Consider the following 141673-nt stretch of genomic DNA (forward strand, 5'->3'; position numbering starts at 1 on the left):
ATTGTGAACATGTGTGTGAGCAAGATCATATTGAATCCGCTATCTTGATATTCATTTATTGAATCCTTGCCAATATTGTTCTCTTTTTCTTACTTTTTTGCAAATATGATGCATTTTCTGCAAGCCTCTTTTTTAAGTGAGTAGTAGTATTATTGATTATCAAGATCTCAAATGCATCAATACTGATAGACTAAGACAATTTTAACTCCTGATGAGTGTATTGAATGAAGCAGTAGTTCAAATAGATTATATTGACAAGGAATCCCGAATTGACAGCAATTTTTGCACAAAACAGGTCTCATAACCTGTGAAAGGTGTAAAGCTTGTGTGATTGAAAGGTTGCTAGCTTGTGGAAAGTTATATGATGAAAGGATTAGTAAGCCAGATCACGGGACCTGACAGATTATATAAGACATACAGTAACTCTTATATATATTTCAGTAGAAGAAAAATAAATTACTGACTTCTTTTATAAGAAGTCAGTATCTAGCTATTCTATATAGATAATAAGTGAATACTCTTCTCTTATTTCATGAGTGAGAATAGCTGAAGTGATATCTTAGTAGTGTCTTACTATCAAGAAAAAGTAATCTGCTGATCTTATATAGAAGTGAGATTCTTATATTTATTAATTAAATTTTTCTATAATATATCTGAATGATGTTATAGAGTAGTTAAAAACTAGTTCAGATAAGATAAAATTATCTGTATAAAAGTAATAAGTTATATAAAACTATAACAGAGTCTTGATACAGTTAAGAGTATGACAATACTCTTCTCTTTAAGAGTATAGTCTTAATACTTTCAAGATTATTAGATTAGAAATTATCTTTATTATATAGTAATAGTTATCAACTGATTTAACAGTATATATACTGTGTATGATATAAAGAAATAGATGAGTTTTTCTGTTAACTATGTAGATCTTTCTTTTCTCATCTTCATTCAAATTAAATATATGATAAGTGAGTTTCTTATATATTAATTTGAAATGTGAAAAATATAGTTAATAAGTGACTTATAAATCTCTCAATATATTCTATTTTTATATATAAAATTCTCTATAAAAGTGATGTATTTTAGAGACAAAGTTAACAGTAGTGATAGAATTTTTTGAAAAGATTTTTCTCTTCTATAATACATTTTTCTTCCCTTCTCTCATCTGTAATAGTGAGTGTATGAGAGCTAGACTGATCACTGAGATCATGAATTTCATATTTGATCTCATTTAATCTGATTTTATACATTTCTTAACATGAATCTCACTGAGACTAATTATTAAATAAACATGCAAAGTGACTATATATCAGATCTCAAAATGAAATCATGACTTGAAAAAAATAAGAAAGTGATTTCATTTGATTTCATTTAGTCTCATTCTTAATATAAAGTTACTATTTTTAGACATTTTAAGGTTTTTTTAGACTATTTTTAATTTTTTAAAAAGTAACACTTTTTGATAATGCTTAAATAAGATTTAAAGTTATTTAAAGCAATAAAAATAATTTAAATTGAGAAGTGAAAATCATAATCTTATTTGAAAAATATGATAAGAGTAGATAGTAAATTTCACTGAAAAAGTATGAAACTACTATCTAATATTAGAACTGTGTAATGAGATCTGTTGAATTGATAATAAGACTATCAAAAATTCTGATTCTGATCTTAGATACAGTTATATAATTAGTCTAATAAGAGTATTATTCTTGAGAGATAATAAGATATTTATTCTGATATTTTCTAGTAAGTAAATGTCTTCATAGTGCAGCTACAGTCTTCATGATCACTAAGAAAGCCAGGTTGAAGACAGAGATAGCAGTGTTAATAAGTTACAGAAGTACTGCTCTTATTATTATATCTTCTTCTTCTTCTATATCTCTTACAGCTGTGATAATAGTAGCTATATCTTACAGTGAGATATTATCTCTTCTACTGACTGATTTATTTATATTCAGTTCATCTTCTATCTTTCTTATCACTGTTGTAATGCTGTCTCTTCTCTTAATTAATACAGTGATGTATGACTCTATATATTTATTTAGAGAGAATTTCAGAAAGAGCTTGATTCTAAGAACAGTAGCTCTGAGAAGCTTAATTCATAGTTTCTCTCTTATAATATATCTAAACTCTACTCAGAATACTACTGAGTTGAGTCTGTAAAGTTCTATAGTTTCTTTATCTTCTTTCTATGAGAAGACTCTGATACAGCTTCTAATTAGTATTATTATCTATCTATACTGCACTAAGCAGCTGAAGAAGAGAGAAATTTTATACATCTGTCTCTTCTCTCACTTCTGTTATTTTCATTGCATCTGTAATAATGACTTCTATCTCTCTATAAATATTATCTCACAGAAAGACATCATATCAGCTCTGATAAGAAGTTCAGATACTTAAGCAGTATAGAGTAAGAATTTCAGAGCTTTAAGTATTAATAAATTCTATTAAGACTGAGAAGGTTTCTCTTACTCATCTATAAAAGAAGATAAAAGCATAAGTCTCTGAGATGAAAAAATATCTCAGAATAACTGATCTTAAGAAGAAGTTAGCTGATACTATTATTAAAAGTACTGTGAAGATTAATCACTGATTGAAGAGAATCTTACTTCAGTTAAAGCAGATAACTGAGATACTTTATAAGTTAATAAGTTAATACTTTCAGTATCTCTTATACTCTTCTGTAGTATACTTCTCTGTGATACTACAGTGCTAACTTCTCAGCAGATAAAGATACTAATATCAGAGACTTCAACAGTGAAGAATAAGTTTAATAAAAATATAATTATTGATAAGTAGACTCTGAAATTTCTTCTTTTTACTTTATCAGTAGATTATAATTTTATTAGAATAGCAGTAGTTTACAGATTAATAATATCAATCTTTTTTATTAATTTTAAATATTTCTTTCTTTTCTTATTAACTGCTTTAGAAATTTTACACTTATATAGTCTTATTAAACTTTTAAAAAACTCTTTAAGAGAAAATAGAAGAAGAGTGCTACAGAGCTTATAAAATACTGACTTATTATTATAAAATTATCTCTAAAAACTCTTTAAGAAAAAATAAGAAGTCTTAAACAGTATTTCTTACTTAATATCTCTAATGTGTAACAGAGTAGTCTCTACTAACTATCTTATAGCTTACAATGTCTTTCTCAGTATTTTTCAAATACTCAAGCAGTTTCTATGAATTCTCTAATAATAAATAATCTTCTTATTTTATAAGATATTAAAGCTTACTGTAATATATTCACTTATTCAATATTTTCTTTATAAGATATTTAATATCACTCTCAATCTTAAAATCATTCAGCTGAGACAGCTTCATTTCAAGACATTACTTATAGAGCTTTAAATAGAAAATATAAAAAAATAGAATGAATTGATTTTAATTCTGTAAGTAATTTCAACTTATATATTTACTTACTTATCACTCTTATTACTGAGAAAGATTCTAGTCATCACTCACTGAGCTTCTTATACAGTCTCATTATCTTAATATTCTTTACTAAAAGTAGTACTTAATTCTCTATTAAGAACTTCATTGAAAGATGTTTTTAATTATAGTATTTTATTTACTACTTCTGAGTATAGTGAATACTTTTCATTATCTTCTTATAAATTTTATTTAAAAGTTTCAATCTTACTTTTACTTCTGATACTGAGAAATACTCTGTTCTCTGTATTTATTTAATATTCTGACTATTTATTTCTGATTTTTAAATATCATCTATGATGTCACTGAGTAATAAAGAATTATATTCATAATAAGTATAGAAAGAAGATACTTTTAAGATTACATTCTTTATATTATTATATATAAATTCAGTAGTTAGAAGATATTTAAGTTAATTATTCTGATAATATAAATAGAACACTTAAAGATACTGTTTTAATATTTAATTCTGATATTCAGTCTGATTATCTATCTACAGATGAAATACAGTACTAAGAAGATATTTTATTATAAGATAATAGTAAAAAGCTGATCAGTACTTACTGATGAAGAGGAATTCTCAATCTATTATCAATAATTTTAAAGTACTGTGATTATAAATGATGATATCTAAAAACAGATCAGTTAATTCAGAGGCTTTAATCTTTTTATAAGTAGAGATATATCTAATCATCTTTATAAAGTGATTAACAATGATTAAAATTAAGTCATATTCTTTAACTCTTATTAACTTCAGCAGATTAACTATGAAATTCATTGATAGATTCTGTTATAAGCTCTTTGAAACAGGCAGTAATACTAACTTACTGTATTACTTATACTGCAGAATCTTTATTCTTTAATAGATATTATAAGTCTCAATATACTCTTTGATATCTGTCTAAAGCTTATCTTAAATATATTTATATTTTAGAAGCTTCTCAGTCTTCTCTAATCTGAAGTATTCTGTATGAGAATTATTATAATAAATTCTTAATAACTTCTGATATATTACTCTACTATAAGAGATGAAGACTGAATTATTTAGCAGTAGAAGTTTATATTCTTCTAGTTATCAGTGACTTAATTTCTTAGCAGTATTACTCTACTCAGAGTCTATCTCTTTCAAGTTCAAATTAGATTCTTTCTTCTTTAACTTCTGAATTCAAGCTATAGTAAAGATATTCTTCTTCTGTAATTTATTAATAAATTTCAAAAGTAGTCAGATTAAAAGATTATAGACTGTTTCATTCTTTATTAATTCAATAATTGTAAGATATAATATGAGAAGCTTATAATCTTCAGTATTAATTCTCTGCAAGAATCTGAGTTTTCTTTTATCTTTTATACTGAGTTATACAGCTGTCTTATCAGCACTGTTTCTGAGCTTCAGAGAATCTTAATTCTCTGCAGTCAGCTTCTTCTGTAGTGATGATAGAGATTCTTTTATAGAATTCTTCTCTATACTAATAATATTATAATTGAGTTGTCTAGATAATATATCAGTGAGATTAAGCTGATCTGAATAATATCAGATATAGAAATTATACTCTGAAAGCAGCTCTACTTATCTGACTTAACATTCTATCAAGCTCTTTATTGTTAAGAAGTAACACAGATTTATATAATTAGTAAGAACTTATACTGAGTACTTACTACTCTGAAGATAATATTATCAGATCTTAAAGAATTTGATAATTACTAATATCTTCTAATTATAAGTATTATATCTTCTCTGTATAAGTGATAACTTCTTAAAGAAGAAGATCACTGATCTTTATTTATAGTGTTTTATAAACTCTGTGAAAAAGTCTTCTCTTATAGATAATTTATTATCTATTTTCTTAAAGATAATTATTCTCTGATTCTTTCAATATTGAAAGATCTTCAGTGTTAACTATGAAAAGATTTCACAGATCTCATTCTGAGATATATCAGTTTTACACTGACTGAGTAAGTTGAAATTAAACTGATTCAGTATTATAATATCTATAAAAGCTTGTTTCAATTCTGTAAATACCTGCACAGTGTCTTAAATAAGAATAAACAGTTCTGTTTTTCTGTCTTTCACACTTCTCTTTAACAGATCTGTAAGAGAGACAGTAATCTGTGAATATATATAGATAAATTATCTGTAGAAATTTGTAAATTTTAGAAATATCTATATCTTATAGTATATCTGCAGCATTAGTCAGTTCTCAATAACAGAGACTCAGCTTCTATTCATTGAAATACTGTTCATCTTAATAATATAATCTAAGAAATCAATCTTCTGTATATAGAACAAGCATTTTTCAGTGTTTATATAGAGTTGATACTGTCTCAAGTGACTTAATACTTTTTAAATATGAGTATCATATTCTTTCTCTGATTTCAAGAAGACTAGAATATTATTTAGATATACTATATAGAAGATATTAATAAGACTCTATAGTGTCTCATTTATATAGATCTGAAAGATGACTGAAGTATTACAAAGATTAAAAGATAAAACAAGATATTTAAAATTGCTATATTTAATATGAAAAACTGTTTTTTAAATATTATCTTCATTAACTCTGATTCTATAATAGATATTCTGTATATTAATCTTTGAGAATATCTTTGCTTCAGATAATTGATTGATTATCTTATTAATCAATGATAATAAATAGTAATTCTTAATTATCATCTTATTAAAATCTCTATAGTCTATGTATAAACATAGTCTATCATTCTTCTTAAGTATAAAGAGTATAGACATCTCTGTCAGACTCTTTAATGAATATATTCAGTTCTTTAATTACACTTCTTCAAGATATTTACACAGAACATTCAATTTCTTTACAGATAAGTTATAAAGAGATCTGTACAGTGCTGTTACACTGTCTTCAAGATAAATCTTATATTATATCTTAATATCAGAAAACTTTGCTGCTTCTCTTTCTAAAAAGACATTCTTATAATCTGTAAAGAGATATTGTATATATTCATCTTCAATAATAAATACTGCTACTAATCTTATAGTGAGAGTGATAACTTCTTCATCTATTTTCAAGTCTTAATTATCTACTACATAGTATATTAACTCTATTTTTTTCTCAAGATTCTTCTGATGAAACTCTTCAGATTTCTCTATCACTATCTCTTTATTAATAAGACAGTATCATCATATCTGAGTAACTCAGTTAATGAGAGAATTGTTTTCTCTCAATTATAGAAGATCTAGAATAACATTCTCATCTATAATATTAACTATATGAAGAAGTAGACTACTCTTCTTAAAGATTTCTTCTGAGTCTGTGATCATATACTTTACTTGAATTATATTAAAATAATAATATTTTATTTTATCAGTAAATTTTATATAATCTGATGAGTCTATCTTCTTTTAACTCTTCATCAAAGGAAAGAAATAGAATATGAAGTTAATATTCATCTCAGAGTTAAGTAGATATCTCACTGATATCTTCTTATTTAGAGTATACATTGTGATTGTAATATAAACTTAAAGATATAAGAATTATCAATTCTTTATTTCTTTCTCTTCTTTATCTTTCATAAATACATTTGTTAGAAGAGAAGTTAACTTTAAGAAGATATCTTCTCAGTTTCTTCTCTTCTTCAGCTTCTTATAATTACTGATATAGTGTTTATCAGCTCTGCAGTTGAAATAGAGATCTTTATTAAATCTTTTTTAATATTTCTTTACAGTGAGTGAAGAATCAGAATACTTAGAATTCTTCTTTACTTTCTCTGTACTGAAGCTATTACAGTACTGTTTAGATCTCATTATTAATTATTTAGAAGAGATTTTATTAATCTTTTTTTTAAAGAATTAATTATTTAAATAGATCTGAGAAGTCAGATTAACAAGCTCAGTATAATTGATTAATAAACTCTGATATTATAATATTATTATCTGCATCTTATGAGTCAGCTTTATAAGATAAAGCTATGTTTTTAATTGATTCAAATCATCAGTCAATTTCTCTCAATATTCTTCAAATCTTATATTAAAATTAAAAGAATTCTTATTATTTTATTAATATAATAAGTTGAACTACTGCACTGCTGTGAAGCTGTAATTACAGTAATCTTTAATTTAATTCAGTAGAAAGTTCTTGAATTCTTCTTAAGTTATAATAGTATTGATACACTCAAGCTTTCTCTTCTTAATAGTTCAAGTAGTCACAGAGATGTCTTCAAGAAGATTGATAATATATATTACTTATATCTTATAAGTATTATACTGACTCAGATTAAGATGAAATTTTCATTTCAGAGTATAGATAAAGCTGTGAAATTCAGATAAGATGTTTCTCTTATATCTCAGAGAATCTCTGATCTTAATCTCTCTATCTTTATAATAGATGTAGATGTGTAGAGACTGTAATAATAATAGAGCAGTTGAAGAGTTCATATTAAAATATACAGTGAGTTCAGAAATCTCAGATTTCTGCTAAGATAAAGATATATACACTTTAGAAAATAATGTAGTATTTCTCTCAGAGAGTAAGATCAGATCAGTCTCAGTGTAAGTGTATAAAATTATATCAGTCTATTAAAGCTTGACTGATTTAAACTTATAATCAGATTAAGTAATTTGAATTATAATATAATAGAACTGAAGTAATAACTAGTCAGTAGTATTATATAGAGATAGTTATTTAAGAAACTGTATAAGTAAGCTTGACTATCTTGCTTGAATAGCAAGCTTATAGACTACAGAGTTATTGCAAGAATATCATAGATATGATACTTAGTATACTAAGAAGATTGTATAAGATACACAGTAACTTTTATATATATTTCAGTAGAAGAAAAACAAATTACTGACTTCTTTTATAAGAAGTCAGTATCTAGCTATTCTATATAGATAATGAGTGAATACTCTTCTCTCATTTCATAAGTGAGAATAGCTGAAGTGATATCTCAGCAGTATCTCACTATTAAGAAAAAGTAATCTGCTGATTCTATATAGAAGTGAGATTCTTATATTTATCAATTAAATCTTTCTATAATATATCTGAATGATGTTATAGAGTGATTGAAAATCAGTTCAGATGAGATGAAATTATTCACATGAAAGTAATGAGTTATATGAAACTGCAACAGAGTCTTGACACAGCTGAAAGTGTGATAACTTTTATATATTAATAATATTCAATCTGAGTTAGTACTAAAATTATAACTAAGCTAAGAAAGAAGATTATTTTCTCTTATAATAATTCTTCTTATATATATCAGTGATCAGTTATTATCTTTATTAAAAATAAATTATTATCTTTTTTAAATCTTTATTATATCTTCTGAATTCACTTCTTTTATTTCTTTCACTTCTATTGAAGATTTATAAACTCTTTAAGAAATCACTGTGAATTACAAAATCTATATTATTTATAATTCAACACAGAATACTCTTTTTAAATTATAATAAATAATCACTTCATTCTTCACATCTGATTTCAGATCATGAAATTTATGAAAAACTTAATACAAATATTGAGATAAACTATGAAATAATTATTAACAGATTATATTATAGATTACTGAAGAGTCATCTCTCTACTATAATCACTACAACTTTATTCAGAAACATTTATTATAAATTAATTATAGCTCTGATAAAATTTTCTGACATCTGAAGTCATTAAAATACAGATAATAAAAGAAAAATAATCAGAAAATTACTACTGAGCTGATAAGTTACTCTATCAGATAATAATTTTTAGTAACACTAACTTTCTAATTTAAAGAAAATTATGTGAAAATAATCATGTATCAGTACTCTGATTTCATAACTCTTATCTAATAACTTCTGTGAATAATTACTTTATATATATATATCTCTGAATCTTTCTTTTCAATCAATTGAAAACTCTGAATTCTGAACACTTCTTCAAATACTTAATTTAAATCTTCATATTTTACATTGGTTATGTCTTCAGTTCAATCTTAAGATATATTACAAAGTTAATATATAATATCTAGAATCAGAGTTGAAGAATCATTGAAGAGTATCTCTCACAGTAAATGTATAAACTAGTATAAATAATCTTACATTTATGAGAGTTATATATTATTACATTGATGAGAACTGAACTTATTAAGAGATATTATGTCACGCTCCCGGCCGCGTCAAGGCCCCGTTGCGGTTCCACACGGCCCATCGCTTTCATGCGGATGATTCCATCTCATCTGAACCGGTTTCCAATCACTCTATGACATCATTTGAATATATCATAGAAAGATCTGATTGATAGATATGAGAACCTCACTTCTATACAAGGTCAGCAGATTACTCTTTCTTAGCAATGAGGCGTTGCTGAGATATCACTCTGACTATTCTCACTTATGAAATGGGAGGAGGGTATCCGCTCATTGTCTATATAGAATAGCTAGATGCTGACTTCTCATTCAAGAAGCCAGTGATTTGTCTTTTTCTTCTATAGAAATAATATACACAAGAGTTACTGTGTGTCTCATACAATCTTCTTAGTATACTAAGTATCATATCTGTGATATCCTCACAATAACCCTGTAGCCTATGAGCTCACTATTTAAGCAAGATAGTCAAGCTCACTTATACAGCTTCTCAAATAACTACTTCTACATAACATTATCAACTAGTCATCATTTTGATTCTATTATATTACAATTCAAATCACTTAATCTGATTATACATTTGAATCAGTCAAGCTTTAACAGACTGATATAGTCTCATGTACTCACACTGAGACTGATCTGATCTCACTCTCTGAGAGAAACACTACATCATTCTCTAGAGTGTGTACATCTCTATCTCAGTAGAAATCTGAGATTTCTGAACTCACTGTGCATTTTGACATGAGCTCTTCAATCACTCTGTCACTGTCACAGCCTCTACACATCTACATCTATTATGAAGATAGAGAGATTAAGGTCAGAGATTTATTAAGATATAAGAGAAACATCTTGTCTGAATTTCACAGCTTTATCTGTATTCTTGAACAGAAATTCTACCTTAACCTGAGTCAGTATAATACTTATAAGATATAAGTAATATACACTGTCAACCTTCTTGAAGACATCTCTGTGACTGCTTGAGTTATCAAGAAGAGAGAGCTTGAGTATATCAATACTGTTATAACTTGAGAAGAATTCAAGAACTTTCTACTGAATTAAATCAAAGATCACTGCAATCATGACTTCATAGCAGTACAGTGATTCAACTCATTATATCAATGAGATGATGAGAATTCTTTCAATTTCAATGCAAGATTTGAAGAATATTGAGAGAAACTGACTGATAATTTGAATCAATTAAAAATATAGCTTTATCTTACAAAGCTGACTCATAAGATGCAGATAATAATATCACAATATCAGAGTTTATTAATCAATTGCACTGAGCTTGTCAACCTGACTTCTCAGATCTATTTGAATAATTAATTCTTTAAGAAAAAGATTAACAAGATCTCTTCTAAGCAATCAATGACAGAATCTAAACAGCACTATGACAGCTTCAGTGTGAAGAAAGTAAAGAAGAATTTCAAGTATTCTGATTCTTCACTCACTGTGAAGAAATATTAAAAAAGATTTGATAAAGATCTCTATTTCAACTGTGAAGCTGATGATCACTATATCAGTAATTGTAAGAAGCTGAAGAAGAGAAGAAACTGAGAAGATATCTTCTCAAAGTTAACTTCTCTTCTAACAAACATATCTGCAGAAGATAAAGAAGAGAAAGAAAAGAATTAATAATTCTCACATCTCTGAGTTTATGTTATAATCACAATGTATACTCTGAATAAGAAGATATCAGTGAGATGTCTACTTAACTTCAAGATGAATACTAATTTCATATTCTATTTCTTTTCTTTGATGAAGGATTGAAAGAAGGTAGATCTGTCAGATCATATAAAATTTACTAATGAAATGAAATATCACTGTTTTAGCATAATTCAAGTGAAGTGTGTGATCACAGACTTAGAAGAAATCTTTAAGAAGAGCAGTCTGCTTCTTCACACAGTCAATATTATAGATGAGAACATCATTCTAGATCTTCTGTAATTGAGAGAAAACAATTCTCTCATTGACTGAGTCACTCAGATGTAACAGTATCATCTCACTGATGAAGAGACAGCAATAGAGAAATCTGAAGAGTTTTATCAGAAGAATCTTGAGAAAAAGATTGAGTCAATATACTATATAGCAGATGATTGAAACTTGAAAACAGATGAAGAAGTCATTACTCTCACTGTAAGATTAACAGTAGTATTCATTATTGAAGATGAATGTACATAACATCTCTTTACAGATTTTAAGAATGTCTTTTTAGAAAGAGAAGCAGTGAAGTTTTCTGATATCAAGATATAATATAAGATTCATCTTGAAGACAGTGCAACAGTGCTGTACAGATCTCTTTACAACTTGTCTGTAAAGAAGTTGAATGTTCTACACAAATATCTTGAAGAAGCACAATCAAAGAACTGAATATGTTTATCAAAGAGTTCAGCAGAAGTGTCTATACTCTTTATATCTAAGAAGAATGATAGGCTATGCCTATGTATAGACTACAGAGGTCTTAATAAGATGACAGTTAAGAATTACTATTTATTATCATTAATTAATAAGATGATCAATCAATTATCTGAAGCAAAGATGTTCTTAAAGATTGATATATAGAATATCTATTATAGAATCAGAGTTAATAAAGACAATGTTTGAAAAACAGCTTTTCATATCAAGTACAGTAACTTTGAATATCTTGTTTTACTTTTTAATCTTTATAATACTTCAGCTATCTTTCAGATCTATATAAATGAGACACTGCAGAGCCTTGTCAATATCTTCTGCATAGTATATCTGAACAACATTTTAATCTTCTCAAAATCAGAGAAAGAATATGATACTCATATTTGAGAAGTGTTGAGTCACTTGAGACAGTATCAACTCTATACAAACACTGAAAAATGCTCATTCTACATGCAGAAGATTGATTTCTTAAATTATGTTATTGAGATGAATGGCATTTCAATGAACAGAAGCCAGGTCTTCATTATTAAGAACTGGCTAACACTGCAGATGTACTGTGAGATGCAGATATTTCTAGAATTTGTGAATTTCTACAGATGATTCATCTATGCATATTCACAGATTACTGCCTCTCTTACAGATCTATTGAAGAGAAGTGTGAAAGATAGAAAAATGAAACTATTTACTCTCATTTAAGACACTGCACAGATGTTTGCAGAATTGAAATAAGCTTTCACAGATATTATAATACTGAATCATTTTAATCTCAACTTACTCAGTCAGTGTAAGACTGATGCATCTGAGAATGAAATCTGTGAAATCTTTTCACAGTTGACACTGAAGGTCTTTTAATATTGAAAGAATCAGAGAATAATCATCTCTAAGAAAACAGATAATGAATTATCTGTAAGAGAAGACTTTTTCATAGAGTCTATAAGACACTGTGAATAAAGATCAGTGATCTTCTTCTTCAAGAAGTTATTACTCATACAGAGAAGATATGATATTCATGATCAGAAGATATTAGTAATTGTCAAATTCTTTAAGATCTGATAACATTATCTTCAGAGTAGTAAGTACTCAGTACAAGTTCTCACTGATTATATAAATCTGTATTACTTCTTGACAACAAAGAGCTTGATAGAATATCAAGTCAGATGAGCAGAGCTGCTTTCAGAGTATGATTTCTATATCTGATATTATTCAGATCAGCTTAATCTCACTGACACACTGTCTAGACAGTCTGATTATAATATTATTGATGTGAAGAAGAATTCTATAAAAGAACCTCTGTTATCACTGCAGAAGAAGCTGACTGCAGAGAGTTGAGATTCTCTAAAGCTCAGAAACAGCACTGAAGAGGCAGCTGTGTGACTCAGTATAGAAGATGAAAGAGAACTCAGGTTTCTGTGAGAGACTGACACTGAAGATTATGAGCTTCTCATATCATATCTTACAATCATTGAATTGACAAAGAATGAAACAGTCTATAATCTTTCAATTTAACTACTTTTGAAATTCATTGATGAGTTACAGAAGAAGAATATCTCTACTGCAGCTTGAATTCAAAAGATGAAGAAGAAAGAATTCAGTTTAAACTTGAAAGAGACAGACTCTGAGCAGAATGATACTGCTAAGAAATCAAGTTACTGATAACTAGAAGAATATGAACTTCTACTACTGAATGATTCAGTCTTCATCTCTCATAGCAGAGCAGTGTGTCAGAAGTTATTGAGAATTTATTATAATAATTCCCATATGAGACACTTCAGGTTAGAGAAGACTGAGAAGCTTCTAAAATATAAATATACTTAAGACAAGCTTCAGACAGATGTCAAAGAGTATATTGAGACTTGTAATATCTATCAAAGAATAAAGATCTCACAGTATAAGCAATACAGTGAGTTAGTATCACTGTCTATTTCAAAGAGCTTATAATAGAATCTATCAATGAATTTCATAGTTGATCTGCTGAAGTTGACAAGAGTCAAAGAATATGACTCAATTTTAATCATTATTAACTGCTTTATGAAGATGATCAGATATATCTCTACTTATAAAAAGATTAAAGCCTCTGAATTGACTGATCTGTTTTTAGATATTATCATTTATAATCACAGTGCTCTGAAATCATTGATAATAGATTAAGAATTCCTCTTCACTAGTAAATACTGATCAGCTTTTTACTATCATCTTACAATAAGATGTCTTCTCAGTATCACATTTCATCTGCAGACTGATGATCAGACTGAACATCAGAATCAGACACTAGAATAGCATCTTCAAGTGTTCTGTTTATATCATTAAAATGATTGACTCAAACATCTTCTGACTGCTGAATTCATATATAATAATACAAAGAATGCAATCTTAAAGATATCTTCTTTCTATACTTATTATGAATATAATTCTTCATTACTCAGTGACATCACAGATGATATTTCAAAAAAGAAAATAGACAGTCAGAATGTCAGACAGATACAGAGAATGAAGTATTTCTCAGTGTTAGAAGTAAAAGTGAGATTGAAACTTTTGAATCAAATTCATGAGAAGATAGTGAAAAGCATTCATCACACTTAGAAGCAGTAGATAAAATACTATAATTAAAAATATCTTTCAATGAAGTTCTTGATAGAGAATTAAGTACTACTTTCAGCAAAGAATATCAAGATAATGAGACTGTGTAAGAAGCTCAGTGAGTAGTGACTAGAACCTTTCTCAGTAATAAGAGTAATAAGTAAGCAGACATATAAGTTAAAATTACTCACAGAATTGAAATCAATTCATTCTGTTTTTCACATTTTCTATTTGAAGCTCTATAAGTAATACTCTGAGACAAAGCTGTCTCAGCTGAATAATATCAAGATTGAGAGTGATACTGAATATCTTATGAAGAAAATATTGAATAAGTGAACATATTACAGCAAGCTTTAATATCTCATTAAATAAGAAGATTATTTATTATCAGAGAATTCATGAGAATCACTTGAGCATTTGAAAAATGCTGAGAAAGAGATTGCAATCTATGAGACAGTTAGTAGAGATTATCTCATTACATATCAGAGATATTGAGTAAGAAATGCTACTTAAGACTTCTTATTTTTCTTAAAGAGTTTTTTAGAGATAATCTCACAGTAATGAGCTGATATCTTATAGACTCTGTAGCACTCTTCTTCTATTTTCTCTCAAAGAGTTTTTAGAAGTTTAATGAGACTACACAAGTGTAACATTTCTGAAGTAATTAAAAGAAAAGAGATATTTGAAATTAATAAAAAGATTAATATTATTGACTCACAGACTGCTGCTATTCTAATAAGGCTGCAGCCTGCTGAAAAGATAAAAAGAGAAATCAGAGCCTACTCATTAATAATTACACTCTCATCAAACTCATTCTTTATCATTAAAGTCTTCAGCATCAGTATCTTTGTCTGTCAAGAAGTTAGTACTGTGATATTACAGAGAAGTATACTGTAGAAGAGTATAAGAGATACTGAAAGTATTAACTTATCAACTTATAAAACATCTCAGTTATCTGCTTCAACTGAAGTGAGATTCTCTTCAATCAGTGATTAATCTCTGTAATACTTTCAGTGCTGACTGACCTCTTCTTGAAACCAGTTATTCTGAGGTGTTTTTTCATCTCAGAGACTCACACTTTCATCTCTTTTTACAGATAAGCAAGGAGGACCTTCTCAGCTCTGACAGAATCTGTCAATACTTAAAGCTCTGAGACTCTCACTCTGTACTGCTTGAGTATCTAGGCTTCTTGTCAGAACTGACATGATGTCTTTCTATGAGATAATACTTATAGAAAGGCAGGAGTTATTATTACAGATATAATAAAAATAATAGAAGTGAGAGAAGAAACAGATGTATAAAATCTCTTTCTTCTTCAGCTGCTTGATGCAGTATAGATAAGTAGTAATACTGATCAGAGACTGCACTGAAGCCTCTTCACAGAGAGAAGACAAAGAAACTGTGAGACTCTGTGAACTCAACTCAGCAGCATTCTGAGCAGGGCTCAGATGTGCTGTGAGAGAGAAACTACAGATTGAGCTTCTCAGAGTCACTGTCTCTGAAACCAAGCTCTCTCTGAGTTTCTCTCTGAATGACTACATGGGGTTATACATCACTGTATTAGCTGAGAGAGGGGACAGCGTTGTAACAGTGATGAGAGAGGCAGAGAACAGAACAGACACAGACAAACTGACTGGCAGAAGGAACAACACCTCACTGCAAGATGCAGTGACTACCACCGCAGCTGCAAAAGAAGCAGGAGAAGAAGATGTGACAATGAGAGTGATGCTTCTGTAACTCATTGACATCATCATCTTCATCTTCAATCTGGCTTTCTTGACAGTCACAGAGGCTGCTGCCACACTATAAAGATGTTTACTCACTAGAAAACATCAGAATAAGCTCTCTACTGTTCTTCAAGAATGATACTCTCATGCACTCACTATTACAGATGAAGAAAGAGAAAGAAAAATGTGTTACAGAAAGAGAGAATCTTTTCAAAAAAATTCTATTACTACTGTTAACTTTATCTCTAAAATATACTACTTTTGCAGAGAATTTCATATATAGAATAAAATATATTGAGAGATCTGTAAGTCACTTATTAACTACATTTTTCATATTCTAAATTGATATATAAGAAACTCACTTATCATGTATTTAATTTGAATGAAGATGAAAAAAGAAAGATCTATACAGTTAGTAGAAAAACTTATCTATTTCTTTATATCATGCACAGTACATGCACTGTCAATCAGTTGATAACTGTTACTATACAACAAAGATAATTTCTAATTCAGTAATCTTGAGAGTATAGAGACTATACTCTTAAGAGAGAGAGTATTATCATACTCTCAGTCATATTAAGACTCTGTTACAGTTTCACACAGCTCATTACTTTCATGTGAATAATTTCATCTTATCTGAACTAGTTTTCAACCACTCTATGACATCATTCAGATATATCATAGAAAGATTCAATTGATGAATATAAGAACTCTGCTTCTATACAAGATTAGCAGATTACTCTTTCTTAGCAATGAGATACTGCTGAGGTATCACTTCAGCTATTCTCACTCATGAAATAAGAGAAGAGTATTCACTCATTATCTATATAGAATAGCTAGATGCTGGCTTCTTATTCAAGAAGTCAGTGATTTGTCTTTTTCTTCTATAGAAATAATATACATAAGAGTTACTATGTGTCTCATATAATCTTCTTAGTATACTAAGTATCATATCTGTGATATTCTTATAATAACTCTGTAGCCTACAAGCTCACTATTTAAGCAAGATAGTTAAGCTCACTTATACAGCTTTTTAAACAACTATCTCTACATGACACTGCTGACTAGTCACCGCTTCGGTTCCGCCACGTTACATATTAATTGAATTTAAATTATTAATCAGTAGTTATACTGAGAATTATATAACAGAGATATTAATAACAGTGATTAAAAATAACTATTAAGATATTAGTCTCAGTCTTCTTATAATTATAACTGATAATGCTGTGAATAACTACACTATAATAAAGAGCTTAAAGTAAAAATTGACTTTGTATTTCTGAAATGATAAATAAGATTATATCTTCTATATTACTTATATAATTTAACTTTAATATAAACACTGATAAAGAATCTTAATATTGAAATGATAAATAATAAGATAACTAATTCTTGAGATGAGAATGAGATGAAAGTAATTACTTAAGTAACTTTTATATTCACTTTATAAAAGATAATATTTTTTAATAATACTTTTTAATATTACTTTTTAATAATACTTTTTAGTAATACTATTATTAATTTTAAATAGATTGACTAATAATTTAAATATCATAGATTTAAAATATTATTAATACAATTTATATCTTCTCTAAATATTAATAATAATTTTATAATATTTAATAAATAAATAAATCAGTCATATCACTGTATATGATACAGAATGTTAGAATATAATAAAGTTTAATATATAAAATAACTATTCAGACTCTTTAATTGTATTAAATAATTAATCATTGAGTGTAATACTCTGATTAGAAAAAGATTCAGATATTAAAACTTTCTAATATGAAATAAACTCAGTTAGAATATGTAATTGATTTACTATTTCAGTTTTATAAGATAATGAAGACAGTCTTAATCACTTATACATCAATACTGCAGTCAGTCTGATAAGTATATAACAGTTTATTTACTTATCTCGAGAAGCAGTTAAATCATTTAAAAAGAAATTTAGTCTGAGATGATGCTATAGCATAGACTATTATTACTGTAAGAGATAAACTGATATATTATTACAGCAAAATTAAACAATCTTTTACAGAGTACTATACTGTAGCAGTTTTACTAGATCTCTCTTATCAAGTTAATATCTACACTTCTCAAGATTGAATAGAGAAGAAATGTGACTTATATATTAAATTAGTCTGAGACTACTATAATATCAACTATCAGAGATTTGAATAAGCAGATATTAGAGATATGAAGATAGTGAAATACAATTTTCTAGTAAGTAATAATTTTTGATAACACTTCATATTATATAAAACTATAATACTAACTTTGAAACAGAACTTGTATACATTGATTACAACTGAAAATCAGATAAAACTACATGCTTATAAAACTGAATTTAACTACTATTTTCAAGATAATCTGATGAATTTATGTATCAAATCAATTCTAGAGTTATGAAAAATTGTTGAGAGTATATATTTAACTGTTACACTGATAATACATAATATTCTGATAATTTCATTAATAGAGATAAGAATGAAGCAAAAGTTTAACTCAAGCTGAGATATTTATCACTATCATTGAGAACAATTACAAGAAGAAATAATCAAGAAACTCATGATTTTAAAATATAGAATTATCAGACAGTTTAATATCTCTGATCACAGTATATCAGAGAAGTATAGTTTTCATAAGATAGTGAAGAATAAACTTATACAAGAATGTATTTAGTTATTTCATGAGTATTATTAATAATTGTTATTAAATTCAGATTATATAAGCAATTACTGAATAAACTGAATGAGACTGAATTTGATTTTCAGTCTCAGTCTTATTCTGATTTTGAAAGAATAATTATCTTTTACACTTTATTCTGAGAAATTACTCTCATTTCACTGTTCTTGTATTAAATCTAGTTATTTTTCACATTATTTCTCTCAGAAATAATTCATTTTCAGATTTTTTTAATACTTGATTCTGATGAGACTCACATCAAGAAATGTATAAGATCAGACTAAATAAGATTAAATGTGAAATTCATAATTCCGCCGGCCAGTCTACTTAAGAGTATATAGAATAGTGATAAAAGATGTTATATTTATACATCTGCACTGAGAAATAACTCAGTCACTTACATATCTATACTGAGAAATAATAACAATAATGCAGATACTATGAACTGAGTAGACTTAAATATCTACATATAAGTAAAAGTCTTTATTATCTGAATAGACTTCTGAGTCTCTGAAATCACTCTTAAAGAAGTCACTGATCAATATTAATAAGAAGTATACATTAACTGTAACTGATCAGAGTATATTACTTTCAACTGTTAATTGATCTACATATCTTCTTACTCAAAGAATGAATCAGTATCTATCTGTATCAATCATGTTACATTAGAGAAGAATTCAGAAGATAACTATAAGAATACTCTGATAAAACAGAGAAAAGATTAGCTTCTGTTCAAATTTATAAACAGAAGCTTGAAGAGATCAAATCATAATAATTTAAAGAGAAAATAGCAATGAATATGATTCTTGTATCTACTGTAATAGATAATATGTATAATATAAAAGCTATAATAGACAGCAGTCTATGTCATTACACAATGATTAAATCTTCAATTATAAGATATTATAATCTTCAGTGTATTCTCTTATCAAGATTCTGACTTCTCACAGAATTTAATAGTTTAAAAGATATTCACACTTATTATATAATGAAACTAAACATAGATGTCAGAGAACATCAATGTGAAGATATCTATATATACAAAGTTAATAATCTTGACTATAATCTCATACTAGAACTTGTCTGACTATCTGAATAAGACATCTTATTAAATACTTAAAATAGAAGCTTAATATTCTCTAACAATGATAGAATTCATAAAGATAATATTTATAAGACTATGAATCTTACACAGATCTCTGTCAATACTTATAAAATACTCTGAAAATGAAGTTATTATTAAAATTATTAACAGAGTCACTGACAAAGTCACTGATAACAGAATTATATATCAATCTATTTCATCAGTCTGATCAATATTAAGAAAGCTCTAGAAAAGTTATTTCATACTATAATAACAAATTCTCATATAAAACTCTCTTAATAATATCATGAATATCTAGATGTCTTTTGATAAGATAATATTATAAATATATCTTCTTTACAAGGCTCAGAAGTGAATCACAGTATCAAGTTAGAAAAGAAGAATAATAAGAATCTTAAGTCATTATAAGACTCTCTTTATAATATATCTCAAGATAAACTTCTTCTTCTTCAAAAGACACTCAATAATCTGTTAAATAAAAAATTTATATATATTAATAACTCTTTCACTGCAGCTTCTATTCTCTTTGTAAAGAAGTTAGATGAAAAACTTTAATTCTGTGTAAACTATTAAGATCTGAACAGATTGACAAGAAAAGATTGTTATTTCTTATCTCTCATCAATGAAACTCTAGCATGTATCAGATAAGCTCAATGATTTATAAAGTTAGATATCATTACTATATTTCATAAGATTTGTATCACTGAAGAAGATGAATAACTTATAGTATTCTGAACATATTATAATTTCTTTGAATAAGTAGTCACACTCTTTGAACTAGTTAATACTCTCAGTACATTTCAGAAGTATATTAACTAAGTACTTTGAGATTTTCTTAATAAGTTTGTATCTATATATCTAGATAACATTCTCATCTTCACTGATGAATTCAGAAAAGAATATTAAGAATATATATAGAAGATATTATAACAATTACAAGAGATAGAACTATTAATAGATATTAATAAGTATAATTTTAAAGTCAAGAGTACAAAATATCTAGACTTTATTATAGAAGCTAATAAGAGAATTTAAATAAATTCTGAGAAAGTCTCTGCTATTCTTAAGTGAAAGACTTCATATACTGTGAAAGATGTACAAAGCTTCATTGAATTCACTAACTTCTATCAGTGATTTATACAAAACTTCTCAGATATTATAAGATTACTTATAGAACTTACTAAGAAAGACTTAGTATTTCAATAATCAGTGAACACTGAAGCTGTATTTATATAAATGAAGAAGATATTCATTAATACTTCTCTACTGATAATATTCAATTCTGATTATAAAACAGTTATTGAAGCTGATTTCTCTGACTATATCATAGAAGAAGCTATATTATAATATAATAATAAAGATATTTTATAATTATATATCTTTATATCTAAGAAACTGAGTTCTGCTGAATATAACTATGAGATCTATGATAAGAAACTTTTCATGATTATACACTGTTTAGAAGAATAGAACTCTGAACTCTGAAGTATCTCTGAATTTAAGATAATCACAGATTATAAAAATCTTAAGTACTTTATAACTACTTATAAACTCACTGAATAACAGATGTAATAATCTGAGTTCTTAATCTGCTTTCATTTTACAATACACTATTATTCTGACAGTTAGAACTCAATGATAGATACTCTCTTATAATAAGAGTAAGATATATTATCTGATGTAACAGATACTCACTAAATAAATTAAGAGCACTGACTCTTGAATCTGAAGATACTAGTTAATCAAGATAAAACAGCTCATGATACTATATATACTTCTTTAATTAGAACTGTCACTGATATCTCAACTTCTTCTGAACTTATATTAGATGAACTATGATATACAGTAGCTTAAATCAATAAACTTCTTCAAGCACTCACTAAAGCAGTATGATAAGAAGCACTCTGATTTCTCTCAGAACTACATATAAGAATCAATATCTCAGAATGTTCAATCAATGATAATAACACTCTATAATTTTATGAATAATACTGAATCTCTCACTCTGAACTCTTACACACTCAGATAATACAAGAAATGCATAACTCTCATATAATCAGTTATTCAGACTATAAATAACTGTATTAAATAATCTCTCAAGAGTTCTACTAATCTGAGATATTAAACAGTATCAGATATTTTATCTGAAACTGTAACTATTATTTCTTCATCATCTTGTGAAAGAACTGTAGAAAAAACCTGCTAAAATCACTCAATATCTCTAATAAAATCTGATAAGATGTGATAATTAACTTCATTATTGATCTCTCTGAGAGTAAGAATTGTAGAAATATTCTGATTATTATGAATTAATTAAGCAAGAGTATAATATTGAAATCTTATAATAAGATAAATACTGAACAAGTTATTAAAGCTTTTCTAAGAAGTCTATTCTATCAGATACATAAATTACTGAGATCTATAGTATCAGATTAAGACTGTTAATTTATAAGTACTCTCTGAATAAGAATCTGTTAAGTTCTCAAGATTATACACTGTTTATTAACTGTCTATTACTCTGAGATCAATGATGCATCAGAATGAATAATTCAGATTATAAAGAATTATCTTTATAAGTTCTGTAATCACTTATAAGATAATTGATATAATCTTCTTCTACACACTGAAGTTGCTATTAATGACTAAGATGTTATTTTAATAGATGTAAGCTCATTCTTTCTTATATACAGATATTATATGAAAGTACTGAATCTTCTAAAAATTATACATTTCATACTGAATTTCTGCAGTTCAATTCAGATCACTGATAATATAGTAATAAAACTTTAAAATATCTGTGATTAAGTAGAAGTCTTCATAATAAGTACTAAATAGAATTAAGAAGATTAAATCAATATTCACTGAGATCTCACTGAGTAATATATAATAGAAGATTTAGTATGATTGAATCTTAAGAATATACAGATTACACACTCATCTCATATACTGAATTACTATTATATAAAGTATAAAGTAATAGAAGTTCTAGACAGTTATAACTACTATCTTAACATATTATCAGAAATTCATAATGTCTTTTATATAAGTGTACTTTATTACACTGTCACTGATTCATTTTCTTCTCAACTGATTTTCAACTGACAGCTACCAGAAATTATAGAAGAAGATAATGAACTTGAATAAGAGATTGAAGATATTCTTGATAAGAGATCTCATAGCTGTGACTGATAATATCTTATAAAATAATTCAGTTATAATTATCTGATCTAAACTCTGAGTTTCATATTATCTGAGATCACAGCTCTTTAGACTGACCGTGTGACCGTGTCTGAAACCAGGACCAGAATTTTTGATAGTCTCATTGCCAATTCGACAGATCTCATTACACGGTTCTAACATTAGATAGTAGTCTCATACTGTTTCAGTGAGACTTACTGTCTACTCTTGTCACATTTTTCAAATAAGACCATGATTTTCACTTCTCAATTTAAATTATTTTTATTGCTTTAAATGACTTTAAATCTCATTTGAGTGTTATCAAAAAGTGTTACTTTTTAAAAAATTAAAAATAGTTTAAAAAAAACCTTAAAATGTCTAAAAATAGTAACTTTATGCCAAGAATGAGACTAAATGAGACCAAATAGAACCACTTTCTCATTTTTTTCAAGTCATGGTTTCATTTTGAGATCTGATATATAGTCACTTTACATGTTTATTTAATGATTAGTCTCAGCGGGATTCATGTCAAGAAATGTATGAGATCAGATCAAATGAGACTAAATGTGAAATTCATGATCTCAGCGGCCAGTCTACAGCTCTTGATCAATGAGAGCTATATATAATTAAGAAAGAAAAGAGAAACTAATATAACAGACTGCACTTAATCAATTATATAGACTATTTCATTACACTTCACAGATTTCTACTGCTTTAATTCTCAGTCATTAATTCTTAGCTGAAAATCTAGAGAATTTCTATTCTTCTACTCTAAAGCTTTACTATATATGAAAATCTCTATTCTTTCACTCTGAAGTTTCATTATATATATTACTACATATATATATAAATATTTACTCTGATCACTGATTCTCACACTTTCTCTTTCTTTTCTTCTCTAATGTTTTGTGGGAGCCCTAGGCTTCCTAGTACGGACTAGCGCTCCGCACCAAGCATATATCGCTCACTAGATAGCTACTAACAATACAATCACTCAGATGTTCAACAGGTTATAGCCTGAATAGCTTTTTTTTTCATTAAACCTTTCACAATCACTACTTTTTCTCTTATCTGAGGTATAAAATGTCTCGCGAGCTGCATCACTGAACTGCAGAAGGAATCTGATGAAAAGTAACTGTTTTGAAAGCTTTGATCGCGGGAAAAGATTGATTCAAAGAAGGGGTAAATAAATGCCTTCAAGAACATGAGCTACTGCAGGATTGTTAGATACACCTGCAAGCAACATGAATATGAATAAAGAATACAGGCAGGATACACCTACTCCCATGCTGAGGGGGGGTGAAATGGGATCTCAAACTGAAGGTCAAATGAATGAAAATGCCATGATTCAAATGATGATGAATTATATGAAGAAACAGGACAAATGAATGAAAATGCTTATACAAAAGCTAGAGAGCAACTCAAGCTCTCTGTCAACTACTCAGAACCCTATTAGTGAGTATCAAAAGAATGCCAAAGCCAAGCTGAAAGAAAAGCATGTAATCATTCTCAACAGATTCATCAACTACTTGAAATGAAAGAGTTCAATCCTTGCAGATGCTCATCTTATTCAGGCAAAAGATGTTCTTATCAAGAGAGAAACAGTGCCTTCTATCACAGTGTCTCTGAATATTGAGCTTTGGAATCAGAAAAATGAGCTTCTCTATACCTGGATTTTTCAATCTTTGAATACCACTGTATGTGATTCTCTGAGACCATTGAATGAAGATGCCTATCTTGCTGTTACTATATAAAAGAATCTCACTCAACACTATGCTATATCTCACACAGAAGAACACCTTCTAACCACTAAAAAGATGAGAGATTTACATCTCAAGAACAGTGATTTCTACACCTATCTTGCGAATTTCTGAGACCTTAAGACAAAGCTGGTATCTCTGGAGAAAAACTGGGCTGAGTGTACCTATCATGATCTATTCATTCTAGGATTGAGAGATTGATAACAGGAATTCATTAGAATGAAGCTGGATGAATTCTATGCTACTAAACAGAGCTCTATTCAGAATCTGAACCTTGATGATTTGATGGATTAACTGGTCACATGAGTCATCATCAACATGCCTGCTACTATCACTCATTCTTTCACTGTGAGCTCTGTCACTGAATGATTTGATGAACACCAGTGTCACTACTGCAACAATACTGATCATATCATCAAATACTGCTGGTTTAAGAATCTGAACCTTGCAAATGCTGAATGGAAGAAGCATAACAAGAAACATATCAAGGCATTGAAGACAGCAAAGAATAAGAAGAATAAGGATAAAGATGATATTCTCATGAGTCAGTCAGGCCATGAATTCTTTGCAGGAGTTTCCCCGGATGTCTATGAACTTATGAAGAATCAATCAAGTTATTCACAAGATGAATAAGAGTATGATGAATATGACAGATGAATAAGATGAATTTGATTTCATGTATCAGACCTAGTTCTAATAAGGAAACTAGGTGCTGCTTTTTGTAATTAATTATTATTGCGGATTTGAATGATTTGAGAAAGATAGATAGAATAGCTGCACAGTAGCTAGTCTGAGAGAGAGTGTGAAAGCCCTAGGCTTTCTAGTACAGACTAGCGCCCCGCACCAAGCATATATCACTCACTAGATAGCTATCAACAATACAATCACTCAGACGTTCAACATGTTTTTCTCTTTATTATATAAGATCTATATATTATACTAATCTATTTAGCATAGATCTCTTACAATTTGAAAGAAATTATAAATCTGAGTATTTTCTATAGATACAGTTTATATAAAAGATCTGTTTCTATTAATTCTTTCATTCTCTCTGATTTCTCTAATAATTTCTATCTACTCTTCAGTTACTCAGATTCTGATTGAGCTGATCTCTTAAATAATAATAGAAAATTAATATTCAGCTATATTTTTAAGCTTGTAGATGATCTGATTTTATAGTATTTAATAAAGTAATCTTATATATCTCTAAGTTTTAATAAGACTGAATATATATCTCTTAGTAAGACAGTCTGTGAAGTAATATAAATCTGAAATCTCATAATTAAGCTTAACTTTATTATTATATCTTTAATACAGATTCTTATTAATAATAAGAATGTTATAAATCTTATAAAGATAATAGCTATTACAGTCTGAAGTAAGCATATTGACACATGTTTTCATTTTTCATATTAACAGTTAAATCAGAAGATTATTAATTTAGAATATATTCTCACTACTTAGATAATAGTAAATGAACTCACTAAATTTCTAAACACTGTAATATTTATATAATTCATGATTTTACTAGATCTTACAGGTGTAAAAGTTGAGAATGTTTAATTTTACATTTGTATTTGGTTTTGACAGACTATCTTGGTGGTTTGGGTGTTTTTGTATGTGATTCTTGTTATCTTGAGGGGGGTGTTGGCCGTTACAGCTGTTGCGGTTAGCAATCCCACTAGATCACGTGACCCACCACTATATTATGTTCTTGTAGATAGATCTATCAATACGACCTTCAACTATCCTACATCCATTTAGTGTAATAACTCGCGTAGATAGATTACACACACAACACAACAACGTTATCCTCCAAGAATAATTTACGGTGATTACACCGTGGATCCACCATTCCACCCGTGTCATGTGTCGCCGATTGTAACACATGTTCCATCATTATATTCAGTGACACATCACTGAATATTAAACATCAAGATGCTACACCTGTATGCTACAATACTGAGCAAGTCTTCTAATGATGCTCATGATGACCGCCAATATCGACGCCAAAACGATGGAAATACCGATAACGATGCCAGGCCCCAGTGCCTATATGATGCCGGGCCACCGATTGCCCATATGATGACCTATGCCGATGACCTATGCCTATGCCTATGACAATCAAAACCACAAAAATAATGAGAATGAGATCCCGCGGCGTTAGAATGACTGGGGGTAATACCAATACTGAAAGAATGGATTTGTGCGTTCTTCTTGCATTTTTTTTATGTTTTTTTCATGTATGGAGCTAGTCCTTATGAGGAAACTAGACTCTACTTTTTGTAATTAATTTTTATTGCAGATTTGAATGATTTGGGTGCTTTTGACTGCGTGGGTTAACTGGCCTGCGTAGCATGGGGGGGTGTTGGAGCTACTACACAAGCCCTAACCCACGTGACCCACACACATATATTTAGCTTCCACTAGCTGCTAGTTAGTTAGATCATAACAACAACAACCAACCATGTTCAACCTCTCTCACACATCCGCAAATCAGGTGATCCGGGCAGGCATACTACGTACCGTACTGTACTCCGTACTAGGAAAAGAGACGCGACATGACGGGGAGAGAGGATCTGTGGTCTCCACTTCCCGGTCGATAATTGGCTACTTGTCTCCTCTGTATCGTATCCCTGCTAGCTCAGATCTATGGATGGCCCCACGATGCGCCTTTTTCTCGGGATTTGGAATTTTTTTCGTGCCCAAAACCCACCCCTCCCCGGGAGTCAGGCCATCTTCTCCCCGGTGTCGATCACCCGTCCCGAGGTCCCACGATCCAATAACGAGCCCCCACTTCCACTACCTTCCCTGTGGTGGTGTTAAAGAGTCCTGCTTCCTCATTAACTATCATTATCATTATTGTTTATTCTTCTTTATTAAGCATCCACCCTAGCCTAGCCACGCTCGAAGGGTTCGCCTCTGCGGCCGAGCGGTAGTATATAGCGGTTTGTGCTCCTCATGGGATTGTGAGTGTCCTCATGGTCCGCATGGTCGAATGCGCGTTCGACGGAGGCCAACCCTCCCAGCTTGCGCTGTAACGACTGGTTCACATCATGCGAAACTTTCAGAGGTGTCTTCGTCCGCAGCAACGTCCATCTCTACGCAGAACTTTTCCCCGGTATGGTAGGCTCGGCACTATGTAGTCGGTGTTTTAGCGGGGCGAACGAGCGCCGCGGATGGATGGGATAGGAGAGATTACGGGTTTTTTCTCTGATCTCTTTTACAGTGTCCACTTCTTGAATCCTCCAGTCATGCGTTGAGCCAACGTAAATACATTTATCTACGAACTCGCGTGGCGCAGTCTTGCCAACCAGCAGCCAGACGTTGTCGAACGCGGTTGCGACCCAGGAGAAGAGGATGGGGAGCGCAATGCAGATGGCCCCCGATGGGATCCAGATACCATGCGAATCTATCGCCCAAAATTGACATGATGAGACCGAATATGTTAACGGCAAGATCATTGCTGTGGTCGATGAAGAAGATGTGAGCCGCTGGGTAGCGGCGGATCCAGAGACTGTGGCGGAACAGACAGAATTTCGTAAAGATAGCTGCTACCCCAACAAAGATCAGTGGGGTTAGCTTTTAGTTTCGGATCGATTCGATAATAAGCTGCACCGCGACGATTGGTCGTCAGGGCGCAGAAGAGAACAATGCCCACCGTTTCGGCCCTGCGCTGTCCCACGGGATATTTGTGAGGTTTAGGTAAGGGCGGCCATCGGCGAAGTGATGAGCATGATGACCACGGACGAAACTAGATCCATGAATGCATCTGTCGCGACTGCGAAGAGGGCCAGCGAGTCCGTGGAATATAGCAGCGAACGTTTGGATGACGAAGAGGCATAGATTGACACTAAAGCTCCCGTTTACGGCCCATTTTACACTTGCCGCCGTTCTTTTCAAAGTCGAGTCGAGCCAATCGCTCCTCATCGCTGCTCTGGAGGAACTGGTCGATGAGACTATTCTGGCGGGCGTGGAATTTATGTACTTTTCTATGGTTCCCGGAGGGATAGTCCGTCTTGATGGAATCGCGGGTAAGCTCTGTTCTTTTCGGTTGATGGAGGGAGAGAGAATCATTGAGGTTGTTGTTGGCTTGCGATATCCCTCTCCAAGAAGGCAAAAAAGCTGGTTTGTGGGACGCATTCGTCGATCACTTCCTCACTATCGGGTGTTATTCTTGGAGACCTTGGAGTCTAAGCTATTGAGGTAGGATGAGAAGAAGTAGCATGCATCTCCTGTACTGGAGTCTGCTCTACAGAGCTGTTCGTTGGATCTGCCATATAGAAACGGCAAAACTCTTGAGGAGAACGCGCCAGTGGGATGCAAGTTGAAAGGTAGATGTCTCAATAGCAATGACAAGAGTGCCAATACAATATAAATTTCAATTTGAGAAACATTACGTATCGCCACAGATACTAAGATCCGTCGCGCTGTTGACCAACAGAAACATCGAGATATAGAGTCGTGGACGCCAAACCGTCCGGCTCCGTGAGGGCAGTGTGCATCTTGTTCCGAAGTCAGGGGGAGATAACATGATAATGACGGGTACATAGTAGGCGATGAGATTTATCCGCTGCGACCAATCAGATCGTCAGATATGTTGCATTGGGCGGCTAAAAAGGGGTTGGGGCTGCTAACGCCTTGGCATTATAACTTGCTCCCTCGGCACAGCATACATACCCCCTTTCCTAGGGTCAGATATAAAACGCGCTCTTGCATACAAATCGCACCCACTAGCGGAGTTTTAACAAGGCCCTTCACTCTCTAACCTCCTTGACAGGATGGGCAGTCGTTTGTCTAACAGTCATGCCGCTCTGCCGTGACAGCGTTGTTCTGGCCAACAGAATGACCTGGGAACCCTAGGATATCGCTCATCTTCGGAGCATCTTCTTTGCCAATGTATCGTTTCACTTACTGGCTAACTGCGAGTACGTATGGTAGTGTATGGTAGTGATGGCCTTATATGTCGATTTTCGAGGCAAGTCGAGCCGTGGACTAAATATCTTGAACAGTGTGGAGTGTGCTCCTTTTTCTCGAACCCCGTCGCCTACTTTTCAGGTTTTGGCTTTTCTGGCTAAAACTGTTTTTTCTCCATTCTTCTCCTCATTTTTCATTTTTCATTTTTCATTTTATTTTTTATTTTTCTTGTTCCTTCTTGTATACTCAGCCTCCGAGAACGATTTAGCTGAATGCGATGCGCATTTCATAAATCGAGTTTATATCCCAAGGCTCTCTCCTACCCAGATCTTGTGATCTGAGCGCCCACGTCCAGTTGATAAACCGCTTCAGGATTGCAAATACTGGCCCTATCTTGCCCATTGCTAGGTACTTTTTTGCATTATAGCCGTTTTATGTCCCAATGATGGATCCAAGTATCCCGCCCTCTTTCATTCGTAACACCTCGTCGTGGATCCGGAGTCATCCAACAGGGACTCCTCAGCTTTCACCTTGACCGAGTTGATCCACCAATCCTAATTTTTATCTATGTACTTCAGCGCATATCGATATTTGTTGTCAAGCATCGCAACATCTCTAATTTCATTTCCTTTCAAGATGGTTTGATATCTGCCTCACTCTCTTTGCCTGGGCATTGCTGGTCAATGCTATTAGTACTTTTGTTTACCCTTTGTTTCCCACTGGCTGTAGGGAAGTCATATCCATCTTTCTTGCTTTTATTATATCTTTCATTTGTTGTATTTTAACGATCCTTCTTTTTTTCGCGGTGTCTTTCGCCCGGGTACGCCATTAGGGACGACAAGATGGAAGCAACTGAACGCCCAAAGTGCGGCTCTGGCAAAGCAGCGGAGGAATATGATCTGCCGCTTCATGTCGGTGCCCTCTGTACGTGCATCCCCACTCTACCAAACGCATTGACTGTGTAAGGTACCGGCTCTCTAACAATGTCCTGGTTCTTGTGCCCATTGTAAGCACGCTCTGTAAAGATCCTTATTTCACGGTTACTCGTTGGAGAAATAAAACAGATAAAACTTACTTACTTTTCGCTCAGCATGTGGTTTCCCTGTGGCTGCCAAGAAGATCCCATCCATGAAGATCCCACCAAATGCATTCTTCTTTTGCAAACATTTTGGAACTGGTGTCCTGATCCTGTTTGTGTTCATGTAAATTATTCGCTGTCGGAGTGATGATGGTTTTGATGTGTGCGGATGTTGGGATGCTAACATGATCCAGTTACTACCAACGGCATTCGCATCTTTAACCGACCCATGCCTGCCGCCTTTGTTCACAGAGCAGTATCCTGCTATGCCTGGTGTTAGTATACTGGCAGCCCTGCTTGCTCTGTTTTGTGTTGAGTTATGGATGAACACAAAAATAGGTGGTCACGGCAACGGTGGCGCAACGGGCCAGGATCTCGTCCATGTTGGCCATGGGTGTGGTTGGGTGGTAATAGTAATCATGAAAAGATTTCGTAGCCCAAGGAAAACAAGGTCATGAACAAAACCCTAGACAATGATTGGGATGGACAGTAAAACGTTCTATAAGTCACAGTGTGTTCCAACACACTTCTAATCCCCAGTTCGGAGAATGCTAATCTGTGATATCATATCATTTTTCTCTTCTCCCACAGGGAATTTGCTTCTCCCAGAGACTTTGACCGATCATACGTAAATTCCCAATCGGAAATGCCAGTCTGGTTTGTCGCCTTTTACAAACAGTTATATCCGCGAGCGCGAGTGGACCCACGCAATGCTTCACAGCCACGTTATGCAGGAACCCGAGCGGAAGAAGATAGAAAACAACACCTCCCAAGCCAGCGACCTAGGGCCTGGTGTTGACCCCGCCGTCTACAAAAAGATGTATCTCTCAACATCACCATTCTCGAAGGCGGTATCCTGTTGCATTCGGTATTCGTTGGCATGACCGTTTCAATCGAACCGGATGGTTTCCTCGTCCTCCTCATTGCCATCATCCTCTTCCACCAGGCGTCCGAAGGCTTGGGCTTAGGTTCCTGGATTACCCAAGTACCGTATCCAAAGAAATCTCTCCGTCCGTGGGATTTTGACGATTGCCTTGGGCGGTACAGCTGCTCCGATTGGGCAGGAGGCCATTATTGGACTTATTGCCTGCACAAGCTATGATTCCTGCAAGCGCGTTCGCGTTAATCATAGTTGGAGTGTTTCAATGCTATGGAAGGTTTTTGTTAGCTCCGTGCGATATTTCTGCGTACAGACACGCCCTATATATGCCTGCTAAAACTAGGACCCGTTTTGATAGATCCTCCGGGCTTCTCATCCATGCCGCAACTGTGGATCTTCTGGTGGAGGATTTCTTGTGGCCGGAAGGGTTTAGCATGTCCAAGACGCAGAAGCTTTCGTGTTCATTTTCTTGGGGGGTGAGTTTTTTTTTGGTTTTTTTTTTTTTTTTTTTTTTTTTTTTTTTTTTTTTTTTTTTCCCATCCGCTGTGAGAGTTCTGGGCCTTGATGGGAAACGACCAAGTCCGAAATAGCATGGATGGGAAGGACACAAAGTTAAAAATAAATAAAAAGAAAACGTCAAAAACAATGACCTTTTGCCAGGCCATTATTCGGCAGTTATCAAGCCAACAAAAGGCCATTGGGAGAAGCCAACTTTTGTTAAACTTTTCACAAAAGTCAATCTGAATGGATGAGAACCGGGTTGCTCCTTGTACCTGTACATACATCGTTACATGCAACATGGCTAGCAGGAAAGTTACGTAACTTCCCGACTGGCTGGCCACGGAACGACATTCTTGTGCATCCTGATTTGTCGCAGCACTGGCCAGCAGCTGCTGGGATCTGTAACTCTGTAGCTCTTGTTACTCCGTAAACCTGGGGTATATGCGGCGGCGAAGAAGCCTTTGTTGTGTGTTGTGTGGTGGCAGCTGGGCAGCTGACTGGACCATTCACCGTCACCGTCACCGTCACCGTCACCAGAGCCCCGACCAAGATGGCTGGAGTCCATTTTTCCATGCTGTTGTTATTGGATCTTGATTGATTGATTCCTAAACAAAAACATCCTTGAAATCAACAGCAATTGGACAGCTTTCCTTTCCCCAGGGGAGGGGGGGGTACTTCGGCAAGGGGTACTCCGTCCCGCCAAGGCAGCGCTTCCTAGTACCTGCCGCCCTGCCCTGCCATTGTAGGCTGTAACCAAGCCCCAGCGCCGCCGTTCATTTCGGCGTCATCATTTATTCGTTCGTTCGTTCGTTCGTATTTATTTATTTATTTATTTTCTGCGGTGCTTCTCGCCAGGTTCTTGATGTCAAACTCGCCTTCGCTTCCTTGCGTTTTCTAGACTAGTTAGAATTATTAGAGTTGCGGCTACTTTTCTTCCTCCTTTGTTGGCTGTTTTTCCTCATCTCTCTCTCTCTCTGCTCTATCCAGATCGCCCGCTTTTCCGCCATCTCCGCCGTCCGTCCTGCTGCTGCTCTGATCTCCGAGGACACACGCGCCCTCCCCCCCCCCCTGGTGATCGGTTTGTCAGTTCCGCGGCCGGTGCGGTCGGCCGGTGGATCCTGCGTGACTCGGTCGTTGCCCAAGCCAGCCAGCGCTTCCCCCCACGTCCTCCTCGCATCGGCCTCGCTCTCCTCCTCCTCCTCCTCCTCACCCACCTCCTCCCCCCCACCACATTGATCTGCTTTTTTCTTTTTTTCTTTTTTCTTTTTTTCTTTTTTCTCCCCCGTTCTTTGGCTACCTTACCTTGTATCCCGTTGCTTCTACAGCGCGAATTGTACACAGCCATCGACTGGCAACTGTTGTTCGACTTGGATATGTCCCAGCTCGACACCACGACTAGCAGCAGCGACGACGACGACCATCTCCGCCCGACCGCACACTTCCTAAGACGATATTCGCTAGTTCCGATGTGACTGTGAAAACAGAGTCAGGGTTTCCATCATGAGCTCTAAAGATAGTGCTGCCGTTGCGCACGCTGGCTCTGGGAAGGAGACCAATCCCCAGAGCCATCCGCATGAAGCCCATGAATCGCAAGAATGGCGCAACTCGAACAATCAAACGGATACAGATACCCCGCCGGATGCAAAAAGTCCGGATTCAGACGCAATGCCACCCAAGGCGCCACCATTACAAAAGCGACGACGGGTGACGAGAGCTTGCGACGAGTGTAGACGGAAAAAGATCAAATGCGACGGCAAGCAGCCGTGTACTCATTGTACCGTCTACAGTTATGGTATGGTAGCTTGATTACACTAGATTTTATCATTCTCTCTCCCTCTTAAAGGCGTTAACAGCTGATTTCTTGAGCCTTTCTTTCTCTCTCGTGTAGATTGTACCTATGATCAGCCTTCGAACCGGCGACGAAATCCTGCCCCACAGTATATCGAAGCGCTCGAAAACCGTGTACAAAAGGCGGAGGCGATTCTTCGCGCAGTGATCCCGGACCTTGACATCAATGACCCTCGCTTCGATACCGTTGGACCGGAAGAATTGGTTGCGCGAATCAGAGACCGCCTCAAAATTTCTGACAGGGGTGATCCAGAGGGGCAACAACTAGCAGGGCAGGAGAAGGGAGAGGAATCGCTTTTGGAGTCGATGGTCGATAATACGGGTTTGCTTGATGTTGACGATCAAGGACATTGGGATTACCATGGCCAATCGTCGGGGTTAATTTTTATGCGCCACCTACGGAAACAATTTGGTAATCTACCGGACCCTCGACCTGAAGACCGGCCAAAGACCAAATTCCAAAATATTTCCCACATTCTTGAAGGAACAAAATCGTCATCGGAATCCCCAATTGACTCCCATCTGTCTCCGCTTCATGATTTGCCCGAAAAGGAGGTTGCCCGCAAACTCTGTATGAATGCCCTCGAAGATGGCTGCTGCATCATGCGATTGCTACATATACCTAGCTTCTATGTTATGTTGGATCGAATTTATGACACCCCGCCTGAGAATTTCTCGAATGAGGAGAACAGTTTTTTGCCCTTGTTATATCTGGTCCTTGCTGTGGGCTGTCTTTTTAGAGGGGTTGGTGATTCTACACTAGATAAGTCGGGTTACGAGAGCGCAACAGATCAAGGGTACTACTACTGTTCTTTTCCGGGATATTTTCTCCTTACGGGGGACTGCATCCACGCTTGATTCGTACGTTTGTTTACTGACAGCTTTCCTTGCTACGAAAAACAGGTTCCAATATTTCAAAGCAGGACGACAGCTTCTTGACATTACGGAGTGCCGTGACCTTACGTCTCTACAGACTGTCTGCTTCATGATCCTGTTCCTTCAGTCATCAGCGAACATCAGCACCTGCTACTCCTATATAGGTATCGCGTTACGTGCCTCACTCCGCCTTGGCCTTCATCGATCCGTTTCAGCCAATTTTAATCCTATAGAGCTAGAAACTCGAAAGAGGGTATTTTGGGTCGTGCGAAAAATGGATGTGCACGTAAGTACGATCCTTGGCCTACCGTCAATGCTAAGTGAAGACGATATCGATCAAGAATACCCGCAAGCTATCGATGATGAGTTCATCACCGCGGAGAAAATTTTACCAATACCGCCAAACCATATCACTTTGATGGCTGGCGTGAACGCACATATCCGTCTCGGTCGCATTGTCATGAAAGTTGTCAAGTATATCTACCCTGTGAAGGTCGCAAACCAAGGTGCAAACCATACATACATGGTGAGCCACTCAAAAATTCGCGAACTTGAACGTGATTTGCAGGCTTGGCATGAGGATCTTCCCGATTCATTCAGACCGGGAGGGGATGCTCCCCCTCATATCGAGAGGTGTGTTCTCCTGTCATCATAAATAAAATCGAACTCCTAAAATGTGTTCTCACACTGACAGCTTGGCCAAAAAGAATGAGGCAATTACTTCGGATTGGCTACGCTCACGTGCAGATGGTTATGTATCGCCCGTTCCTTCATTATGTTACTGGCAACGCGCAGGACCGGAAAATTGACAAACGATCTTTTGCATGTGCTGCTGCATGTGTGAGTGTGGCGCGTAATGTCGTCCACATTACCGCTGGAATGAAAGAGAAGAAGCTCCTCAATGGCTCTTACTGGTTTACGATGTATACTACGTATTTTGCCGTGTTGTCACTGCTCTTCTTCATCCTTGAAAATCCTGAGTCGGCTACTGTCAAAGACGGCATCTTAAAAGATGCTCTCGAAGGCAAGAATGCACTTGCAGGGCTGGCTAAGAATAGTATGGCTGCGGATCGGTGTGCTCAAAGCTTAAATGTTTGTTCCCCCTTGCCCCCGTTTCGGCTAAAGTCCGATTCCTTTCGTGGACTGCCTTTACTGATATCAGCTTCTCTCAGTCTATTTTCAAACACCTGCCCGAAAAATTGCAAAATCGACGGAATACTCCAGTGCCCTTGAATAGGAAACGTGCTCAACCTACTCCACCACCGGCATCGAAACCCAGGGGCACAATGACACCACCCAACGTTACTACGGCTACCCCTGATACTCTGATCGTGCAACCTCCCCAAAGAGCAAAAACGTTCCCTGTTCATCTGCAAGCTTCGAAACAACTGGGACCAGCAAGGAATCAGACACTAGGTACAAGTGTTGACGATAGCCACCATATTCAGCCCCTGCGCTCATGGAGAGCGAATGAGCAGTCGCCGTTTGGTCTGCCTGAGTCTACTCCGAAGTCATCGTCTGCCAATGACGAAGATATGATGCGAAGTTCTTTGACACCATCACCGTCGCCCATCTCTTCCTCGCAGCAGACATTTTTGTCCTTTCACCAACTACCGAGCCATCAGCAACAGCAGCAGCAGCAGCAGCAGGCACATTCGCTGTCATCATCATCTTTGAAACAGGACACCTCATTTTCACCTCCCTTGGATAGCATGGCCTATATACCAGATCTAATGCCAATGATGTTCCCATCCGACGACCCCTTCGCCTATCCAACTCAGCCCATGTCGACGCTTGAAAACGACCATTTCAAAAAGGAGTCCAACATCCCAGGCGCACAGTATGGATTAAGGTCGTCTTCATCTTTGACAAATTCTTCTACAGATCCAACATCTGCCTCTACTCCGAGGCTCGACCCGTTCCACTCGTTCCAGTCGTTTACCAGCACCAATAACACTCAGGATACTTCCGGTGGCACAGCCTCCTCATTACCACGCCATTTAAAACAATTTCCACAACTTTCCACCCTCGGGAACCAAATGACGTCCGCATCGGGCTCTACGTCTCCAGGGGGACTCTTGCAAAGTCCGGACCTCATCTCAATGTCCGATGAGTCCTTCCTCTGGCAGGACCTGGAATCGCAGCATCTATCTCAACAGCAGCATCAACAGCAACACCAATTATCCCAGCAGCATCAGCCTGATAACCAATCTGTCCGCGACCACTCCATGTCAGGGACCCCCGGATTTGGCATGGGGATGGGCGTTACTGGCTTTGGCGGCCTCGGAATGGGCATGGGAATGAATATGGGTGTTAACTTGGACGATCTGCTCGGAAATCTATCTGCGGGCGCCGGGAATGATGCTGATGGCGGCGTGGGTGCCGCCGGGTCAGATGGAAATATTGAGTGGAGTCAGTGGACGGACACCGGGTTATGAAAATATTAATAAAAGAATGAAAATGAAAATGAATTGGAAAGAGAAAGGCAAAACAACATACCAATCTTGGGAGTCACATGGTTAATTTTTTTTTGTGGCAACTGATTGGACAAAACTAACCACTGTGCATGAACTTGGTGCAGAAGTTAATTCATCCACCCCCCAGATTCTCAAGGTGAAAAACCTACTTCAATTTCAGGATTGGCGGTAATATCAACTAGGACATGGGATTTCTTAAGAAAAACAAACACCCTCAAAATAATCACTTCCTACAGGTTTGTACCTTTGGTCTTTGTTTTGTTTGTTGTTCATTGTTCCCAACGAAGCTGATTTTTCAGAAAGAATTGATTCCTGAAAGTTTTTAGCATTGTGTTATTTACAGTTTATTATTCTATTCTATTCTATTATTATTGCCATTTCTTTCTCCCTCTTATACATCATTTGCATTTATGATGACTTCTACTAATTCCAATTTCATTATCATGATATAATGAATGATGTCATGACAATTGTGGGAGCAAATTCCTCCAAGGAAATTCTCCGAGATTTCTCCACTCCGTTCTTTTTTTTCTTTTTTTTTTTTCCACCTTCTATTTTTGCGCTCTTCATTGATAGAATATATGTTTCTTGATTTCGAGTTCGATTTGTTTCATATTACTTCATCTTCGTCCGTATTTTCTCCTTTTTCTTCTCTCTGCTTTGCTAGAATAATCTAGAAGAAGAGTTCTGTACACATAGCATAGTTAACATACCAAGCCGTATAATATTAATTAAACTGAATATAGTATATTCTATTATTTTTTTAAATCCAAACCCAACCCCCCTCCATCAATTATTGAACCTGACGATAAACTAATAAATAATCTTCCGCTATCTCCAATTACCCCAATTCACTCAACCTCCGCACCAAACTCAACCTCCGCACCTCGTGAGGGGTTGCACACCGTGTAGACCGCGCGATTATTACAACCAACAATAAACGCCAGCAAATCCGCATTTCTGCCAAGCACTATTTCAGAGCAACAGAGGCTTGTCCTGCAGCTCTCTTCTCCAGTACACACATACATGTACATGTACATGTACATGTACATACTCCAAAAAGGCCCGTCTGGGCCAACGTGGTCGGATGGTTTCTGTCCAGGTTACTCCGTACAAGTTACTACTTATTTACAAGTAATGACCTTCCTTGTGAGAATGAATTGGTTGGCAGCTGTAAAATGGATGATTGTTTTGACAATTTGTGTTTTGAATTATTATTACTCCTAGACGCAAGGAAATTTTGAAAAACTTTTAAATAATAAGATGCGAATTCTCCGTATTTCCAGGAAGAAGAAGATCGGCGACAGCAGCAAATTAGTTAATACCTGCAACCTCTCCTTTCTTACTTGTGTCTGGTGCTGGCGTTTGCCGCTGCTTCAGCGGTCAATCTCAGCGCTGCCGGTGCGTCCTCTTTGGGGATATGTAGCTCGACAAGCTGGTGATATTTTCAAACAGAGAGCAGTTAGTTATTGTCTTCTTCCTATCTTGGGGTAATGAAAAGCCAAAGGTATATACATATATATATAAACATGCGGTAAAGGCGAAATCATGATCCTGAGAAGATAAAAGATAGGAGAAAACTCACCTGCAAAACCTTAGAAGAAGAAAAACTCTCGTCCGCAAACAAGGCGGTCAATTCCTTCTCCGTCTTGATAGAGTGTGTTTTGAATGTATTCGGCTTGGCTCCGAATGCTGGGACGAGATCGCTGAACTTCCAGGGCTGGATGTCGTTGTATACCGCATCCCAGCCGTGAATGCATCGTTCGATAGTGTAGCCGTCGTTACAAATTACGAAGCTAGGGTTGTTAGCGATGACGTGGATATTTCAGTGACACCAGATATACATATATATATATATTATATTATAGATATATGTAATATCGAGGAGTTTTTTTACCAGTGTCAGGAATCAGGGGGTTGTTAACTCACATGATAGGGGTTAGGTTATGTCGGATAATGGTGCTCAATTCTTGCGCTGTTAGCTGGAAGCTTCCATCCCCGATAAACAGAATCGTTCGTTGGCCTTGGTTCTTCTCTTTCGTTGCAAGAGCAGCGCCTTGACAGGCACCAAGTGCATAGCCAATACTGCCCCACAGAACCTGGCTTAGGGCAATCACACCCTTGGGAAACCTTGTTTCCCATATGCCAAAGTTGGCTGTACCTGTTTCGGTTATGATAACGTCCTTCTCCCTAAGCCATCGGCCAACCGTAGGCCAGAACCATGCATGGGTTATAGCAGATGAGGTTTCACGAAGTTCGTGTTTCGGTGGCTGGTTCGTGATTATGCGGCCCGGGGTTGTGTGTAGCTCCCCCATGCGGTCGGCCACTTTGCGAAGAACACCCTTCATGTGGATGTTTGGATATTCAGAGTAGCGAACGGCAACGTAGGTGCTATGAAAGTCAATTGAATTCATACGGCCGATACGGTAAGTAAATCCAGTCGTGTTGAAGTCTGACTTTATGGCGCCAATGTTAAGGATCAGATCGGACGACTCGACAAGTTCTTTGACCCCTGCACTTGAGCCATCACCGGCATAGACACCGCCGTAGTTCGGAAGCGTTTCGTCAATAGCACTCTTTCCCATTGGGGTGACGAAAGTCGGCAAACCAGATCTTGTGACGAGGTCATGCACCTCGTTGAGGACACGGTGCCGGATAGCACAAGCGTCTATCAGGATGACCGGAGATTTTGCAGCATGGAGATACTTCAAAACGACGTCCACGACGTATTCCTCCTTTTCCTCTTCGTTGTCTGGGCGCTTGAGGTCAATCGGGACTTTCAGTCGTTCCCCTTCCACCTTCTTCTTCACCATATCAGTAGGCAAAGTGATGTATACTGGTCGACTCCGGATCCAACATTCCCGTATGGCGCTGTCAATAAGAGCCGCAGCTTCATGTGGGTCGTTCAACTTGGCAACGTAGCATGAAATGTTGGCACTCATGTTAACAAAGACATTGAAGTCTCCGTTGCCCAAGGTATGATGGAGCAGCATGCCATCGCGCTGGGAAGCTGTACTGGGTTGGCCGACGATATGCACGACGGGGACGTACTCGGAAAAAGACCCGGCGATGGCATTTAGGGCGGAGAGCTCTCCGACGCCGAAGGTTGTGACGAGTGCTCCCATTCCATTCACGCGTGCGTATCCATCGGCAGCATATCCTAGAATTAGGGAGTTGAGCTTCAGTAATTATAACTTTGAATGGGATTAACTACAGCGAGTCCAATTTACGGGTGGATGCTATGTTTGTATATGCATACCAGCGTTTAGTTCATTGCAATTGCCAACCCATTCGAGGCCGCAATTGGGCAAATAATCCAATGCCACTAGGTTGTAGTCACCTAGAAGAATAATCTATTATTAGCATGATCCAATTTCGATTGATTGAGAAGGAGAGGTACCCTACCTGGAAGGCCATGGACAGATCGAATTCCGACCTGACGGAGCCGCGTAAACAGATACTGGGCAACGTCAACGGGAGATTTAAGCTCGTTTCTCGGAATATCGGCTGCCATTATAGCTGTGATTGGTATTCAAAAATGGAATGGACTTGTTTATGGGAAGCTAGACCAATTACACGGAAAATGATAAGAGAGAGGAGATATATAACGAGGTTAAAATGATATGTGCTGACTGGAAGCCAGAACCAGCTTTAAGTAGTTGGCAGAGTCTCGCTATTTCTACGCTCTAGGTCCTTACAGCCGGCACCGTTGCCATTGAGACAGCACATGTTTTCCTGGCAAAGTTTGAGATGGGGAACAGTGATGAGCAATGTATGATGTCAACACAGCCGCCGAGTTCCTGTTGTCAGTTTACGTACTACGTAGATAAGTAACTTATAGTTAGTTACTACTAATAAGTGTATCTAGCTTGGAGGAGACTAAGTCGGCCGTGGATATCACGTGGTAACTAACCCTTTTTGGTAATCAAGACGTCCGTCAGGGTAGGGTAGGGATGGCGCAGGAGAATTCTAGAAAATTTGAATTAACAACTTTAGTTGACAGGAGGAACCCTGCGTTCACCATAGCTATGTTCTAGTATTTATGCTAGGATCTGGGCAGTAAAATTATCCTTACCAGTAACTATTGACCAACCCGCTTGGAAACCCGCCCTTTAATCCTCGGGCCACTCAAGACAAACTGACTGCCTTGTATGTATATCTTTCAAGAAATAAGTCTTGACTATGGCTGGAATTGGTATCTTCTTAATATTATCCCAATGGTGGCTGGATTCTTGTTTGTCTCCGCTAACCTCTACACCAGGAATTGTTTCAGCCGCTGAAGAGGTCGAGGCCGTCGACAAACAGGGGAGAACTCGTGGTGGGTTTTGCCCTGCCATTTATCATCCCTCATGCCGGGCCCAGCAAAAAGATCTCATGATGGTTGGGGAGATAAGCCATCAAAGAAAACCAAGGTGCGGATGCACTTTTTTTATATTATTACATAGTCCTACTTTTTCGGCTCTAGCGCAATGTCTCACCTCAAAAGGCTCAACGGGATCCTATATTGGATTATCTAACATTGAAACATAACTAGAAATCAAACCTTTGGTTCAACAAGAGCAATACGCGCCAATGGAGTTATAGGCGTGTCATCGAGAGAGGTGACGCGGGCATGTTTGTCACGTCGAACAGGGGAAAGGAAGCAAAATGCGTCTCCGAGATGATAGACATACTCTATCAAGTCAGTCTTACTTGGCCCCCTTTAATACTTGCTCTGCTTCTCCAAAACCTCCACATTGAGAAAAAAAGTCTCATCCTCCGTTATGAAATAGGATCTAGAAAGCCAAAAGCTTCTAGCTGGAACACCAAAGGATGAAACATCTACCTCGGATATAGATAGTAAACAACAAGAAGAAGAAAAGGAGGAAGACGATATCGAGGCTCAAATCCGCAAGGAAGTAGATGACTTGAAACCAAACAAGGACAAAAAAAACACCAATCCTTTCCAGGCGGTGAAACTAGACATACCCTGCCGTACGTCACCTCCCACATAATTGGCCCCAACCCGTCCCATCCCAAAATAACAACCTAACACTTAAAAAAAAACCCCTCCCATCCAAACGCACACAGTTTCCTTCATAAAAATCGATAAAACCCTCGACCCAGTCCAAATCGCCCATCGCCTCTGCACAGAGGCGCGGGAAAACCCATCCAAAAAGCGCAGCCGATGGATCCAGCGGATAACGCCCATAACACTCACGCAAAAAGTCCTTGGTGGTGGCATTGAGCAATTATCGCGTGAGGTTCTTAAACCACATTTCCACTCCGGCGGGCCGTCGAAAAAGGTGAGGGCAATCAATCTACCGGGTACTCCCTTAAGACCTTCGGTTTCCCGCGTCCCCTGACCCCGCCGTCGCCCTTCTTCTATCTTCATCTACCCGAAGTCAGACCCGTGAACCCCCTAACTAAAATTCCCGAACCCCTGAAAAGATATATTATATATACCTCAACGAATATTCCAACGCTTACCTCTCATTGCTTAGTACGCGATCCGCACCTCAATAAGAAACAACACAGAATGGACCCGCGACACCTTAATCCCCCTCGTAGCCAAAGCCGTCGGACCCGGCCACTCAGTCGATTTGAAAAACTACGACCTGCTGATCCTGGTGGATATCGTCCAGGTAAATAAATAACTCTCTTTGCAGCGTTTCTCTTCTCATACTTACTACTACTTAACCCCTTTTCATTTCCACCTCCCCTCCCCTCCCCACCGCTACCTTCCCATAACCCTAACCTCACCACCCCAACCCAAAAAAAACAGAACATATGCGGCATGAGCGTCGTCGGTCCCGACTACGACGAGCTGAAAAGATACAATCTCTCCGAAATATACGATCCGACCCCCAAACCGGGACCCAAGCCTTCACCCGCACCTGCACCCGCATCCGTGTCCGCCGCTTCAGCAGATGAAAGCAATATGCCAGCCGGTGCTGACACTGCCGCTGACGCTACCGCTGACATTGACTCAACGCCCCTGACTCCAGTTATCCCAGCAGCGGTAGAAGGTGGAAGTGAGGCAGGAGAGAAAACAACTTGAATATAAACCACGTGGATTGCCCTCCTTTCTCCTCTTCCTCCCTCCTCTTCCCTCCTCTTCCCTCCTCTTCCCTCCTCTTCCCCCCTCTTCCCCCCGCCTGTTGGCGCCACATCGATTTATACTGTATATGTGTGCGTGTGTGTGTGTTGTGTTGTAGTCCGGGAACGAGCGAGTGGGGAGTTGGAGCGAAGTTCATACTCATGGAGCCGGCAGAAGAAAATTACATAGAAATCGTTTAACATCCTGTAAAGCAGAATATGATTCACTCGACCTTTTTTTTTCCTTTTTTCAAAACGTTTTCAGTAGCTGGCGATGTGCAAGAAAGGTTCCAGTAGAACTACTCCCTAAAAGTAACATGAAAAGATCAAAAAAGACGGGGAGCAACCGATTTAAATTTCTGCTACCGATAATGGAAAATATCTACCCACAATAGGGATACCAGAGTCGTAATTATCTAAAACAACCATTCAGATTCTGGCAGAAGCAACGTCGCTAGGCCCGATGATTCCTTGTTTCTGTTTTAATTTTTCTGACAAAGACACAACCAGCCCTGCCTTCGTGCCTCCCCTACCTCTGCTTGTTCGCACTGTAAGGACTCTTTCCCCAGTCAAGGCAAAATCAAGGTTCTCTCCCCCCCGGTCCTAAAATTCAACGATCCCCGTTATAAATCCATCTCCATCGTGAAACACAGCGACAACCGCTGTTCAGATATACCACATCTTCAACGCTAAGCGATCACCCTCACCGATCGGAAGCAGCTGCCTTCCTTCAGACTTCGGGGGCTCCGCTGAAGTTGGGGCTTGGCCCTGTTTGACCTGAGGCCCAGAGCGGGGACCGGAGCTCGCGGGAATATTTTCATGCGCACGAGCCCGGTTGGAGACCAAATGGGCATAATACACGGCGGGAACTTGGGGAATTTATCTTTTAGTTTATGCACGCAATCAGAAGGGGGAAATAATAACTTACAAAGTGACACTGAAGTGGTCGATCGCATGTATTGGTAACAATGCTCATAAATCATGTTCTGCAAGTCTTTGGGCGCGTGGTTCATTTCATCAACCAGCACATGATAATGGACGGGGCGGGATGTGCCTTGCAAAGCGATATGCGACCACAAAAAGAAATCCCATCCATGGGCACTAGTAACGTCCCTCTCAACCAGAGTGCCTGGCAATACATTTCCATTCTTATCCGCTGCATTGCGGTCCCCTGGTTGAGGAAAGGCGCGAATATGATGGCGTTTTGAGGCGACTACCACAGTGATCCTTCCGCCCCATTCGACACCCTTATTGAATTCATTTAGCAAAGCTCTAACAAAGGGTATCTCCTGTTGCAAAACTTGCTGGAACTCGCCCTCTGACACTCCATCGCGGAAGTAGTAGATATTCTGAGGGATTCTACCTTGGCCCACTGTTGCAGACCATTCGCGGATGAGTGGGGTAAGCATGGATTTGATATTAGCTTGGCTTATCATCTCCACACGATCACCATTTGTTTCACAAGCTCCGGTATACCGACCACCAAATTGATCCATAGATACAGTCATAGCGGCCATCGATGGGGCAAAGCTTCCCGGGGCGGAATGAGAGATATCGGCTCCGATAATCATGCTGAAAGGAGCTAGGCCTTTGGTAATTTTTGAGGCAATCCTCGCAGTGGTCCCTCCGAGCTTCGCATTGACTTTCATTAAAACATTTGAAATGTATTGGCCGTTGCACTTTGCAACTTGGGAAGCCTGCAAAACCTGGGAAACAACACCGAAGCGACAGTCACAAGATTTCTTGATCCTGGTGTAATGGAATGCATTTTTATCCATCACTATGAAAATAAGCAGCTGGGGCCGCTGATTAAACTTGTTTCCAGTAGAATGAAACAGGTTGTATGCTGCTTTTGCAGGATCTGCTTCTACCTCACCAATAAATGGTCGAGTGCTGGCAACAACTCCACCGTGGCCTTGGTATGCACGCACAAATGCATCAACAAACCTTTCCACATCTGCCTGGTTGACATGGCGACTCCTGAACACACCGACGCCCCAAGAAGTCAGTGGCTTTGAGTTTTTGGAGTAAAACTTCTTCCCACGAAGATCCCATCGGCCTGCAGTACCTGGATTCACACGTTGATTACCTCCAAAAATGATCTCTGGGTTAGGGAGTAGGCGGGCCTTTGTGGTCGTCATGGACTCAGAAATCTTTAAGCCGAAGGCATTAAGCACAGGGTCTGTGGCGTGGGCAAGATTCAATTTCGACTCTTCAACTGCTTTGCGGCGTTCGCTTGGACGTGTGACAGCAAATTTGATCATTGATGCTGTCTGGAGCTCATTAAGCTTAAAAGGAAATCTCTGCGGACGATGGATTGCCAGAAATTCCATGGGATACACCACTCCCTTTTTGGTCATTTTCACGAGAGGAAGTTCCCAGTAGCTGAGAACAACATTGTACCTAGAGCGGAAGTAGTCATAGATACTGATAGTGCGAACTTGACCAGTCGCCCTGTCAGGCATATCGATCGTGTATTCCTTCGCATTGACCGGAAGGAATCCTTTGATCGTCCATTCCCTCTCCGGGCAAGGACAACCCTTATACGAGGCCTTCACAGTTAATTTGTGAAAGCGGCTTAGCTGATGGAATTTGGCGGATGGAGCACGACCGCCATGGCCATCGTCAACCGGCTTGGTCCAGCTCATAAGTTGCTGGACATCGCGAAGTTCCAGGGCCTCGATCGCCGCACTCAGGAGAGAGATAAGAGCCCAAAAACAGGAATTGGAAACATCGACGTTTAGGGCCAACCGACCAGGCTAGAAAGATGTCAACATGATATCAATTGAATGTTTGGGGGCAACGTACGTTGACCGCACGAATGGCCTGGTAGATGCCTTTGTATGCAAATACCCCGCCTCCAACGGACGCCTTTGGGTTTTTTTCACTAAAGAAGGAGCGCTTAATCGGAATGAATTTTTCGCTGGGGGTCTCTCTCAACACATGGTCGAGGAAGCCTTGGGAAAGATTAAGTTAGATGAAAATCAAAAGCTAGAGTAAAAGTGAAGAGGATCACATACTCAGCCCTTCCAATACTTCCTTGGAGATGCTTCCATTGCCGCGAAGATACTCCTCAATTACTGCGAGGTTAACCTTCTTCGTGTGGCGAACCACCAAGCGAAATATATTTGGGTCTTTTGATCCAGATCTGCCCTGCTCGGCGTCTAGGTCAACCATGACGTTAACGTCATTAGGCAGTCGGTCAAGCGACCTGAGGAGCTGTTAGCCGAACGAAAGCTAACCTTTAGTAAGTGAACTGTGAGCTTACCACGCCAATTTATTCCCATCGAAGATAAACTTTTTTCCAGTTTTGGCCAGTCTTGTTTTCGACTGCCACACCTTCTGTACTACGGCGCGTTTTTCGGAGCCATTACCGATGTGTACCTAGAGGAGAATGAGTAATAAAATCGGGGCTTCGGAGTAAAAGCGTAACTTACATCGTACTGATACACGGGCTTGGTGGGGAACTGGGTGATGGCGTACGAATTTACAGCTACGGCAATCTCTTTGCCAGTAGCGTTATAACCCGCGCGCTTGGCAAGGTCCTTTCGAGCGAAGAACTGTTCAGCGGACTGGTCAGTGACATGTATATGACGAAATAAGCTCGCGTCATCTGTCTTTTGCGAAGGCGCTTTGGACCCTCCGGAGCCGCTCATTGTAGAAAAATATATGATCCTGGAATACAAATGGAAAGGGGATAGGATGTAGAACAATAAAAGAAATAGCAATATTTCAGGGTAATAATAGAATTATGGGAACGAAAACGACGAGAGGTAGGAAGCACATGGGAGAAGAGGCAGAAGGGAAGAAGACAATATAAGCGGAATGGAAAGGCCCTTTTATCTTTAGCAGAAGGATGGGTGTGAATTCCCCCCGTATGGTAATGGTCCACCCAAATCAGGCAGCTTGACTGAAATTCATCCCAGAGAATTTTCTTGGTGTGAAGCTGGGGCTGTGTCCGGCGCTGGAGAAAGAAGGGTTCAAGACTGTCTTTGTGAATGCAATGTACGTCCCCATATCCGAGAAGTTACATGATAAAGCTTTCACTCCGCTTTGCATACTCTATGGATTGTTGTTGTCACACCTCCCGACGCTGGAAACTGTAACAAGGTAGACAGGCTACCCGTCATTCCAGCCTTTGAGAAGATATTTGGCTTCTCCCCATAGCCAGCCAGCAATGAAAAGCGGAACAACTAGTTACAGTTGCCCCACAAGGTGAATCATACATGGAAAGCAGACATTGAAGACTTCAAGGCAATATGGTAACAGTAATAAGACAGGGAATTATGCTTACTTCTGGGTTTAGCTGATAAGCATCCGCTGGTAGATCAACATTTCGACACATATCTGTCAATTTCGGAATCCTTTCTGGATCACGAGCAGGGTCTCGCAGAGGGAGATTCCCAGTCTCCATCCTCTGAGCGATGCTACCAAAGGTTGGGGTGCCTGGGGCCGGGCTTCTACCACGGGCTGACGGTGACCCAGCGCGTGGTGAGCCAGGAGGTGAATTCATCCCAGTGCGTGGTAAGCCGGGAGGGGAGTGCATGCCAGCACGTTGGCTAGTGCTTCCTGGACCTGATGTCCCGTCGAGTTGCGTATGGCTCTGGGGGGGACTATTCCCATTGTCTTCTTGGGTGGTACCATTTCGCCTGTCGCGTTGGCGACGACGCTTGCCCGCACCAGACATGATTCTATAGTCTATCAATGGAATGACTTAAATTTGAGGTGGCCGTGGGTTGAATCAGAGGGAGGTAGATGAGGGAGAGTATAGTGTGTGCTAGGTAACAGTTTGCCGGGGAGGAATCAACGCACGATAGTATGGAATGCAGTATACACCAAGGGAAAATGCTAACTATCCGAGGATGACGCTGCTGGGCTCGATGGCCGGCAAAATAACAAGACGTGTATAATATGGCAGAAAGCTTGGGATTGGAGTGTTAAAGAGTTTGTGGAGAAAGGGAACAAGCAGGCAACACAAAGAAGGAGAAGTAGCAACAACCGCAACAACGAAAACAAAAGACGCGGATAGTGAGCTGGATGAGAACAGATTAACGGTGGATGGCAGCAAAACCAGCTTGGAGCAACTAACAGACAGGTAGCCGCAGCCTGCACAGGCAATGCAAAGAATGATAGCCGCAGGACGCGTTTTGTTTTGTTCTCTATCCGTCCGTGCTGTGAGGGGTGTTCCACAACAAGAAAGTGAGGGAAAAGATGAGAAGAGAATGATATCTCAACTGGGAGATACTGCTAAATGTGACTACGCGTGTAATGAGGGCAGAATAACCGGGGGTATGACGGGAAAGTAAGGAGAAAATGAAGCTGGAGCTGATGATTGAAGTGGATAATGTATCGCGAGGTCTTTATGCACGCGATAGAGAGTATGTGAGAGCGATGTGGGCAAGCACGGGTATCAACAGCGGTAAGAGAAAGGATTGAGAAAGAGAAAAAAGAGTAAAGGTAGAAATAACTCACCTTACCAGTGTATGTGGCAGTCCAAAGGCTCTTAAGAGTACAGGAAAGATCAGTCCGATGATGGGAGTGAGAAAAAGCAAGCACTGAAGGGAAGTTGAGATATTTTCAAGGTGCTGCTGACTATAGCAATGCAGATATGGAAGGCCAGCTAGATGCCGAAGATAGATGATAGATGATGATGAAGAAGAAGGAGGAGGAAAAGGAGAAGGGTAAGATGATGACGATGATGATAGATGATGATGATGAAGAAGAAGGAAAAGGGACAAGAGAAGAGAGGAGAAGAATCGATATAAGATGGTTGTTGTCTCCTGGCGCTGAGCAACAACAACACAACACAACACAACACGTCCCGATTGGGAAGGCTTTGTCTTCCCGCCATCCTACTATCAGTTGCCATCAGAGCCCCAGCCGCTGCTCCATATGGTCTCCATCCCAACAATTCTCCGATACATGGGCGGTATGCCATTCTCCCATACATCATCATCATCATCATCATATCAGGCAAGAAGAGGCAATGAATGTGTGTACGAAGGGCTAGCGGCACCTCCAGAGAGAATTTCACAACAAGGTCATGGTATCCCCTCCCCGTCCACAACCCATTAATTACCCCTCAAAATGGGTATGACTTGTCGAACAGTTTTATTCAGCTCGACTGAAAGGACGAAAAATCTCAGGGAGACAGGCAGTGCGAAGAAGAGAAGAGAAGCTCGAAACACCAGTTTCCTGCTTCTCCCGACGCCGTCGAATACAGCCAGTATTATTAACATCAGCCTGCGAAATACCCTGAGTAAAAAGATCTCCTGGCCCATCCATATTGATAGACAGGTAGATTTCCATAACACATCCCCCTTCTATCTCCCCTGCCCGGTAGTAAGAAAATGGGGATGCAGTTGTTGAAATAAGGTTATAGTTACGCTAGCGCAAAGCTATATGTTCAGGCTAATTTGCTCTTTTGCTTTTTCGCTTTTTCTTTTCCTTTTTAAAGGGGCATTTAGATTATCTCGCGCCAGAAGAATCAACTACAATATTAATAACGATATAAAAGTTCCTATTGCAACGAAATTATAATAGCACGAATGCCTGACATTGTAATAACGTCATGCATACACACGCTTGAAAGGGGCGAGAGGACGGAATATACCTGAATAGAAATAATATTCAAAGTAACTAAGAAGTGACTGGCTCCTTCCACCATATCATATCACCATGAAAAATAATCCCCAGAATTGTTTAGACAACGCCTGGCGAAAAGATAGAGTAGATTTTTTAAAAAAAAAGAAAGAAAACCGGAATGACAAACCTCAAAAATCAAACGTGCATAATTCCCATCTTTGAACCGCATTTTAATGAAAACATGAAAACACACACACCAGAGATGAAAGTATGAAAATGAAAAAGAGGAGAAAATCGAAAAGACGATGACAATATTCCCAAAGCTACCTACCCTCTCTTTTTTCTCTTTCTTCCATTCATATGATACATATTTCGATGATAGCAAACAAAAACTACGACAGAAAAGGGAGAATGGAAGCCTGAAGGAAAACGAAAAGAGCAAGACAAAAAAAGACCAAATTGTAAAAACATAGCGCGTAACATTGAGGAAATGTCCTTTAGGCCCCCCGGGAAACCAAGCATGCAATAACATCAAAACAGTCGACGGAAAAAAAAGGGTAAATAGGCGAACATCCCTTGTGTGTAAGTCCGGAATGGTAGTACATGTCGAATACTAGTGAACTATGCCAATTCTCAATAAACACGATTGAGTAGGCTATGTCTATGACCCCGGACGGTACATACCTACATATTATAGGGAAGCATCATTAGTGCAGCCCGTCTACTACCCATTAAAAGAGATGTATACAAAAATAAGAGATGGGTTGGGGAGAGGGAGAAGGAAAATCAAAATTTCAGCATTCAATGTTCAACTTACCCATATACTGTCCACGATTCATACCCCCCGCCATCCCACCAACACCACCGCCCCCAGGCGGCGGAACGGGCGGTCGAAGTTGACTCACCGACGACGGAACATCCAACTGGCGCAACAACGCAACCATCTTCTCCGGCGAAAACCTCGTGGCATCATACGTAGACGCTCCCGGGATAATGCTAAGCAAAAACATGATCTCCCGCGGTAGCGGAATTGGGATGGGTGGCTTGTTTCCCTGACCACCACCAGCACCACCGCCATACCCACCACCCATGCCGCCTCCCCCGCCTCCACCTACGCCGCCGCCATTCACCACCTGCTGCTGAATTTGTTGTTTCTGCTGATTCAGTCGCCGGCCGGCTGCACCCTTCAGTGGTGACTCAGCCCGCATGAACTTACGCGGACGATTTGATGCGTCATCGTCGAATTCTTCGGGTGCATAGGGACGTTTGGGGGAGTGGGTTGCTGTTGTTGGCGGTGCTGGTCCTGACCCTTGAGGATACCGAGTAGAAGGGGATCCCTGGCATGGTCGCATCTCCTCCGTAGCAGTAAAGGAGGCCAGTTTTGGTTTCGTCTGGGAAGGGGAGAGGATTGGTTGGAAAGCAGTGGGGTCGAAGGCTGGTGTAGAAAAGCGGTGGAGGAATTGTTTGAGGACAGGGTCTTCAGGGAATAACTCTCGCATCCGAGCCTCGAGGTTCAGGATCTGGACCATATCTCCATATCTTGATTCATGTTCGTGCATGAACGCGAAGATGGGTTTGGCCTTGTGTGTGTTGTTTGGATTAGCTGCTAGTCTCCTGACGGACATCTCGAATACGGCTCTCGCATCTAGAATTAAAAAAAAGGTTAGTAATGACATTTGAGCAAATGGATGAGTTTCAAAAATTGAACCAAGCAAAATATGACATACTAGTGATATCATTAATGTCGATAAGATGTTTAAGATACTCCAGAGTGAAATTTTCATCCTCGGGAAATAGTTTTGCGCCGCGCTCGAATATCTTCGTCGCTGCAGGATCTTTATAGCAGTAATGCTCCAGTAACGCACTCGCGATGTAGACATCGCTAGTTATGCGCCCGCGTTTGCGCGCATCAGCAAAAATCTGTCGTGATCCTGCCATTTCTCCTGGTTTGCCCTTCCCTTGAATACGGCGCATTGATCTCATGAGAGCAATCCAAGCGAAGGATATGGTTTTCGACAGCTGGCCAATTGCCTCCGCATGCTTCTTCTTTAAAGCCTCGATCTGACTATTTTTCGCCGCTTCTCTTGCCTTGGCAGCATCGTCGCCCTCATCCTCATCCTCCTCATTAGTAACGACCATGACATGCCGTCGAGAGCTTTCTGCTTGAGAAGAAAAGCTCTCTTCAACAAATGCAATATCCTTAGCCTCCTGGGCCTTTGCTTTCGATATCAAGTCGTAAAGGGCATCAAGCAGTCTGTCATATGGCTCTCTAGCTTTGGCACCGCGCTTTCTAGAGTCCTGCTCAGATTCCGTGGTAACTTCTATTCGATCAGCGAGTTTAAACGCAAGTAAGCAACTCTCTGGATTGGCATCTATTCCTTGTTTTAAGAAGTCATTGCCCTCAGACTCCATTTCATTTTGGAAACAGAAATCTGCAGCATCAAACCATATCTCGGGCAGGAATCTCAATGCCATCAGCGACTGTCGGTAAACATAAAGCACTCGAGCCTTATAACCAGCACCACCATCCTCATCCTTTAGTACTAAGGGATCATCTTTTTCCCATTTGATCCAGCGCTTCCATATCTCCACTTGCTTATTGTACATTTCCTCACCCTCACATCCTGGCGCGGGAGGCAACCTGGGTAGCGAGGCACGGACGAGTTCTCTGGTAATGTTCTGCAACTCTGTAAAAGAGCTCCGTGCCGTCATATAGGCTGGGGATCTCTCCTGGAGGAATTTTCGACCCTAGATAGTTCAGACAATATAAGCGTTAGTATCCTGTTCTATTGTATAATATGAAAGGTTTAGCATGAACGTACAGTCAACTTATTCAAGCCCATTTCAAACTGATCGTACTCCTTCCAAAGGGTATTGACAGCTTGCGTGGGAACACATATGGCTCTCTGGTAAGCTTTTCGCAAAAGATCCATCTTCTGTTGATCTTGCCAACCCGAACCACCAATATTCCCAGGTCCGGAGCGAATGAACTGGATGTAATCAACCCAAATGTTCGCGGAGTCTTTATCAACTCCGATGTTCTGCAGAGCGAAGTCGTAGGCAGATGAAATGATACCTCGAGCTTGGCCGGTCGTATCTGTGGTTAAATTATTACGGCGACGAACATAATCAAGATATACGGACCATAACTGGACATTAGGTATGGACAAGAGACTCTTATTAAAAATCTGCTCTAATCGATAGAGTTCGTTATTTTCCGACTCCATGTTTGCATATGCGACCCATTGCTCAGCCTGTTGGAGAAATATTAGTAGGGCTTCAATTTTTTTAAAAAAAATAAAAATAAATAAATAAATAAAAATAAATAAATAAATAAAATATAAAATAAAATAAAATAAAGAATATTTTAGTGAGAATATTAGACCTACAGCTGATGGGAAGATTTTGAAGAATCTCTCATAGACCTCTCGGGCACTATCAAGTTTATTTCGGGAGCGGTGTTCGTTAATTAGCTCCAACCAAGCGTCCGTATCACCGCGCGGATCAGCCTGAATCCTATCCTCCAAGATACCCACTCGATCATGAGGAAGACGGCCTCGCGGTGCCGCAGCTGCTGTAGGAGTAGAGGATATAGATCTGTTTGCAGGTTGAGAGGCAGTATCGCCCGTTGTCACGGTCGGCGGTTTTGAATCATCCTGCAAGTAATTGGAGGCACCATCACTTGGCGCCGAAAGACCAACATAGGAAGGAGGAAGAGATGAGCTATTGGGAGGAGGAACATCTTGAGGAGGAGAGTTTTTGTCTTGAGCAGTCTGCAGTTGATGTGATACATGATATTGAGAAACATTTTCATTGGCATTTTGAGAAAGGGAATGCTGACGACTGCCAGAAGGGTCAGAGGCCACATTATCATCATCATTACCCTCATTCCCGTCATCACCACCATCACCACCATGAACATGACTTAACGCTGCAGGAGGTTCATATTCAGCCTCGCCTCTATCCTCGTCGCTATCCTCCCCGACAACAAAATTCCCAATGGACTGGGATGACACTTGTACAGGAGCAGAGGTATTGGAAGGTGGAAGAGGGGTGGGATCTCCAGGTTCAGACCCGGAGGGGATTTGTGAGGGAGGAAAAGTATGACTATTTTGCACGGCTTCAGAGAAATCTTGGGACATAGACCTCCGCTTCAAGGAAGCTGAAAGGGAAGAAGTATTTGAAACAGCACTCGGTTTTGAATCTGTTAACTGCGCAGAATACTGATCTTGATGATTTTGAACTGTTTTTGAAGGATCATAATCGTCTGAGTCTGAACTATCCCCATCCTGATCCCCAGATGCCTCATAACTCGCGATATCTGCATTCAAAGATTGCGCTTGGAAAAATGCTTTTTCAGCCTCATCCTCTGCCATGACTTAAGAAACAAATTGCGGATCGGGAGGATAGAGCGGGTTAAATCAGTCAATCCAACTAACTATTCAAGAGATTGTCAGTGATCGAAAGGGAGGCATGGGGAGGGTGCTGATAAATGGACTGGAAGAAACCAACCGGAACTGGAAATAAAAGATGCGGGATACGATCGCGCAGACTAACAGTCAGCACCCCGTAAAAGTGTGACAGAATGGAGTTGTCAAAAATCGCAGCACAGCAACCACGTTGAAGAGGAGGTTGAGCAAGTCTGTTGCAACTTATCAAGGTCGTTGTCGGTAGCTGAACGGTGATTGAATGTTCTCTTTCCCGAGTGGTTATGTTTGAGCCTCCTGTCCGAAAAAGGGAATGATTCATCACGTGGTTAATCGCGCTAAACGCCACCAAACGCGACTGGAGGGGGATCACGTAGGTAGCGAGACTTGACGAGCTCAAGGTTAAACCAACCTCCTCCAGCTGAGCTGATATCTCTATCATATAAGAACCTCCTTATCTCCCTCTTGTCCCTCTTTCTTTTCTCCTATTTACTCACGCTCAAGCACATATCTATATACTTTCTCCCGATCTTGGTTTTGCGTCTGTCAGTAGCACTTCAAAATGTCGGTAGTGTCACTCCTTGGTGTGCGAGTTATCAACAACCCTGCACCATTCACCGCCCCTTATGAATTCGAAATTACGTTCGAATGTCTCGAACAGCTGCAAAAGGGTGATTAATCCCTCCGTCCCGACTTTTATTGCGCCGTGAAGAGATGGGCCAAAGACAAAGAAAGGTTCAATTCTTACTGAAAAATTGCCCCGCCTTTAGATCTCGAATGGAAGCTCACTTACGTCGGCTCCGCCACTTCGTAAGTTTGCCTTAAATTATATTTTACGCAGCTCGAAGTTAGCCTAGCAATCGCATGAAACTGACCTGAGCGCCTGGTTAGATCTGAACATGACCAAGAACTTGATTCCCTACTAGTCGGGCCCATACCTGTTGGCGTCAATAAATTTATCTTCGAAGCAGACCCACCAGATCTTAAAAGAATCCCAACGTCTGAAATATTAGGCGTGACGGTGATCCTGCTTACCTGCAGCTATGATGGCCGGGAGTTTGTCCGTGTCGGCTACTACGTGAACAATGAATATGACTCGGAAGAATTGAACAATGAGCCACCCTCCAAACCTATCATTGAGAGAATTCGACGGAACGTGCTGGCTGAGAAACCAAGAGTTACGCGGTTTGCCATTAAATGGTTTGTCCTGACCCCCCTATTCCCTGTCGCCCTTGACCAAGTACTTACCATACCACCATTGAATTTACATTTGCTGACGCGTATTTTTACTTCTACTATAGGGATTCCGAAGACTCCGCCCCAGCAGAATACCCACCAGATCAGCCAGAAGCAGACGTCTTAGACGATGACGGAACAGCATATGGCGCCGAGGAACTCGAGCTCGAAGAAGCTCTGCGAAGGGAGCTTGAAGAAGTGGATGAGAAACCGCAAACAGCAGGCGCCCCTGGTGAGGACCTTGAGATGGGTGACGCTAGTGAACCAGGGGCTCCAATCAAAGATGAAGATGGAGATGATAACGATAACGATTCCGATGCTGGAAGCGAAGATCTAGAAGCTGACAGCAGCGGTAGTGATGATGATGACGAGGACGACGAGGGCGACGAGGATGTGGAGATGGGTGATGATACGGAGCAAAAAGGGGACAGCAGTAATCAGGCTAACCAGCCCCCGGCGGACCAACGTCAACAACAGCAAACTGAGGTGATGGTTCACTGATTGAGGCGGTTCCCTTCAGTTTTTTTTTTCTCTCTCTCCTTTTCTTTGATGAAAACTTCCTCCGCCATCTCCCCACCACATTTAACCACCCCGCTCCGTGGATGTTGAACAAATACATATATATTTGCTTTACATCTCTCGACACTATTATCCCATTTATCTCCTTATTTCTTTTTTTTTCTTGTTTTTGTTTGTCATTATCATCTGACTTTACGAATATACAAAGACTTTTATGGCATCCCTCTCTTGTTCATTACCCCTATGACGCTTACGCCCCCCCCCCCCCTTTTTTTTCATCCGTTTACCCTCGTTGGCCATTATTAAACATAAGAAGAGCAAAGATATCGCGCGTGCAACGCTTGCGTCTTCCACCCCGACGTCTGCGAAGCAGCTGATGGATCAATATGAATTTATATCTTAATTCTCTTTTTTCTTCTTTCTTTGTCCCCTCGCCCCCGGCCCCGGGGGTTCCAACCCCCTGGGAAATTCTAGCAGCTTGAAGCAAGACATTTAGCAACTAGTATAACAATACACTAAGGTTTGTCCTTAATATTTTCACGTAACCAGCCTTGGTACCGTAGAAAACACTATCTATTTAGTTTCGTTCTTGCAACCCGTGGTAACGTCATAAAGCATACAGAAGAGAAAAACGCAACCGCATGGCAAACCAGCACCTAGTGTACCCTTCGAAGGAACAGATCAACTGTTGCAGTTAGCGGTAACTGTATAAAAACGCGCATGAACCTGTATATCCGCACCCAAAAAAAATCCAATCCTCTAAAATCCGAATTTAGAACCAATAACTATAGGCATATGTTAGCAAGTCACTACTAATGCACGAAGGGCCAAAAGAAAAAGAAAAGAAAAAGAAAAAAGAGAAAAGAGAGAGAGAGAGAGAGAGATAGAAGCACATACCACCCAACACCGCTTTCTTCTTCTGATTCTTGACGTATTTATTCACATCATCCGCCCAGCCACTACTAGTTTCCTCTAACCGATCTATCGAATCGCCCATAATATTAAGATTCTCTGTCCTCTGCTGCACCTGGCGCTGCATATATGCCCAGTAGCCCTCCTCTCCTCGCGTCTGCGAGGCATTACCACTACTACCCTGCGGCGACCCGCGAAGCTCTGATTGGCGGGACATCTCCTCTTGTCGCATTTGTTCGATCATATGTTTCGACGGAGGTCGATCGGGACCTCCGACTATAAAGAGTGAAGAGCGAGATGAGTAAAAATGGCAGCGAGGTGGGGACGAGGTGGGGAGAAGGTGGAGGGGTGGAAAATGGCATTATTGGTCTTTAACTTACTTAACAAATCCATATCAGCCGGTGTCACATACTGTGTCCCTGATATCCATTGTAGATTCGAAATCGTTGGGCGAGAAGGTGCAGAAAGCGCAGGGTTATATATCGCGTCATCGCACCGGCGTCTAAGCAACTTAGATTAGCAGCCTAAATTCCCAATTTATTCCGCTTTTTGAGAAAGGGAGAGAGGGGGCGTTGACTTACAAAGGTGATCCAGCACCCCAAAGACTCAACATGGCAAGTTCTGAGGGCCCAGTCCAGCCTATTACATCTCCAGAAGGTGAAATAACTGCTTCCCCCACCCTTCTCATGTCCAGAATTTTATCAATCGGAGAAGAAGAAATTTCTTTCAAAGCTGGAATTGAATATGCCCTCGCCTTGCCATCACCAAACACACCAACAAGCGAAGACCTCTCTTCAGCCCTAACTACTGTTGCATAGTCGCACAAGAAGTCATCCCAATCTTTCTCGGCGCCCTTCGCGCTAGAAGGCTTAAACATTCGACAGCCAGAAGGAGTTACAGCAATTACAACTCCATTCACCCGATATCCATTTCTCAAGTTGGCAACACCTTCCTGAGTGGCTAGAGCAGGGACCCCGGTTTCGGCGCTGATAGGGCAAATAGACAATACTCTATCGTCCACACTTCGGGAACCGGCGAAAGAGACGGTGTATGTTCCTCCTGATGGTAGGATTTTGAATGTTGCAAGGTTTCCTTTGCTAGTCCCAACGAGACAGAGAATGCTAGAATAATCTGCATGCTTTGTTAGCAATAAACTAAACCGGGGTAAATGGCAAACCAGGCAAAATAAAGAAATCCTGCTATGTATCAGAGAGAAGCTTACCGTCTCCTTCCAAAGTCATAATTGAGAACTTAATACACGTAGACCACTCGGGGGACGCCTCTGATGCGGAATGATGGCTTTTTCTAATACTCAGGCGTTTCTGTGGCCTAGCAAAATCAGAAGCCTTTGCTGTAAATATTACCGACGGGCCCCTTAAGTCGATGATCGCAAGACTGCCCGACTGGAATCCAACGCAAATGAAGCCAACATCGCTATGATCAAGAGCAGTAACAGGCCCTTGGCCTTGGTTCAACAAAACTAGAGGAAGGAAGCCTTCTTTTAGCCCTGGATCAGCTCTGTGAGAGATATCAGTCAGCTGTCCTGGGCCGTCGTTTTCTCCTAAGGGTAAATCCCGCCCCGCATTCGGATTACGGCCCCATTTGAAAATAGCCACTTCACCACTCTTCATGCCGACTGAGAATTCACCTGCAGCCCCTGCCAACGACATCGCAGATACTTCGATGTTGTGGAAACGACCTACAGCACGCGCAAGATCGACTTGGATTGTAGTGGGATTTTCAATATTATCATCATGACCCGAATCCCACATGCGAACGACGCCATCAGCGTGAGCCGTTTGGACAATATCCCGATTCTCATACCGTTTCATCGGCTTTTTTGCCGGTGCACCTCCAATCACAATGTTTGGTCCATGGGCTCGTTTCTCCCTCCACCCTAACCATCTCGTGCGGTCAACATATGATAAAGCGATTTTGTTGACAAATGGGTGAACAAAGGATAATGACAAATGGAGCATATTTGTGGGAGAAATTGGGTGGCCGCTGGGGAAGCTAAGAGTAACAAGTTCCCCTGAGGAGAGCAGCGCGATCACAGCAATGGGATCCTGCGCATTCGCAAAAAAGGGGGATGAGCGAGGAATGAGCACAAAATCGACAACTTCGGCAGCTGGAGGTGTTTGTAGTTTGCTTTCGCGTCTGGGTTTCGCAAGATGGTTTGAGAGGACTTGCCATGAAGAGGTCTGGTAGTTTGGTGTTGGTCCGAGGTCAAAAAATGTCAAGTGTTTATTCACTTCTGTTGTTGACTCGCCGCCAGCTATTAACAAGCCAGTATCATCAGGATTCTCCTTGCAGCACCATGCTACCTGGAATATTGGCTCCTTTAAAGAGTAAGTTCCCGCCGGGGAACTTGGCGATGCCACTGTCCCTGGTTTGTTAACGTCAACGTCTACTAACGTCCTAGCCATAACAATTCTTCCATCCTTGGGGTCCCAAAAGACAAGGCTCGAGTCATCATGAGCTGTTAGGATAAAAGTTCCCGTAGGATGCCAGACAGCTTTTGTAAGTCTAGGTCTTCGCACCTCTCGAGAGGATGACGGATCCGAGTCTCCACCAGGAGCACCAGGTGGAACCTCATACTGGAAATATTTGGTGGGAACATTCATTTTAATCGAGAAAGTTACAGCTCCTTCTAAATATCCGATTAGAAGCTTTCCGATGTCCCGAGGATGGAAAGCCAGAGATACTATCGGCAAAAGCCTGGACCGAGGATTTCGCTCTTTCCATAGATTGGGGAGTCTGAAGGGGGCTATCATGAGGCGGTCGAGGTCGTACGTAACCAGTTCACCTGTTTGCTGCGCATTAAACGACTGCATTGTCCAAACAAAAATCGCCATGGATGGCAGCATAACCGTATCACATACCGCTTTGTAACCCTATAAAAGCATACTCCAAGCTCGGATCCGTCAAGAGCGCGGTAACATGGCCTGGCGGGGTATAAGCGGCAAGCTTCGTCCGTTTCTCAAGAGAAAATACGCAAAGCTCATGTTTTGAGTCTACGGAAACAATTTTATCGGTGCAGAATTGAAGTATATTAACAGAAGCCTTGCGTGGGAGCGTGAATACTGCAGACACTCTCTCCTGTCCGAATATATAGATTTGTCCGCTCCCATATTGTGTTTCGCTCGTCCCGACAGCAAGCAGTGACTGAACAGGATCGTAAGCAAGGGCGCTAATCCGAGAGTTTATGCCGTACCTGGCGACCTAAAGTAATGGAATTGTTAGATTTCATCCTTTTATAATTTTCTAATCGGGGCCGTTGCTCACATCATCAAACACGAAATGCTCCGGGGCCAGGCCTGCGCTTAAATCGCCATGAATACCGGACTGCTTGCCTCGCAGAAAGTGTGACATATTTTGATTGTTATAGGATTTCCTAGAGCCAGTTAACGATAGCTCCTGTAGTTAGCCAGATGTATATATGGCAGATAGCATCGCACTGCCAACGGACTCATCATATACCAAGAAAGAGTTAATGTTTGGTGACGAGCTGATGACCGACCTCTAGTTACAGCCCTGAGTTGGAAAGCGGGTTGGGCTGGTTATCGGATGACCACGTGATGATAAGGAAGTCTCCCCTTTCAAGCGACATTTCCCATGGAAATGCTAGAGGTTGAACCATCAATTTGGATTAAAACGCAAGAGGTATATATATATAAATACATGTACATTCGAAATGTGCCATATTGGCCTCCCTTCAACAACCCGAGAACTCCAGAAAATGCATCCATCGGCAGGCCAAAAACAGATATATGGAAATGCAAAAAAAATCATTGCAGCCAGCGAGACCATTTCATCTTACAAAAAAAAAAAAAAAAAAAAAAAAAAAAAAAAAAAAAAAAAAAACCTTAGCAGATTTCAAACAACAGATCATGATTGTTAACAACAGCTCAACGCAGCCATTTGTGCGAGGACCGTCGTTAATTTTCTTCGAGCATGCATTTCCTCATCGTCCTGCCAGTTGCGGTAGTATTGCTTCACAATTATACGTATTTGGCGGTAGCAGGAGTACCTAATCCAGTAACCCAACAATTAGTAACCTATACCAGCGTAAAATGGTGACAATTTAGGAAAGGGGAAACGAACAAAAGTAAGCGTATACGTAGTAACTCATCGTCCATCTGCATCTGGCTCGACCCGTACCCATTCAATAGAGCTGCGGATGGATCCTCGAAGACCTCTGCCATCATAACATCCCCCCATGCAGCGTCACTGAAATCAACAAATCCCGTCACATCCTTCGTGTCCCGGTCGACAAGGATATTCGAACTGTCTCCAAGATTCACAACAACCAGGCGGGGCTCCGTAACGCCATCTAGAGCCGGGCTAAGCCGCATGACATCGTGGCGGATCTGAGCATATGGCAGTGAAATGAACATATCTTCGGCATCGCACAGGATATATTCAATGAAAACTAGGAAAGCACGTCTCCAGCTCTGCCTTCCCTCACCCTGGGAAACGGAATGGACATTGCCAAACTGGGTGGATGTGAATTGGCCGAGGAGTTTCACTGTCCGTCCCAGTTGCTCATCTATACGGTTTCGATCCGCGGAGCTAAGGGACGACGGTTCAATCTCACTAAGTGGCACTCCGCCGAGTGACTGCTTCAGGAGAAATGGTGTTTTCGGGTCAAATTTCAGGGCATCGAATCTGAAGAGACGGGGGATATATGGGCTGTTTCGTGAGGCCAGCAACGAAAGCACAGCCGCCTCTGTCCTCAGCGAGTGTTTTTCTTGACGTAGCAGCGTGGAGAGTGGCCTGGGACCAGCCTTCATGGTGAGCTCGAGTCCATTGGAGAGCTTGAGAAGGTAACGTGGATAGACGTTATCATTGAAAGACTTATAGTCTAGGACTCGAGCAGAAGGAAATATAGGTTGGATCAAGGTTTGGAACATCGCAAGATCCGGGCGGGTTTTAGTCTCAGATTCCAGGATGTAGAGGGTCATTTCCTCATGGAGATGTTTTTATAAAAAAAAAATTAAAAAAAAATAAAAATGTATACTTCAATTGCTTGAACGCTCGCGGAAGATATGGATATAGACAAAGTATAATAAAATCATGATATATGCCCAGCAATTTTCGGACGGGTAGGCATGGATTGGTTGAGAACCAAGGAAACCCCAAGGTCCATATATTTGGGGCTTGCATAGGAAGCGCCTGGGGACAGACACGTTTGATCTGATTATTGACAAATCCTGGATCCCGGAATTGTCCCATAGTTGACTATGGCAGTCGGATTATTCATCCTTCAGGGCGAGGCGAGAGAGGATGTCCTGAGGCCCTGGGCCTCTGGACGGAGCGAGACTGGCGTCCATGCATTCCGAGACGGAAGCCTATAATCTGTGGTGCCAGCCGAGAAGACAAGCGAGAACAAAGGCTGCTCCGACGTGATGGCCGTTGTATGGTGGGACATCAAAGTGGAAAATACTAATATGAGCAACATATAATTACGATGACAGGTGGATACAACCCACCCGTAGCGAAGAAAGCAAAAAAGTCCCGGCTCGCTAACCATACGCGTCATTTCTCGCTTGAGCATTTAAAGGCACCGTGCGTCTTCGCGAGGAGAAAAAATAGAAACCGGTCGTTGGAAGCTCGTTAATGGTTGCATGGATGAAACGCCCTCCATGGGGATGTCATGCCATGAGTGGGCGTGAGGCAACCGCCAGGGAACTAGGAAAACGTCCAGAAAAAAAAAAAAAAAAAAAAAAATTCCTCAATCTAGCGAGCGATGAGCTAGAGCGCGGAGGAACGTTGCATCCTCAGGGCAGCGGGGGAACAAAAAAGAAAAGACGGGCTGCTTGAGGTGCGCTTCTTGGGCTGACCGCCCCAGCCATGCCATATGGCCCTTCGAGTCCATAGGGAGCCCATCACGATTCACGACATGACACTACACTACTCCGTACTGCGTACAACTGACCCTCATCCAGCACATGGAGGGCAGGGTCTAACTTACACGTCGGACCCTTGGGCCGTTTGGGCGACAGAGCGTTGGCGAAGCTCAGCTCCGAACAGCCGTAACTTGCCGGAAAACTCGCCAGAATTTGCTGAGTTGAGAAAAGGCTCCGGGTCTGGTCCCAGCGTCAACTGGTTGCAAGATCTGAAACGGCGGTTGGGAGCTTGAGAACTTGTCTGGGAGAAGATTCTGCTGCCCAATCATGGCGGCGGTTTGGCGAGGTGCCGCTAAGCCTTGGCTGGGCTTGGTTTGTACTGTAACTACTGTTGTATTGTTGTTCTCTCTCTCTGGCTGGCAAACGGCACAAATAATAATACAGCAATTATTATTATTAACTAATAAATAAATAACTAGTTAGTTAATGGAGAGAGAGAGAAAAATAAAACATTAATAAGTTAACTAAGTTTCCAACGATTCTTTGTTTTGACAAGCCCTACAACAAGCCGGGATTGCAGGCGAGGTGGAACCTTTTCCAAACAAAAGACATAACTAGTTATCCAGCCCTAACAAAGGAGACAACAACATTCTACATAGTTGTTCCAACTCCCTTCAGCATGAAATCAGCTAGTCTAGTTACGTCATGCCAGCATCACTATCTCACTGTCACCGCTTCCAAGCGATCTTCAAAGTGAGACAGATACGTTAATAACCAAACCAAAATCCGACTGCTTAACCTAAATCTGTTCAGGGTTCCCTCCCCTCCCGCCCTCCCGTCTCGATTTGTGTTCGGACAGTGGATTTTCAAGCTGAATGGAAATGAATGTTAACCCGTTAGCTAGCTCTCTCCCTGATCAAGGTTAAGTATGTACACTGTACACCGCTGCTGCGCCTCTTGTTCTCGCCTGCATTTGGTAGAAACGTCGTATGGAAATTTTGGTGGGATGTAAGAGCGGGAAGCGGAAGCGGGAGATAGCTTTGGAGAGAAAGGAGGGGTCGATGTGGGGGAGGAAGAGTTAGTTAGCGGGATTGGGGGGGGGGGGGGGGAAATATAATTAATCAATAATAATAATAATAACTAAATAAATAAATAAAAGAGAAAGAAGAGGACTGAGACGACAGAAAAAATTGGTATTTTCTCCATTTATAATAAGAATATTTTTTGTTACATGATATCAAACAGAGAAATAATAATAACCCATGGTGACCCGATGTTATTAAAACCACAAAAGAAAAGAAACAGGGAAAATGGAAAATGGAAAATGGAAAATGGAAGAAGCGGAAACGGTTTCAAGCGAGAATTATTCCACCAGGTATCAACAGCCACTTCCAAACACACAAAGACAAAGAAATGTGAGGGTGACCAAGGGGCGTTGGTAACCTACGAAGGGTTTTGTTGATTGTCACGGGGTTCCTTTGTACCCTGGAAATGGTTTGAGAAGTGGAAGTCAAGGAAAAGAAAGGTATCGTGAGAACAGAAGGAGTGGGAAAAAGAATAATTAGAGGATGAATGCGGAGACTAAAGAATAATAATAATAATATCATGATCCAAGAATAATAGACAAGAAAGAAGACATGTGTCAAAATTGCAAAAAGGTCGTCTATCAAGGTGTGCCGTAAAAAAACAAAAAAAAGATAAAAGTAGGGATATGTAGTATAGAGAAGATAGAAGAAGAAGAAAACGGTAAGTAAGGGGTTGGACCTTCAGGCACTATGTTTGAATCCCCCTTTTGCTCACCTCTCCCAAAATCAGACAAACCCATTACAGTGAGCAGGAGATTATGGAATCAATCCCGCCACAGAGAAATCATCATGATGACATATTATGTTGCGCCCTCCCCGTAACATATGCAAAAAAGATAGAGGAAGAAAAAGTTGGTGTTAGGACGAGAGAAGGGAATAAAAGAAATAAAGAAATAAAGAAATAAAAAAAAGGCATGGAAATTTATTTACAATTCGGGCGTTACTGCCTGAATGTCAAAATATCAAGAGTTTGAGAGGACATGATGAATGCATGACTCGTCGAGGAGGAAGAGTTCAGAATGGAGCGATCGATCACTGTGCTCACTTAGGTAGGGTGGGGTGTATGTCGCTGCTGGTAGTAGTAGTATAGTATGGTCGCCTGCGACACATCCCCACCACCCAAAATTCGCTTGTTATCCGTTTTCGTCTATGCCCTTTGCTCACAATGCTTGTTAAGCGCGCGCAGAGGGATCATCACGCTTCCTTCCTGACGGAGTAGAATCATTGTGTATTCATACTCTCGGGGCTAAGCATGCCACCACCGCCTACAGAAGAGCTACCACCCGCTGTAAGGTCCGGCTGATCCGCTCCATTTACCGTTGCACTAGTCGAACCATTCATCTTAATGTCGTTGTTGCTGTTATTAGCGGAAAGGGGTATTTCGGAATCGCTTTCTGCAACCACGCCATCTGCAGATGTCTCGGGCTTGTTTTTCTTCAATGAAGTTACTGCGGCCTTGTCGTCAGTGGTTGTACAGCCGGCTTTCTGCTTCCCAAGAGTCTTGGAGCTCGTAGTGCCCTTGGCCAGGTTTGCGGATTCATCGTTTCCTGGTTCTGAAGTCGAAGCGCCGGCAGTACCGTTATTCTTCTTGGATTTCTTCTTGCTGGGTTCTGGCCCCCCTGGCTTTGAACCACCACCTGTTCCTGCAGGTGGAGCGGGTCGCTTCTGAGGACTGGAACTTACCCCAGTTCCCAGAGGGGCTTGGGGGATTTTACCAGATGCGGGCACTCGCGGCCTGGCTGCCGTCGGCCTCTGTTTAGGAGGTAATTCAAGATCCTCCACCAAAGGCTCGTCATTGTTGGCATGAAGCTTGGCAAGAAAGAAGTTTTGTACCAGTCCGATTTGCGAAGGCAGTGTTTGTAAGGATATTCGTGGGTACGGGGGTGGTGGTGGAAACAATGCAGCGGACGCTTGCGACGAGCTGTAACCGCAATGAATAGTCAGTTTATATGAATACTGTTGCAAAGATGAGGTAGATTTGGTGGTAACATACCTAGTATTCTGCGCTTGGTGTGCACTGTACATCCGGTTCTGAAGCAGGTGAAGCGGTACACTTAAACTGGCAAGTCCAAACTCCTTGTCAAGGCCCAGTTCTTTGAACCCAAAGAAATCCTCATCGATGTCCTCCGCGAAATCGCCGCCGACGAATTGCTCACTTCCGTCGTGGAAAGCGCTGGATCCATCGCCAGATGTATCGGTGAAGGCCGGTCGAAGCAACTCAGTGAGATGGCTCTTCATACGTTCATGTATAACGCTGAGTTTCTGGCCGAGCCGGTCTACATCATCCTTAACGTAGCTTTCAAGCGACTCTACATCTGTCCCAACGGATTGGAGCGTATGTAGAATCATCTCTTCCGCCATGTAGGGTGATTTCCATTGGGAGGACGATGTCGTGGACTCCTCAGCTCGTGGCACTTTGGGAGATTCCATGTATGTCTTGAGTGTGGACCCAATTTTATAGAAGAAATCGGCGGCGACGTCCGTAACAGCATCAAGAGCAGATGGCTGATACTCCTCGAACCCGGCATTGTAGAAGATTTTCCCAACAGAGCGTTGGAGAGCTGCTCTACATACCCATGGGCTTATGACAGGACCCTCGTCATTCATCACATGGGTTGGGACATCTCGTTCGACAAAAGGCTCTGGATTGTATTTCTGGAATTGGTTTTGGTACATCTTTACCAGATATTAGATATGTCATTCGTTGACTTGGTAGGAAGCAAAAGGTGAAAGAACACATACCTGAGATTGAAGTTGCATCTGCTTAACGATTCCTATTTTCGAGCAGATTTTCCTGGTCTCCTGCATTTGACGCATGTTCGCGTCCATTTTTTGAGAAAATTTGCTCTTAGGCGCCGTGAAATACCCCTTAGGAAGGATTCTAAGAAACTCTTCCGAAGGATCTACAACATTGCCTTCAGAATCTTCAATCCAGTGTAATTGTTCAGGGAGGTCCGGAATTCCCGACATTGTATCATAGTAGTCGGGCAGCATTTTATCTTCCTCCTCCTCAATTCCTTCCGCCAACGTCTCACCGGTGGTCTCTGCCTCTTTGGAATGTGGACCCGCAATAGCAAGTCTGTCGCTGTCCTCCATGGCTTGTCTCTGATTTCGGAGCCACCGCCTCATCCCAGCCTTTGTTCTCAACAAAGCCGGCTCATCAGAATTCAGCTTGTCCCCCTTGAAAAGTCGATGTCGCTCCGCGGCAAGAAGGGCCCTGTCCTTTTTGGTAACTTGTCTCCATATTTTGTATTCGGGGTCCTCAAACTCGAGCATTGGACGCGACGACGCACTTGAGTTGACAGGAACACCAAATGAATCAATGTCCATTGCATCACCTTGACCTCCAGCAGCACCAGTACCGAGGCCGTTTGAACCAAGAGGAGTCAATGTGCCAGGGGGCGGGGTGGAAAATCCATTCTGACTTCCCTCCAAGGCCGTATCCGATTCTGCACGCACTGTGGTCACGCCCTGAGGTTTATTCTCGGCCACAGGTGTAGCTTCAGGGCGACTTCCAGGGGCTGTTCTACCGGTTCCTACCCGCTTTTTAGATTTCATCCCTGGAGCCTTGCGACCTCTGGACGACATAATCGGCTCATCGTCGCTCTCTTCGGCGCCATCCAGCTCAGCCAATTGTAGTCTTCGTTCCTCAGCTTCAACCTCAGCACGATCTCGTATGATGATATCTGGTATCAAAGGGACAAGTTTCTCCGTTTCCTTCCTCATGTAGAGCGCATGTTTTCTAAGGAAATGCTCAGGGTTGGCGTTGTATTTTAGGCAGTTGGCCCAGATGAGATTGAGATCTTCTACGAACTCCTGTTTCGACTTATATTGGACTGCCTTGAGTTTTTTGGTCATTGTCCCTAGGTCCATCGGACGTTTGATAACTAGGATAGTCAGTTAAGGATTTGGCCTCGACAACAACAAAGAAAGATTTAAAAAAAAGTTGACTCACTGTTATAGTAGTCAGGAGCTTCCCGTTTGTTCACTCTCGTCAAAAAAGCACTAGAGTGCTCCGTCATAGCTTTCAATTCGCTGAGAACCTTTTCCGCGGCCTCGTAAAGCTCCTCCTGACCTACCTTCTCCTCGCTTGCCCATTTACTTCGGTTTTTTCTTACTTCGCTCATCAGACTTCGAAGCTCAGCATCTGAAGCCTGGACTTCATTGCGTTTCTTATCTATTCGTGCAATTAGGTTCTTTAGGGTCAAGCTCGAGGCGCCAAGGTTCGCGCTACTCAAAGTTCCGTGGCCAGAGGTGGTAGCATTAGAGGAATTCGCATTGTTGGCGCCCTGGTTGGACATTTCCGCCTCGACTTGCCTCTCGGATTCCTCCAGTCTTTGCTGGTCCAGCATAGCATCCCGATCATTTTCTAGGGTATAAAACAGGGTATGGAAGCTTCGCTTTGCAGCTTCTTCAGTTGCCTTCTTATCCTCTTCTAATTTTTTGCGGATATCTTCTAATGACTGCTTCCCTGATTCTTTTGGGGTCTCTGACGAGGTTGTAAGGGTGATCGATGGTTTTTGAGGCGGTGAGGGGAGGGTGTTTGGTTCCGATCGAACGGCAGTGGGTTTCGATTTGGTCGGGGAGGAGGGAGGAGGGAGAGCGCTTTCGCTTTCATCATCGTCGTCGTAGTCGTCGTAGTCATCTTCGTCCAGTTTCCGTGCTGCCTTCCGAGGCGGAACTGAAGATTGCGCTTGACCGTCGGCCGCGGTAGTAACCTCCTCGGCATTCTGAACAGCTTCAGGGTCATTGTCCCCGGAATCAGGAGCTTTTCCAAAACTAAATAATGCGCTAATTTTCGCTTCGCCTTTCTGATAGCAGTCTCGAAAAGAAGCAACGAGCGGGTCTTCTTCGGAGATGGTATCAACTTCGGATATCATTTTTCCAGATTGCGCCCCGTCTGCGCTACCGCGGAATCGCATCTGAGGAGTACGGGGTCGCGAGGGAACTTTAGAGAGGCCATTGATAGAAGGGTGGGAATCATGGTGGTCATCGGGAGGTCGGAGATGGCCTGGTGGTAGCCAGGTGTGGTGTTGGCCGATGGACATTACCGCTCCAAACCCCCAGCACTGGGGTGGGCGAGGGGGGTCGTCCCTCCACGCTTTTGAGCCAGTTCAGCGAGCGACAGCAACGGCACGTAGGGAGGTGCAAAAGCGGTATCAAACGAAAGCCAGGATCGGCATAAACCATCCGGCGATGTATCTGGGGCCGGAAATGATGGATGTGTCGCGTTATCGATGGCAGACGACCGGGCTTCTTTGGTGGAGATTCTTGCGGAGGTGACAAGACGTGAACTTGCTCAGCTAATATCAGCATTGGCGCGGGTCACGGGACCTTGGGACAGTCGCAGGAAGCTCTCGAAGGTTTGACGGCGGAGGAACACCAAAACACAACAACCACGGCAAAGACTCCGCAGACAAGAGTATATATCAGATCTAATTATCATATCCACTGCTACGGTGCACACGAAACTTCTCTCCTCATATCTCCTCCGCTTCGCCAAACCAAAAGATATGGCCATCCAGGTTTCCGGCCTGCTGTCATCTGCTTACTGAACCCCCGTCATCCGCCATCTCACCCGCACGCTTTCTCCCACGATCATAAGCTTTCCCTAGAACCACACAACTATAGAGTGGAGTACGCACATCCACGGGAATTTTGTTATTCTGCACATTAATTCCACACAATTAAGCTACTGCCATGCTGCGGATACGTTACCCATTCGCTGGTATGTAAAGTGTCCACCTTCATGCTGGGCCACGCCAGTATCTACAGGCCCTCCCCCATCCTTATACATGCCTTCAGCCTTTTCACTGCTACGCTTATCTTCTAAAAAAAAAAAAAAAAAACATCGTTGTGAACCCAGGCGCATTTGTTGTCCTCTGCCTCCTATCCGCTTACGTCGGCCTCCTTCCAAATAGCGACAATGCGACTCCAGGCGGAGATGACAAGAATAAATCACCCACCTCCACCCGTCCTTCTCTCCAACCCAATGACAAAGTCCTCCACCTCGTAACCTTCTTCTTCCTCTCCCTCACATTCTACTGGGTCCTGGATACCACACGCCGACGCACCCTCCACCTGACCATCATGGTCTGCACAATGGGTCTCGGAATCGGTTCGGAAGTCCTGCAAGCCCTCCTCCCCAACGGCCGTTCTTTCGACCCCTTCGATGTCCTCGCAAATATCGTCGGCAGCCTAGGCGCTGTCGGCTTATGTACATGGTACCACAAACGGATGCTGGAACGGCGGCGCAAGGCACGCTTTGGCACGGGGTTGGACGAAGCAGGCGATGATGTTGAGCTGGGAGGCGTTGGTGTAGAGAACGGGGATCATAGTGGACTTGGTCCGCAGGAAACAGGTGTCACGAGGGCGCCACGGACGCTGGAGCAGGAGGTGGACAATTGGGATGAGAATGCGGTGGATAATTGGGAGGAAGGGGATGACGATTTCCAGACGAGGACGAGCGCGGAAGGTGATGGGCAACGGACTCCCCCGAGTAGTTCGGGGAATGATGATATTGAGGAGGCCCGGAAGATACGTCCTGATTGATCAATTGATTGATTGCTCCATTTTCGACTTCTATCTTTTTTCGTTTCGTTTGATTTGATGGGCTAGCGAATAGATAATTGATTGGGTTTTTGGCTGGATAAAATATCTATTTTTTTTGTTTTAGTACGACAGGAAGGAAAGCAAGCGACAGCTTACAGGTACGCAAGGGCAAAAAAGAATTGCAAGCGGGAAATATACTCCAGCGGGTAGCGGGTTCATATATTGCTTCTCGACTTTATTTTTATTTTTATTTTTATTTCTATTTATTTTTATTATTTTTGGTTTTCGCTCCATCTTGATTGCAATTTATGACAAACTGTATACAACTTTCTAAAACACATGTAGCGCATAACGGCACATGTTTACGGATTATTTTTTGCTCCGCTTTCACCTAAAGTCCGATCGAGGGTAGCATCTTAAGAATACAGTAAGTGGGCGCTTGCTGTCCAGGCAATATACTACTAAATATACCTGTGAGAATGACCTCCCACCGTTCCCGTTATGAATGCAATCTAGTATATATAATATGTTCAAGGCCGTGTTTCGTTTCAGTTATAATCGTTTTGCCTTTTGTCTCAACATTTCAAGATGTTACAATATTGTAACTACTTAGCTTGAACGACCGTGACGGCGGACCAGCCAACCAACGTCTGTCTGTTTCCAGCGAACGATTCAGAAAGAGAGGAAATAAAATAGAATAAGAAAACGTAGAGAAATATGAAATTTAGTAATAACGAAGAAAAAAAAAAATTGCAAACCATAGCGGATGATCAGGGAGACCATCCTTTCCTAACCTCCTAATCCATCTGAATGACGAGTTCCTCTATGTATTCAAATACCCATCCCATGCAAGTCATTCACGAAACATTATGTGCGTTCAAAGAAACCACTATGAGAGTCATGACGATATAAATAAAAGAAAAAAAGGAAGAAAGGGGCCAGCAAGAAAGTGTTGCCAAGAATGGGACGGAACAAGGGGATGACGGAAAAAAGTTAAAGTGAAAATGCAAAATAATAACCACGGAAACTCAGATACCACATGATGAAGTAAAAGACATAGAAAATCGATCATAGAAGGGACATGCAGGAAGGAATAAACCGATGTAAGTAGAAAGTTGAAAATGTATAAAAAAGAGAAAATGGGAAGGATATAATTGCCGTAAAGGTTCACCAACGCATAAGTTTACGGTATGTATCCAAAACGCGTAAGGGGTTATGAATGAAGAAGGGAAAAAAAAAATGATAAGCAGCCTCCAGACCTCTATCTTTTGCCTGGGGTAGGGATAGAGTCGATGATGGGAACTAGCTCTTCTTTCTGTGTAGGCTCGAACGGGGTGTCGGAAGAGTACTTCGCCATCTTCTGCGAGCGGGATCCAGGAGACTTCACTTTCTTGTCATGCATATTAGTATTATTATTATCCCGGCCGAGGAAAAGGTGAGCCTGTTCCCTGAGAATATCGTAAAGAAATTGGTATTGCATTTCAGTATAGACCATGTGTATCCGCTGTTCGCGGAGAAGATTCACCGTATCGAAGATCGGATCTGTGTCGTCGGTTGTCTTCAATAAGTTTCCCGTCTGCATCTCCCTTAGAAGGTGATCAATAGTTATGAACGTGCCTGTCCGACCTACGCCGGCACTACAGTGTACAATGCGAGGATTTTCCAGAGAGCCGGCCTTCTCAGCCGTGACCTTGGTCAACTCGACGATTGCATCGCGGTCTTTGCCCTCCGGCTTCATATAATCAGTCCACCCAGCAAATAGATAATGCCAGACAATCTTGGTTTGGGACTCAAGCTTAAGTTCGAGTTTGCGGATTTCACAACGACATTTGTCGTCGTAGGCATATTCCAGAAGGGACACTTTTCCAACAAAGGTTCTTTCCACCTCGTCATTCCCGTTGCGATCTACAAATGGATCGGCGGCTACGGCGCGAGAAAGGTGGAACACGGGTTCTTCCATAGTCAGTGGGAAATATGGCGAACATTTCTCTTTGCCTTGTTCATAACTCTGGGTGAGCATAATCACTACTGCAACATCTCCGGTTTCATGAAGCACCATACTCCAAAAGTGCTCTAAGTAGTCGGTTTTTGGACCCTGACGTGAAAAGGTTAGTGAATTCTTCGCCCGAAAAATAGATCAATAGCAAGGGGAGGATCACGTATTTACCTGTGCAGCAATGTAGCGAGCAGGGTTTCCGGTTTTAGAGTGGCTCAAAGAAATCGGAGACGCGTTGATAAAGTCGCATTCCCCATCCGGCACTTTAAGATGGATCCGAGAATGTGACCACACCTTTATATTGACATATCGATTCCTCGGTAGAATCTCTGGGCGATTCTCCAAAACCCATTTCCGCGATTCATTCCCCCCCGCTGGCCCTCCTATCCCCGACAATCTAATCGCTTGGAGCATCTCGATTTCGCTGAATTTCTTCTGAATTTCTGTTCAAGCCGTAAAAGACAGTAGCACATACATATTAGTCAATTGATTGATACACAACTTCCAATGATTCTGTAACTAACCTGCACCTGAGCAATGTAAGAAAGCTGGAATGCCCCGTTTATCTCCGTTATCCTCAGTCGACATGGTGCCATCCTCCTCTTCTCCTGAAGCCGACGCCCACTGTCCCGAAGCCCTACTATCCACCGAGCGGGACCGTTTGGTCAATGGCGACTGGAAATGAGCCTCAGACATCTTCGCAGCGGTTTTACGTCGAAACGATTTGGCTTGGCCGAGGAGATCTCGTATTTTCTTTGGCGTGCGATGTCTTGAGTTGTTGCGCGAATAGCTACTTTGATAGTTCGGGGAAAGAGTCGAGGGGTTGTTGGCGGCTTTCAGGGAAGCGGAAGCGCCAGAGCCCACTGTTGAAGTTGGAGATGTGGCATCCAACGCAGCGGGACTAGGGCAGCTATCAGAGCTGTTCACTATCACTTGTGGTGCCAGGTTCGCTGTCCACTCGCGCAAGCGAGTCCTGGTTGAGGTAAATATAGGTGGTTGCACTTGGATGGTGATGATGGAATGGAATCGCCAGAACCACGAACAAGAAGCAAAAGGAATGACAGAACAAACGTGCATCAGCTGGTTAGATAGTTTCTAAACATGCTTTTACAGTTAGTGCTTGCTTCCCAACCGCTGGTCTCTTTAGCCAAGCGATCCGCTGGCGGTCGTGTGCTGTGTAGTCCGTAGCCCGGTGATGCCGTTGTTTGCAATTGGAGCTTCGCATCCAAATCGCGCTTATATCTAGCTATAGCCAGCAAGCCACCTATAAATATGACGTTATGAGTAGCTGATACTCAAGGGAGAAAGTGTTGAAGGATTGCAATGCGGGGGTCTATTATGATGTAGGCACTTCAGGGGTTTGCGCTGAGCCGAGTTGAACAACGACAAGGTATCCCTGCGACAGAGGTGTCAATCGACTATTTATAGCAGAGTTTCAGGCAAACTATCAGCACAGGAAAAGCGAGAGAAGTGTAGAAGACGAAGATCCGTGGTTGAAAAAGCGGGCTTGCTCGACGAGTGAAGCATGCAAGTGGTCAGTCTCTTGGTAAATAATATTTTTAGTTATGATTTCTTTTTGCCGGGTTGACCAGTTGACTATTTCTTAGACGCGCCACCAACTTCGATAGCGCCAAACCAACCAGTGTCACCACCGTTACAATCCTACCAAGGACGAACACCAGGACCACCAGGACCACCACGGCCATCAACGCATCGACAAACGTCCAAATCTTCTCGTTCTCGGTCGCCATCGTTCCACAAAGCCTGGAGCTTGGGACCACTTCCTGGGATTTCTCCAGACGCCTTTGAACTTCACTGCAACCCGCATGTAAGGAGAACATCGCGCCTTGCCGGATGGCAACAGCAAGCATCTGCACACAACCTGCATAGAACACAGCATGTGGTGGCTCCGTTTTCTTGAGGTATGTCATAATGTCAAGTTTTTTCAACTCAGGCGCTTGGCTGACACGGCCTTCTTCTTTCGCAGATTTGGCTCACTGCAAGAGTAAGCTGCCCATAGCCCAGTATGCATATCGAAGCAAGCATAATCTCGTTCTACATTTAACACATTTTCTCCTTCTTCTCCTTTTCGCCTGCGCCCTAGCTTTTATCGAGCCCTGCATTCCACAGAACAGTGAGGCATGTGCACAGGAAGGTCCAGGAAATTCGACATGGCAAATCTCCGGAAGATATGGGAGGCACCAATATCGATAGTCAGTTTCTCCCCCACCCCCTCCCAACTTGACCACCCCTAGGAAGGACAAGCAAATAAGGGATGCACCAATTTACTGACGGGTTGCGTTTCGAAACAAATAGAGCCAGAGGGCGGCCTCAAGCGATTTATCGAGCTGTTCCGTGAAGAACTGAAAAACCAAGCTGGAAAGGGCCCTCCTAAATCATAACCCAGCTCCGGATGGCCAGATTTCTTAATAAATACCCGTCTCCACATCTATATTATATGGACTTGCCCTATATGTTCCCCATGGACATGAGTTACCTCTCACGTTCGCGTCTCCGGTGATACGATAAAAATGTAATTATAACTTATATATACCCCAAATGATATTTTCGCCTTGCCTTTGCCAAACACACCGGGAAAGGAAAAAAAAAAAAAAAAAAGGCACACGCTACCTACCCCCCGAACTAAAAATCCGGATAAAGATTGGGCTACTTCTGCTTTACACACCCCCGTGCGATGTGTCCCTCATTCTATCCGAAGAGCAATTTCTTTATTTCTTATTTTTCGTGCTTTCCCGCAGTTAAAATGCCAACTGTCAAAAAAAAAAAAAAAAAAAAAAAAAAAAAAAAAAAAAAAAAAAAATTAATCCACTTGCAGCTTGGCGTTGCGTACCTAGGATATGAGCATACAAAAATAATGAAATTTTGTGTATACAGAAAACTTGACCTCGCTAAGTGCGCCACTTGACCTCGTTATGTAAGCTGACCTTGCAAATGTGGCCCGTGCCACTACCGTGTATACAGAAAACTTGACCTCGCTAAGTGCGCCACTTGACCTCGTTACATAATCATGACCCCGACCTCGCACAATACAGTAATAATCAGTTGATAATTGACTTTCAATCTTTCAATTCACTCAATCTTTCAATTCACTCAATCAATCAAAGCATTAGCTGATTCATAATCAATTAAATGAACAGACAAATTCATATAAAATATAAAGAGATATTTTACAGAATTTTAAAATATATTAAGATAAAAATATTTAACAATTAATTTTAAATTGATTTTAAATTGATTCTGAATTGATTGTTAATTAATTATAATAATAAAAATAAATTCAATCTATATATTTAAGTAATTAACAATTGATTGAAAATCAATTGATAATCAATTCAGTGTAAATTATATAAATACTTACTTTATTATTAAATTCAAGAATAATTTCAGTATTAAATTAATTTTAAATTGATTTTAAATTGATTTTAAATTGATTTTGAATTGATTGTAGAATTAATGGTAAATAATTGAGTAATTTCAAATTATAAGAAAAGATGTATTAAGTGAGATCAGATAGTGACACGGGTTACATTTATAAGATCAGCTTATATAACAAGGTCAAGTGACACACTTAGCAAGGTCAAGTTTTCTGCTTTCTGATCACTATCTGATCTCACTCAATACATCTTTTCTTGTAATTTGAAATCACTTAATTATTTATCATCAATTCTACAATCAATTCAAAATTAATTTAAAATCAATTTAAAATCAATTTAATACTGAAATTATTCTTGAATTTAATAATAAAGTAAGTATTTATATAATTTACACTGAATTGACTATTAATTGATTTTCAATCAATTGTTAATTACTTAAATATACAGATTGAATTTATTTTATTACTATAATTAATTAACAATTAATTCAGAATCAATTCAAAATCAATTTAAAATCAATTTAATACTGAAATTATTCTTGAATTTAATAATAATACTGAATTGATTATTAACTGATTTTCAATCAATTATTAATTACTTAAATATGTAGATTAAATCTATTTTTATTACTATAATCAATTCAGAATCAATTCAGAATCAATTTAAAATCAATTTAAAATCAATTTAAAATCAATTTAATACTAAAATTATTCTTGAATTTAATAATAAAGTAAGTATTTATATAATTTACACTGAATTGACTATTAATTGATTTTCAATCAATTGTTAATTACTGTAAGAATAAGTGCTTACAGGCAATTATTCAGGTGTTTGCAGCTTGATGTGATATGTACTGTTAACTATTAGAAGTATTTGTGATAGAAAGATAAAATGTAGAAATTAAATGTATAATAATATTCAAGCTGAGTTATAAATAGTATTCATGAACTTCAGTCTATATAGTTGTATGTAGTCAAGAGCTGCTAGCTCTATTAATTATATAAGAGATAGAAATAGAAATAAAGAATTTGTGAGAAGTGAGATTTCTATCACGCTTCCGGCCGCGTCAAGACTCTGTTGCAGTTTCACACGGCTCATCACTTTCATGTGAATAATTTCATCTCATTCAAACTGGTTTTCAATCACTCTATGACATTATTCAAATATATCATAGAAAGATTTAATTAATAAATATAAGAATCTTACTTCTATACAAGATCAGTAGATCACTCTTTCTTGATAATAAGATGTCACTGAGATATCACTCTGACTATTCTCACTCATGAAATAAGAGAAGAGTATTCACTTATTATCTATATAGAATAACTAGATGCTGACTTCTCATTAAAAAAGTCAGTGATTCATTTTACTTCTACTGAAATATATATAAGAGTTACTGTATATCTTATACAATCTTCTTAGTATACTAAGTATTATATCTGTGATATTCTCATAATAATTCTGTAGTCTACAAGCTTGCTATTTAAGCAAGATAGTTAAGCTCACTTATATAGCTTTTTAAAATAACTATCTCTATATAATGCTACTGACTAGTCACTGCTTTAGTTCTGTTATATTATAATTCAAATCACTCAATCTGATTATATATTTGAATCAGTTAAGCTCTAATAGATTAATATAATCTCATGCATCTGCACTGAGACTGACCTGATTTCACTCTCTGAAGAAAACACTACATTATTCTCTAGAGTGTGTACATCTCTATCTCAGCAGAAATCTGAGATTTCTGAACTCACTGTATATTTTGATATGAGCTCTTTAACTATTCTGTCATTACTATGATCTCTACACATCTACATTTATTATAAAGATAGAGAGATTAAGATCAGAGATTTACTAAGATATAAGAGAAATATTTTATCTGAATTTCACAGCTTTATCTATACTCTTGAACAGAAATTTCATCTTAATCTGAATCAGTATAATTAGACTGACCGTGTGACCGTGTCTGAGACCAGGACCAGATTTTTTGATAATCTCATTATCAATTTGACTGATCTCATTACACAGTTTTAACATTAGATAGTGGTCTCATACTGTCTCAGTGGGACTTACTGTCTACTCTTGTCACATTTTTCAAATGGGATCATGATTTTCACTTCTCAATTTAAATTATTTTTATTGCTTTAAATGACTTTAAATCTCATTTGAGTGTTACCAAAAAGCGTTACTTTTTAAAAAATTAAAAATAGTCTAAAAAAAACCTTAAAATGTCTAAAAATAGTAACTTTATGCCAAGAATGGGACTAAATGGAACCAAATGGGATCACTTTCTCATTTTTTTCAAGTCATGGTTTCATTTTAAGATCTGATATATAGTCACTTTACATGTTGTTTTGATAGCCAGTCCCAGCGGGATTCACGCCAAGAAATGTATGAGACCAGATCAAATGAGATCAAACGTGAAATTCATGGTCCCGGCGGCCAGTCTAAGTATAATACTTATAAGATATAAGTAATATACACTGCTAATCTTCTTGAAGACATCTCTGCAACTACTTGAGTCATTAAGAAGAGAGAGCTTGAGTGTATTAATACTGTTATAACTTGAGAAGAATTCAAGAACTTTCTACTGAATCAAATCAAAGATTACTGTAATCACAGCTTTACAGCAGTACAGTGATTTAACTTATTATATTAATAAGATGATGAGAATTCTGTCAATTTCAATACAAGATTTAAAGAATATTGAGAGGAATTAACTGATGATTTGAATCAATTAAAAACACAGCTTTATCTCATAAAGCTGACTCATAAGGTACAGATAATAATATTATAATATCAGACTTCATCAATCAATCACACTGAGCTTGTCAATCTGACTTCTCAGATCTATTTGAATAATCAATTCTCTGAGAAAAAGGTCAATAAGACTTCTTCTAAGTAATCAATAATAGAATCTAAATAGTATCATGACAGCTTCAGTGTAGAGAAAGTAAAGAAGAATTCTAAGTATTCTGATTCTTCACTCACTGTAAAGAAATGTTAAAAAAGATTTGATAAAGATCTTTATTTCAACTGTGAAGCTGATAAACACTATATCAGTAATTATAAGAAGCTGAAGAAGAGAAGAAACTGAGAAGATATCTTCTCAAAGTTAACTTCTCTTCTGACAAACATATCTACAGAAGATAATGAAGAGAAAGAAATGAAGAATTGATAATTCTCATATCTCTGAGTTCATGTTATAATCACAATATATATCTCAAATGAAGAGATATCAGTGAGATGTCTACTCAACTCTGAAGTAGATATCAACTTCATATTCTATTTCTTTTCTTTAATAAAGAGTTGAAAGAAGATAGATTCATCAGATCATGTGAAATTTACTGATGAAATAAAATATCACTGTTTTAATATAATCTAAGTGAAGTGTGTGATCACAGACTCAGAAGAAATCTTTAAGAAGAGCAGTCTGCTTCTTTATACAGTTAATATCATAGATGAGAACATCATTCTAGATCTTCTATAATTAAGAGAAAACAATTCTTTCATTAACTGAGTCACTCAGATGTGACAGTATTATCTCACTAATGAAGAGATAGTGATAGAGAAATCTGAAGAGTTTCATTGAAAGAATCTTGAGAAAAAGATTGAGTCAATATACTGCATAGTAGATGATTGAGACTTAGAAATAGATGAAGAAGTCATCATTCTCACTGCAAGATTAATAGCAGTATCTGTCATTGAAGATGAATATACACAACATCTCTTTACAGATTTTAAGAATGTCTTTTTAAAAAGAAAAGCAGTGAAGTTTTCTGATACTAAGATGTGATATAAGATTCATCTTAAAAACAGTATAACAGTGCTGTACAGATCTCTTTATAACTTATCTATAAAGAAGTTGAATATTCTATATAAATATCTTGAAGAAGTGCAATCAAAGAACTGAATATATTCATCAAAGAGTCTAACAGAGATGTCTATACTCTTTGTACTCAAGAAGAATGATAGACTACATCTATGCATAGACTATAGAGGTCTTAATAAGATGACAGTTAAGAATCACTATTCACTATCATTGATTAATGAGATGATTGATTGATTATCTGAAGTGAAGATATTCTTAAAGATTGATATACAGAATATCTATCATAGAATCAGAGTTAATAAAGACAACATTTGAAAAACAGCTTTTCATATCAAGTATAGCAATTTTAAATATCTTGTTTTATCTTTTAATCTTTGTAACACTTCAGTCATCTTTCAGATCTATATAAATAAGACACTGTAAGGCCTTGTTAATATCTTCTGTATAGTATATCTGAACAACATTTTAATCTTCTTGAAATCAGAGAAAGAATATAATACTCATGTTTGAGAAGTATTAAGTCACTTGAGATAGTATTAACTCTATATAAACACTGAAAAATGCTTGTTCTACATACAGAAGATTGATTTCTTAGATTATATTATTAAGATGAATGACATTTCAATGAATAGAAGTCAGGTCTTCATCATTGAAAACTGGCCAGTACTGCAGACATATCATGAGATGCAGATATTTCTAGAATTTACAAATTTCTACAGATAATTCATCTATGTATATTTATGAATTACTGCCTCTCTTACAGATCTGTTGAAGAAAAGTGTGAAAGATAGAAAAATGAGATTATGTATTCTCACTTAAGATACTGTGCAGACATTTACAGAATTGAAACAAGCTTTCACAGATATTATAATACTGAATCATTTTAACTCTGACTTACTCAGTCAGTGTGAGACTGATGTATCTGAGAATGAGATCTATGAAATCTTTTCACAGTTGATATCAGAGATCTTTCAACATTGAAAGAATTAGAGAATAATCATCTCTGAGAAAACAGACAATGAATTATCTATGAGAGAAGGCTTTTTCACAGAGTCTATAAGATACTGTGAATAAAGATCAGTGATCTTCTTCTTTAAGAAGTTATCACTCACACAGAGAAGATATAATACTTATAATCAGAAGATGTTAGTAATTGTCAAATTCTTTAAGATCTAGTAATATTATCTTCAGAGTAGTAAGTACTCAGTGTAAGTTCTCACTGATTATACAAATCTGCATTACTTCTTAATAATAAAGAGCTTGATAGAATATTAAGTCAGATGAGCAGAGCTGCTTTCAGAGTATGATTTCTATATTCAATACTATTTAGATCAGCTTAATTCTGTCAATATACTGTCTAGACAGCTCAATTATAATATTATTAATATAGAGAAGAATTTTATAAAAGAATCTCTATTATCACTGTAGAAGAAGCTGACTGTAGAGAGTTAAGATTCTCTAAAGCTCAGAAACAGCACTAGAGAGGCAGCTGTATAACTCAGTATAGAAGATAGAAGAGAATCTGAATCTCTGCAGAGAACTGACACTGAAGATTATAAGCTTCTTATATTATATCTTACAATTATTGAATTGATAAAGAATGAAATAGTCTACAATCTTTCAACTTAACTACTTTTAAAATTCATTGATAAATTATAGAAGAAGAATATCTCTACTACAGCTTGAATTCAGAAGTTGAAAAAGAAAGAGTCTGATTTAAACTTGAAAGAGACAGACTCTGAGTAAGACAGTGCTGCTAAGAAATCAAGTCACTGATAACTAGAAGAATATAAACTTCTACTACTGAATAGTTCAGTCTTCATCTCTCATAGCAGAGCAGTGTGTCAGAAGTTATTGAGAATTCATCATAATAATTCTCATACAGAGTACTTTGAGTTAGAGAAGACTAAGAAGCTTTTAAAATATAAATACACTTAGAACAAGCTTCAGATAGATATTAAAGAGTATGTTAAGACTTATAATATCTATTAAAGAATAAAGATTCTACAGTATAAGTAATACAGTGAGTTGATATCACTGCCTGTTTTAAAAAGCTTATGACAGAATCTATCAATGAATTTCATAGTTAATCTATCAAAGTCAATAAGAGTTAAAGAATATAACTCAATTTTAATCATTATTAATCACTTCACAAAGATAATCAGATATATTTCTACTTATAAAAAGATTAAAGTCTCTGAATTGACTGATCTGTTTTTAAATATCATTATTTATAATCACAGTGCTTTAAAATCATTGATAACAGATCAAGAATTTCTCTTCATCAGTAAATACTGATCAGCTTTTTACTATTATCTTATAATAAAACATCTTCTCAGTACTGTATTTCATCTGCAAACTAATGATCAGACTGAATATCAGAATCAGATACTAGAACAGTATCTTTAAGTATTCTATTTATATTATTAGAATAATTAGCTTAAACATCTTCTAATCACTGAATTCATATATAACAATGTAAAGAATATAATCTTAAAAATATCTTCTTTCTATATTTATTATGAATATAATTCTTCATTACTCAGTGACATCACAGATAATATTTTAAAGAGAGAAATAGATACTCAGAATATCAGACAGATACAGAGAATAAAGTATTTCTCAGTATTAGAAGTAAAAGTGAGATTAAAACTTTTGAATAAAATTTATAAGAAGACAGTGAAAAGTATTCACTGTGTTCAGAAGTAGTAGATAGAATACTATAATTAAAAACATCTTTTAATAAAGTTCTTAATAGAAGATCAAGTGCTACTTTCAGTAAAAAATATCAAGATAATAAGACTGTATAAGAAGCTCAGTAAGTAGTAACTAGAATCTTTCTCAGTAATAAGAGTAATGAATAAGTAGATATATGAGTTAAAATTACTCACAGAATTGAAATCAATTCATTCTGTTTTTCACATTTTCTATTTAAAGCTCTATAAATAATATCTCAGAGCAGAGTCATCTCAGCTGAATAATATCAAGATTGAGAGTGATACTGAATATCTTATGAAGAAAATATTGAATAAATGAATATATTACAGTAAGCTTCAATATCTTATTAAATGAAAAGAATATTTATTATCAGAGAATTCATGAAAATCACTTAAGTATTTGAAAAATACTGAGAAAGAGATTGTAAACTATAAGACAGCTAGTAGAGATTACTCTGTTATATATCAGAGATATTAGATAAGAAATACTGCTTAAGACTTCTCATTTTTCTTAAAGAATTTTTTAGAGATAATCTCACAGTAATGAGTCAGTGTCTTATAGACTCTATAGCACTCTTCTTCTATTTTCTCTCAAAGGATTTTTTAGAAGTTTAATGAGACTATACAAGTGTAAAATTCCTGAAGCAGTTAGAGAAAAGAAATATTTGAAATCAATAAAAAAGATTAATATTATTAACTTATAAGTTACTGTTATTCTAGTGAGACTGCAGCCTGCTGAAAAAGTAAAAAGAGAGAATCTCAGAGTCTACTCATCAATAATCACATCTTTATCAAACTTATTCTTCACTATTGAAGTCTTCAGTATTAGTATCTTTATCTGTTAAGAAGTTAGTACTGCAGCATTATAGAAGAGCATGAGAAATATATAAAAATATTAACTTATTAACTTATAAAGTATCTCAGTTATCTGCTTCAGTTGAAGTGAGATTCTCTTTAATCAGTGATTAATCTCTATAGTACTTTCAATAGCAGTATTAACTAATCTTTTCTTAAGATCAGTCATTCTGAGATGTTTTTTCATCTCAGAGACTCACACTTTCATCTTCTTTTATAGATAAGTAAGAAGAATCTTCTCAGTCTTGATAGAATTTATCAACACTTAAAGCTCTGAGACTCTTACTCTATACTGCTTAAGTATCTAGACTTCTTATCAGAGCTGATATAACATCTTTTTATAGAATAGATAATACTTACAGAGAGATAGAAGTCATTGTTATAGATATAACAGAAATAATAGAAGTAAGAGAAGAAGTGAATGTATAAGATCTCTCTCTTCTTCAGCTGCTTAATATAGTACAGATAAGTAGTAGTATTAGTCAGAGATTATACTGAAGTCTTCTTACAGAGAGAAGATAAAGAAACTGCAGAATTCTACAGACTCAATTCAGTAGTATTTTGAGCAGAACTCAGATATGTCATGAAAGAGAAACTACAGATTAAGCTTCTTAAAGTCACTGTCTCTGAAATCAAGCTCTCTCTGAGTTTCTCTCTGAATGATCACACAGAGTCATATGTCACTGTATTAACTGAAGAGAGAGAGCAGTGTTGCAACAGCAGTAAGAGAGGCAGAGAACAGACTGAACACAGATAAACTGATCAGCAGAAGAAATAACACCTCACTGCAAGGCATAGCAACTATCATCACAGCTGCAAAAGAAGCAGGAGAAGAAGAAGATATGATAATAAGAGCAGTGCTTCCGCAGCTCATTGACATTGCTGTCTTCAACCTGGCTTTCTTAGCAGTCATGAAGGCCGCTGTCACATCACAAAGATGTTTATTCACTAGAAAACATCAGAATAAGCCCTCTACTGTTCTTCAAGAATAATACTCTCATACACTCACTATTGCAGATGAGAGAGAGAAAGAAAAATATATCACAGAGAGAGAAAATCTTTTCAAAAAAATCCTGTTACTACTGTTAGTTTTATCTCTAAAATACATCACTTTTATAGAGAATTTCATATATAGAATAGAATATGTTGAAAGATCTGCAAGTCACTTATTAATTACATTTTTCATATTTTAAATTAATATATAAGAAACTCACTTATCATGCATTTGATTTGAATAAAGATGAGAAAAGAAAGATCTACACAGTCAGTAGAAAAACTCATCTATTTCTTTATATTATACATAGTATATATACTGTCAATTGATTGATAATCATTGCTATATAATAAAGATAATTTCTAATTCAGTAATCTTAAGAGTATAGAAACTATACTTTTAAAGAAGAGAGTATTATTACACTCTTAACTATATCAAGATCTCATTGCAGTTTCACACAGCTTATTACTTTTATATAAATAATTTTATCCTGTCTGAACTAGTTTTCAATTACTTTATAACATTATTTGAATATATCATAGAAAGATCTGATTGATGAATATAAGAATCTCACTTCTATATAAGATCAGCAGATCACTCTTTCTTGATAATAAGATGCTGCTGAGGTATTACTCTGGCTATTCTCACTCATGAAATGAGAGAAGAGTATTCACTCATTATCTATATAGAATAGCTAGATGCTGACTTCTTATTAAAGAAATCAGTAATTTATTTTACTTCTACTGAAATATATATAAGAGTTACTGTGTGTCTTATATAATCTTCTTAGTATACTAAGTATTATATCTGTGATATTCTCACAATAACTCTGTAGTCTACAAGCTCACTATTCAAGCAAGATAGTTAAGCTCACTTATACAGCTTCTCAAAACAACTATCTCTACATGACATCACTGACTAGTCACCGCTTCAGTTCTGTTATATTATAATTTCTTATATATCTCTTTCTCTCTAAGGCTTCATTCATGAAGTCTTTCACTAAGTGACTTCATAGAATCAGCTTAGCACTGCAGTGATACTCACTAAAAACTCTTCACATCTATAAAAAATCTCAGTGAGGAAAAATCCCTTGTTATTACAAAGAGAAAAGAGTCTGTTACTCAGTTTCTTATTCTGTGAGATTCTTTATAATTTATAGATTCTTCTCTGACTATCACACAGATTTATCTCACATCTTTTATACAGAAGAATTTTGATTAACTCTCAATTATTTTTATAAGATTCTTATGTAATTATTACACAGATTCATCTCACAGATGAATCACTCTCTGTAAAATTATCTTTATCAAAGAGAAATATTCATGAGTTAATCTTTCACTTATTCTTATAAATCATTATTCTTTGATACTGTAGAATTGTGAGAAATTTTTCATTCTTTCATCAACTCTGTAGAATTATAGAATCAAGATATCTGTGATCTGTAATCACTCTTTGTAGTTATATAGAAAGATTCAGACTTATAATTCATAATTACTTTTATTTACTAAAGTAATCTGACTGTTCTGTGAGATCACTCACAGTGTAAACAAACCTCTCTAGAGTAGTATAAATATCTCAGATCTGTTCACAGAATCTCATCTTCTTTTCTCTTTTTCTATAACAGCTTTCATTCTTATAAACTGTGAGTATTTTCATTCATCTGTGAAGTGTTTTCACTTAGATAACAGAGAGAGAGTATTTCTGATAATATTTATATATTAATTCAAGAACTTCTCAAGAATAAAAAAATTTTTCAATTTCAATATCTTTGTAAACAATGTCTGACTACTGCTGAGCTTCTTATAAGTGTTCTTATAACTTCTCTGATTACTTTTTATCAGCTGATGAAGTAGAGATACTACTACTTACAACTGTGTCTTTATCTCTCTCAGTTCTGTCATTATATCTGATCTTCAGGCCAGCAGCTCATCTCATTTCTTTCTCAGATCAGTCTCTGACTTTAAGCAGTGTAGTCTCTCTCTTTGCTGTAAGTCTTCTTATAAGTAATTTCTTACAGATTCTAGCTGACAGTTCTTGTAAAGCTTTTAATGTTATCAGTGTCTTCTACAGCTCTGCAGATCTATAACTACTTCTTCTCTATCTGCACAATCTCTGATCAGATATATGCAAATATGTCTAGATTCTCTATCAATGATTCTCACACTGCAGCACATTTCTGCAATTTTATTATTAATGAGAGATAAGTTCTCAGATACCTGTAAAATTCAGGTAATCAAGACAATGCAAATGTTATGAATTTGTAATAAGAGTTAATCTGAACAGATGAACTCTCTCTCTGTATTTTAATTATTTTCAGACTGAATACTTTAGTATAACTGAGAGAGTAGATACAGCTTTATAAGAGATATCTGATTATATATATAGATAATCAGTCTTCAAGATCTTACTGTAACTATATATACTCTGATATTCAGCTTCTCTGAAGTCTGTGTATTTCTAATAGTCTTTATATTAAATGTAATAATTATCTGTATTATAGATATAATACTCTCTGCTTCTTTAAAGAAGAAAATTAATAGTTGTAAGAAGATTAAATATCACAGATATTAAGAATATGAGTTTAAGTTTTCTTTATTTTTTCTTTGTTAATCTTCAAATTGTGTTTATAACTCTATTTATTTTCTTATTTTTTAGCTTTAATGAGAATATAATTTCTTCTTTTCTTATATACACTGCAGACTGTTCATCTCAGTAAAAACTTATTATCTTATAGACTAGAATTCATAAATAACAGTGTTAATATCTTTATCACAATCAGATTCTTAGTAAAGATTATATTATTCTAACTTATCAGAATTTACAGTATAAAAGTCATGTCTCAGCTTCTGCAGATATCTTATCTGTCTGAATAATTCTTAAGTGAACTTATTCATCTTATCAGAATATTCTTGCTACTGAACCTTGAATCAGAGCTTATAATCTTACTTCTCTGAGTTAATAATTTCTTTGATCTGATATTCTCTTTCACTCTCTAGTATTTCACAGATAGAGTAATAAGTTACAGAATTCTCTTCTAAGAATTTCTTATATTTACAGAGTAAAGAGATATGAAAAACATTATATATCTATAACTCAGATAACAGTTTTAATCTGTAGAACTGTGAGTTAACTTTCTTTATAATCTTACAAGACTAGACTGGCCGCTGAGACCATGAATTTCACATTTGATCTCATTTGATCTGATTCTATACATTTCTTGGCGTGAGTCCCATTAGAATCAAGTCTCAAAAAAATCTGAAAATGGACCATTTCTGAGAGAAATGGTGTGAAAAATGACCAGATTTAATTCAAGAACAGTGAAATGAGAGTAATTTTCCAGAATAAACTGTGAAAGATAATCATTCTTTCAAAATCAGAATGAGACTGAAACTGAAGATCAAAATCAGTCTCATTCAGTTCATTCAGTGATTGCTTATATAATCAGAATTTGATAATAATTATTAATAACACTCATGAAACAACTAAATACATTCTTGTGTAAGTTTATTCTTCACTTTCTCATGAAAACTACACTTCTCTGATATACTGTGATTAGAGGTATTAAACTGTCTGATAATTTCATGTTTTACAATCATGAGTTTCTTGATTGTTTCTCCTTGTAATTGTCTCTGATGATAGTGATAAATATCTCAACTTGAGTTGAACTTTCACTTCATTCTCACCTCTGTCAATGGAATTGTCAGAATATCATGTGTCATCAGTGCAACAGTTGAATATGTACTCTTAACAATTTTTCATAACTCTAGAATTGATTTGATGTGTAAATTCATTGAATCATCTTAAAGATAGCAGTCAAATTCAGTTTTACAAGTATGTAGTTTTGCCTGATTTTCAGTTGCAATTAATGTATGCAAGTTCTGTTTCAAAGTTAGTATTATAGTTCTATGTGATATGAAGTGTTATCAAAGATCATTACTTACTAGAGAATTGTATTTCACTGTCTTCACATCTCAAATATCTGCTTATTCAAATCTCTGATAGTTGACATTGTAGTAGTCTCAGACTAATTTAACATATGAGTCTTATTTCTTCTCTGTTCAATCTTGAGAAGTGTAGATATTAACTTAACAGAAGAGATCTAGTAGAGCTGCTATAGCATAGTACTCTGCAAAAGATTGTTCTGTTTTACTGTAGTAATATGCCAGTTTATTTCTTACAGTAATAATAGCCTGTGCTATAGCATCATCCCAGACTGAATTTCTTTTTAAGTGATTCAACTGCTTCTCAAGATAAGTAAATAAACTGTTATATACTCATCAGACTGACTGCAGCATTGGTGTATAAGTGATTGAGACTGTCTTTATTATCTTATAAAACTGAAACAGTAAATCAATCACATATTTCAACTGAGTTCACTTCATATCAGAAAGTTTCAATATCTGAATCTTTTCTCAATCAGAGTATTACACTCAATGATCAATTATCTGACACAATTGAAGAGTCTGAACAGCTATCTTATATATTGAACTTCATCATATTCTAACATTCTGTATCATATTCAGTGATGTGACTGATTTGTTTATTTATTGAATATCATGAAATCATTGTTATTGTTTAGAAGAGGTACAAATTGCATTAGCAATGTTTCAAATCTATGATATTTAAATTATTAGTCAATCTATTCAAAATTAACAGTAGTATTATCAAAAAGCATTATCAAAAAGTAATATCAAAAAGTGTTATCAAAAAACATTATCTTTTACAAAGTGAATGCAAAAGTTACTTGAGTAATCACTTTCATCTCATTCTCATCTCAAGAATCAGTCATCTCATTATTCTTCATCTCAATGTTAAGATTCTTTATCAGTATTTGCATCACAAGTTAAACCACATGAGTAATACAGAGAATATGACCTTGTTTATCATTTCAGAAATGCAAAGTCAATTTTTGCTTCAAGCTCTTCATCATAGTGTAGTTATTCACAGCATTATCAGTTGTAATTGTAAGAAGACTGAGACTAGTATCTCAATAGTCATTTTTAATCACAGTTATTAATATCTCAGTTATATAATCCTCAGTATGACTACTGATCAATGATTCAAATTCAATTAATGTCTCTTAATAAGTTCAGTTCTCATCAATGTAATAACATGTAACTCTTATAAATGTAAGATTATTTATACTAGTCTATACATTCACTGTGAGAGACACTCTTCAATGATTCTTCAACTCTGATTCTAGATATTGCATATTGACTTTGTAGTGTATCTTGAGATTGAACTGAAGACAGAATTAATGTGAAATATGAAGATTTAAATTAAGTATTTGAAGAAGTGTTTGAAATTCAGGATTTTCAATTGATTAAAGAGAAAGATTCAGAGATATACACATGTAAAGTAATTGTTCACAGAAGTTATCAGATGAGAGTTATGAAATCAGAGTACTGATACAGAGTTGTTTTTGCATGATTTTCTTCAAATTAGAAAGTTAGTATTATCAAAAATCATTATCTGATAGAGTAACTTATCAGCTCAGTAGTAATTTTCTGATTATTTTTCTTTTATTGTCTGCATTCTGATGACTTCAGATGTCAGAAAATTTCTTCAGAGTCATGATCAGTTTATAATAAATATTTCTAAATAAAGTTACAGTGATTGCAGTAGAGAGATGACTTTTCAGTAATCTGTAATACAATCTGTTAATAATTATTCCATAGTTCATCTCAATATTTGTGTTGAGTTTTTCATAAATTTCATGACCTGGAATCAGATGTGAAGAATGAAGTGATCATTTATTATAATTAAAAGAGAGCATTCTGTATTGAATTGTAAACAATATAGACTTTGTAATTCACAGTGATTTCTTAAAGAGTTTGTAAATCTTCAATAGAAGTAAAAGAAGTGAATTCAGAAGACATGATAATAATTTAAGAAAGATAATAATTTATTTTCAATAACTGATCACTGATGTGTGTAAGAAGAATTAATATAAGAGAAAATAATCTTGTTTCTTAGCTTAGTTATAATTTTAGTACTAACTCAGATTGAATATCATCAATGTATAAAAGTAAACAAATAATCTTGATTAATCTCTGTCATATTTCTTGAAATATATTAATATTATAAAAGAGAGTATTACTAAATTACATTATCAGATAATATCATTAAAAATATATTAATATTATGAATATCAATATTGAAAAAATGTTGATACTTATACATTATAGTGATTTGTGAATCATGATAGTTAAATATATATATATATATATATATTGTTCCTGACTTGATTACAACTTGTATAATAATTTTTAAAAACTCAAAATTAATTTTACTTATTAATAATTATGAACTTACAACTAAACTAATTAATATAAAAAGAAAAAAACTTTTTCTACTCATCATCTTTCTTCTCTTTCTTATTCTTCTTATCATTCTTCATAATTCACTTCTCATTCTTCTTCTTCTTCTTCTTCTCCTTATCTGAGATAATAATTATCTCAAAATCTCTCTCTGCTGTCTTCTCAGAGAAGAGTTTCTGCTACTTTCTCTCAGCCAGGTCAATCTGTGTCTTAAAATCCTGCATTTTCTGATCTGCTGCCTCAGGTTTCATCTCAGTGATAAGCAGATTGACATGCTCAGAGAGCAGAGCTGTCTTCTCAATATTCTGAATTATGAAGCACATTTGAGACCTGAATAAGACCTCAATTCTCTTCTTCTCTGTCAGCTTCTACTAATCAATTAGAGAATAGAAGTATTATTAAAAATCATTATCTCTTAATAAATAAAAAACTTACTAGTTTTGACTTCTTTATCTCTTACTTCAACACTCTCTCAATCTTCTTCTGTTATTACTTATTTATAGTAACACTTTTCTTCTCTCTCTCTCTCTTCATCTTAGTCTCAAATCATTCTCAGAACTTCTTCTGATCTCACTGCTACTGTATAAAACTCTTCACTATCTTCTTCTTCAATCTCTCACAGACAGTGTCATCTGTATTATTTCTATACTTAGTTCAGTCTAAATCTATTAGAAGTGTTACTTAAAATTGTTATCATTCTGCTCTCTTACAGAGCCTCTTCAAGGCATTATAACATGTCTTGCAATCTGTCTTCTCTTACTTGAACACCTTCTTCTTCTTTCTCTTCAATCTGTAACAGTGCTCACGCGCCTTGATTATCCGCAGAACCACAGAATATTTGAAGAGAAATGACATGATTAATTTCAGTGAGCATTGAAGAGAAGTGAAGGCAGAAGAGATGATCAGAAATGATATGATAATGATGATGATAATGATGATGATGATGATGATGATGATAATGATGATAATAGTAGTGATAATAATGATAATGATGATGATGATAATAATAATGATAATAATGATGATGATGATAATAATAAAAGAAGAAGTGCATTGAAATATATTACTGACTTATCAAATATAAAGAGACTTAAAGAAAATATTAACAGCTTTCAGCAATGTATAGAAACAGCTACAGTATTGTATAACAATATCATCTTCATTCAATGCATACACTATTGATATTCTTTGTATACAGTTATTATATAATCTGTATCAGAGATACATGCAGAAAACAGATCTTTGTTACTAGAATAAATGATTGCAGTAATTCTCTGTTTTTATATTATAAAGATAAGTTATTCTTATTTCTTTCTTCTCTCTTTTCTCTTCTTCAATTAATCACTAATTTCAAGCTGATATGAAAACTATTAAAACACTCTCAGAAACTCTCAAATTGAAGAGTATAGACTAATCAAATTTCAAATACAGAAGAAATCAAATTATCTTCTACAGATTCAATTATTCATTCTCTCTTAAATAAAACAGCAGTCACATTCTCTTCTCTCTCTCAATTAAACAAAACATGATCTGTGAAAAGCAAGTATTACATCAGATTATAATGATTAACACAGCCTCAGCATGCAGAACTGTATATATACAGTATATACTGAACTGAAAGACTGTGTGAATTACAAATCAGCAGCAGCATCTCAGAGAGAGCTGTGCAGCATGAGAAAGCTGCAACTCTCAGCTATATACACAGAGAGTGAATCACTGCAGTAAGTACATGTGTATTAAAGTAATACTTTTTGATAATACTCAGTCTCTGATATGATGAAAATAGAGTCTCTTCATGAGATCTGTTTCTATCAGAAGTCAGAGAATCTTATATTTCTCAAGATCATCTTCACATGCCTTGTCTGTGAAATCAATGAGAGAAATCATTAATTTCAGCATTCTGTTCTTAATATCATTCAAGTGACAGCAGAGTTCACTCTGATCACACTTTTTAAGTGTATATTTTCTAATTATTCACATTTATATAGATATATACTGATTATTTGTTAGATGATGTTAAGACAATGACTCATCACAGCTGTGTTACTCTCACTATAAGAGATATATGATTGATGATAGATATTGTAAAGACTCTGAGAAGTGAGTATTTTAAGAATGCTGCAGCTCTGCAATCTTGATTTTTTTTTGTTTTTATTTTTTGTTTTTTTCTTTTTCTTTTCTTTTTTTTTTAATTTTTCTTTCTCTTTCTGTCTTTTTCTTTCTCTTCTTTTTTTCTTTCTCTTTTTTTTTTTTTTTTTTTTTTTTTATTGTGATTTTTTCTTGTTGTTTTGGTTTTTGTTTTTTTGTTATTTTTTATATTTTACATTTTTTTTTTTAATTAAAATGATATTGATTATGATCTGTGTTCAGAAAAGTAATAATATTTGATAATACTCTCTATTGAATTTTCAACAAATGAGCACTATGTTATGATATTATGTAAGTGAGAAATGATTTCATGATCTCATTTAATGTCATTTTCAATAATGAGATCAGAATGAAAATGTGACTAAGAATTCAAACATATTCTTTATCTGAGACTAGATTTTTATTTGAAAAGTGAATCTGAGACCTTTAATATTTGAAATAACAGGATTTGAAATCAATGTGATGAACACAAATCATGATCAGAAGTAATGCTTTTAGATAACATAACAACTGTAAAGTTTGATTCTGGTCTCAGACACGGTCACACAGTCAGTCTATACAAGACTCTGTCTGTAAGAGATTCAGCTTCTTACTAGATCTCTGTATAATAATATTTTCTAAACTTAGTCAGACTCTATTATCTTTCTTAAAACTTTTTATAATATACTTGAAGTCATAATATCTCTTCTAATACTCTTAAGTCTTTCTCAAGAATTCACAGACTTTCTCTCAGATCTTCTGAATTCTCTCAGCTCATTCACAGATATTATCACACTTTATAGTATACTCTTATAAGTTTATCAAGATCATCTGTGAATAAGTCTCAGTGAGTATCTCAAAGAGAGTTTTATCTGTACTGACATGTTTTAAGTTATTATATACAAACTTTATAAGTGATAATTAATGCACTCAGTCATTCTGATTGTAATTGACAAAGTATCACAGATACTGTTTTAATATACTTATCAGATATTCTATCTGATCATCTGTCTGTTAATGAAAAGTCATACTTAAATCTTATAAGATCTTCAGTATAGTTATCAGATCAGATTAGAACTCTTCTGTGAAGATTAATTCTCTATCTGAGACAATGTTTATAGACAATTCATGCAATCAGATCACATCACAGATAAAGATATGAGTCAAATTCTTTGACTTCAAGTTCTTATAAGTGAGTATAAAGTGTGTTATCTTGATAAAGTAATTCACTATCATCAGCACACTGTCAAAGCAGGTATTATATATGTTCTTACTTTCAGAGAGACTTATAAGAGCATTCATTTCTAGCTGTTTTCAAGATTTCTGTAAGATGAGTAGAGAAGTAAGTTCTTCAAATAATATGAATCACACTATCTATGAATTCTGATAAATAGTATAAGAATTCACTATCTTCTTTACAAGTTCTCACATCTTCAGTCAGAAGTATTTTCTTATAAGTAACTTATAAGTTCTAGTATCTATAAAATGACCTGCTAGAGAAGAGTCATGATGTCTTTTAATAAGTTCTATACATAGAAACTTATTCATAGATATATAAATTTAGTTCTCTCTTTACAAGAGATTATTTAAGTCTCTTCAATTCTTTATTTCTGCAGAATTGATCTCTGCTGTAAGCAGTTTCTGAATATACTGAGTATATTCATTCTTCAGTTGCAGTTCAGACAATCTGAATAGAAGATTTTATAAAGACTTATACTCTATTTTCTCTTATATTAGATCTTTCACAGTGCTTCTCAAAGTCTGTAAATTCTTCAGATTATAGATACTCTCTTCAAGAATTCTCATAAAGATTCTCAGAGTGTTGACTCTCAGTGTTATAGAGAGTAGTTATACAGACTTCTTCTCTTTCTCTTTCTTCTTCTCTTACAGAGAATTAAGAGACTCTTTAGTTAATCTCTTTATAACACTCAGTCTGAGCATTCTGTAAAACTTTTCTGTCTTCTCTAGTCTCTCTGTATCTATCATTCTGATCTTCTTAATATAGTCTGATCTGTAAGAGAGTTCATTCACTGAGTTCTTAGTTCTCTTAATATGTTCTATCTTGAATCAGAACTCACTCAGTCTCTGAGCTCAGTGAATCTGCTGCTATAAGAGTTTCTTAATTAAAGTAAACTGTTGTAAGCTGTCATGATCAGTTCTAACAGTAATCACTGTTATAAGGTTCTCAAAGTAATGACATCAGTGACAGAAGAATTTCACTATTATAAGAAGCTTCTGATTATAAATATTATAGTTAATCTCTGTAGATTGCATCTTCTATAAGAAAAAGATCACTGAAATTCAGTTTCTATTTAACTGTAGTTGTAAGACTATTTCTGAAATTGTAAAGAAGAAGACATCTGTCTTCAATCTGATTAAGAGTAAGAAATTAAAATGAAACAGTATCACTGTATTTATAAATATCTGTTTCAATCTTGTAAAGATCTCATAAGCTTCTAAGATAAGAAAGTTCTCATAGTTCTCTCTTCTTAATAATCTTTTCATTCTCTATTCACAGAATGACTTCTTCTTATTTTCATTCTTCAGTATGTCTGTAAGAGTTAAGAAGATTCTCATGAATATAAAGATAAACTGTCTATAGAAATTCACAAAGCTCAGAAAGATCTGAATCTTATAAATACTAGTTAACTGTAAGAAATCCCGCTTCTCGCGGATTCTTTACCTCTATTTCTATCTCTCGCGTAATCAATAGGGCTAGCGGCCCTTGGCTACACACAACTATATAGACTGAAGTTCACAAATACTATTCATAACTCAGCTTGAATGCTATTATACATTTGATCTCTACATTTTATCTTTCTACTGTGAATACTTCTAGTAGTTAACAGTATATATCACATCAAGCTGCAAACATCTGAATAATCATCTGTGAGTACTTATTCTTACATTTCAAGCTCAGTCAGTCAGTAATCACTTATTATAACTGAAAGAACTAGAAACTTGTATACTCTAATCTCTGTAAACTCTACTGCAGACACTCAGAAGTAGTCATCTGAATCATGAATAATCTCTGTGAAAGAAGTCTCAGAGAACTTATCAATCACTCACAGAATATTATTCTCTGTATCTGTAACAGAGAAACTCTCTGAACTCACAAATAAATCAATCTTAGTAAAGAATATTCTTGAGCATCTTCTGCAGAATCAAGCTATTTTTCTACAAGAAATGCTTACTATCTGTAAATACTCTTAAACTGAGTCTCTAGACATAATCTTCAGAGACACTTATAAACTGAAAAGAAACTTTCTTAAGCTGTGATCACTTAAGATCACTTATCAAATCACAATCTATAAAAGCTTTTGTAAGTTTGTATTTAAAATTGACTCACAAGCTCAGCTATGTAATATGAAAGATGAAGAAGCTGTTATCTATACAATAACAGATCTCTATTACACTGAAGTCAAGAACTGACTGAATTATCTAGAGAATGATCATGAGAGATTCTGATAATCTGTTCTCAAGACCTATCTAGAGAATAAGTTAAGAGACTTTATAAGCTGAACAGAGAACATCTGAACTGTGATTATTAATATTAGAAAAAAAGACAAGAAATCTGATGAAGACTACTCACAGTACTTTATGAAATTGTGATATGAATTGAAGTCTGTGAAAACAGAGCTCTGAAATAAGACCTGAATGATGATATTTATAAAGAGACTGAATAAAAACATGTAGAACAAGCTCATTGAGTAAGACTCTAAGTTCTTGACTCTGAAGAAACTGATGACTCTCATTTATTACTTATAAATCATCATGAGAGTAGACTGACCGTGTGACCGTGTCTGGAACCAGGACCAGATTTTTTGATAGTTTCATTACCAATTCAACTGATCCCATTACACGGTTTTAACATTAGATAGTAGTCTCATACTGTCTCAGTGAGACTTACTGTCTACTCTTATCACATTTTCCAAATGAGACCATGATTTCCACTTCTCAATTTAAATTATTTTTATTGCTTTAAATGACTTTAAATCTCATTTGAGCGTTACCAAAAAGCTTTACTTTTTAAAAAATTAAAAATAGTCTAAAAAAAACCTTAAAATGTCTAAAAATAGTAACTTTATGCCAAGAATGGGACTAAATGGGACCAAATGAGATCACTTTCTCATTTTTTTCAAGTCATGGTTCCATTTTAAGATCTGATATATAGTCACTTTGCATGTTTTTTTGATAGATAGTCCCAGCGGGATTCACGCCAAGAAATGTATGAGACCAGACTAAATGAAACCAAACGTGAAATTCATGGTCCCAGCGGCCAGTCTACATGAGAGTCACAGATCTGTGAAGAGTGAATCATTAATCAGCTCTGTAAGAGTCAGAACAACAGAGAACAGATTTATTAAAAAAAGATAATAAGATACAGAGAGATTCATATCTGACTGCTGAGTAGAGAGAGAGAGTCTTACAAGCTTCTGCAAACAGAGTGTATAACAGAGAGATTAAGAAAAAGAGACTCTGCTTCATCTGTTCTAAATCAGAACATCTTCATGCAAACTGTTCAGATAAATCAAAATAGAAATTTGAAGAGTTATAGACAGAGTTAGTAACAGCCTTCTTAAGAGTCTTGAAGCTGATATCTGAATCTGTTACTCTCTCAATGAAAATACTTACTTACAGAGAGAGATTATACTGCAGTACTGCTGTCTTACAAGTATGAAAAGCATTAATGAACTCAGAATTCCAGGTCACTGTGATGTCTCTAAAGCTCACAGAGTGACTGAGCTGAAAGATGAAAACTGAGAATCTACTCTTATAATAAGCAGGATGTGAGAACTCAGATCTGAGAGCTGAGAGACTTATAAGAGTTATCTTTGAATTGCAAGATCTCTCTGAAATCTGAAGAAGATTTGTGAAAACTGTGATTATCATGAACATCACAGATAATATATACTTAAGACTTATATAACTTCAAAGATATAATTTATACATAGCTGTCTATGAGTCAGGTTTATACTTCTGATCAGTGTTGACAGACTCACTTATAAAGATAGAATCAGTTGATGCTGTAGAGTTGATTAGAGAAGACAAGCTCATCTATGTAATGACTTTGCAAGTGTCTGAGAATCTCACAGTCATGAAAACTGAGCTTCAGATATTAGAGAAATACTGAGATCTCACAGAGATATTCAGCTCAGTAAAGACAGCTGAGCTTTCTTCTCACTATAAGAAGAATCTGATAATAGATCTGATAGAAGAGCAGAAACACTTCTGAGAATCAATCTATAAACTCTCTCATTATAAGACAGAGGTCTTGCAGATCTATATGAAGAAGAATCTGAAGAATGACTTTATCTGATCTTCACAGGCCTCTGTGAGAGCCTCTGTGATGTTCATAAAGAAGAAGAATGAAGATCTCAGATTATATGTAGACTACTGCAATCTGAACTCTAAGATAATAAAGAGTCACTATTCTCTATCTCTGATTAAGAATGTGATCAACTGTCTTACAGAAGCTGTCATATTCACACAACTGAATATGATTAATACATATATATGACTGTGAATACAGTCTGAAAATGAATGAAAGACTGTCTTTAGAACTGCACTGAGATTATTTGAATATCTAGTGATACCTTTTAATCTGATTAATACTCTCACAGTATTTCAGTCTTTCATCAATAAAACACTTCACACATATCTGAATGTCTTTATAATAATATATCTGAATGATGTGATGATGTACTTTATAAAGAAGAAAGAACACACTGAGCATGTGCAAAGTGTATTGAAGATCTTAGATAAGATAGAACTGTATATTAAGCTCATAAAGTGCAACTTCAGTGTCTGTCAGATTAATTTTCTAAAATATGTAATCACTGCAGATGATATTCAGATGAAATCTTCATAGATTGAGACTATTCTATCATGACTGAAGTTAACTAGTATTCATGAGATTCAGATCTTTCTGAGCTTTGTGAATTTCTATAGACAGTTTATCTTTACATTTATAAGAATCTTCTTAGCTCTTACAGACATACTGAAGAATGAAAATAAGAAGAAGTCATTCTGTAAACAGAGAATGAAAAGGTTGTTGAGAAGAAAGAACTGTAAGAACTTTCTTATCTCAGAAGCTTGTGAGATCTTTGTAAGATTGAAACAGGCATTTGCAGATACAGTGATACTGTTTCACTTTGATTTCTTACTCTTAATCAGATTAAAGACAGATGTCTTCTTCTTTATAATTTCAGAAATAGTCTTATAACTACAGTCAAATGAGAACTGAGTTTCAGTGATTTTTTTCTCACAGAAGATGCAACTTGCAGAGATCAACTATAACATTTATAATCAGAAGCTTCTTATAATAGTGAAATTCTTTCATCACTGATATCACTACTTTGAGAGTCTTGTAACAGTGATTACTGTTAGAACTGATTATAATAGCTTATAACAGTTTACTTCAATCAAGAAACTCTCACAGTGACAGGTTCACTAGGCTCAGAGACTGAGTGAGTTCTGGTTCAAGATAGAACATATCAAGAAAACTAAGAACTCAGTGAACAGACTCTCTCACAGGTCAGACTATGTTAAGAAGACCAGAATGACAGACACAGAGAGACTAGAGAAGACAGAAAATCTTCACAGAATACTCAGACTGAGTGTTGTAAAGAGATTAACTAAAGAGTCTCTCAATTCTCTGTAAGAGAAGAAGAAGAAGAGAGAAAAGAAGTCTGTACAACTACTCTCTATAACACTGAGAGTCAACACTCTGAAAATCTCTATGAGAATTCTTGAAGAGAGTATCTATAATCTGAAGAATTTGCAGGCTTTGAGAAGTACTGGCAACTGCAGAAGATCTGATATAAGAAAAAACAGAGTATAAGTCTTTATAAGATCTTCTATTCAGATTGTCTGAACTGCAACTGAAAAATGAATATACTCAGTATATTCAGAAACTGCTCACAGCAGAGATCAACTCTGCAGAAATAAAGAATTGAAGAGACTTAAATGATCTCTTATGAAGAGAGAGCTGAATTTATGTAATATAACAGAACCGAAGTGATGACTAGTCAGCGGCATCATGTAAGAGTAATTATTTAAAAGCTGTATAGATGAGCTTGACTATCTTGCTTAAATAACAAGCTTATAGACTACAGAGTTATTGCAAGAATATCACAGATATAATACTTAGTATACTAAGAAGATTGTATAAGATATATAGTAACTCTTATATACATTTCTGTAGAAGAAAAATGAATCACTGACTTCTTTGATAAAGAGTCAGCATCTAGTTATTTTATATAGATAATGAGTAGATACTCTTCTCTCATTTTATAAGTGAGAATAGCTGAAGTGATATCTCAGCAGTGTCTCATTATCAAGAAAGAGTAATCTGCTAATCTTATATAGAAGCAGAGTTCTTATATTTATCAATCAGATCTTTCTATGATATATCTGAATAATATTATAGAGTGATTGAAAACTAGTTCAGATAGAATGAAATCATCTGTATGAAAGTAATAAGCTGTGTGAAATTATAACAGAGTCTTGATACAGCTGAGAGTATGATAATACTCTTCTCTTTAAGAGTATAGTCTCTATACTCTCAAGATTATCAGATTAGAAATTATCTTTGTTGTATAATAATAGTTATTAACTGATTGACAGCATGTATACTGTGTATAATATAAAGAAATAGATGAGTTTTTCTGCTGACTGTATAGATCTTTCTTTCTCATCTTTATTTAAATTAAATATGTGATAAGTGAGTTTCTTATATATCAATTTGAAATGTGAAAAACATAGTTAATAAGTAACTTACAGATCTTTCAATATATTTCATTCTATATATGAAATTCTCTGTAAAAGTGATGTGTTTTTAGAGACAAAGCTAACAGTAGTGACAGGATTTTTTAAAAAGATCTTTCTCTCTGTGAAATATTTTTCTTTTCTCTTCTCTCAATTATAACAGTGAGTGTATGAGAGTATTATTCTTGAAGAATAATAAAGAGCTTATTCTGATATCTTCTAGTGAGTAAACATCTTTGTGATGCAGCTGCAGCCTTCATGACTGTCAAGAAAGTCTGATTGAAGACAGAGATAATAATGTCAATAAGCTGCAGAAGCACTGCTCTCATTGTCACATCTTCTCTCTCTTCAGCATCTCTGACAGCTGCAGTGATAGTGGCTGTGCCTTGCAGTGAGATGTTGTCTCTTCTGCTGGCTGATTCATCTGCATTCAGTTCTTTCTCTGCTCTTCTCATCACTGTTATGACACCGCCCCTCCTCTCAATTAACACAGTGATATATGACCTCATGTGGTCATTCAGAGAGAACTCTGAAAAGAGCTTGATTCTGAAGACAGCAGCTCTGAGAAGCTCAATTCATAGTTCTTCTTTCATAACATATCTGAGCTCTGCTCAGAATGCTACTGAGTTGAGTCTGCAGAGTTCTGTAGTTTCTTTGTCTTCTCTCTATGAGAAGGCTCTGATACAGTCTCTGACTAGTACTGCTACTTGTCTGCACTGTATTAAGCAGCTGAAGAAGAAAGAAATCTTATATATCTGCTTCTTCTCTCACTTCTGTTATTTTTATTATATTTATAATAATAACTTCTATCTTTCTGTAAGTATTATCTACTCTATAAGAAGATATTATATCAGCTCTGATAAGAAGTCTAGATATCTAAGCAGTACAGAGTGAGAGTCTCAGAGCTTTAAGTGTTAACAGATTCTATTAAGACTGAAGAGATTCTCTTTACTTATCTGTAAAAGAAGATAAAAGTGTGAATCTTTAAGATGAAAAAACATCTCAGAATGACTAATCTCAAGAAGAGATCAGCTGATACTATTATTAAAAGCACTGTGAAGATTAATCACTGATTAAAGAGAATCTCACTTCAATTAAAACAGATGACTGAGATGCTTTATAAGTTGATAAGTTAATATTTTATATATTCTTATACTCTTCTGCAGTACTGCAGTACTAACTTCTCAGTAGATAAAGATATCAGTATCAGAGACTTTAACAGTGAAGAATAAGTTTAGTGAAGATATAATTATTGATAAGTAGACTCTGAGATTTCTTCTTTTTACTTTTTCAGTGAGCTGTGATCTCACTAAAATAGCAGTGACTCACAGATCAATTAATATTAATCTTTTTTATTAATTTTAAATATCTCTTCTCTCTAATCACTTCAGGAATTTTACACTTATATAGTCTCATTAAACTTCTAAAAAACTCTTTAAGAGAAAATAGAAGAAGAGTGTTACAGAGTCTATAAAATATCAGCTTATTACTGTGAGATTATCTCTAAAAAACTCTTTAAGAAAAATGAGAAGTCTTAAACAGTATTTCTTACTCAATATCTCTGATATGTAACAGAACAGTCTCTACTAATCATTTCATAGCTTACAATCTCTTTCTCAGTATTCTTTAAATATTTAAGCAGTTCTTATGAATTCTCTGATAATGAATAATCTTCTTATTTAATGAGATATTAAAGCTTGCTATAATATATTTACTTATCTAATATTTTCTTTATAAGATATTCAGTATCATTCTCAATTCTAATATTATTCAGTCAAGACAGCTTCACTCTGAGATATTACTTATAGAGCTTCAAATAGAAAATATGAAAAATAGAATGAATTGATTTCAATTCTGTGAGTAATTTTAACTTATATATCTGCTTACTTATCACTCTTGTTACTGAGAAAGATTCTAGTCATCACTTACTAAGCTTCTTACACAGTCTCATTATCTTGATATTCTTTACTGAAAGTAGTACTTGATTCTCTATCAAGAACTTCATTAAAAGATATTTTCAATTATAGTATTTTATCTACTACTTCTGAGTATAATAGATGCTTTTCATCATCTTCTCATAAATTTTGTTTAAAAGTTTTAATCTTACTTTTATTTCTGATACTGAGAGATACTTCATTCTCTGTATCTCTCTAATATTCTGACTATCTATTCTTCTCTTTGAAACATTATCTGTGATGTCACTGAGTAATGAAGAATTATATTTATAATAAGTATAGAAAGAAGATATCTTTAAGATTATATTCTTTACATTATTATATATGAATTCAGCAGTTAGAAGATGTTTGAGTCAATTATTCTGATAATATAAATAAAATACTTGAAAATGCTGTTCTAGTGTCTGATTCTGATATTCAGTCTGATCATTGATCTGCAGATAAAATACAGTACTGAGAAGATATCTTATTATAAGATAATAGTAAAAAGCTGATCAGTATTTACTGATAAAGAGAAATTCTTAATCTATTATCAATGATTTCAGAGCACTGTGATCATGAATAATGATATTTAAAAACAGGTCAGTCAATTCAGAGGCTTTAATCTTTTTATAAATAGAGATATATCTGATCATCTTTATAAAGCAGTTAATAATGACTAAAATCAAGTTATATTCTTTAACTCTTGTCAACTTCAGTAGATCAACTATGAAATTCATTGATAGATTCTATCATAAGCTCTTTGAAACAAACAGTGATATCAACTCACTGTATTACTTATATCACAGAATCTTTATTCTTTGATAGATATTATAAGTTTTAATATACTCTTTAACATTTATCTGAAGCTTGTCTTAAATATATTTATATTTTAGAAGCTTCTCAGTCTTCTCTAACCTGAAGTGTTCTATATGAGAATCATTATAATGAATTCTTAATAACTTCTGATACACTGCTCTGCTATAAGAGATAAAGACTGAATTATTCAGTAGTAGAAGTTCATATTCTTCTAGTTATCAGTGACTTGATTTCTTAGCAGCACTGTCTCACTCAGAGTCTGTCTCTTTCAAGTTTAAACTGAATTCTTTCTTCTTCAACTTCTGAATTTAAGCTGTAGTAGAGATGTTCTTCTTCTGTAACTTATCAATGAATTTCAAAAGTAGTTGAGTTGAAAGATTGTAGACTGTTTTATTCTTTATTAATTCAATAATTATAAGATATGATATGAGAAGCTTATAATCTTCAGTATCAGTTCTCTATAAGAATCTGAGTTCTCTTTTATTTTTTATACTGAGTTACATAGCTGTCTCTTCAGCACTGTTTCTAAGCTTTAGAGAACTTCAATCTTCTGCAGCCAGCTTCTTCTGCAGTGATGACAGAGATTCTTTTATAGAATTCTTCTTCATATCAATAATATTATAATCAGACTGTTTAGATAATATGTCAGTGAGATTAAGCTGATCTGAACAGTATCAGATATAGAAATTATACTTCAAAAGCAGCTTCACTCATCTGACTTAATGTTCTATCAAGCTCTTTGTTATTAAGAAGTAACACAGATTTGTATAATCAGTGAGAACTTACACTGAGTACTTACTACTCTGAAGATAATATCATCAGATCTTAAAGAATTCAACAATTACTAACATCTTCTAATCATGAGTATCATATCTTCTCTGTATGAGTGATAACTTCTTGAAGAAGAAGATCACTGATCTTCATTCACAGTGTCTTATAGACTCTGTGAAAAAGTCTTCTTTTACAGATAATTCATTATCTGTTTCTTCAGAGATAATTATTCTCTGATTCTTTCAATATTGAAAGATCTTCAGTGTTAACTGTGAAAAGATTTCATAGATCTCATTCTCAGATATATCAGTCTCACACTGACTGAGTAAGTCAGAGTTAAAGTGATTCAGTATTATAACATCTGTGAAAGCTTATTTCAATTCTGCAAATACCTGTGTAATATCTTAGATGAGAATAAACAGTTTCATTTTTCTGTCTTTCACACTTCTCTTTAACAGATCTGTAAGAGAGACAGTAATCTGTGAATATGTATAGATGAATCATCTGTAGAAATTTGTAAATTCTAGAAACATCTGCATCTTACAGTATATCTACAGTATCAGTCAGTTCTTAATGATGAAGATCTGACTTCTATTCATTGAAATGTTATTCATTATAATAATATATTCTAAGAAATCAATCTTCTGCATGTAGAATGAGCATTTTTCAGTGTTTATATAGAGTTGATACTGTTTTAAGTGACTTAATACTTCTTGAACATGAGTATTGTGTTCTTTCTCTGTTTTTGAGAAGATTAGAATGTTATTCAAGTATACTATGCAGAAGATGTCAACAAGGCCTCACAGTGTCTCATTTATATAGATCTGAAAGATGACTGAAGTATTACAAAGATCAAAAGATAAAACAAGATATTTGAAATTACTGTACTTGGTATGAAAAGCTGTTTTTCAAATATCATCTTCATTAACTCTGATTCTATGATAGACATTCTGTATATCAATCTTTGAGAACATCTTCACTTCAGATAATTGATCAATTATCTTGTCAATCAATGATAATGAATAGTAATTCTTAACTGTCATCTTATTAAGATCTCTGTAGTCTACACATAGATGTAGCCTATCATTCTTCTTAAGCACAAAGAGTATAGATGCTTCTATCAGACTCTTTGATGAATATATTCAGTTCTTTGATTGTACTTCTTCAAGATATTTGTGCAGAACATTCAACTTCTTTACAGACAAGTTGTAAAGAGATCTGTACAGTGCTGTTGCACTGTCTTCAAGGCAAATCTTATATTATATCTTGATATCAGGAAACTTCACTACTTCTCTTTCTGAAAAGACATTCTTAAAATCTGTAAAGAGACATTGTGTACATTTATCTTCAATGATGAATACTACTTCTAATCTTACAGTGAGAGTGATGACTTCTTTATCTATTCTTAAGTCTCAATCACCTGCTACACAGTATATTGACTCAATCTTTTTCTCAAGATTCTTCTGATGAAACTCTTCAGATTTCTCTATCACTGTCTCTTCATTAGTGAGATGATACTGTCATATCTGAGTGACTCAGTCAATGAGAGAATTGTTTTCTCTCAATCACAGAAGATCTAGAATGACATTCTCATCTATAATATTAACTGTGTGAAGAAGCAGACTGCTTTTCTTGAAGATTTCTTCTGAGTCTGTGATCACATACTTTGCTTGAATTATGTTAAAACAGTGACATTTTATATTATCTGTAAATTTCACATGATCTGATGAATCTATCTTCTTTCAATTCTTCATCAAAGAAAAGAAATAGAATATGAAGTTAATATTTATCTCAGAGTCAAGTAGATATCTCACTGATATCTTCTCATTCAGAGTATACATTGTAATCATAATATAAACTCAGAGATGTGAGAATTGTTAATTCTTTTCTTTCTTTTCTTTATCTTTCACAGATACATTTGTCAGAAGAGAAGTTAACTTTGAGAAGATGTCTTCTCAGTTTCTTCTCTTCTTCAGCTTCTTATAATTACTGATATAGTGATTATCAGCTCTACAGTTGAAATAGAGATCTTTATCAAATCTTTTTTAACATTTCTTCACAGTGAGTGAAGAATCAGAATACTTGAAATTCTTCTTTACTTTCTCTGCACTGAAGCTGTCATAATACTGTTTAGATCTTATCATTAATTACTTAGAAGAGATCTTATTAGTCTTTTTCTCAGAGAATTGATTATTCAAATAGATCTGAGAAGTCAGGTTGACAAGCTCAGTGCAATTAATTAATGAACTCTGATATTATAATATTATTATCTGCATCTTGTGAGTCAGCTTTATAAGATAAAGCTGTATTTTTAATTGATTTAAATCATCAGTCAATTCCTCTCAATATTCTTCAAATTTTGTATTGAAATTGAAAGAATTCTCATTATCTTGTTAATGTAATAAGTTGAATCACTGTGCTGCTGTGAAGCTGTGATTACAGTGATCTTCAATTTAATTCAGTAGAAAGTTCTTGAATTCTTCTTAAGTCATGATAGTATTAATACACTCAAGCTCTCTCTTCTTGATGATTCAAGTAGTCACAGAGATATCTTCAAGAAGGTTGACAGTGTATATTACTTATATCTTATGAGTATTATACTGGCTCAGATTAAGATGGAATTTCTGTTCAAGAATATGAATAAAGCTGTGAAATTCAGATAAGATGTTTCTCTTATATCTCAGAGAATCTCTGATCTTAATCTCTCTATCTTCATGATAGATGTAGGTGTGTAGAGGTCATAACAGTGATAGAGCAGTTAAAGAGCTCATATCAAAATGTACAGTAAGTTCAGAAATCTCAGATTTCTGCTAAGATAGAGATGTATACACTCTAGAGAATGATGTAGTATTTCTCTCAGAAAGTAAGGTCAGATCAGTCTCAGCACAGATGTATAAGATTATATCAGTCTGTTAGAGCTTGACTGATTCAAATATGTAATCAGATTGAGTAATTTGAATTATAATATAATGAAACTGAAGCAGTGACTAGTCAGCAGTGTTATATAAGAGTAGTTGTTTAAAAGTTATATGAGTGAGCTTGACTATCTTGCTTGAATAGTGAGCTTATAGGCTACAGAGTTATTACAAGAATATCACAGATATGATACTTAGTATACTAAGAAGATTATATAAGATATGCAGTAACTCTTATATACATTTCTGTAGAAGAAAAATGAATCACTGACTTCTTTAATAAGAAGTCAGCATCTAGCTATTCTATATAGACAATGAGTGAATACTCTTCTCTCATTTCATGAGTGAGAATAGCTGAAGTGATACCTCAGCAGTGTCTTATTATCAAGAAAGAGTAATCTGCTGACCTTATATAGAAGTGAGATTCTCATATTCATCAATCAGATCTTTCTATGATATATTCAAATGATGTCATAGAGTGATTGAAAACCGGTTCGGACAGAATGAAATCATCCGCATGAAAGCGATGGGCCGTGTGGAACCGCAACAGGGCCTTGGCGCGGCCGGGAGCGTGATAATTTATATACCTGTGAATGAGTTTCTATGCATAGAACTTATTAAAAGGTATCATGACTCTTCTCTAGCAGGTCATTTTACAGATACTAGAACTCATAAGTTGCTTGTAAGAAAATACTTCTGACTGAAGATACAAGAACTTATGAAGAAGATAGTGAATTCTTATACTGTTTATCAGAATTTGTGAGTAGTGCAGTTCAGGTCATATGAAGAACTTACTTCTCTACTCATCTCACAGAAATCTTGAGAATAGCTAGAAATGAATGTTCTTATAAGCCTCTCTGAAAGTAAGAACATATATAATGCCTGCTTTGACAGTGTGCTGATGATAGTGAATCACTTTATCAAGATGACATACTTTATACTCACTCATAAGAACTTAAAGTCAAAGAATTTGACTTATATCTTCATCTGTAATGTGATTCAGTTGCATGAATTATCTATAAACATTATCTCAGATAGAGAATTAATCTTTATAAAAGAGTTCTAATCTGATCTGATAACTATACTGAAGATCTCACAAGATCTAAGCATAGCTTTTTATCAATAGACAGATGATCAGATAGAATATCTGATAAGTATATTAAAACAGTATCTGTAGTGCTTTGTTAATTACAATCAGAATGACTGAATGCATTGATTATTACTTACAGAGTTCATGTACAATAACTCAAAGCATGTCAGCACAGATAAAACCTTCTTTAAGATGCTTACTGAGACTTATCTGCAGATGATCTTGATGAATCTGTGAGAGTATACTATAGAGTATGATAATATCTGTGAACAGACTGAGAGAATTCAGAAGATTTAGAAGAAAGCTTATAAATTCTTAAGAAAGACTCAAGAGTATCAGAAGAGATACTATAACTTTAAGTATATTATAAAAAGTTTTAAAAAAGATAATAGAGTCTGACTAAGTCTACAAAACATTATTATATAGAGATCTAGTAAGAAGCTGAATCTCTTATAAACAGAACCTTGCAAGATTATAAAGAAAGTTAGCTTATAGTTCTACAGATTAAAACTGTTATCTAGATTACAGATATACAATATTTTTCATATCTCTTTACTTTATAAATATAAGAAATTCTCAGAAGAGAACTCTGTGACTCATCACTCTATCTATAAAATATTAGAGAGTGAAAGAGAATATCAGATTAAAAAAATTATTAACTTAGAGAAGTGAGATCACAAGCTCTGATTCAAGATTCAGTGATAAGAGTATTCTGATAAGATGAATAAGTTCACTTAAGAATTATCTGAGTAGATAAGACATCTGTAGAAGCTGAGATATGACTTTTATACTGTGAATTCTGATAAGTCAGAATAATGCAGTCTTTACTAAGAATCTGATTGTAATAAAGATATTAACACTGTTATTTATAAACTCTAGTCTATAAGATGATGAGTTTCTACTGAGATGAACAGTCTGTGATATACATAAGAAAAGAAGAAATCATGTTCTCATTTAAAGCTAAAAAATAAGAAAATAAACAGGACTGTGAACACAATTTGAAGATTAATAAAGAAAAAAATAAAGAAAACTCAAACTCACACTCTTATCATCTGCAACACTTAACTCTCTCACAACTATCAATTTCTCTCTTTAAAGAAGTAGAAAGCATTATATCTGTGATATAGATAATTGTTACATTTAACATGAAGACTGTCAGAAATGCACAGACTTCAGAGAAGCTGAATATTGAAATATATACAGTTGCAGCAGAGTCTTGAAGACTGATTATCTGTGTGTGTGATCAGATACTTCTTACAAAGCTATGTCTGCTCTCTCAGTTGTACTGAAGTATTCAGCTCAGAAACAATTGAGATATAGAGAGAGAGCTTATCTGCTCAGATTAACTTCTGTCATAAATTCATAACATTCACATTGTCTTAATTACTCAGATTTTACAGGTACTCAGAGACTTATCTCTCATTGATAATGAGATTGTGAAAATGTGTCATGGCGCGAGAATCATTGATAGAAAACCTAGGCATATTCACATATGCCTGGTCAGAGATTGTACAGGCAGAGAGAGAGTGATCATAGACCTGTGAAACTGCAGAAGACACTGATAACACTGAGAGCTTTATAAGAACTGTTAGCTAGAATCTGTAAGAAATTACTTATAAGAAGACTTACAGTAAAAAGAGAGACTACACTGCTTGAAGTCAGAGACTGATCTAAAGAAGAGATGAGATGAGTCACTGATCTGAAGATCAGATGCAGTGACAGAGCTGAGAGAGATGAAGACACAGTTGTGAGCAGCAGTATCTCTGCTTCATCAGCTGATAAAAAGTAATCAGAGAAGTCATAGAGACACTCATAAGAAGCTCAGCAGTGATCAGATATTATTTATAAAGATATTGAAATTGAAAAAATTTTTTATTCTTGAGAAGTTCTTGAATTAATATATGAATATTGTCAGAAACACTCTCTCTCTATTATCTGAGTGAAAACACTTTATGAATGAATGAGAATACTCACAGTTTATAAGAATGAAAGCTATTACAGAAAAAGAGAAAAGAAGATGAAGTTCTGTAAACAGATCTGAGATATTTATACTACTCTAGAGAGGTTTACTTACACTGTGAGTAATTCTGCAGAACAGTCAGATCACTCTAGTAAACAAGAGTAATTATAAATCACAGATCTGAATCTTTCTATATAACTATAAAGAGTGATTGCAGACTGTGAATATCTTGATTCTACAATTCTACAGAGTTGATGAAAGAATAAAAAATTCCTCACAATTCTACAGTGTTAAAGAATAATGATTTGTGAGAATGAGTGAAAGATCAACTTATAAATATTTCTCTTTAATAAGAATGATCTCATAGAGAGTGATTCATGTATGAGATGAATCTATGTAATAATTATATAAGAATCTCATGAAAATGATTAAGAGTTAACTGAAACTCTTCTGTATGAAAGATATAAGATAAATCTGCATAGTAGTCAGAGAAGAATCTGTAGATTATAAAGAATCTCACAGAATAAGAAACTGAGTGACAGACTCTTTTCTCTTTACAGTAATAAGAGATTTTTCCTCACTAAGATTTTTTTATAGATATGAAGAGTTTTTAGTGAGTATCACTGCAGTGCTGAGCTGATTCTATGAAGTCACTCAGTGAAAGGCTTTGCAGATAAAGTCTTAGAGAGAGAGAGATATGTAAGAAATCTCACTTCTTATAAATTCTTTATCTCTATTTCTATCTCTCATATAATCAATAGAGCTAGCAGCTCTTGGCTACACACAACTATATAGACTGGAGTTCATAAATACTATTCACAACTCAGCTTGAATACTATTATATATTTAATCTCTACATTTTATCTTTCTACTGTGAATACTTCTAGTAGTTAACAGTATATATCACATCAAGCTGTAAACATCTGAATAATCGCCTGCGAGCACTTATTCTTACATTAACTTCAGTTATAATAGAATAGTCTCAATCTGTGAAGATTTCATCTAAATATCATCTGCAGTAATTACATATTCTAGGAAATTAATTCAGCAGACACTGAAGTTGCACTTTACAAGCTTAATATACAGTTCTGTCTCATCTAAAATCTTCAATATACTTTGCACATGCTCAGTGTGTTCTTTCTTCTTTACAGAGTACATTATCACATCATTCAGATATATTATTATGAAGACATTCAGATATATATGAAGTGTTTTATTAATGAAAGACTGAAATACTTAGACTGACCGTGTGACCGTGTCTGGGACCAGGACCAGAATTTTTGATAGTCTCATTGTCAATTTGACAGATCCCATTACACGGTTCTAACATTAGATAGTAGTTCCATACTGTTCCAGTGAGACTTACTGTCTACTCTTGTCACATTTTTCAAATGGGATCATGATTTCCACTTCTCAATTTAAATTATTTTTATTGCTTTAAATGGCTTTAAATCTCATTTGAGCGTTACCAAAAAGCGTTACTTTTTAAAAAATTAAAAATAGTCTAAAAAAAACCTTAAAATGTCTAAAAATAGTAACTTTATGCCAAGAATGGAACTAAATGGGACCAAATGGGACCACTTTCTCATTTTTTTCAAGTCATGGTCCCATTTTAAAATCTGATATATAGTCACTTTGCATGTTTTTTTGATAGCCAGTCCCAGCGGGATTCACGCCAAGAAATGTATGGGATCAGACCAAATGGGATCAAACGTGAAATTCATGGTTCCGGCGGCCAGTCTAGAAATACTGTGAGAATATTAGTCAGATTAAAAGATATCACTAGATATTTAAACAATCTCAGTGCAGTTCTAAAGACAGTCTTTTATTCATTCTCAGACTGTATTCACAGTTATGTATATATAAACTGGCCGCTGGAATCATGAATTTCACATTTGATCTCATTTGATCTGATCTCATACATTTCTTGGCGTGAATCCTGCTGGGACTGACTATCAAAAAAACAGGTAAAGTGACTATATATCAGATCTTAAAATGAAACCATGACTTGAAAAAAATGAGAAAGTGATCTCATTTGATCTCATTTAGTTTCATTCTTGGCATAAAGTTACTATTTTTAGACATTTTAAGGTTTTTTTTAGACTATTTTTAATTTTTTAAAAAGTAACACTTTTTGATAACACTCAAATGAGATTTAAAGTCATTTAAAGCAATAAAAATAATTTAAAATGAGAAGTGGAAATCATGGTCTCATTTGAAAAATGTGACAAGAGTAGACAGTAAGTCTCACTGAAACAGTATGAGACTACTATCTAATGTTAAAAGCGTGTAATGGAATCAGTCGAATTGGTAATGAGACTATCAAAAAATCTAGTCCTGGTTTCAGACACGGTCACACGGTCAGTCTATGTATATATATTGATTACATTCAGTTGTATGAATATGACAGCTTCTGTGAGACAGTTAATCACATTCTTGATCAGAGACAGAGAATAGTGACTCTTTATTATCTTAGAGTTCAGATTGCAGTAGTCTATATACAATCTGAAATCTTTATTCTTCTTCTTTATGAATATCACAGAGGCTTCTGCAGAGATCTGTGAAGATTGAATAAAGTTATTCTTCAGATTCTTCTTCATATAGATCTGTAAGATCTCTGTCTTATAATAAGAGAGCTTATAAATTGATCTTCAGAAGAGTTTCTATTCTTCTATCAAATCTATTATCAGATTCTTCTTATAGTGAGAGAGAAGCTCAGCTGCCTTTACTGAGCTGAATATCTCTATGAGATCTCAGTATTTCTCTGATATTTGAAGCTCAGTTTTTATGACTGTGAGATTCTCAGACACTTATAAAGTTATTATATAGATAAACTTGTCTTCTCTAATTAACTCTACAGTATCAACTGATTCTATCTTTGTAAGTAAGTCTGTTAACACTGATCAGAAGTATAAACCTGACTCATAGACAGTTATATATGAATTATGTCTTTAAAGTTATACAAGTTTTAAGTACATGTTATCTATGATATCTATGATAATCATAGTTTCTGCAAATCTTCTTCAGATTTCAGAGAGATCTTATAATTTAAAGATAACTCTTGTAAGTCTCTTAGCTCTCAGATCTGAGTTCTCATATTCTACTTATTATAAGAGCAGATTCTCAGTCTTCATCTTTCAGCTTATTCACTTCACAAGCTTTAGAGACATCATAGTAATCTGAGATTCTGAGTTTATCAATACTTCTCATACTTACAGAGTAGTAGTATCACAGCACAGTTTCTTTCTATGAGTAAGCATTTTCATTAGAGAAGTAACAGATTCAGATATCAGTTTTAAGACTCTTAAGAAGACTGTTACTGACTCTGTCTATAACTTCTCAAATTTCTATTTTAATTTATCTGAACAGTTTATGTGAAGATATTCTAATTTAGAATAGATAAAGTAGAGTCTCTTTTTCTTAATCTCTCTATTATATACTCTGTTTATAGAAGCTTGTGAGACTCTCTCTCTCTACTCAGCAGTCAGATATGAATCTCTCTGTATCTTATCATCTTTTTCTAGTAAATCTGTTCTCTATTATTCTGACTCTTACAGAGTTAGTCAGTGATTCACTCTTCATAGATCTATGACTCTCACAGTGATCTGTAAGTAATGAATAAGAGTTATCAGTTTCTTCAGAGTTAAGAACTTAGAGTTTTACTTAATAAGCTTATTCTGTATATCTTTATTCAGTCTCTTTATAAATATTATTATTCAGATCTTATTTCAGAGCTCTATTTTCACAGATCTCAATTCACATTATAATTTTATAAAGCACTGTGAGTAGTCTTTATCAGATTTCTTATCTCTTTTTCTAATATTAATAATCACAGCTCAGATATTCTCTGTCTGACTTATAAAGTTCTTTAACTTATTCTCTAGATAGATCTTGAGAACAGATCAGCAGAATCTCTCATAATTATTCTCTAGATAATTTAATCAGTTCTTGACTTCAGTATAATAGAGATCTGTTATTATATAGATAATAGCTTCTTCATCTTTTATATCACACAGACAGGCTTATGAGTCAATTTCAAATACAAACTTGTAAAAGCTTTTATAGATTGTGATTTAATAAGTAATCTTAAGTAATCATAGCTTAAGAAAGTTTCTTTTCAGTTCACAGATATCTCTGAAGATTATATCTAGAGACTCAGTTCAAGAGTGTTTATAGACAGTAAGCATTTCTTATAGAAAAATAGCTTGATTTTATAGAAGATACTCAAGAATATTCTTCACTAAGATTGATTTATTTATGAGTTCAGAGAGTTCCTCTGTCACAGATGTAGAGAATAATATTTTATAAGTAATTAATAAGTTCTCTGAGACTTCTTTTATAAGAGTTATTCATGATTTAGATGACTGCTTCTGAGTGTCTGCAGTAGAGTTTACAGAGATTAAAGTATATAAGTTTCTAGTTCTTTCAGTTATAACAGATAGTTACTGACTGACTGAGCTTGAAATATAAGAATAAGTGCTTACAGACAATTATTCAGATATTTACAGCTTGACATGATATGTACTGTTAACTACTAGAAGTATTCACAGTAGAAAGATAAAATGTAGAGATTAAATATATAATAGTATTCAAGCTGAGTTATGAATAGTATTTGTGAACTTCAGTCTATATAGTTATGTGTAGTCAAGGGCTGCTAGCTCTATTAGTTACATGAGAGATAGAAATAGAGGTAAAGAATCTGTGAGAAGCGGGATTTCTTACAATTACTTAAATATACAGATTGAATTTATTTTATTACTATAATTAATTAATAATTAATTCAAAATCAATTCAAAATCAATTCAAAATTAATTTAATACTGAAATTATTCTTGAATTTAATAATAATACTGAATTGATTATCAACTGATTTTCAATCAATTATTAATTACTTAAATATATAGATTAAATCTATTTTTATTACTATAATTAATTCAGAATTAATTCAGAATCAATTTAAAATCAATTATTAAATATTTTTATCTTAATATATTTTAAAATTCTGTAAAATATCTCTTTATATTCTATATGAATTTATCTATTCATTTAATTAATTATGAATCAGCTATACATGCTTTGATTGATTGATAAGCTGAATGAATAAAACTATGAGTGAATTGAAAGATTGAAAGTTAATTATCAACTGATTATTACTGTATTGTGCGAGGTCAGGGTCATGATTATGTAATAAGATCAAGTGACACACTTAATGAGATCAAGTTTTCTGCTTTCTGTGAAATTTTCGATAAAACATAACTATGTTATGCTTACTCACTCTCTGTAGTAAGTGTATCACAGTGTACAGAAAATCACACTGTAAAGAAAATATTTTGAATATAGTAATCTTCAAAAATTAATTAATAATCATCACTACATCTAGACTGGCCGCCGGGACCATGAATTTCACGTTTGATCTCATTTGGTCTGGTCTCATACATTTCTTAGCATGAATCCCGCTGAGACTAATCATTAAATAAACATGTAAAGTGACTATATATCAGATCTCAAAATGAAACCATGACTTGAAAAAAATGAGAAAGTGATCTCATTTAATTCCATTTAGTCTCATTCTTAGCATAAAGTTACTATTTTTAGACATTTTAAGGTTTTTTTTTGACTATTTTTAATTTTTTAAAAAGTAACACTTTTTGATAATACTCAAATGAGATTTAAAGTCATTTAAAGCAATAAAAATAATTTAAATTGAGAAGTGAAAATCATGGTCTCATTTGAAAAATGTGATAAGAGTAGACAGTAAGTCTCACTGAGACAGTATGAGACTACTATCTAATGTTAGAACTGTGTAATGATGTAACGTGGCGAAACTGAAGCAGTGACTAGTTAGCAGCAACACATAGAGATAGTTGTTTGAGAAGCTGTATAAGTGAGCTTGACTATCTTACTTGAATAGTGAGCTCATAGGCTACAGAGTTATTGTGAGAATATCACAGATATAATACTTAGTATACTAAGAAGATTGTATAAGATACACAGTAACTCTTGTGTATATTCTCATAGAAGTAAAATGAATCACTAGCTTCTTTAATAAGAAGTCAGTATCTAGCTATTCTATATAGACAATGAGCAGATACTCTTCTCTCATTTCATGAGTAAGAATAGCTGAAGTGATATCTCAGCAGTGTCTCATTACTAAGAAAGAGTAATCTGCTGATCTTATATAGAAGTGAGGTTCTCATATTCATCAATCAGATCTTTCTATGATATATTTGAATAATATCATAGAGCAGTTAGAAACCAGTTCAGATGAGATGAAATTATTCACATGAAAGTAATAAGCTGTGTGAAATCACAATGAGATCTTGACATAACTGAGAGTATAATAATACTCTTCTCTTTAAGAGTATAGTTTCTATACTCTCAAGATTACTGAATTAGAAATTATCTTTGTTATATAGTAACAGTTATCAACTGATTGATAGTATATATACTGTATATAATACAAAGAAATAGATGAGTTTTTCTACTAACTGTATAGATCTTTCTTTTTTCATCATCATTCAAATTAAATATGTGATAAGTGAGTTTCTTATATATTAATTTAAAATATGAAAAATATAGTTAATAAGTGACTTACAGATCTCTCAATATATTTTATTCTATATATAAAATTCTCTACAAAAGTGATGTGTTTTAGAGACAAAGCTAACAGTAGTGACAGAATTTTTTAAAAAGATCTTCTTCTTCATGAAACATTTTTCTTCTCTCTCTCTCAATTACAACAGTGAGTGCATGAGAGTATCATTCTTGAAGAATAATCAAAGGCTTATTCTGATGTTTTCTAGTGAGTAATAAACATCTTTGTGATGCAGCGGCAGTCTTCATGATTATCAAGAAAGCCAGGTTGAAGACAGCAGTATCAATGAGCTGCGGGAGCATCACTCTCATCATCACATCTTCTCCTGCTTCTCTTGCAGCTGCGGTGGAAGTTGCTGTGCCCTGCAGTGAGGTGTCATCTCTTCTGCTAGCTGATGTGTCTGTGTTCAGTTCATTCTCTGCCCCTCTCACCGCTGTTGCGACGCCGCCCCCCTCAATCAACATAGTGATATATAACCCCATGTGGTCATTCAGAGAGGACCTCAGAGAGAGCTTGGTTTCAGAGACAGCAGCTCTGAGAAGCTCAATCTGTAGTTTCTCTCTCATGACACACTTGAGCTCTGCTTGAAATGCTGCTGAGTTGAGTCTGCAGAGTTCTGCAGTTTCTTCATCTTCTCTCTGTGAGAAGACTTCAGTGCAGTCTCTGACTAGCACTGTCATCTATCTGCACTGTGCTAAGCAGCTGAAGAAGAGAGGGATTTTATACACTTACTTCTTCTCTCACTCTCATTATTTTCATTGCATCTGTAACAATAACTTCTATCTCTCTGTAAGTATTATTTCACAGAAAGACATTGTATCAGCTCTGATAAGAAGTCTAGATACTCAAGTAGTACAGAGTAAGAGTCTCAGAGCTTCAAGTATTGATAAATTTTATCAAGACTGAGAAGATCTCTCTTACTTATTTATAAAAGAAGATGAAAGTATGAGTCTCTGAGATAAAAAAACATCTTAAAATGACTGATCTTAAGAAGAAGTCAGCTGATGTCACTGTTGAAAGCACTGTGAAGATTAATCACTAATTGAAGAGAATCTCACTTCAATTAGAGTAGATGACTGAGATACTTTGTAAGTTAATAAGTTAATATTTTATATATTTCTTCTGCTCTTCTGCAGCACTGCAGTGCTAACTTCTCAGCAGATAAAGATATCAGTGTCAGAGACTTTAACAGTGAAGAATGAGTTTGATGAGAATGTAGTTATTGATAAGTAGACTCTGAGATTTCCTCTTTTTACTTTTTCAGTGAGCTGTGATCTTACTAGAATAGCAGCAGTCTGTGAATTGATTAATATTAATCTTTTTTATTGATTTTAAATATTTCTTCTCTCTAATCACTTCAGGAATTTTATACTTGTGTAGTCTTATTAAACTTCTAAAAACTCTTTAAAAGAAAATAGAAGAAGAGTGCTACAGAGTCTATAAGATATCAGCTTATCATTATAAGATTATCTCTAAAAAACTCTTTAAGAAAAATAAAAAGTCTTAAGCAGCATTTCTTGCTTAATATCTCTGATATGTAATGAGATGATCTCTACTAGTTATCTCATAGATTGCAATCTCTTTCTCAGCATTTTTCAAATATTTAAGCAGTTCTCATGAATTCTCTGATAATGAATAATCTTTCTATTTAATAAGATATTGAAGCTTATCATAATATATTCACTTATTCAATATTTTCTTTATAAGATATTCAGTATCACTCTCAATCTTAATATTATTCAGCTAAGACAGCTCTGTCTCAGAGCATTGTTTATAGAGCTTCAAATAGAAAATGTGAAAAACAGAATAAATTAATTTCAATTCTGTAAGTAATTTCAACTCATATATCTGCTTATTCATCACTCTTATTATTAGAAAAGATTCTAGTCATCACTCACTGAGCTTCTTACACAGTCTCATTATCTTGATATTCTTTGCTGAAAGTAGTACTTGATTCTCTATTGAGAACTTCATCAGAAAATGTTTTCAATTATAGTATTTTATCTACTACTTCTGAGTATAGTGAATACTTTTCACTGTCTTCTCATGAATTTTATTTAAAAGTTTCAATCTCACTTTTACTTCTGATACTGAGAGATACTTTATTCTCTGTATCTGTTTAATATTCTGACTATCTATTCTCTTCTTTGAAATATTATCTATAACATCACTGAGTAATAAAGAATTATATTCATAATAAGCATAGAAAAAAGATATCTTTAAGATTACATTCTTTACATTGTTATATACAAATTCAGTGATCAGAAGATGTTTGAGTTAATCATTCTAATAATATAAATAGAACACTCAAAGATGCTGTTTTAGTGTCTGATTCTGATATTCAGTCTGATCACCAGTCTGCAGATGAAATGCAGTACTGAGAAGACATCTTATTATAAGATAATAGCAAAAAGCTGATCAGTACTTACTGATAAAGAGAAATTCTTAATCTGTTATCAATGATTTCAGAGCACTGTGATCATGAATAATAATATCTAAAAACAGGTCAGTCAATTCAGAGACTTTAATCTTTTTATAAATAGAGATATATCTAGTCATCTTCATGAAGTAGTTAATAATGATCAAAATTGAGTTATATTCTTTAACTCTTGTTAACTTCAGCAGATTAACTATGAAATTCATTAATAGATTCTGTTATAAGTTCTTTGAAATAAGCAGTAATATTAACTCACTGTATTACTTATACTGCAGAATCTTTATTCTTTAATAGATATTATAAGTCTTAATATACTCTTTGACATCTGTTCAGAGCTTGTTTTAAGTATATTTACATTTTAGAAGCTTTTCAGTCTTCTCTAATCTGAAGTGCTCTGCATGAGAATCATTATAATGAATTCTTAATAACTTCTGACACACTGTTTTGTTACAAGAGATAAAGACTGAACTATTTAGTAGTAGAAGTTCATATTCTTCTAGTTATCAGTGACTTGATTTCTTAGCAGCATCATCTCACTCAGAGCCTGTCTCTTTCAAGTTTAAACTGAATTCTTTCTTCTTCAACTTCTGAATTCAAGCTGCAGTAGAGATGTTCTTCTTCTATAACTTATCAATGAATTCTAAAAGTAGTTGAGTTAAAAGATTATAAATCATTTCATTCTTTGTCAATTCAATGATTGTAAAATATAATATAAGAAGCTTATAATCTTCAGTATCAGTCTCTCACAGAGACCTGAGTTCTCTTTCATCTTCTATACTGAGTCATACAGCTGCCTCTTCAGTGCTGTTTCTGAGCTTTAGAGAATCTCAACTCTCTGCAGCCAGCTTCTTCTGCAGTGATAGCAGAGATTCTTTTATAGAATTCTTCTTCATATTAATAATATTATAATCAGGCTGTCTAGACAGTGTATCAGCAGAATTAAGCTGATCTGAACAGTATCAGATATAGAAATCATACTCTGAAAGCAGCTCTGCTCATCTGGCTTGACATTCTATCAAGCTCTTTGTTATCAAGAAGTAACACAGATTTGCATGATTAGTGAGAACTTACACTGAGTATCTACTACTCTGAAGATAATGTTATCAGATCTTAAAGAATTTGACAATTACTAACATCTTCTGATTATAAGTATTATATCTTCTCTGCATGAGTGATAACTTCTTGAAGAAGAAGATCACTGATCTTTATTCACAGCATCTTATAGACTCTGTGAAAAAGTCTTCTCTTATAGATAATTCATTGTCTGTTTTTTCAGAGATGATTATCTTTTAATTCTTTCAATATTGAAAGATCTTCAGTGTCAACTGTGAAAAGATTTCACAGATCTCATTTCTGAATGCATCAGTCTCACACTGACTGAGTAAGTCAGAGTTAAAGTGATTCAGTATTATAATATCTGTGAAAGCTTGTTTCAATTCTGCAAACACCTGCACAGTGTCTTGAGTGAGAATAAACAGTCTCATTTTCCTGTCTTTCACACTTTTCTTCAACAGATCTGTAAGAGAGACAGTAATTCATGAATATGTATAGATGAATTATCTGTAGAAATTCATAAATTCTAGAAATATCTGCATCTTGTGATATATTCACAGCACTGACCAGTTCTCAATGACAGAGACTCAGCTTCTATTCATTGAAATGTCATTCATCTCAATAATATAATCTAAGAAATCAATCTTCTGCATGTAAAATGAGCATTTTTCAGTGTTTATATAGAATTAATACTATCTTAAGTAACTCAACACTTCTCAAATATGAGTATCATGTTCTTTCTCTGATTTTGAGAAGATTAAAATATTGTTCAGATATACTATGCAGAAGATATTAACAAGATCTCACAGCATCTCATTTATATAGATCTGAAAGATGACTGAAGCATTATAAAGATCAAAAGATAAAACAAGATATTCAAAATTGCTATACTTGGTATAAAAAGTCATTTTTTAAACATTGTCTTCATTAACTCTGATTCTATGATAGACATTCTGTATATCAATCTTCAAGAACATCTTTGCTTCAGATAATTAATTGATCATCTTATCAATTAACAGTAGTGAATAGTAATTCTTAATCATCATCTTATTAAGACCTCTGTAGTCTACACATAGATATAGTCTATCATTCTTCTTAAGTACAAAGAGTATAGACATCTCTGCTGAACTCTTTAATGAATGTATTCAGTTCTTTGATTATACTTCTTCAAGATATTTATGCAGAATATTCAACTTCTTTACAGATAAGTTGTAAAGAAGTCTGTACAGTATCATTGTATCATCTTCAAGATAAATCTTATTGTGATTCAAAGGTTGCTTAAGCCAGCATACGATTACAGGCGTACGCCGGCTTCTTATATTGTAATCTCATACGCTAAATTAATTAGCGTACACTATGGCCCCTTTACACGCGTACGCTAGTAGTTCGGAAGCGGCCGCGTTATTATCTGACAGTCGTACATTCTTCCGAACCACATCCTCCCCCACCAGATTCAGTCACGCCCACGTGACCATGTCATACGCCCTAGCTTCATGTGGATTAGCTCGCCACTAGCGTTTCGCGATCGTGTGGCCTATCCCTGATTCGGCTAGCATCCCGCGTACGCCCTCACAAAGAAACTTCCACTATATTACACCACTCATCCACTAACTTTTCCCATCCTCCAACCATCATCTCCATCATCGTCATCATCGAACGCCACTATCTCATCCAAGATTCCTACCCCTCTTCCTGTCCAACTCTTTCCATCTGTCCACCTATCACATTGTACGTGTTCCTGACAATGGCCCCTCATTCCCACAACAAGTGTCATTGTAGTGCTCATACCGGGCAGTTCATTAGCAGTAAGTGTAACATGTTGTGAAATGTGGTCAGGACTTGTTTATCTTCTAATGATTGCCAGAATGACATATTACCATGAATGATGACACATCTTCTCCATCTTCTTGTACATCCTCAACTGTTTCTTCTTCTCAGCAGGTTTCTGATCATGTTTCCTGGCACAATTTTGTGTGGATGCAGATGCTGATGTTTGTTTTTATTCATGTAGAATCTTCACGTGTTGACAGATCCACGTCCGCCGATGATAGTGAACCCAGTGTTGAATCATTGGTTGAGAACTTGGAGGACGCGATAATGGAGGAATTGCCTGTGTCATGTGTGGCCGGGTCTCCAGCGTCCCCCCCTGCCCCTTCTGCCGCTCCTTCCCCTGCTGCTCCCCCTCAATCTCCTACACTTGCCCCTGTGTCTGGTTCCCCCGCTCCCACTACCCCTGTTCCCGCGACCCCTACTCCCGCTACTCCTGGTTTTGCCACCTCTGCCTTCCTTACCAGCTCTCCCCGTTTCAAGGAGATGTTGCGTAGGCTCAGTGAACCACATTTCCCAGCATGTACACTCCCGCCCTTCTTGCCGACCCCTAGAACAATTTATTGCACAAAGGCTGTGTATGACACAACTATCTGAAGCTCAGTCACAGATGCTGATTATTACATTCATTTTAAATATTTATAATGAGGCAATCATTCATTCATATCAGAGAATCACCCCCCCTCTCAACAGTGTTGAGATTGTAAGTTTTTTTCTTTTTTATCTTTTCTTTCTGATGCTGATTTTCCTGTTCTTAGGGGAAATCATTATGGGTTTTGCTGTGCATGAAGTCATGGTGTTCACAGACATCAAGGAACTTTTTACAACTGTAAAGTTCAACATTGCAGGGACATCTGCTCTGGCAAATTCCTTCAGAATGATAGATCTGTATCAGCCTATTCTCTGATGTCTGTTGTCCGACTTCATGGTGCAGGCAAAAGATATCCATGTTTTCAGAAACAGGAATGCAGATGTTGTACTCTTTTACACCCACGGGTGTGAGGCTCATACACCTTGTCTGAGATGTCATCATGGGAATGAGCCATTTGCATGCTGTGTTCTGCTTCCTGCATTCCCCTGTGTCCCTCTCTCTCTTCCTGAGGAGCCTCATGTGTGTTGTAATTACATGTACAATTCTAAGGCCAGTGAATGTTCATTCAGTAATTGTTATCCCTGTTTTTGCAGTTTTGTATGCTAATAATAGTTCTTAGTTACTCCGGCGCCAGAGGCCATTTTAATCAAAGATGACAATGCCACCGAGACTACCCCCTCTCACCCTCAAGCTCCTCCTGTTGCTTCTTCTCCCTCCCCTGCAGGGAAGGTCGTGCGCACACCAGGTTGTAAGTGTTCAGCCCCGAGTGGCTCTCATCATTCATCCAGTCCTGCATCTTCTCCTCCTTCTGTTTCTTCCACCTCCACCCCCCCTGCCCTGGCTCCTGGTTCTGCGAGTCCCGCGCTCTCCTTCAATTTCTCTACACATACACATGCGCATTCCTATATTGGCATTCCAGTCAATCTTGTGATCAATGACATTAATGTCATACACAGAGTGATAGAGAAATCAGAGGTGTGCACAGCATTGTTGTGAGAGCAGCTTGCAACCCTCAAATCCCTTGCAGACCTCGAGTTTTGAGATTTCCTTTGTTTTTGGCATTTTTCAGGTGGTGTGATGTTGGAAATAGATTAAATGTGTGGTGTATAAAAATAAATGAAGTGTGTATGATAACATTTGTCTTTTGCAGCCAACCCTTACAGTTGGTGACCAATCCATCATTCCTTTTCTTACACTTTTCCTCTATCTGCTAGTCACTACTCTTACACGACCTCTATATGATACAGCATTCAGTGACTAGGTTCAGCAGCTTTCATCTTTTGTGATTCTGCCTCACACATTATACTGTCTCTCTTCACCCACTCAGACCACTACAGCAAACAGCCCATTGAAACTAACCTCACCCAACCTCTGAGCATTCTCAGAGATTGAGATGACTTGGTCCCATGTGTCCGCGGATGTTTCAGATAGTTCATCCTCTGTGATCTCCGCGATTGAACTGGTATAAACAGTTGAATCCAACTCTGAATTCCTTTTTCTTCTGCAACCTGATCCACGTGCAAGTCTGCTGCTTTGAGACTGCCCTTTACCGCGTTGTGCCCACTGTCTGCAGCATGTTATCATACAACCAGCTACAGTCTCATCACTTATTGAAGTGTGATGTTTGTCTGATTTCTTCATTTCTTCTCATTCTTTCCTTGTAATCATGGAAAGATCAGAATAAGTGAGATCATCTAGTTCATAAGCATCTATGATTTCTCTTACTTTGTGAGGCTTTTCAATTGTAAGTCTCTTCTTTTTCAACACTGATAATAGTGCTGTGAATAATCATAATTCACTCAGATCTTGCACCTTTGCTTCCACAAGTCATGAATCATTAATTAAGTTGTGTAAGACCTGTCCCTCTGGTTCTTCCAATGTGTACATTCTCAGAGAATGTGATTTGAGTATCTTATATGACTCAAACCATCTAGATTGAAACTTCTCAGGACTCTCATTGCATACAAGAACCCACATTCTCATCTTGAGACTTGATTCCTTAACAAGTGAGTCTTGTATTCTTTTTGATTGGATTGCTCAGTTCAGGAGTAACTCATTAGCTTTTGTGCGTGCATGGCTGATCTCTTTCAATCTTGGTTCTGTGTCTGTGACTGTTGCATCTGCAACTGCTGTTTCTGCTGTGTCTGCAACTGTTGTTTCTGCTGTGTTCACAACTGCTTCCTCCCCCACCTTTTCCGAAGCATTCTCCGGGATGCGCGGATGCAATTCATACAACAGGTAGAATGATGAATGCTTGGAGACTGCATGCTGTCAAATCTGTGTGGCTAACAGTGCCTGCCCGAGATATTCATTCCATAGTCTCATAGGCTTGCTCACTAGATATTTTGTCAGCATGTTGCCCAAGATTCCATTCAAGTGTTCCATCTTCCTGTTTGTTCACAGATGATATAGTGTTGTTCTATGATGTCTTGTCTGTAACTGGCTCATGAAATGCCTCACTGCTCCTCTCATGAGGTTTGCACTGTTATCAGTTAGAATCTCGCGCGGCATTTCATAGTTGACATAGATCTCATTGTGTAGAAACTTCACTACCATCTCCTCTGTCACCTCTGAAACTGCTTTTGCAACTGGCCAGCCAGTAGCATAATTAATAGCAGTGATTATTCATTGATTTCCATTTGGTGTTCGCGGCAATATGCCTATGAGGTCCACCCCCCATTGTTTAAACAGTTGTATTGTACATTCCACCTGATGTTGTGCTTTCTTGTGTTTCAACCCTTTCTTAGATCCTTTCATGACCTGGCAATTCGGGCACTCATGAGTGTACACCTGGATGTCCTCAGTCATGCTTGGCTAGTATACTCTTGGTTTGAGTACACCCATGAGTCCAGGGCTTCCTAAGTGGCTGAATTCCTTGTGCATATGAGTCATCAAGTCGCGTCTAAATGAAGGTTCTAGATAGGGAGCTTCTGTGTATTCTAGATCGCGGTAAAGCACAACATCATTTTCCAATTTCCTCAGCTTGAAGTTCGGAAGCATCTCTTCTACTATTTTCATGAGATGCTTGTCATCTGACACCTTGCCATTCTTCAAGCAAGAGATTATGATGTTCACTCATTCTGATTCCTTGCATCTCCTCAGCGCGTTTAACATGAACATCTCTTATGCCTGGTTCGCAGGACTCTTATTCATGAAATCGAGTCTGTGACTGATTGCATCTGACATCACTGCATTCAATCCCTTTCAGTATTTGATATGAAGATTGTACACTTGAAACTCTGAGATTCAACATGCTAAACATTTGAAAGGTTTTGTTATTAATTATAGATAGACAAGGCTTTTGTGATCTGTGATCATCATTGTTGTATGCTCATTGTCAATATATCTATCCCACAACATCAGTGCATGCTTGATTGCTAGTAATTTCTTTTCATGCACTGAGTAATTGAGCTCGACGCCTGATAGTTTCCTATCATCATATGTCACCAGGTGCAGCTTGTCATTCTTGCTCATCTGTAGAAGAGCATCTTCAATAGCTTATTCAGATGCATTCATCTCAATGTAGAAAGATTTATCACAATCTGATTGAATAAGCACTGAGGATGTTGTTACACATTTCCTCAGTGTGAGAAAAGCCTCTTCACACATGGTATTTCAGATAATTGAATGAAACTTCTTCTTTTGCAGATTTGCATCTGTTTCTCTTAAGAGATCTGAGAGTGATACAGATATTCATGTGAAATTCTTGATGAATCTGCAGTAGTATGAGATCAACTCAAGAAACTGTCATACATAGTGTACATTCCTTGGCTGTGGCTAATTCACTATGACATTCAATTTCTCTGGGATGAAGTGTATACAGTCATCACTCACTACATGTCTCACAAACTCCAACTCTTTCATTTCAAACACACACTTGGTTGATTTGACATAGAGCTTATGCTCTGTCAGAGTTGTAAGCACTTCATTGAGATGCTTCAGATGTTCATTATATGAGTTTGAAAAGACTAGAATATCATCAAGATATATGAGGCATGAGGTTTCATTCTGTTTATGAAGAATCATATTCATCATTGTTTAAAAGATGACAGGCGCATTTGTCAGACTGAATGACATTGCTAGAAATTCGAACTTCTCTCATTGTGTATTAAATGCAGTTCACAGGACTGACAGTTTGTCTACACAGATCTGCCAGTATTCTGAGAGAAGATTGATCTTCAATAGATATCAGATGTTTTCAACTGTATCCAACTGTTGTTGAATTCATGGCAGTGAATATCCATTCTTGATTGTTAGCTTGTTGAGTGCTCAATAATCAATACACATCTGTCACTCTTCACTCATCTTTTTCATGAATAGGACTGGAAAGCCCCACACACTTGATGAGAGTTGTATGAGACCACATTCTAGAAGATCTGTGATCTGACACTTCTGTTCTTCAAGATGCATTTGTGACAGAGAATACACATTCTGATTGACTGGTTTTACATCTTTCATGTCAATCTCATATACAAATCCTCATTCCAGTGGCAATTCCAGTGAAAGATCTGTTCAGAAGATCTTCTCATACTTCTTCAGAAGCTTCTTCATACACTTATCCTCCCACATATCTTTTATCTTGATTTCCTCCACTTCTGGGTCCTGTATAACATACAGAATGCTTTCAGATGAGGTCTTGTGAATCATTCTCTTTGCTTGTTAATGCATAAGCAGATTTAACCCTTCTATACCAGAGGCGTGAAATGTCCTTCTCATATCAGTTAATAGGATCATATGAACCATTTTCTTCCTATTGATCAACTGTATATGGCATGTACATCATTGAATCTGTGAATTGAACCTTTGAAATCAATCAAGTCTGAGAATGAGGTCATATTTCACATTCTGCAGCTCTCATGCTCAAATATAGCAAGATCATTCTCTGAAGTGCAAGAGAACTCTTACTTTTACAGATAATATCAAATATCAGTTATCAGATAATCTTATGCATCAGAGATTCTTCACTCAGTGAACCTCTTTCAATCTTCAGATTATATGATCATCAATATATTGCATTGAAGCTCCTGTGTCCACTAACACTTTTACAGCCATCTCTCAATTCTTACTCAAGTGCCCCTTATACATTAACATTTCAGGCCTCAAGGCATTGAGATGAGTGTTCACTTCATTCTCACCTGCACCTCAGTCAGAAGCCTGCTTCTTCTTTGCATTTGCAGGATTCAGAGAGTCATCTAACACAGGCATCTCTTTCACTTTGAAGACTTTTCATAGAATATCAGTGAGTGCCTCTGAGCTCACTGATCCTGCTAGTTTTTTAACTGCATATACTGAGTGCAATCTTTTGCACCATGATTTTGATGTCTGCAGTTGAAACAAGCTTGATGCTCACAACACCAAGGTTTTCACTCAGAGAATCTCTTTTTCAGGGGATTCAGTGCTTTAGCAATAACATTCAGATCTAGATTCATCGCGTTCAGGTGTGTGGCTTGTGTCATAGAAGTCTGATTACTCATTCTCTGCTGAGGCATACTCAATTGCAGTATTTTCTGTCACAATTGACTCACTTGTTTCCATACAATGAGAATGTTGTATGCTTCCTCCACTGTGTCTGGCTGTGAGGTTAAGCATTTCCATTCCACTCTCAACTCAGGCATAAGACCATGAATGAAGATCTGTAAACAGAAAGGTGTTGAAAGCTCTTCATTCAACACAAGATAGTGTAAGCTGAAGTGTGTGAAGTATGATATAAGATTACTCACTTGTCTACACTCAGTGAAGCATTCATAACACTTATCTCACGCGTCCACTTCCTCAAAGTTGTGCAAGATTCACTTGGAAAACTCATTCCATGTTTGTGAGAATGAATATCACTCCAGGTCTGCAAGGTTCATCTTTTCATCAGTCATTCATAATGACTTCGCTTTTCCATGTAGGAACGCGGCAGATCTTAAGACTTGTTGAAATTCTGTTGACTGCCTGTCTGTGAGTTCACATTCAATTCAATAATATGATCACATCTGACTTAGCCAGCTGATTGCAGCATCATTTTTTCAGTTATCATTGAAGCTTGATGACTCCAGCAGATCTCTCAGCTTGATGTATTTCATGCTCAGATTCTCATCCTGTGCAGCAGTCTCCAATGATGTGTACACTTCTGAAGAGGTCATGAACAATCATGATGAGATCTTCAGGTTCAGTGTAGTCATCTATCTGTGTAAACATTCAATCTCCTGCTGCAGGCCTAAGATCTGGTTTTCTCTATTCTTATTGATGATGGTGATTGCATCAGCAAAGCTCTTCATAGTGGATACTTGATCCGCAGTGAATGTCAATTGTTGTTTGATCTTCATCTCAGCCTGCCACTGTGTACACAAGGCCTCAATCTCATTTAGAATTCTCATACATGTATGAAGCTTCAATTCCAGTTCAGCGGTCTCAGCTGCTTTTCTTACTGCTTTAAGTAAACCCTCTGAGAGGTTCTGCATATCTTCCAGTTCAGGTAGCAGAGAAGAGTGTTATTCATATCAGCTAGAAAAGATATTCATTTCAGTGATTTCTCATTGATCATACAATGTCTATCATTATCACTGTATCATTATATTACTATATCGCTGTATCATTATATCACTATATCATTATATCACTATATCACTCTGTTATCATCATATAACTTCAGTGATGACCACTCTCTCTTTTATCCTTCTTTTGAGTAGGGAGCAGACTTCTTTGAATCTGGTTCATCACTCTCATCTCCTTTCTCACACCTCATCCATTCACATCTCATACATGGCATTCACCTGGGTGTGAAGTTTTCCCTCAACAAGTGAAGCAGCATCAATCAGATACTCTTTCACTCACTGCCTTTCATACACTATCTTTTGAGGTGTTCTAGAACCACACTGGCATGATAACTACAAATCACTTCATAGGCAGAATTATCACGCCCTGGAGGAGCCTGCGCTCCTCACCAGTTTTTAGACATGCTATCAGATGTGATTCAAAGGTTGCTTAAGCCAGTGTATAATTACAGATGTACACCAGCTTCTTATATTGTAATCTCATACGCTAAATTAATTAGCGTACGCTATGGCCCCTTTACACGCGTACGCTAGTAGTTCGGAAGCGGCCGCGTTATTATCCGACGGTCGTACGTTCTTCCGAACCACATTATATCATATCTTGATATCAGAAAACTTCACTGCTTCTCTTTCTGAAAAGATATTCTTAAAATCTGTAAAGAGACATTATATATGTTCATCTTCAATAACAGATACTGCTGCTAATCTTGTAGTAAGAGTGATAGCTTCTTCATCTGTTCTCAAGTCTCAATCACCTGCTATACAGTATATTAACTCAATTCTTTTCTCAAGATTCTTTCAATGAAACTCTTCAGATTTCTCTATCACTGTCTCTTTATTAGTAAGACAGTACTGTTATATCTGAGTGACTCAGTCAATGAGAGAATTGTTTTCTCTCAATCACAGAAGATCTAGAATGACATTCTTATCTATGATATTAACTGTGTGAAGAAGCAGACTACTCTTCTTAAAGATTTCTTCAGAGTCTGTAATTACATACTTTGCTTGAATTATGTTAAAACAGTAACATTTCATTTCATCAGTAAATTTCATATAGTCTGACAGATCTATCTTCTTTCAACTCTTTATCAAAGAAAAGAAATAGAATATAAAGTTAATATTCATCTCAGAGTTGAGTAGATATCTTACTAGTATCTTCTCATTCAGAGTATGTATTATGATTATAATATAAACTTGAAGATATAAGAATTATTAATTCTTCTCTTTCTCTTCTTTATCTTTCATGAATACATTTGTCAGAAGAGAAGTTAACTTTGAGAAGATATCTTCTCAGTTTCTTCTCTTCTTCAGCTTCTTACAATCACTGATATAATGATCATCAGCTCTGCAGTTAAAACAGAGATTTTTATCAAATCTTTTTTAATATTTCTTTACAGTGAGTGAAGAATCAGAATATTTAGAATTCTTCTTTACTTTCTTCACACTGAAGCTGTTATAGCATTATTTAGATCTTATCATTGATTACTTAGAAGAGATCTTATTGACCTTTTTCTCAGAGAATTGATTATTCAAATAGATTCAAGAAGTCAGATTGACAAGCTCAGTGCAATTAATTAATAAACTCTGATATTATGATATCATTATTCACATCTTATAAGTCAGCTTTATAAGATAAAGCTGTGTTTTTAATTAATTCAAATCATTAATCAGTTTCTCTTAATATTCTTCAAATCTTATATTGAAATCAGAAGAATTTTCATCATCTTATTAATATAATAAGTTGAATCACTGTGCTGCTGTGAAGCTGCAGTTACAGTGATCTTTGATTTGATTCAGTAGAAAGTCTTTGAATTCTTCTCAAGTCATAATAGTATTGATACACTCAAGCTCTCTCTTCTTGATAATTCAAGTAGTTGCAGAGATGCCTTTAAGAAGATTGACAGTATATATTACTCATATCTCATGAGTATTATACTAGCTCAGATTAAGGTGGAATTTTCATTCAAGAGTATAAGTAAAGCTGTGAAATTCAGATAAGATGTTTTTCTTATATCTCAGAGAATCTCTGATCTTAATCTCTCTATCTTCATAATAGATGTAGATGTGTAGAGGCTGCAGTGATAATAGAGCAGTTGAAGAGCTCATATCAAAATATACAGTGAGTTCAGAAATCTTGAATTTCTGCTAAAGTAGAGGTGTACATACTCTAGGAAATGATGTAGTATTTTCTTCAGAGAGTGAGGTCAGATCAGTCTCAGTATAGATGTATAAAGTTATATCAGTCTGTTAGAGCTTGACTGATTCAAACATATAATCAGATTGAGTGATTCAAATTGTAATATGATAAAATTAAAGCAGTGACTAGTCAGCAGTGATATATAGAAATAGTTATTTAAGAAGCTGTATAAGTGAGCTTGACTATCTTACTTGAATAGCAAGCTCATAGACTACAGAATTATTGCAAGAATATCACAGATATGATACTTAGTATACTAAGAAGATTATATAAGATACACAGTAACTCTTGTGTATATTCTTATAGAAGTAAAACAAATCACTGACTTCTTTGATAAGAAGTCAGCATCTAGCTATTCTATATAGACAATGAGTGAATACTCTTCTCTCATTTCATAAGCAAGAATAGCTGAAGTAATATCTCAGTGACATCTCATTGTCAAGAAAGAGTAATCTGCTGATCTCATATAGAAGTGAGGTTCTCATATTTATCAATCAGATCTTTCTATAATATATCTGAATGATGTCATAGAGCAGTTGAAAACCAGTTCAGATGAGATGAAATCATCCGCATGAAAGTGATGAGCCGTGTGGAACCGCAACGGGGCCTTGGCGCGGCCGGGAGCGTGACAAATGAGATCTGTCGAATTGGCAATGAGACTATCAAAAATTCTGGTCCTGGTCTCAGACACGGTCACACGGTCAGTCTAACTACATCTATCTATAATATAAAGATTATCTATATACTTATTAGAAGATGTAGAATTCACTGTAGATTGAGATTCTATAGAATTATCTTATTATAATTAAGTAACTATAGATTTTATAGATTTGATTTCAATCAATTGAAGAGTTTTATTAAATAACTTTTTCATCTCATCTACTCTACAGATTGCAATCTTACAATTGACATTCTTAATAGTAAGAACTTCATCTACTTGCATCTGTCTGTGAGAGAATTTAATAACTTAATATCTATTTACTTAATAATGATCTGCAAGTTTACTCTTATAATATATATTCAATTTCATCTGAATCATACTACTCTTGAAGATCTTGTTCAATCATCTTATTAAATCAGATGTAAGAGTATTCTTCACATCTTCTAAGGTCTTAACTGCTGTATTAATTTAGTGATATAGTTTTATAATCATCTCTGAGAAGATTAATTACAAGAAGATAGTGATGAAATAAAGTGATTGCATACATCACTATCATTATTATATATGTTGAGATTCAGAGCATTATCAATGATAAGAGGTCTCAATCAATTGAGAATTATATCATGATTAACTGAATACATTTCACAGTCAGCAAAGTCAGCTCTCACAGTATCAGGTTTGAATACTTACAGTCAGACACTTTTCAGAGTAGTAAGAAATTATCTATCATTATACTGCTTATATCTGTAGCAGATAGTCTCATTAATAATATTTAACTGATGAATTCATATCTTAATTATCTCTTTCTGACTGTCATTCAATGCTCAATTCAGTGAAATTCTCATAGTTCTTGATTTCTTCCTGTTGATTCTCTCATATAAGGTGATATATGAGACTTTGAATTCTCACAACAGAGACATGATTTTGAATTTTGAATTGCTTTTATACACATCAACAGCTCTTTGCAACTGCTCCTCAGTGTAATTAGAAGATTTAAACATGGTTATAATTAATGATGATTATTTGAAGATGAAGAATGAAGATATTGAAAATATTTTCTATACAGTGTGGTTTTCCATACACTGTGGCGCACTCACTACAGAGAGTGAGTAAGCATGGCACAGTTAATAGCTACTCTTTTTTTTTTTTTTTTTCTTACTTCTATTACTCTTTTAGCCATCAGAACTTACTTCATCTGTGGAGGCAAAAGATCTTTCCCATCTTCACTGATTTCCATTGGTGTCACACTCTCTTGTGCCTTGGTGCTTTTGATAGGATACTACTTCACCGTATTAACAGGAGGCAGGAAATGATATTCAATCATAGGTGCTACGGTCTATCCAGGGCGGCGTGGAAGTAATGTGATTGGCAAAAGAAGTCCGTAGCATTTGATACAGCGAATAAAAAAAAAAAAAAAGCAATTTTCAGAAAAAGGAGTCAACGTAGAAACTAGAGCAACGAGATAGATGAAGCCAGGCAAAGATGAAGAAAAATGAAATCTATACTCCGTAACTAAATGTTTACAAAATCCATACAAATTTTATATCAAATAAATACACGAAGTGAAACTGACTGGAATGTTGGCCTGATATCATGTTCTAATTTTTTTAATTTTTTTTTTCCTTGGCTAGCACTACCTGAGTACTTCAAGATCATGTAGGATAAGATACATTCACCATGGCAAATTATTCAGTTTTTTATGGAACCATTCCGCAAGGAACCCCAAGGCCGGGGGCCACAAGACACGCTGAGCCTCAAGAATTGAAAATGTTATATAAAACAAAAACGGACGCTCAAGCTACCGGAAAGGTGTAAAACTAATGACGATGGGCATGCCTCTTATGCATACGGACATGGTCCCGTTTGCGACTACCAGCCTCAGGCGCAGCGGTCTCAGCAGCTGCCGCGGCTGCCGCGGCTGCTGTGACGGTCGTTACAACAAATTGCTCATAGTAATTAATCTTGTACACCGAGTTGCCGTTGGTGGACCAGCTCATTGCCACGACCTTTCCGGCGGGGCACTCGCCATCGGGCGCATCGGTTATCTGGGGTTGTGAACCGGAAGGGTGATCGACTATTGAGTAGCCGGGTGCCTCTGTTTCGGACGGGAGTGGCCCGTCGGTGGGCTGTGGGTCGACTGGTTTGACAACGGGCGGCTGGCTGGGCTCTGGTAGTTCGGAATGGGGGTAGTCGGTCGGTGCTTCGCATTCGGAATCGTCATCTTCAGGTGGTTCATTGCCTAGCTCGTCATCAGTTGGCGGTTCATTGCCTGGCTTATCATCGGTAGGCGGCTCATTGCCGGGCTTGTCGTCGGCGGGAGGCTCATTGGTGTCCGGATCCTCACCAGCTGGTGGCTCGGTTTCCACGGGCGGAGGAGGCTGGGTTGGGAACGATGAGGGGGCCTCCTCTACAGACGAAGTGGTTGCAGTCGGGGACGGTTGAGGGTAACCTTGAGACGGCGATGGCTTATCTGGATCTTCTGAGGGTGGAGTGCCCGGCTTTGCGTAGCCGGGGCCGTCTGAAATGGGAACATTTTCTGGCAGTCCATTCGCGCGCCGGTCGAAGCTCTCGCCTTCAAGCATTGGCGGAGTGCGCATCTTGCACTTGTTCTGCACGGAGTCTTTCTGAAGAGTAAATTGGCGACAATCCTGCACAGTTCCAGAGTTGCTGGTGCATTCGTCCACGGCCTTCTGGAGGAATTTCTCATCCCAACCATTCATGAAATCGCCATGATAGCCATACCCTGTGGGGTCACCATTAGAAAAAACAAATCTTCCAGCCTTCCCTTTATAGGCGCTGGTATCCCAAATCGTCTCAAAAAATATAGACACCAGCCGGATGGGGTAGCCGGGGGGGCAGAAGCCATTATCGATGCGACTTGGATAGGCCATATGGTCTTTGTGGTTGGGAGAATCAGTCCGTACTCCATCCCAGCAGGAAGGGAAGAAGATTTCGGAACGGATGCCATGCTTGCAATTGGTATCGATATAATTTTTATCGGGCAACTTGTGAGGAATGTGGTAAGGTTCGGGGTGCTTGTCGTAGTTCAAGCAAGTAAATCCAATGTTTTTTTGAGCGTCTGTGAAGTTGCGTTGGAGATTGCTGCCGGCAAGCATTCTCAGACCAGGGGGGAACGCATGGACTTTCTCTCCAGGCTCGTGCCGTTGAAGGTAGTACCTACTGAGCGTCAGTGCTGGCAACATCATAAACAATACTAAAAAGAACCTTGCTTGCAAGACGACAAATCTTTGAGAAGTGAACCTACACGAGCATTCCACCAACCTGTTTAACCAACTCTGTAGATTTGTCCGGATGCTCAAAGTACAGTGCCGGCGCCCAATACAGGGACATATCCTCAATCACTTCACAGGATGTGCATTCAGATGCCCTGAGCTCGTCATATGTATTGGTCAAGCCAAGATCTAGGAAAGATTAGAGAACCGAGATCAAGCGCCTCAGCCTACACTGGAAATGGAGGCAGCAGAAATGGAGAACGTACTCCCAGCTCCGTGGAGCGCATGAACATGACCGGAGCGTTTTCCAGGATTGACGATGGGATCGATAGGGCCGAGCCCCACGCGGCCGCGGCATGGCAAACGCCAGAACGCCAATGCAGGCGAGATCGTCGCCGCTAGGACGACAAGTAAACGCATTGTTGCGAGAGGTAGAGACCGGCTCTCAAGCAATCTTGATCGGCAAGAATGAGAATCTCGGCCAAAGCGAGTCTATTGGGGCGCTGAGGTGTAGAAAGCAAGCCTCCGACCAAGGGAATTGGACGACAGATATATATATACAATCTATATACGCACGCAGCCTTTCAAGATTGCTATCCTCGCGAGAGAAAAGAATGAATGCCAGAATCTAGCTCTGGCAGGACGAAGAAAGGAGTGTGAGGGCAAGTGACCCCTAAAAAAAAAAAGGACCAAGAAGAAGAATGTTGCGGTTCCAAAGGAGTGGCCTGCTCACTGAGCCATCGAGAAGGGGAGGTGGTGCTCTTTTAATCCAGCCATGAGGGACAGGTAAGAAAGACCAAGAACCCATAATCTAACGAGAGTGTCAATACTCCGTGTGGCTTCCCTTAAGCCTGCCAGCTGTCAGAACATGTCATCCTGGAGTCAGTAAGCGCTGCATGGTTAGCCAGGCACAAGATGAATTGCCTTGCATGTTTCGAGCCAACCAAGCCGCCTCTCACCAGCGGACAAGCGCAGCCGTGTTTTGGATGCGTGATTGCACTTTTATACCAGGGAGTAATTTCCCTGGCCTTTTGCCATGACCTTATTTTTCCTTGGACCAAAAAGCCATTTTCAGGGCGAATAAGAATCACCGGCAGTACAGCTAGTCAAATGTCCAGGAGGGGGCTGACAGTCCGTTTTCTGTCCTCTAGAGCCCGTTCGAATTTCGAACCAGAATCTTGGTTGAACGGTGACCAGTGACGTCCAGGGAAGCTTATTAAAAGAAGCCTAAAACTCCATAAATAGATGCGTGTGTGAGGGTGGTTGGGCAATCGAGCCTCCAGATTCTCTCGGCGGCCCCCCTTTCAATGCCAACATGCCCAAAATCTCATCTGTCACTCTGGCTAGAAAACAATTACCGAGATTTGTCACGTAGTTACTCTTCTTGCCCTAGTAACAAAGTTCAGTGTACTCGAAAGAATATTAGAAGTTTTGGAATTAACTTACTACCTCGGTGCTCATTCTTTTCCGCTGCAGCGTATCAGTTCTTGTCCAGATTTTCTCATCGAGGCTGCTATGCAAATAATGGGCGCTGAAGCGAGGCGATGTTGATGCTATTTTGCTCGAGTCCAACTTCGAACTAGCCTTGAATTTGCATGCTCGAAACGACTCCCGAGAGAAACCCGCTAAGGTGCAGCGGCGTGTCGCATCTTATTTAGCATCACAGACGGTTGTTTTGGTCCAAGGAACACAAAATCTCACTCGAAGCTCGAACATCAGCCTCACCCACAAGCAAATTCCGAAGCTCCAGTTCGTTCGGCTCTTTGCTCGAATTCTTGACCAAACCGCTGGGCCCTGGTTGCCACGTTATCATGGCAGCAAAACCCCCCGGGTTGATATTGGTCCCGGAACCGCTAATTTCTCGGAGATTGCAGGTCATGACAAGGATGGGATGCATGGAGATCAAGTGTTCGGGGTTTCTTTCAAGTCATCCACATCCACCACATTACGTTCGCTCGAAGAGGCATGGAACACTCACACTTTTTAATTAAGAAGTACGCTTCGTGGCATTACTCTGTGCAAGAAAATAGAATAAAGATGAAGAAATGCATCCAGCATAAGCGTCGGTCACCACAGCCTCTTGAAGAGTTTTTGAAATTATATTGCAGTTCACAGATGGTCAGGTCAGGTTGCCACACACACTGTCAAAGGTCAAAGTGATTCTTCAACCTCTCAAGGCCAAATGTAGTTGTCATCTAAGTCAGTTTTTACATCTGTATCTCCATGCAGAGTTCTTTTGCCTATCAGAAGATGATTGCGCTGACCAAAAGCATATGGCTAGTTCCTTGGACCAGAATAGAATGTGATGTGGAAAGGGCATCCAGAGTTATCAATTGTATGACTTTTGCAGCCATCGACTTCTGCAACATCAACATCCAGAAATCCAGGCCAACAAACCTTTGATGGGCCTATGGTTCAAAAGACAGCCTCGGTACACACAAGAACCGTACATACACCACAGTCCTTTGGGATGATGAGGATAAATGATGATGAAAATGAAGAGTACTCAGAGCTCGTGCGGAATAATCGAATTATTCATTTAAGCCGAGATGGCCTCGTTTTGATGTTCTGAAGCAGGCTCTGTATATAATCACCCCATCGAGCAGCAATCATCAAATGTACTCTCGGGCGATGCACATAACATACCATTTCTCGATATTTCCCCACGAAACTCACGGACCATGTTCTGAACTTTAGAGCGACCGGGTTAGCCTTGACCTGTTGATAGGCATTGGGCCACTCCAATCGAAATCACCCTTGAAAATGGGCCGGATGAAGAACCGCCCGCAGTGGATATGGATAATGGATACCCAAGGGAAACCAAAACACACGGGCCAGATTTACTACCTGCGGTGGTAGATATTGTTCAGAAGCCCTTAGCTAGAGCTGAGTGACTGGATGTATGTACATTACATACAGTACAGTCTATTGTGCCTCTTATATCACGAGCAATTGGTGCACAGTACAGGCCAGGTAAGCTGTTCCCTGTCTGGAATTCAAGAGCTGAGATTGTATGTATGTACATGTACATGTACATTACTTGGGGTTATTGGTAACAAGCAACAACCAACAACAACATTAGAAAATAATAAAAGACTTTCGCGAAAAAATGAGGTGCTTTGAGGAGGGCTTTTTTTGCCCTAGAGAGTTAGCAATGGCTGTAATTTCACAGCAATTCTGCAAGTATAGAAAGTACGGAGCTACAAGGACATTCAAAGGCCTGACTGAATAAGGAGACCTTCTTCAACAATCAAAACAGGATTTGAATTGAAAATAAAATAAAATAAAATAAAAAATAGTAACTAATTAGTTACCTTCATAATAGGCAACACAATAGTTCAAGAGTATAGTCAAAACAAAAACTAACTATTTGATAAGAGTTGATGATAAAAAGGTTGACTGACCATGGGCGGGAAGGTTTTCAATGAAAAATCTTCAACCAAGCCAGCCAGCCCTAATTTGGTGTTCGGGGGGGAAGAAAGGACTCGTAAGTGGCGCCTTATGATCTCCCGGCGACCACCGATAGAGATGGGTCCGCCGCCTTCTGGGTCCCACCCCACCCCACTCACTGCCAGTAGCAGTACGGAGTAGTAGAAATGGAACGAAAAGAGAGGAGGAGAGAAGAGAGGGAAAGAATATATATGTATGAACGAAAAGAATCGATATAAATAGAGATATATATATATATATAAATAAGAGAATACCAAGAAACGGAGATATGCATCTCATTCGCCCTGGTATTTTTCCGAGACTTTGGAACTTCTCCTTCTCCGCAACCACCAAGGCATATATCTCATCTCATCTCATCCCATCTCAGCCCCAGAATGATGAAGAAAAAAAAAAATTAAATTTCTCAAACCATGATGATTCAAGACCTCTGTCCTAAAACATTCAACACAACGCCTCACACAAAACCTTCAACCCACATGCAAAATAAAAATCCAGCTCTTAAAAGAACAAACGCCAAGTTTAACAAACCTCTCTCTCTTTTTCAAGTGGCTTTGATATGCAAAAAAGAAAAAAAGAAAAAAAAAAAAAAAAAAAAAAAAAAAAAAAAAAAAAAAAAAAAAAAGGCGAGGGTTCCATCTTGGACTCCCAACGCCTGAATGCAACGTTGGCGAATTAATTATGAATGATACATGATAAATGATACATGCATACGAGAACGCCTTGCATTTAATATATATCCCACGCCCGTTTCCTCTATATGGAATTAACAAGATAGTCATGGGTTCGGATTTCTGCAGAGCTTAAGAAGTTTTAGCGGGCATTAGAGCCGACTATTGCCAGCTGAAGCTCTACTATGCGTAAAGGAGGGGGTGATGTGATTGATGGCTGGAGAATCATGCATGAATGGTTGATGTGGTTTATGGTTTGGTCAGTGAGTGAGGAAAAGGTTGTTGAGGACGGAGTGATATGCTGTGTATGTAGAATATGTATGTGTATCTTGGAAAAGTTGGAAAATCAGTCAAAGGCTTGATTGAATGAAAGAACAGAGTACTCTGTACAATATCGGGTGCTCTTGAAGCAACTTCTCAGTGAAAAGAAGTCTATATATGTAAGAGACTGTTTGATTGACTTTCTTCTCCATATACAATTCTGCTGATACGGAGTAAAATGGCATGTCATTCATGAAGACCTTGTGTATTAGACAGACAAATGTTTCTATATATTCATTTGAGAGTTGAGAAAGAGTATCATTGATACAGCTGTAATCTGATTGAAAATCAAAAGTCTCCAGCAACACATTATTCTTCAATCTCTGGGTAATAAAATAGAATAGTGAAATACTCATTCATAAGAATTCTTAAATGTAATTAGCATATCTTCTTCTATTTCTGAACATCAGAGCTTCCAGCTATTTTACTTGCAAGGTTAGAAGAGAGAATGTTCAGCACTCAGATACATACTGATGATAGATATATTTAGAATAATAACAGTTACTTCTGTTCAGAACTATTCTAAGCATTGTTGACAGAGTTTCCACATATCTATATCTCTCTCATTCTTGAAATCCTCTGCCATATATGTACTGTACCTGAATCAAGAAAACAGATTAGTTCCGTTCAAGTGATACTTAGGATATACAATTCCCCGTTGGCCGGGAGAGGTAATTTTGGTAATTTTTGCGCAGCGGACAAAATAATAATAATAATATAAATATATTCCGCACATACATACATCATTGTAACTGTACACAGCTGGTACAGTACATTACATACAGTACGTACGTACCTGCACAGCCCTCGAGTCACCAGTGTTACAATGTTACAATGTGATCACGGTGCCATTTTCTCCGCTGTGAGACTAGGCCTGATGTAGTTTAACAGTGTCCACCCGACAGGGGTACGCACCGCACTTCCAGCCAATAGAAACGCGGAACCGGCCTCGAATGGAGTCAAAACGGGCAATGATGTATGGGTCTAATCCAATCGGGTGTAAGGCACAACGGCCTGGCTCCACGTGGTGTCTCAGAACAGAAACTTACTCCCGTTATTTACAATAATAACACTGTATTCTGCTGCAGCGGGTATTGCCCATCCCCCGCACGGACGAGATCTGGTATTAAGCGGTATCGGGTTTCGACTCCTGATGCTGTTTTTTTGCCTCGTAACTACAGCGTACAGCGTACTCTGTAATTAATCAACATCCAGTTCGTTCGTTTCGTTTCGTTTCGTTTCGTTTCGTTCGTTCGTTTTTTTTCCGTTTCTCTCGTTTCTTTCTTCCACATCCACATTCCACATCCAACAATCTTCATTCATCCATTCCTCTATCACTACTTTCCATCCCGCGCTTGTTGCGACGACTTTCATTCTCTCTCTCGCCGTATCCATTTTCTTTCCTTTCTATCTTCAATCTCTCGTTTAATGTTCCTTTGATATATATACATACCTCCATCCATCTATCTATCTGGATCTGGTGGCTACTAGTTTCCTCAATCAGGCCGCGTAACCCTCGCTCGCTCCCCTCTTGTCCTCCAGTCGCTCGCTGCCAGCCACCGCCAGTCACGATGCGGTGGACACCCTCCTTATCCCTTCTGCTGCTCTCAGTCCTCTTGCTCGCCATAACCGTCGTTGGCGCTGAGCAACCAAATCACCATGGCAGGAAGAGACAGATAATCAGCATCGACGACCCAGCGGCATCAGCGACCGAATCTCCATCCGAAGAACCAACAACCACCACCACCACCACCTCCACCACCAGCACACGAGAAGACCCAACAACCACTTCAGAAACCGCCAAAGAAGAAC

At 36.9% G+C, this 141673-nt stretch overlaps 22 protein-coding genes across 24 annotated transcripts in view; 6 read left to right on the forward strand and 16 right to left on the reverse strand.

Annotated features, from left to right (window-relative positions):
- Positions 1-28072: 28072 nt before the first annotated feature.
- On the reverse strand, positions 28073-28435 carry BDCG_16219 (uncharacterized protein; the record flags this gene model as incomplete). The annotated part of the gene is made up of 1 exon (XM_045425470.1): positions 28073-28435. The coding sequence occupies one exon, from the start codon at positions 28433-28435 to the stop codon at positions 28073-28075; it is 363 nt and encodes a 120-aa protein (XP_045279325.1).
- Positions 28436-28604: 169 nt separating this feature from the next.
- BDCG_16220 (uncharacterized protein) lies at positions 28605-29114 on the reverse strand (the record flags this gene model as incomplete). Its single annotated transcript, XM_045425471.1, has 1 exon — positions 28605-29114. The coding sequence occupies one exon, from the start codon at positions 29112-29114 to the stop codon at positions 28605-28607; it is 510 nt and encodes a 169-aa protein (XP_045279326.1).
- A 3546-nt stretch (positions 29115-32660) lies between these two features.
- On the reverse strand, positions 32661-32912 carry BDCG_16221 (uncharacterized protein; the record flags this gene model as incomplete). The annotated part of the gene is made up of 1 exon (XM_045425472.1): positions 32661-32912. One exon carries the CDS (start codon positions 32910-32912, stop codon positions 32661-32663), a length of 252 nt encoding a protein of 83 aa, XP_045279327.1.
- Positions 32775-39079, forward strand: BDCG_00858 (C6 transcription factor). The gene is made up of 5 exons (XM_045416364.1): positions 32775-34139; positions 34236-34992; positions 35099-35704; positions 35779-36163; positions 36244-39079. Exons 1-5 carry the CDS (start codon positions 33848-33850, stop codon positions 37507-37509), a joined length of 3306 nt encoding a protein of 1101 aa, XP_045272110.1. The 5' UTR covers positions 32775-33847; the 3' UTR covers positions 37510-39079.
- On the reverse strand, positions 35741-41917 carry BDCG_00859 (pyruvate decarboxylase). Of its 3 annotated transcripts, none has more exons than XM_045416365.1 (7): positions 41624-41917; positions 41462-41517; positions 40954-41366; positions 40808-40888; positions 39478-40708; positions 39134-39344; positions 35741-38983 (listed from the first exon to the last, which is right to left on the reverse strand). In XM_045416365.1, exons 3-7 carry the CDS (start codon positions 41060-41062, stop codon positions 38891-38893), a joined length of 1725 nt encoding a protein of 574 aa, XP_045272111.1. In that variant the 5' UTR covers positions 41063-41366; positions 41462-41517; positions 41624-41917; the 3' UTR covers positions 35741-38890. The 3 variants fall into 3 exon arrangements, with proteins under 3 accessions (XP_045272111.1, XP_045279328.1, XP_045279329.1); XM_045416366.1 differs by lacking the exon at positions 41624-41917 and having other exon boundaries at positions 35781-37642; positions 37698-38983; positions 41462-41491; XM_045416367.1 differs by lacking the exons at positions 41462-41517; positions 41624-41917 and having other exon boundaries at positions 36040-38983; positions 40954-41407.
- BDCG_00860 (THUMP domain-containing protein) lies at positions 41452-43870 on the forward strand. Its single transcript, XM_045416368.1, has 7 exons — positions 41452-41697; positions 41810-41960; positions 42083-42229; positions 42321-42522; positions 42619-42833; positions 43032-43172; positions 43313-43870. The coding sequence occupies exons 2-7, from the start codon at positions 41898-41900 to the stop codon at positions 43586-43588; spliced, it is 1044 nt and encodes a 347-aa protein (XP_045272112.1). The 5' UTR covers positions 41452-41697; positions 41810-41897; the 3' UTR covers positions 43589-43870.
- BDCG_16222 (uncharacterized protein) lies at positions 43274-49973 on the reverse strand. The gene is made up of 8 exons (XM_045425473.1): positions 49099-49973; positions 47921-48317; positions 47064-47186; positions 46895-47010; positions 46647-46837; positions 46435-46583; positions 44555-46385; positions 43274-44495 (listed from the first exon to the last, which is right to left on the reverse strand). The coding sequence occupies exons 2-8, from the start codon at positions 48311-48313 to the stop codon at positions 44293-44295; spliced, it is 3006 nt and encodes a 1001-aa protein (XP_045279330.1). The 5' UTR covers positions 48314-48317; positions 49099-49973; the 3' UTR covers positions 43274-44292.
- Positions 49974-50143: 170 nt separating this feature from the next.
- On the reverse strand, positions 50144-54977 carry BDCG_00863 (mRNA 3'-end-processing protein rna14). Its single transcript, XM_045416369.1, has 6 exons — positions 54724-54977; positions 53601-54649; positions 53034-53465; positions 51939-52959; positions 51029-51856; positions 50144-50895 (listed from the first exon to the last, which is right to left on the reverse strand). The coding sequence occupies exons 2-6, from the start codon at positions 54585-54587 to the stop codon at positions 50873-50875; spliced, it is 3291 nt and encodes a 1096-aa protein (XP_045272113.1). The 5' UTR covers positions 54588-54649; positions 54724-54977; the 3' UTR covers positions 50144-50872.
- A 30-nt stretch (positions 54978-55007) lies between these two features.
- Positions 55008-57471, forward strand: BDCG_00864 (histone chaperone ASF1). The gene is made up of 4 exons (XM_045416370.1): positions 55008-55309; positions 55409-55448; positions 55530-55838; positions 55940-57471. The coding sequence occupies exons 1-4, from the start codon at positions 55201-55203 to the stop codon at positions 56373-56375; spliced, it is 894 nt and encodes a 297-aa protein (XP_045272114.1). The 5' UTR covers positions 55008-55200; the 3' UTR covers positions 56376-57471.
- On the reverse strand, positions 56675-60836 carry BDCG_00865 (SNARE-dependent exocytosis protein). Its single transcript, XM_045416371.1, has 7 exons — positions 60591-60836; positions 60188-60527; positions 58528-60111; positions 57887-58436; positions 57686-57807; positions 57291-57581; positions 56675-57178 (listed from the first exon to the last, which is right to left on the reverse strand). The coding sequence occupies exons 1-7, from the start codon at positions 60675-60677 to the stop codon at positions 57153-57155; spliced, it is 3000 nt and encodes a 999-aa protein (XP_045272115.1). The 5' UTR covers positions 60678-60836; the 3' UTR covers positions 56675-57152.
- A 327-nt stretch (positions 60837-61163) lies between these two features.
- Positions 61164-62320, reverse strand: BDCG_00866 (uncharacterized protein). Its single transcript, XM_045416372.1, has 2 exons — positions 61410-62320; positions 61164-61335 (listed from the first exon to the last, which is right to left on the reverse strand). Exons 1-2 carry the CDS (start codon positions 62267-62269, stop codon positions 61203-61205), a joined length of 993 nt encoding a protein of 330 aa, XP_045272116.1. The 5' UTR covers positions 62270-62320; the 3' UTR covers positions 61164-61202.
- A 1237-nt stretch (positions 62321-63557) lies between these two features.
- On the reverse strand, positions 63558-69538 carry BDCG_00868 (transcriptional activator SPT7). The gene is made up of 4 exons (XM_045416373.1): positions 68195-69538; positions 66982-68126; positions 66233-66915; positions 63558-66160 (listed from the first exon to the last, which is right to left on the reverse strand). Exons 1-4 carry the CDS (start codon positions 69285-69287, stop codon positions 65461-65463), a joined length of 3621 nt encoding a protein of 1206 aa, XP_045272117.1. The 5' UTR covers positions 69288-69538; the 3' UTR covers positions 63558-65460.
- A 75-nt stretch (positions 69539-69613) lies between these two features.
- Positions 69614-71409, forward strand: BDCG_00869 (VanZ domain-containing protein). Its single transcript, XM_045416374.1, has 2 exons — positions 69614-69967; positions 70106-71409. The coding sequence occupies exons 1-2, from the start codon at positions 69940-69942 to the stop codon at positions 70789-70791; spliced, it is 714 nt and encodes a 237-aa protein (XP_045272118.1). The 5' UTR covers positions 69614-69939; the 3' UTR covers positions 70792-71409.
- Positions 71410-72052: 643 nt separating this feature from the next.
- On the reverse strand, positions 72053-73864 carry BDCG_16223 (tyrosine protein phosphatase PTP1; the record flags this gene model as incomplete). Its single annotated transcript, XM_045425474.1, has 3 exons — positions 72053-72886; positions 72959-73230; positions 73312-73864. 3 exons carry the CDS (start codon positions 73862-73864, stop codon positions 72053-72055), a joined length of 1659 nt encoding a protein of 552 aa, XP_045279331.1.
- A 482-nt stretch (positions 73865-74346) lies between these two features.
- On the reverse strand, positions 74347-74718 carry BDCG_16224 (uncharacterized protein; the record flags this gene model as incomplete). The annotated part of the gene is made up of 1 exon (XM_045425475.1): positions 74347-74718. The coding sequence occupies one exon, from the start codon at positions 74716-74718 to the stop codon at positions 74347-74349; it is 372 nt and encodes a 123-aa protein (XP_045279332.1).
- Positions 74719-91082: 16364 nt separating this feature from the next.
- Positions 91083-91758, reverse strand: BDCG_16225 (uncharacterized protein; the record flags this gene model as incomplete). The annotated part of the gene is made up of 2 exons (XM_045425476.1): positions 91083-91233; positions 91664-91758. 2 exons carry the CDS (start codon positions 91756-91758, stop codon positions 91083-91085), a joined length of 246 nt encoding a protein of 81 aa, XP_045279333.1.
- A 25289-nt stretch (positions 91759-117047) lies between these two features.
- BDCG_00871 (uncharacterized protein) lies at positions 117048-117633 on the reverse strand (the record flags this gene model as incomplete). Its single annotated transcript, XM_045416375.1, has 2 exons — positions 117048-117521; positions 117616-117633. 2 exons carry the CDS (start codon positions 117631-117633, stop codon positions 117048-117050), a joined length of 492 nt encoding a protein of 163 aa, XP_045272119.1.
- A 4484-nt stretch (positions 117634-122117) lies between these two features.
- BDCG_00872 (uncharacterized protein) lies at positions 122118-123107 on the forward strand (the record flags this gene model as incomplete). Its single annotated transcript, XM_045416376.1, has 3 exons — positions 122118-122178; positions 122385-122723; positions 122959-123107. 3 exons carry the CDS (start codon positions 122118-122120, stop codon positions 123105-123107), a joined length of 549 nt encoding a protein of 182 aa, XP_045272120.1.
- A 5852-nt stretch (positions 123108-128959) lies between these two features.
- On the reverse strand, positions 128960-129238 carry BDCG_16226 (uncharacterized protein; the record flags this gene model as incomplete). Its single annotated transcript, XM_045425477.1, has 1 exon — positions 128960-129238. One exon carries the CDS (start codon positions 129236-129238, stop codon positions 128960-128962), a length of 279 nt encoding a protein of 92 aa, XP_045279334.1.
- A 4523-nt stretch (positions 129239-133761) lies between these two features.
- BDCG_00873 (WSC domain-containing protein) lies at positions 133762-135887 on the reverse strand. The gene is made up of 3 exons (XM_045416377.1): positions 135689-135887; positions 135455-135611; positions 133762-135366 (listed from the first exon to the last, which is right to left on the reverse strand). The coding sequence occupies exons 1-3, from the start codon at positions 135840-135842 to the stop codon at positions 134007-134009; spliced, it is 1671 nt and encodes a 556-aa protein (XP_045272121.1). The 5' UTR covers positions 135843-135887; the 3' UTR covers positions 133762-134006.
- A 964-nt stretch (positions 135888-136851) lies between these two features.
- BDCG_00874 (uncharacterized protein) lies at positions 136852-139029 on the reverse strand. Its single transcript, XM_045416378.1, has one exon. The coding sequence runs from the start codon at positions 137317-137319 to the stop codon at positions 137083-137085; it is 237 nt and encodes a 78-aa protein (XP_045272122.1). The 5' UTR covers positions 137320-139029; the 3' UTR covers positions 136852-137082.
- Positions 139030-141093: 2064 nt separating this feature from the next.
- BDCG_00875 (uncharacterized protein) overlaps positions 141094-141673 on the forward strand; it is a 1419-nt gene continuing 839 nt past the window's right edge. The window contains exon 1 of the mRNA XM_045416379.1: positions 141094-141673. This exon is cut by the window's right edge and continues 839 nt beyond it. Within this exon, the coding sequence (XP_045272123.1) occupies positions 141433-141673 (241 nt within the window). The 5' untranslated portion in view covers positions 141094-141432.

Source organism: Blastomyces dermatitidis, assembly GCF_000003525.1.
Source record: "Blastomyces dermatitidis ER-3 genomic scaffold supercont1.1, whole genome shotgun sequence".
Taxonomy (NCBI): domain Eukaryota; kingdom Fungi; phylum Ascomycota; class Eurotiomycetes; order Onygenales; family Ajellomycetaceae; genus Blastomyces; species Blastomyces dermatitidis.

Coding starts and splice junctions, on each gene's coding strand:
- BDCG_00858 (XM_045416364.1), top strand. CDS start 33,848: ATGAGCTCTAAAGATAGTGCTGCCGTTGCGCACGCTGGCTCTGGGAAG. Junction 34,140..34,235: donor TTGTACCGTCTACAGTTATG/GTATGGTAGCTT, acceptor TCTCTCGTGTAG/ATTGTACCTATGATCAGCCT. Junction 36,164..36,243: donor GGTGTGCTCAAAGCTTAAAT/GTTTGTTCCCCC, acceptor AGCTTCTCTCAG/TCTATTTTCAAACACCTGCC.
- BDCG_00868 (XM_045416373.1), bottom strand. CDS start 69,287: ATGTCCATCGGCCAACACCACACCTGGCTACCACCAGGCCATCTCCGA. Junction 66,916..66,981: donor AGATGCAACTTCAATCTCAG/GTATGTGTTCTT, acceptor TATCTGGTAAAG/ATGTACCAAAACCAATTCCA. Junction 66,161..66,232: donor CACCAAGCGCAGAATACTAG/GTATGTTACCAC, acceptor TTGCGGTTACAG/CTCGTCGCAAGCGTCCGCTG.
- BDCG_00865 (XM_045416371.1), bottom strand. CDS start 60,677: ATGTCACACTTTCTGCGAGGCAAGCAGTCCGGTATTCATGGCGATTTA. Junction 58,437..58,527: donor TATGACTTTGGAAGGAGACG/GTAAGCTTCTCT, acceptor CAAAGCATGCAG/ATTATTCTAGCATTCTCTGT. Junction 57,179..57,290: donor GAAGAAAGCGGTGTTGGGTG/GTATGTGCTTCT, acceptor ATATGCCTATAG/TTATTGGTTCTAAATTCGGA.
- BDCG_00874 (XM_045416378.1), bottom strand. CDS start 137,319: ATGCATCCCATCCTTGTCATGACCTGCAATCTCCGAGAAATTAGCGGT.
- BDCG_00860 (XM_045416368.1), top strand. CDS start 41,898: ATGCCGGGCCCAGCAAAAAGATCTCATGATGGTTGGGGAGATAAGCCA. Junction 42,230..42,320: donor TGATAGACATACTCTATCAA/GTCAGTCTTACT, acceptor GTTATGAAATAG/GATCTAGAAAGCCAAAAGCT. Junction 42,834..43,031: donor CCGGCGGGCCGTCGAAAAAG/GTGAGGGCAATC, acceptor CTCATTGCTTAG/TACGCGATCCGCACCTCAAT.
- BDCG_00866 (XM_045416372.1), bottom strand. CDS start 62,269: ATGACCCTCTACATCCTGGAATCTGAGACTAAAACCCGCCCGGATCTT. Junction 61,336..61,409: donor CTACGTATACGCTTACTTTT/GTTCGTTTCCCC, acceptor TTACTGGATTAG/GTACTCCTGCTACCGCCAAA.
- BDCG_00873 (XM_045416377.1), bottom strand. CDS start 135,842: ATGCGTTTACTTGTCGTCCTAGCGGCGACGATCTCGCCTGCATTGGCG. Junction 135,612..135,688: donor TGCGCTCCACGGAGCTGGGA/GTACGTTCTCCA, acceptor AATCTTTCCTAG/ATCTTGGCTTGACCAATACA. Junction 135,367..135,454: donor CAGGTTGGTGGAATGCTCGT/GTAGGTTCACTT, acceptor GACGCTCAGTAG/GTACTACCTTCAACGGCACG.
- BDCG_00863 (XM_045416369.1), bottom strand. CDS start 54,587: ATGGCAGAGGATGAGGCTGAAAAAGCATTTTTCCAAGCGCAATCTTTG. Junction 51,857..51,938: donor CGACATTAATGATATCACTA/GTATGTCATATT, acceptor TTTTAATTCTAG/ATGCGAGAGCCGTATTCGAG. Junction 50,896..51,028: donor GAATCGTGGACAGTATATGG/GTAAGTTGAACA, acceptor TATAATATGTAG/GTATGTACCGTCCGGGGTCA.
- BDCG_00864 (XM_045416370.1), top strand. CDS start 55,201: ATGTCGGTAGTGTCACTCCTTGGTGTGCGAGTTATCAACAACCCTGCA. Junction 55,310..55,408: donor TCTCGAACAGCTGCAAAAGG/GTGATTAATCCC, acceptor CCCCGCCTTTAG/ATCTCGAATGGAAGCTCACT. Junction 55,449..55,529: donor TACGTCGGCTCCGCCACTTC/GTAAGTTTGCCT, acceptor GCGCCTGGTTAG/ATCTGAACATGACCAAGAAC.
- BDCG_16222 (XM_045425473.1), bottom strand. CDS start 48,313: ATGTCTGGTGCGGGCAAGCGTCGTCGCCAACGCGACAGGCGAAATGGT. Junction 47,187..47,920: donor CTTATCAGCTAAACCCAGAA/GTAAGCATAATT, acceptor TCCGCTGAACAG/TTCTTCGCTCGAAAGGACCT. Junction 46,584..46,646: donor GGAAGTATTGGAAGGGCTGA/GTATGTGATCCT, acceptor ATCTTTCCCAAG/GCTTCCTCGACCATGTGTTG.
- BDCG_00859 (XM_045416365.1), bottom strand. CDS start 41,062: ATGGCAGCCGATATTCCGAGAAACGAGCTTAAATCTCCCGTTGACGTT. Junction 40,889..40,953: donor ATCTGTCCATGGCCTTCCAG/GTAGGGTACCTC, acceptor TTATTCTTCTAG/GTGACTACAACCTAGTGGCA. Junction 40,709..40,807: donor TTGCAATGAACTAAACGCTG/GTATGCATATAC, acceptor CCCTAATTCTAG/GATATGCTGCCGATGGATAC.
- BDCG_00869 (XM_045416374.1), top strand. CDS start 69,940: ATGCTGCGGATACGTTACCCATTCGCTG. Junction 69,968..70,105: donor GATACGTTACCCATTCGCTG/GTATGTAAAGTG, acceptor TTGTGAACCCAG/GCGCATTTGTTGTCCTCTGC.